This window comes from Hippocampus zosterae, chromosome 10, assembly GCF_025434085.1.
Source record: "Hippocampus zosterae strain Florida chromosome 10, ASM2543408v3, whole genome shotgun sequence".
Lineage (NCBI taxonomy): Eukaryota > Metazoa > Chordata > Actinopteri > Syngnathiformes > Syngnathidae > Hippocampus > Hippocampus zosterae.
The window spans coordinates 18,360,805-18,465,468 of NC_067460.1; the positions used below are offsets into that span (position 1 = coordinate 18,360,805).

The following is a 104,664-nucleotide window of genomic DNA, read 5'->3' on the forward strand; positions in this document are numbered from 1 at the left end:
TTCCTTTTCTGTGCATCAGTCCATCTAGCTAATTTAAAAAACATATTGTCCCATCAGGGGTCTCAGCAATGGGTTCCATTAATATTACGAGATAGAATTTTATTTATATATATATATATATATATATATATTATATATATATACGTGTGTGTTATTATCATTATTATTATTATTATTATTATTATTGCTATTGGTCTATTATTATAGGAGCGCCTGTCTCTGCATTTATTTCGCTGTTCATTGACGTACCAGATGAATAGGTACACTGACAAACAAAAATCCTTTGGATCCTTTAGACTTACTTTATTCGACATGTTACATCAGTTGCACACGATGCGCTACAATTACGTCATTTTACCACTTTTAACCATGCTTTTAGTTTGGTCATATAAAATACATTGTCGTCATTTAATGCCTGTTTGGCAGAGTGTTGAATTTTGAACGCCGCTGCACGGATGGGTGGGGAGGATTGCTGAGGGTGCACATCAGCACTCGAACGCAACTGCTCGTCTCTAACCCGCTTAGACGCGCGTGTCGTCGTCTCCGTGCAAGTACGCAGAAAGCATCACGGTGCATTGCGGTAATTGGAACAAGGGACACGGTGGGACTTGCAGGGCGACTCCTCTTTCTCTTCCTATGCCCTGACCCCCTCCCGTCCCCCAATCAAGTCTCCCTCCCATTCATCAGCCGAGCCGTCAAACGGTGCACCAAGTGACGGGTACACTATCACATGGTGACGGCGCACTTTTGATTTGATTTTAGGCGCCGTTGAATCAATGAGGGCCGATGACACATGATGCAGCTTGTAAGCAGCTGCTCAAAATGGATCAGCATCGACGCCCACTGCCGTTTACTCCTCCTTTAACGTCGGCATGGACTCCTCGTTTTACGACGGAGTTCCGTTCCTATGGTGGCGACGTGACGTCAACTAGAACGCGCCGTCGTCCATCATTATGAACATTGTAAAAACTTCGAACTGTGACTTCACTGTGATCATAACTCTTTTAAATATTTGGACGAAAAACACTTGTAGACTACAAATATAAACCAATCAAACGTAATGACATATTGCTCTTTAATTGAGATTATCATACTTATACTGTCTAATTGCGTCAGTGATCATGGATTGTGTATGAAAAGGAATTTAATTTTAACATTTATGTTTCAAGTCCAAGCATTTTAATTCAACTACTGAATAATAATAATAATCCATAGGCCCGCTAAGCGATTCCACGTGCGCGGCTGCCCCAAAATCTTCACAAACTCAGTTTTGATTGACACTGTCGGTGACGTGTAATTCCTGAGACCTACGTCACAAAACTGCAGCCATTTGTAAAGTTTGGACTCTCGTTTATCGAGTTAAGGAAATGTTGAGTTCACAATACGATGAAGCGCAATTCTAATACAACCCTAAAAAAATATACATACCGGATTGTTATAAACCATATTATGTCGGTAAATGCAGACCTTATGCCATATGAAAACATACATTGGCGATCGTTCCAGTGTCCCTAATGAAGTGCCCAATGAAAACCTGCGCGAAGCAGATTAATTTGGCACGCTCATGCAGTTATCGCCTTAATTTCCTTTTCTTTTGAACGTTTAATATTTATAGGCTATACACCTTAAAATTTAAGCGATAGACACCGGCGTTTTCCGATTTACGTATAATAATAATAATAACATCCGTCGTAACAGCGGACGACGACGATGATGATGATGATGTGTTGTTCTTTGAGTTTGTGTGATGGATGGAGCTGTATTGGCCTGGTGAGTGACAGCTTCACTCCGCCGAGCAGAACGCACACAACACGGGTGCTGACCTCCCGCAAGGCTCCTTTTATCCCATACAGGCCATCTTTTACTTGTCCCTTCTTGTCTCCGTCAGGTCGTACACATCGAACACGCACACGCGCACGCAAGTGGAAATGCGGTCATATGCCCGGTGCAAGAATAACATACGATCCCCATTTTGTGGTCTAATTACACTATACAGTCAAACTAAAAAGCAATAAAATGGGATTGTAGAGGAGGGCTGCATAACATGTGATGGCGATCCACCCACTCGCCCCCCCCCCCCCCCCCCATCCCACCGGCCCTATAATTCCTGTATATTCCTGTCGGCTCCCTCACTAGGGGCCTATTGTGAACCCACCACCCCCCGACGTGTTGACTCAGACGTCATGAATGAAAAAGATCCACGTTACTGTTTCCGTCAAACGGGCCCATGAATCTTAAAGTCCAAAGTGAAACCCTCCGCGGAGGAGAGCTCTCCCCCTGCGCTAAAGTAGAGAAGCAAAGGGACGGATTAGTGGGCCTGGAAGAGACCCTCCATGCTTTGAAGGGATTAAATAGAGTTTGAGGGAGGGGTGGGGGGGCATTCGCTACTGTTTTTTTTTTTTTGTGGGGAACCATGCAGCAGTTTAACTTGGAAACTGTTTTTAATGTCTCGGTAAACTCGCCTTTGAACCCATGACGCGGCCTCCTGGTGCCTAAAACCGCTCCGATGACTCTCGTTATGTATCTTTCTAAAATCGGCAGAAATAAGTTCAGAACACCTCGTTGATATTTGTGGAAATTGCGAAATGTTTAAATGTGATTGTTACAAACACGTTTTGAGCCCATTCATTCATTTTGTGTGATGCGAACTTCATCGTTCACTGCGGGGAATCTCGCACCGTGAGACGATTAAGAAAGCATCAGTGACAATAAAAATCAATTATTTAAATCAGCACCATATTCTCCTTCTGAAATAATTAAATTGTGTTGCGAGTGTCAGTTAATTCAAACCCCGGCCCAACAAAAAAGAAAAATGAGCAAGTACACTAAAATATAAAAAAAGATCAAATAGTAATAGTACTCAAGTGCAGAAATGTGAATAATGTATTTTCGCGTCGGCAGCACAATTGCACGAATGCACAATATAATACATTCGAACTTTAAAAAACATATTGAAAAATAAATTGACCGTGAGCGCAAAAAAAAGGTGCCATCATTTCACACATTCTCATCAATAAATAATATGGATTCATTCCTAAATTAGAAATTTAGTGTGTTTTTTAAATAGATAAATTACACTTATAGTGACTCTTCATTTTCGCTACTTGCAGGTGTGTGTGGGGGGGGGGGCGGGGGAAGGGGCGGGGAGGGGAGGGGTTGACCGGCGTGGGATATGACTTATCACATTTTATGACATCGAATAATAAACTTAAACCAATTTAAGGGGCGTCTCTGTGTTTACGATGACTACTCGCTTGTCTCCGCGGCCTCTGACTCTCCCCCTCTCTCTCTCTCTCTCTCTCTCTCTCTCTCTCTGTCAGTCCATCCATCAAAGTGACGTGCAATCTCATGACGCGTGCGTAAAAGTGATCGGAATCAAATCAAAGCATTTAATCTGCGCAATCACCGTCACTTGTGGATGTTTCTCGCCACGTAAAGATCCCCCCGATGCACCCCACACGATGCTGTGAGCTGCGGCCGAGGTGCGCGTCAAAGAAAGAAGTCGAATAAATATGTGTTCGAGTTATGTTTTGCTGACAAGACACATTGAGAAACAGACAGCAACACTACCGACCACTTGCAATCCAATGCAAGCGTTCCATCAAATATTCTGCCTTTCCAATGACGATGCGCGTCCAGTTTTGATCGACACCCTCAGAGGCTGTACAAAATGCTCAAGTGGGCTGTAACATTCTGCCTCTACAGAAGACACGAATGTCCAGGTTTGACTGATACTTGTAAAGTTATTATTCTAACAACGTGTTGTTGCAGCTCGCATTCTTGCAATGTACAGCACAGCAGTCTCTAATATTTTGCAGTAATAAACAATGTTGAATAAATACCTCTAACCGTATCAATTGAAACTCAGCGTGCTTAAAGCGTAATATTTTTCATACAATATAGCATCTCATTAAATTATGTATAGGTGCTAATGTTTTTCTGCACTGGTCAGTTATAGCAAAAATAAGAATGTTGACTAGAGCTCGACGTGAAATGCTTTCACACTAATAGGGTGATAATATCATATTCAAAGAACAAAATAGACGATGCTGAGAAAGCAATTAAGAGCTGTCCGACAATGGGCGCAAAGCAAAATCCACTGGATTTGGATGGAGCTGCAGCTGCCTTGCGCCGTCCCAGGGAACCCGTGGGCGGGGCGATCATTGTCATGGAAACAAGACCTCCGCCTAGCTATTGTGCGCAGCTCTCCCAACTTTATTATAAGCAGGCAGCGAGCCGCAGCGCTGTCAAACCAGGCGACAGGCAGCAAGTAGCGGGAGAACACGCGAAACCGGGCGACAGGATTATTCTTCCAAGACGCACTGCCATTTACTGCCAACTTTTGGGAGATCTTGTTCGCGGATACCGGAGAGAGAGCGACCCCCCGCCCCTCCCACGGCAAAAAGCAAGTGGCTCCATCCGTGACTCCCAGCGCCCCGGTGCCGCCACCGGCAGAGCTCCATGTATAAAATGGATTACTCCTACCTGAACTCCTACGACTCGTGCATGGCCGCCATGGAAGCGTCGGCCTACGCGGACTTCAGCTCGTGCAGCCAGGCCAGCTCGTTCCAGTACAACCCCATCCGCAGCGGACCCTTCTCCAACCCGGCCTGCACCCCGCTCAGCACGGCCAGCTGCACCCTGGGAGCCCTCAGAGACCACCAGCCCACGCCGTACTCGTCAGGTACACGCCGAAAAATGACCGTGGTCATAGTCGTGCGTGTCTGCGTGCGTAGGTGGAAAAGGAAAATTACTTAAATACATTTGAGGCCTGCGGAGATTCTATTTATTTGCACATTACATTAAGACTAACTCGTGTAAATGTACAGTAACAGTAATAATAATAATAATAATAATGCGACTGTTTAATTTCATGTTTTGCACATGAACGGAAATAAAAGCTCAAAATTAAAAGTAAACTCATTTGATAAACTCTAATTACAGGCCGCAAATTACAGGCCTTCACTTTGTTTCAGGAGTCATTGTTTTATATATATCTATATATCTATATATAGATATATATAAACACACACACACACACACACAAAAACGCGTACACTTTTATCATTGTGGCATTGGTGGAATTAAATCATATATACTTTTTTAAGAGTAGTATAAAAAACTAACACTAATTTCATACTCTCCATAAAATTACACATGAATATTTCCTGTAATCATCTCATGTCATGAACAAAAATGGATTTGTGCAGATTTTCATTTGAAAATTAGGTGTCAGGTTTTTTTCTTGAAAGTATGAAATCTCTTGATTGAATAACACATCTGACACCTCATACCCCCCCCCCCCCGCCCCTCACAGTCCCATACAAGTTCTTCTCAGACCCTTCGGGCCTGAATGAGAAACGGAAGCAGAGGCGCATTCGGACCACTTTCACCAGTTCCCAGCTGAAGGAGCTGGAGAGGGTTTTTGCCGAGACCCACTACCCGGACATTTACACCCGAGAGGAGCTGGCTCTGAAGATTGATCTGACAGAAGCCAGAGTACAGGTGAGAGGAGCAGTGATCTTTTAAGATGTGGTGGGTCACATTTGAACTCCATCTGAAGTAGCATCACTGGTGTGTGTCATGTGTGTGTGCCAGGTGTGGTTTCAGAACAGGCGTGCAAAGTTCCGCAAGCAGGAGCGGGCCGCCAACGCAAAAGCCAACAGCTCTGGGACGGGCAACACAAGCAGCTCCGGAGGAAAGAAAGGCGGTGAGACCAGATCGTCATCGGATGACGACGAGTCCAAAGAATCCACCTGCAGCCCCACACCCGATAGCACGGCCTCGTTGCCGGGCTCGGCAAACGGGAACCTGGGTAGCCCCTCCAGCCTGAGCCCCAGCCCGGCTCCGGCTAATGGAGGATACATCAACGCCTCCGCCTCTCCGGTTCTGCAGGGGCTCAAGGCGGCCACCTGGTCCGGCCTGGGGCCATCCAACCCGGCCGTGGCCCAGCCCGCCGCCCAGACTCAGGAGATTCTGAAGGCCTGGCAGCCGGCGGACAGTATGACGGGGCCTTTTGCCGGAGTCCTGTCCTCCTTTCACAGAAAACCCAACGCCACCATCAAGACGAACCTGTTCTGAAGCACAGACAGTGGACCGATCGAGACACGTGTTCTTCCCCAACAGCCGGGACACGAACGACCGCTAATCTGACCCAAACCTCACCACTCACCTCAAAATATGCATTTCATCGTGTACACTCGAAGAACACTCGGTTTTTCCTTTCGACACATACACATGCAAGCATCAGAGCTCATGAGCATGGTGGTCAGGTACGAGTCCTAAGCAGAAGGCCAAACATTGAGCAACTTCCTCACAACACACAGCTCCAGCACAAGGAAGAGGGGCCCCCTAAATCCAATTAGAAAGACCCTCGGTTCATTCCTTCCTCCCTCCTTACTGTAACAAGTCCAGGCTGTGACCTCCCTCTGTGACCCCTGGTGCTTTCAGGCCCATCATGCCTTGCCTCACCAAACACTAGCCACTTTGTTCACAAAGCAGAAAGGAGAACAACTTGAGGCCACTTTGCATCGGCCGCAGGTTCCTGCCTAAGCTCGTCTTTCTAGTACTTATTACAGACCTGCTGGGCTTTTACTCATTTGGGACTTTCGGGATGATTCTGCAGCTCTCTTGGAGGGAAGTGTCACATGTTCTTGCTCACTTCAAGCCAATGGGTCAATTTTTTTTTTGGGGGGGGGGTGTCAAATCAGGGGATGGCAATATCACGTGACGGATGAGGGTTCTATTGTTTCCGTTATAGACATTGTGTCAACTCCAAAATAAAACAAAAAAAAGGGGAAAAACTGTTTACCTCCGATGGCTTCATTTCTTTGTACTTGGTTGCAATCCCCTTCAGCTACTGAAAAAAAATGTATTTATTAATTTTTTTTAAATGTGTCATTAAGGAACTTGAATTTCGTGGAAATTCCTCATCAGTTTTTTTGTGAGTGTAAATCCTGTAATTAGTAATATAAAATATTAGGAATATAGAAGTGGGTATTTTTTTCCTGACATTGCTTTCCAGATTGATTTCATTGCAAGGCATCTGTCTCATAGAAATTCCAGTGAATGAGACATTATAGCACTATTGATTATTCTAATAAATCACATTATGGAATCACAACGTGTTCAATGACGTTTTCTTTTGTGTGTGCAAGTGAGGGATGCAAAGGATCTTCAATGCCCAATACATGTGCGTAAATTATCACATCCGCAGCATCTCATCTGCTTTTCTGATTACACGCAAGAAGAAAGTGAAGAAACATGTTACGTTTTAATTGGGGAAAAAAACATGATGCAGCTATGGAATTTTCATTAATTTAATATAACCAACCATTAAGCAAAACATCTAAAGACATGATGCAAAAACACACACGCGCACACACACACACCGCCCGCATAAACGGCACGTAAAAGTGAAACGTGATGAACGAGTTTTTAAACAAGCATGTGTATTGGGGGAAATCTGTACATACAACAGTACATGAAACTCATCTGGTCACACAACATAACATTTGAAGTATTCTTACAGGTTATATAGCAAGAGGTTAATTCAGAGCGGTGTGTGATATTTTTTTAAGCAGCTCAGCCCGCTTTCTGACACCCGCTTCTTTTTTAAAACACAATAGCTTTTAGAACAGGAAATAGTTCAAGAACTAATAAATTGAACCTGGCAAGGTAACATACCTCACATTAGTTGTATTTTTTTTTCAAGGCTGACAGAATACTGCGAAGCGTTCAAAACACTAAAGAGTCAGATGCCCAGTCACGAGCTGTTTGGAAATAAACGGTGTAGCAGCACTATCTAGTGGTCATATCACCAATGTCACAGAACCAGAAAAATTTCTTTCCACTTACTTTTTTCACGTGACCTCTTCTACGTGTGCAAATGACGTCATGCTCCTTACCAACTATAAAATACCCCTTTGGAAAAAGTATTCTGAGACGAGTGGTTCCTGCAACACAATACTATAGTGTATTTGATTTTTTTGAACATGTTAGTTAACTCACTTGGTTTTCGAAAGCATTTAAAACAAACAAAAGCTCAATTTCACATTAAAATGTGATATTACGGCCATGACACTTGGGTTGCATTGGCACAGTAACATCGAGTGTGGACTTGAGAAATGGAAACTCAAACAATAGCCCAGCGTTGTCCCTTTCCAGGCATTTGGGTGCATGGTGACTGAGCACTGAAACGTCGCCAGCAAGCAAGAATACCAAGATCAAGTGCGTATCTCAAACCACTGCTGATGTTGTACGCACTCATAGCTCATTCATTACGGATTTGCACCATTTTCCCTTTACCCTGACAAAAAGAAACCAAATTATAAATACACTGAAACTTAAGTCCAAAGTGAAAAGGAGTGAGTTCAGTCCACGTGATCGAGGTCCTCTGCAACAGCCTAATGCAGCTACCGCTTTCAGTTTGTTTCTATGTGGCTCGACATTTACCCAAACTGGGCTGGCTTCCTTCCACATAACTTCCAGGTAGCGACCACTCACAGGGAAATACCTGAGACTTGCCCCACGTTGTCATCACGAGTCGTGAAGGACATCCATGGCTTGAAATGTCAAGACGCTGGTACAGAAGGTCTCCATTTTCTTCCTCCTGTTGACGTTGCTTGCGTCAGAGGTTAGAACACATGTCAAAAAATAAATCCTCTCCAGTATCATGTGATTTGTTTCTCATGACAATACGGTTTCATTCAGTATTACTGCGGCATCCGATGACCCTTAAATAAGGCCGCGTCCACATCAACCAGTTGAAGGATGCGTGAAAGTGGATGCTGTCAGCAAGTCCAAAGTAAAAAGGGAAGTGCACACGCTCTCAGAAGGCACATTGGATGTCAAAAGGCACATTCCCATTCAGTTCTGCTGACATTTGGCCTTGTGGGAAGTAGGCGTGCTGTCTGAGTGCTTTGGAAAGTCCTCAGGCCCCTTTTCTACAGTTTCTGCTGCTGCCGGAGGCTCTCCAGCAGAATGCACTTGTGGGCGGGATCAAGTACTCCTGCCTCCTCCAGGTCTTCCTCTGTGATGTCGCTGCCAGATAAACAAATAGCAGGAGATTAGATTGGATCAAACAAAGATTAATGTTCCATCCAATCGATGTTCCATTAACGATCATGGACGAGGTGGGTCCTATCCCAGCTGATTGTGGGTTCAATTTCGTTTAATCTGAACTGATTGCCAACACTAAAACATCAATACTATTAAAAATAGTTTTGACCTAAACGTTGAGCATCAAAATCTGACCTTCATCCATCCGTCCAATATCATGCACCTCGAAATCACTTCCTACCCCTTGTGTACGAGTGAATAAGCATTCATGTACCTGAATAGGTTAGATACAGTAAAAGCATGTACCTGAGAAACTCCAGGTCATCCCAGCCGTTGTGCAGGAGGCCCTGCTCATACCTCTCAAGTCCCAGTCTCTGCAGCCACTCCCCTACTGAAGAGTCCCCCACGGACAAAGACGAGCTGCTGCTCCCCCAAAGTGCCTGAAAGAGGAAAAAGGTTTAATTTGATTCAAAGTAAAATAAAAGCTTATGATTTCCACTTCAGGAATGACAAACTGGTTTTCATTTTTAGAACGTCAGCATTTTTTTATATTACATTTAAACTGCGAAGCAGCACAATATTTTCCTCCCTTGAAAAACATTCGTGATATTGTATGTAGGAATTTTGGTCTGTGAGATGAAGTAACATCAGAACCACAGTAGCGATTTTGCCAGCTCAAAAACAACAACCTCGAATAAGTCTGGTTCGTGTTAAAAAAGTGATCAGTGGAAAGTGTAACTGTATCAGGCTGTCTAAATCAAAATATGCACAGTCATTTACGTTTATTGAAACTGGCTTTCAAAATTAATCCAACGTCTCTCACCAGCCTACATGGGGATCTTGAGTGCTGCTGCTCACCAATAGCGCTGGAGCTGCCGCTCAACAATGGCAACAAGCGCCATGCAATACAAGGTCAGCATAATTAAGTATATTAAGATAATTAGCGATTGATCATTATTTCAGGATGATGTTGTGCTGATGGCGGCTTGTTGCAACAATTTGTGACAGGACTCTAAAGACACAAACACAGTCTGGAAGACAAGTCAACTATTGAGTTCTGTCCCAGATTTCATTTATTGCATACGCATTCTGGAACGTAACCCTGGCAAGTGAGGAGGGATTATTGTATTTTGATTATGTCACGCTCAATTGATGGGCTACATCCAATCTGTCGGTTTACGCTGCAGTTGCATTGGCAGATATCCAGTACATGGTGAAATCAACATTTGGCCTTGTTCTAAATTGAGAACATCCAATTTCATGCATATTTGATTTCTCTTTATACCGACATGACCCATATAGAAATTGCGAGCGATACATTGGAATTGTGTCACTTGACTCATGCAGTTTGAATCCAGCCTGAGTGAGGACAATAGGACTCACAAAATCCCCTACACAGTATGTTAATTCAGCATTAAGTTTCTCACCTCTTCGGGAAGATCTTCAGCAATACTTTCTGTGATGGCATTTCTGGGTGGGAATGTGCGGCAGGAGTCCAGACCTAAACCCATGGCCTGCCCCCGAAGGGGAGGCGGTGCAGAGGGAGCCCGTGGAGGCTGCCCCGGAAACTCAGTCTCACTCAGTGTCTTTGCCATCTGCAGCACAGAACAAGACTGGTCGTCCAACGCCCCGCCACCGATGCCCCCGCCCCCAACAGCGCCACCTCCTCGCCTGAAGCTTTCCCCGAGGGTCAGTGGAGCACCAGGACCGACCGCAGGGATCTTGACCTCAGCGAGATCCGGGTGAAGTGAGCGGGGCTTCAGGAAGGGCGTCTCCACAGCCATCTCCATGGCTCCCTTTGGGAGAGGAGGGGGTGGGAAATCCGGAGGGGGGCGATTAAGTGTGCTCCCCATAGGGGGTCCGACTTGTGCTCCTCCTACACAAACGCCTCCATCATCCTCTGAGGAGCTCTCCTCACTGATGGCACGCACTGTGTGACCTGTCATGGGTCTACGTGGATGAGACGGGCCTGCGGGGGCACATGAGGGTTTGGTCCGAGCTACAGCGATGGGTGGGGGGCCTTTCATTGCCTGGGGGGTGGTGGAGTTGGCGGACGGGAGAAGCTCAGATGACATGGCAGCGGCTGATTGATTGGGAACCCCTTCCAAAATGTAGTAGGCGGGATTATTGTAGCTGTTCTTGCTGACAGACTGATCACCATCAGACGAATCCTGCTTCGGCCTGAATACATCGAAGAAGAGAAGAGCGTGTTGTTACACACACACACACACACACACATACACACACACACACACACACACACACACACACGTACTGTATATATACGGTAGACACATCTCTCTCTCTTTCATGAAATATGATACCGCGGTTTGATTAGCAGTGGCATAAAACATATTCTTCCAAATAAATAACAACGTAGGGGGGTTTCCCCTTTAAATTACCATTAAAATGTTATTTAAGTAATATAAAGGTCTTAGGATGATAAAGTTTTCCCCTGGAATGGATTAAATAAATATTTGATGAAATGAGGTCAACCTGTGTCACTGAACAGATTCTTGTCGAGCTCAAAAGTTCCACTGCACTTGTGCTTAATGTGCACGCACCTTGTAGCGGTTTCCACCTTGCTGCTCTTCTCGCCCTCTTCATTGACCTTCCCCAGCTCTCCGAGCTGTTTACGAACCATAGGTTGCCTGCAGAACAGTATTGAGTTATGAGACAAACTGTTAATAAATGAGGGAGCTGTTCAAGATTAATTCCAAACTACAGAAAGTTAGGAGAAAATAAAAATACACAAAAGTCCCGATGAAATACATCATTTTCCTACATCAAACATAGTCTACAAGACAAATCATCAGAATGTGTCCTATTTGTCACATAACAGTGCATGAAGCAGTGAGGCTCCCCCACCTCAATATTTCATTACTTTAGAAATATAATAACACAAAAACATTTGTTGCTGCATATTACGCAATATGTGTGAAGTAACACCCCAAAAATGAAGAGTGTACTAACTTCACATATTCGTGCCCCACTCTTGATGATGTCGTCGATTTCCCTTTGGGTACACCCGTTTCATCTTTGTCCACACTGATCCACTCTGAAATCAAATGAGATTGAAATTTCAACTTGGGCATTTCTGTATATTTGACAGCACCAGCCAAAAGTTGGCTGTACCTGAATGAGAAAGCGTGTCTGAACGTTCACCTTGTACAGCTTGCATGTTAAGAGTCTTACCGTAGAGTCTTTCCCTGGTTCCCATTCTTTCAGAAGGGACTCTGACCCTCATTGATCCCCTGATGTTTCCCGTTTCCTCGCCACGATGAGACAGGTAAGTGTGGAACTGTTGGGCTGTGCTGCCAATCATTGACTTCAGTGCCAACACACACTCTCCTGGGGGTGACACAAACAAAGGCCAATTGTCGCACTGAAAGTCCAGGTCAAACCACACAAGCAAAAGAAACAAGTAACTATTGCCTCAGCCCAAACAGAGACACTGCGCTTATACCGTAAGATTCATATCCATCCAGGGATTTCACAGTGAGCAGCAGGTGTTGGTCCTGAAGGTATTCGATCTCCGACAGAAGAGGTTTGAGCGTCGTCAGCTGCTTGTTGGACCAGCTCACGCGGAGGAAGTTGATATTATCGCTACTCTGACTGTCGTTTTCATAGCTCTTCTTGAACTCTACATAGGAGACAGGAAGAGAAACACACAGCAGAAGGAGGTGGGAGAGGCGACAAAGGGAAGGGAGGGGGGAGAAAAGTTGGGTGACGTTTCTGTGGGCTCTTTATTCAAAAGTGCGGCGGGTGCGGACAGGCGCAGGCGGGAGCAACATGGGACAAAATGGATGCTAGCCGTAAAGGTATACTGACTGCCTGGAATTGGGGAGGGAGGTATAGAGACACGAAAAAGAAGAAAGAGATGAAGTTCTATTATGGCCACTAAGTGATACAGGAGATCTACAATGCTTGTGGCTGGTGGAGTTCATTCAGTTGTCAGGAGATGATTATTAGTTGACAAAAGATTGCTTTGTCTCACCTTCCAAACACGTGGAGTAGAATTCAATGAAGAACTTGGTTCTGCTTGCAGTCTTCACTATGGCCTCGATGCTCTCAAATTCAATATAAGCCTGTTCAGAAGATTTCGGCAGCCCTAGACCAAAACAACCAGAAAGAGGTACTTGTTTGGTTGTGAGTGGAAAATTATTTTTTTCTTACCGGTACTTTGTTTAGCTCTGTTTGGATGATTGGTTAAGTGGTTTATGTCATAGTCTACTCTTTCATTTTCAAAGTCATTTAGAGGACACAAGAATGGCTCCCTTGTCATAAACACACCAAAGGTAAAATAAGTATTTTAACCCTTTCAGGGACAGCGGTTATTATAGTGGACGTTATCATGTTATCGTTTGATCAGGTTATCAGGGTGCATGAAAGGGTTCAATTCAATTACCGGTAATTCATTTTGACAGATAAGATGTGGACTAAGAGTAATAGTGATCTAGGACCGTTTACAAGTTGATAATAATAATCGTGATGTTTCCTCCAGTTATACCTTTCTTGGAGACAAACTGTGAGGTCACGCCGACCTCAAATGTACCAAACACTGGTGAGTGGTCACTCGTCACAATGTCATCGGTGCACCCTAAAAAGAGTATATCATTAAAAAGGCACTTTCAGGTGGATTTTAAAAGAAAGTTGAAGAGCTTTGCAACAAACTGGAAATACCATCATGAGATACTGTGAACAGTCTTACCATAGGAGTTACAAACAATGTGCGTTTCTGGGTAGGACTTCCACAAGATCCTGTCACACCAGGACGGAACATTCGTCCTCATCTGGGCCAAAGAGCAAACCACAACATCATTAGAGTAACGTAAAATGAAAACCACAACTGAATAACAGTTGCCACAAACATTCACAGGGACATTTTATCTAGGAATTTGTGAACGCACCCCAGTGGCTTTCTGCTTCTGCCAAACATACGTGTCCCTCGAGCCACGCTCATATCGGTAAGTGGGTGGGAATGAGATTTCTTCCTCCGCTGCAAGACAGATGACAGAAAATATTTAAGACTTGCAGAATGTGGTAAAACCACTGCAAGTTACCAAAAACAAGTTAAAGCGGAGGTGACTTTAACAATCTAACCCTTATTTTGTTTTAATTTAATATAGACAAAAACAGATTACATACCACACTGGTGCAAGGATAAGGATAATATTTGAATCGGATGAAGGGAAGATCAACTGTCTTTAAAGCACATTCAACGAGCAGAGGTATATTATCAAGTGCGACTTTTGAGTCCAGTTGTAACCATGTTGCTAAATATGATTGTTTGGAAGAATCTGAATAAAGTAGAAAAAAAAAGAGTATCCATATTCTAAAATTCCATAACACTATTTGGTTTTCATTACATTACAAATTAACCTCACGGTGGCTGAATATGTTTGCATATACTCCCTGAGCTTGTGTGATGTGGCTTCCCTCCACCTTCCAAACACATACATGACACGTTCATTGAAGACTCAAAAATTGCCAGTCGGTATGAATGTAAATTGTTGCTTCGTTATAATGGGCCCTGCGATTGGCTGACAACCAGTTAAGGAACTACGATAGACTCCAGCTCACTTGAAACCGAAGTGAGGAAAAGCAGTAAGAAGATGGATGGATGGATGGATGAACTTTAACTTCAGCATTTGTGCAATATTTTATTTATTTATTTATTTATTTGGGGGGGGGGTCCCCATGCAGATATATGGTGCAATGGTGGTGCGTGTTGGAAAGTTGGAAACTGAGTTACACCAACCAAAGCGTAAAAACACTTTGTTCTTCTCCCTCTCCAGATTTAGCTGGTCCACTTTAAGCAATGGATCAAACTCCTTCCTGTTAATGTAGTTCAGGATCTCCTGCGAACACAGGAACACTAACAGTTAATAAATAAGGTTACAGTTACTCTGCACAAGTGTGGGTCTTTGTGGATCCTGCTTTTACCTGTATGTCCATGTCCAGCCTGTAGTTGAGGTCTCCCAGCCAGAAGAGATGTGTGAAGCGCAGTGAAATGTCAAAGGAGCTCAGCTGTTTGTCTCCAAGTGAAAGTAGGCGCAAAATGTCAAGGTAGTTTTGGTTCCTCCTGCACGGGTCATGAGGCCATTAGGAAATGCATCGAAAGTAGTGTCCATAAAGGAAAAATATGGACTGCGGAATTAAAAGGTGTGCGACTGTGTACAGTTTAGCTGATAGAACTGGGGAAACACTTAATTAAGCGTGGGATGGTACCTTGCAATCTTTTCATTCCCTGAGGTCAAGTGACAGTTCACAAAACCGAAAGATGTTCCGTTGAACATGAAAGAAACACCCACGGCACCTTTGTTACCTGGGAAAGCATAGACCAAATATTATAAAATATAATGTTATATTATATTATTTTAAAACACTTTTGACACTGATCAATTAAACCAACCAGAGAAAACTGAATTTCAACAGAATGTTTCTTTAGCACATTTAAAAGAGAATACAATATAAAAATAAAACGTACAATGAAATCTCCTGTTAGGATAAATTTACACATAGTGTATTGTACACTACAAAATTGTAAATACATTTAAGATTTTTAAAAATGTGCATAGGTTTGCATGGAGTAGTTTTGTCCCTCAACTATGAAGTTAGAAGATTACATTAAATAATTTTTGTTTTGATCTTTAAAGAAAGTAAATGCAAGAAATAAAGGCAATACTATAACATCCAATGATGTCCAAAATTGCCTGGTCAAGTCGTGCCATTGCTCACATTTTAGACTACAACCAGTGTGAAATGCAACAAAATAAAAAATAAAACGGTCCTCTCTTTGCCCACGGTCAGGCCGCATACCGGTCGTCCCCTGGTCCCTGTTACCATGATCAGGAACACCAGTGCAGAAATTTGGATGGATTAGTGAAGTTACCGAGTGTATTGGCGATGCCAGTCTTGACACTTGACATTCCAACATGGCTGATGCGGTTCTCATGTTCTGGCTTCACCAGCACAGCGAGCTTTATATTCCACAGTGTCTGTAACGCTATCTAAAAACAAGTAAAACAAAGGTAATTAGGAAATAGAAAGTGCGTGCAACACGCAAATAGGGTTAACGTCTCACTGTCAAAAGGTTCAAGATTCAAATATCATCTTGGGCTTTTCTGTGTGGCGTTTTCATGTTCTCCTTCTTCTAATGTGGGATTTCTTCAGGTGCTCCCCCCCCCCCTTCCACATTGAAAAAATATGCTTGTGCTGCTAACTGAGGAGCTATCGTGAGTGGGAATTGTTGTTTGTGCCCTGTGACTGAATGGCTAACAATCCACTAGAAAACTACTCCCTTGAACATAATAACTGTGTTGAATGATGACTGATTTTTCTTTCCTTTTTACTATTTTATGTACCTTATTTTCTGTCAAATTATTACTGTATATGTTTTATGTTCAATAAACAAACCAAACCAAAATGGAAGGATGATGACAACAATCTTTCCTCACCGGTTTATAATCCAGTTCTGTTTGTTCTTTCAACATGGCCCGTAACGACTCCACCCACTCTCGATCGCACACAGAGTTTTCTTGTGTGCCAAATGCATACAGGTCATGAGGAATAGTGACGGTCATCTCGTCCAGAGTCTTTCCGAGTCCTCGGCACAACACCCATGAGGCAACTGATTTGGGAGCAGGAACGGAACCTGACAACAAATAGTGGTTTAGTAATTAAATATTTGGAGAAGATCATGGAGGGCTCGGATTATTAGACATGGTTTATAGTTGAGGTAATATGTGAAAAATGCAGTATTCTAGTTATTGCTGCTAATTCTACCATTACCGTAATTTCCGGACTATTGAGGGCACCTAATTATAAGCCACACCCACCGCATTTTTAAAGGAAAAATCATTTTGTACACACACACAAGTCACACCTGTCTATAAACTGCAGGTGCCCATATTGTAACATGAGCTATTCACGAAGAAAGACCGTGCACATAAAGAGGTTTCAGCGTTCAATCACTTAACCTTAACTTTTCTTTGCCTGTTACGCGACAGCACGATGGCAGGAAAAAGAACATTCAGAAGACTGGTTAAATTTCTTTTTTTTTTTAATAGCACCGTTCCCAGTCGAGTAATGCTTCATTTTAAAATGTCAACCATTCCTACATGAATCTGGAATTTCTCCATTTTGAGACTAATAAAGGTTTTCTTATTTTATCTTATTAGACTTTCTACCATCCACGCTTTCGTGTCAACTTTCAAGACAATGTCTTTCGGAAGGTTTTCTTTTGGCATATGTTACCAGGTGAACAATACAGCTCAAAACACATGTGAAGTGCGCCCCCTCATGGCCGGTTGTTTTCACTGGGACACGTGATAGCGTCTCACTGTTAACTTTTCTGCTCGATTGCCCCTGGTGGCCGTTAGAAAATAAGCCGCAGGGTTGAATGTGTGTGACAAAAGTAGCGGTTTACAGTCCGGAAATTACGGTACGCAGAATTATTAGTCAGAAAGTGTGGCTGTTGAAGAAGAGGAAATAGAATCCCTAAAAAATCTCTCACCCATGTTCCAGGTGCCGATGAAGACAGATATCATGTCAGGCTCATCCTGGTTGGAATGTTTGTTTTTCATCAGCTGTAGCAGTTGGCAAAAGGCCTCTCGCTTCTAAAACACACACGCAGCCACAAGCAAACCAGCACTTAATATCAACCAGCTTTTGAGCATATGATCATGTCTGCAGCATAAAATATAATTGTAACAGTTTAAAAATATATATCTTTACTGCAGTCATTGTGAAGCCACAGTCTGAGTGCAGGTCTTATCTCTGTGTTAATGTCAAGATTATAAATATGCAGGTGTTTAGTGCGCATGCGGAGACCTTGGCACTAGCAAATATGAAGTCTTTCCTTTGGCTCTTGTCCTTTTCCTTCTCAAAAACAATGCCCAGCTTATTCTGCACCCGCTGGGACTTGATCAGCTGACGGACTGAGAGGTCAACAGAGTGGTAGGAGAAAAGGCAACATAAAATGGTCAAATGGTAAGTAGCAGTTGTCTGTTTGCCTTCATAGTCATCTGGATGTGCGCTGCTTACTTTTGTCATGTGTGAAAGTTGTCCAGTCTTCCTGGCTGTCCTTCACCTTTTTCATCACAACCAGTCTACCTCCTTCCACATCCACAGACAGAGTGTACTTCTGACTCTTCCCTATCTTGGTCAGCTCTGCCAGGTAGACATCCAGTTTGACCTGCAATGAGTGAAAGAAAAAAACGTCACAATTTAGGGAAGAACTGTTGTTAATTTCATAACCAGGGAGATCCGAAGGAATAAAATACCACAGGACTCTCCACTGCCAAGTAGTACCGTAAACTGAACAGTGAACATCAAAAAACAAACCACAGAATGAATGACCACATAAAATGTCTCTTGGCATCTCCTTTCAACAGTAGTTTTAGATGAACGCTGACAGAATCCTGTCCATTTGAGACTTCGGAAGTGACTCCAAATGTTTCATTTCAAATCACAGGTTTTGCACTTTTTCTTAAATATTTTCAAAGAGATGTTTATTTTCAGTCCGGTGTAAAAACCTTGACTGTTGCTGTCCCTCAGGGTGAATCAGATCCCACATGTTGAGACCTCTGTGACAAAAATATCTCGATTCCTGTGCAAACAGGAAGCTGTTGAAATTAGTTCACCACTGAGAGTGCAAAATTAGCTGAGTGTTGAATATTTCAAATCAGATATCTCTGTTTGTAATAGCTCCTTTTTCACAAGGACCCTCCTGTAATCTATTTCTGTGTATTTAACACGAATAAATTGTTGGACATTTGTTACGGTGTTGGTAAAATTTTGGGAAATACGGTACATTTAGGGACTCAAAGTTGTGCCCAATTTTTGGGTAAATGTAAGAACAAAATTGGTAAATACCACCACTTGGGGTGTGAAAACCACATACGATCGATTCTACAGGAAAAGCATGACAAACATCCCTTTGGTCTCGCATGACTCGTCTGGGAAACACTTCCTATCGCGCGGTGAGTAATCCATGACTTCACACTCTGATTAGAGTTCAAGTCTGAGGAATGTGTCATAAAATCAGGGTTTGCAGCAAAAATGTGTCCCCAGAGGACATTCACTATACTTCCATGGTAAAATAAAGAGAATAACTTTCTCCTGAGGTTTCAAAAAGAGGTGGTGCAATGGACTACTACCTCGAAGGGCTGCACAGGGATGGTTTTGCTGTTCCGCATGGAGAGAGGAGGAGAGGAGCACAAGGTGGACAAACTCATGTCCTGCAGAGCTTTCAGCGCCTGAAGGGAGCATGAAAGAAGAATTACATACAGTAAGCACGTGGAAGAAAAAGATATACGTGAGAGCACACACACAAGCTTTGCATTGTTCTGAGGCACAATGTTGGAGTCAACAAGGAAACAGTTAGCCATTTCCTGGATGTGACCTAACAGCAGCCAAGAAGGTGGAGCATCACTTGCATTGAGACATGTAGCTTGGTTGATTGCACTCTGTTGGTTTCCTTCCCTGTCAGAACGCCTGTTCCATATAAAGGCCAACATAAATTATTTGGCCGCAGTAAAGGCAGAAATGTAAATGTTTACTCCACAAGAAAAAAAACCAAACCCTTCTCCCTCAATTTCAATAAATGGCTTTAATGTAAATATAGTCATAGCATTGACCATGCAAACAGTTTTTGCTCTTTTGAGCCCTTTCGGCCATCTTGGACATTAATAATGAAATGAAAAATGGTTGTGAAACAGTGAGCATGAACTATCCCACATTGGGAAAGGTGAACTGGTGATGTGTGTGTAAGGATTCATGCCCAAACGACATGCATGCTCTGTTTACCTTCTTCTCTATGGATGACAGCAGATCTTTGAGAATGGCCAGCTTGGTCACGAGGTTCTCCAACTCCTGGTCTCCACCCTGATTCACTGACTGCAAGAGAAACGAATGTGATCATGTGTTTTCGAGGACAACGAACCAACCTACTGACAAGTAGAGATTTTAACGCAGACGAAAATGTTCAACAGTATAGACATACAGTATTGTACAAACGATGTGTAAATGTTTTGTTGGGATCCGTTGTTTTCATGACAGTAAGACTTTTGTTTGACTCCGTCTACCCGTTGTCCGAAGGGGAAAAGGGACAACTGCAGAGAACTGTGTATTTCCTGGTTTACGTTGTTGGAAAGTTAAATGAATGAACATGTTTATAAAAATGCTAAAGCCGGTGACACTTTCATATGAATATTCACATTTCATATTTCATATTTCACATTCACTGTCTCAATTCTCTTTCGCTATTCTTCACGCAACAGCAAAATCTGTGATTAAAAAAATGCAGTTAGACATACAAAAGGAGGCCAGACATACTTGTTGTATCATCTTTGAGACCATGAAGGCACTCTGCTGATCGAAGACTTTTGACAGGATCTCGAGACCAGACAGGACCTTATCCACTTCCCTTTTCATGTGAGGCAAAGGCGGGAGGGGGTGGGTTCACAGATCAGTTGTCAGTAACATTTGCGGCAACAATGAGAAAAGTATGAAAGCATTTCCCTTCGTTGTCCACCATTTTATCCATCCACAAGCTAGCCCATGAGAGAATTTAGAGATGCATTTTTGTTCTGATAAAAGTGTCAGCGTCTGATTGAATATCCCTCTTACCCATTGAGACGCTTGCAAGAGGCCACTAGGGTCTTGTTGAGGTGAGGCAGCGAGCAGGCTCCCTGTTTCACAGCCTCGAGGTCTAAGGCATAGCTGCCCTTCAGATACTCATGGGAGATAGTGCTCAGGCCATTCGCTGTTGGAACACTGAAACACAAATTTGAGGTCAAACATCATTGAAAAATGCGGACCATATGTGGCAAAAAGTCAAAATGATTTATGTACTGCCAATTTACATGTGTAGCAAAATATTTGATGGCAACTCCGCATGTGCAAGCGCTCGATACAAGTACTGTAAAGTATGTACAAAAGTACAGGATACATGGAATGAAAATGGAGGTCGATACTGAGTTTATCTCTTCTTTTCTGCTAAAACATCTTCAACGTTTCGAGACAAGCGTTTGGGGTGCATTTGTGGGATTTTTCACAACATGCTCAATCCAACAGGGCTTTAAGGACCTAGTTGTCTGCCATGGAAACAGAAATTTGACGCGGTTACATGCAAATACAAAGCTCAATCGTGAGAACGCTAATCAGAATCAGAATCAGAATCAGAATCATCTTTATTGGCCAAGTATGTAGAACACACAAGGAATTTGTCTCCGGTATAACACGCTGCACTAGTATCATCGTAAACAACAAAATCATTGAACCATTTTAGAGTAACCACTAGTTTTGAAGTACCATTTTGTGGTGCAAGAAGAGTGACTGTCAGTGACTGTTTAAGGAGTTAATGGCTAGAGGGAAGAAGCTGTTCAAGTGTCTACTGGATTTGGTGCGCATGGATCTGTAGCGTCTGCCTGAGGGGAGTGGCTGAAAAAGGTGGTGGGCAGGGTGCGGGGGATCCAGGAGGATTTTCCGTGCCCTTGTCTTGATTCTTGCAGTGTACAAGTCCTCAAGAGTGGGTAGGGCGGTGCCAACGATTTTTTCTGCCGTCCTAACTGTCCGTTGAAGTCGGATTTTGTCCTTTTTTGTGGCGGCCCCAAACCAAACCGTGATGGAAGAACACAGGATTGATTCGATGACTGCAGTGTAGAACTGTCGTAGCACCTCCTGTGGCAGGCCATGCTTCCTCAGCAGCCTCAGGAAGTACATCCGCTGCCGGGCCCTTTTCAGGATGGAGATGGTGTTGACTTCCCACTTCATGTCCTGGGAGACTGTGATTCCCAGGAACTTGAAGGTCTCGACGGTTGACACAGGGCAGTTGGATAGTGTGAGGGGCAACTGAGGAGAAGAATGTTTCCTGAAGTCCACGATCATCTCTACAGTTTTGAGCGTGTTCAGCCCGAGGTTGTGTCGGCCGCACCAAAGCTCCAGCTGCTCCACTTGTTGGCGGTACGCAGACTCGTCGCCGTCTTTGATGAGACCGATGACCGTGGTGTCGTCTGCGAACTTTATGAGTTTGACAGCTGGATCTGTTGAGGTGCAATCGTTTGTGTAGAGAGAGAAGAGCAGAGGCGAGAGGACACATCCCTGTGGGGCACCAGTGCTGGTAGTGCGTATTGATGATGTTGTTGCTCCCAGTCTCACCTGTTGTGTCCGTCCCGTCAGGAAGCTGAGGATCCACTGGCAGATCGTAGGGGACACACCGAGGTGGAGTAGTTTGGGGGTGAGGAGTTCCGGGATGATGGTGTTGAACGCAGAGCTGAAATCCACAAACAGAATCCTTGCGTAGGTCCCTGTGCTGTCGAGGTGCTCGAGGATGTAGTGCAGACCTATGTTGACTGCGTCTTCCACAGACCTGTTTGCCCGGTAGGCAAACTGGAGAGGGTCCAGCTGGGGTCCAGTGACGTTCTTTAGGTGATTCAGCACAAGGCGTTCAAAGGACTTCATGACCACAGACGTCAGGGCGACAGGCCTGTAGTCGTTCAGTTCCGATGTTGCCGATTTCTTGGGAACTGGGATGATGGTAGACTGTTTGAAGCAGGATGGGACCTCACACAGCTCCAGGGATCTGTTGAAGATTTGTGTGAAGACCGGAGCCAGCTGGTCAGCGCAGACTTTCAGGCAGGAGGGGGACACTTTGTCGGGCCCCGGAGCTTTCTTGATCTTTTGCTGCTTGAAGAGCCGTCTCACGTCCTGTTCGTGGATCTGTAGTGGAGAAAAAGAGGGTGGGGGGCTAGGTAGAGTGGTTTCTGGTAGAGGTGGGTGTGTGTGGGAAATGGGGGTGTCCTTTTCAAATCGGCAGAAAAACATGTTTAGTTCATTAGCAAAACCCTTATTGTTCACTGTTTGGGGGGATGGCATTCTATAGTTAGTGATTGCTTTCAGGCCATTCCATACAGATGCAGAGTCGTTAGCAGAGAACTGGTTTTTCAGCCTCTCTGCATAGCTTCTCTTTGCGATGTTAATTTCCTTTGTCAATTGGTTTCGGGCATGTTTGTACAGTGCCCGATCTCCACTTCTAAATGCGGCCTCTTTCTCTTTCCTGAGTTGCCTGAGTTTGGGAGTAAACCATGGCTTGTTATTGTTGAAGGAGCAGAATGACTTCGTTGGTACACACATGTCCTCACAGAAACTGATGTATGATGTTACAGTGTCTGTGTATTCATCCAGTGTGCCCGTTGAAGTTTCAAAGACGCCCCAATCAGTGCAATCTAAGCATTCTTGTAGAGCTAGCTTTGCTTCATCTGTCCATTTTTTCACAGTCTTAACAACCGGTTTAACACATTTGAGTTTCTGTCTGTATGTAGGTATTAAGTGGATTAAATTGTGGTCAGAAAGACCCAATGCTGCGCGGGCGACCGATCGGTATGCATTTTTGATTGTTGTATAGCAGTGATCTAGAATGTTGCCTTCTCTGGTGAAACAGTCTATGTGCTGCTTATATCTGGGAAGTTCACGGTTAAGATGTGCTCTATTAAAATCGCCCAAAATGATCAGGGGTGACTCTGGGTATTTTAGTTCGAGTTTGTTTACTTGTTCGGCTAGCGTTTGTATCGCCGTGTTAGCGTTAGCTTGTGGCGCAATGTAAACACCGACTAGTAAAAAGGAGGTGAACTCACGTGGCGAGTAGAATGGCTTGCAGTTTAAAGACAGCGACTCCAGGTCCGGGCTGCAGTGTGCGTCGAGCTTCGTGACATCAGTGCACCATTCTTCGTTGATATAGAAGCAAATCCCACCACCCTTCGATTTCCCCGATAGCTCCGTGTCGCGGTCGGCTCGGAGAAGGCGGAAGCCGGGTAGATGTAGCGCGGGATCTGGATGGCGGTCACTGAGCCAGGTTTCAGTGAAGCAGAGCGCAGCAGAACGTGCAAATGTTTTGTTGGTCTTTGTGAGGAGAATAAGTTCGTCCATCTTGTTTGGCAGAGATCGTAGATTAGCAAGATGGATCGATGGGAGCGGGGTTCGAAATCCGCGCTGCCTGAGCTTGACGAGCACGCCGGCTCGCTTCCCCCTCCTCCGGCGGCGTCTCCATGCTCCGTACAGCGCAGCCGCTCCGCTCGCGATTAGCTCCGAAAAACCTTGTGGATTTTCGTGTGCTGGTGAAAAAAGACCGAGCGTAGACTCTCCAATGCGCAGCAACTTTTCCCTCGTGTAAGTAAGCCGCTCAGGGTCGCCAAAAACAAACGAAAATAACAAAAACAGGGATAATACTAGGGAGCGTGTGACCGAGGCTGCCATACCTGTCGGCGCCTGATGATAATTTGTTTATACTCCAGGCATGACATTGCACACGGTTTTACACATGCAGTATATGATCGCTGCTTTTCATCACTCATCACATAGGACGAGATATGTTTTACACTTCTTCCTACTCCCCTTTGAACACGTACACCGAGTTGAACTATGACCTCTATTGGTGTTTTTTCTTTCTTGCTCCCAATTTTTATTGTTGTCTTCTAATTTCTTTATATGTTCAATCAATCAATGACAGCAACATCTGTTATCCACGTGCATCTCAACCGGATGTGGCTTGCCTTTTGCAGAGACGGAAGGAAGAGATGCAAATGGAGGATTTAATGCTACATCTGCAGGGTGCGACTGCACATGTATTTATTTAGGTGAGTGACGCATAGCAAAAAATGAAGAAAGTGTTGCACTTTGTACCTGTCAGCTGGCGTGTCTGAACTGGGAGTAATTGAGGTGGAGGCTGAACGAGGGGGGAGGGGTGGCTTCTCATCCTCGCCATCTAACAAACACGGAGGAGATGTTTAACGATAAAGTAGGAGAACACAGGACACCAGTATCCTTCTATTTGGAGAAGTACCCGAATAGTCGCGGTCATCGAGGATGGCGGTTTCCTCTCGGTCAACAGCATAAAGCAGAGTGGTCACCAGACCCTGGCTGGGCTGCAGGTACAACGACACAAGCTCTGGTAATGTTTTAAACCTCTTGGGCTGCACACCCTGTGACGTCTAGGAGGAGGACAAATGGAAGGATATACCAAAAGACAGGAAAAGAGGAAATATTATTTTTACACTGCAGACATGGAACAAACTTTGCTACAAATAGTCTGGTCATGGTCTAGTGCCCCGAATAATTCAGTAATTCATGCTGCATAAGCAAATATGACCAGCAGTCTAAATATAGTTAAAATCAGGAGGAGGTGTTTAGAAATATTGTACACAAATTCCAGTGAGGCTAGCCAAATGAATCCTTAAAATGACAGAAAAAAAGTTGAATGTAAGACATCACGGTTAAGGCACTGAAGTGTGTCTGCAATGTGGGAGAGCGCCATGGTGGCGTGTGCCTGTCAGGCATGTGTGTGGCATGTGGCGATGGTGTGGGACTGCACAGCTGTTGAACAAGACACACAAAGACACTGCTGTTAGAACAGTCAGTGTGTGTGTGTGTGTGTGTGTGTGTGTCTGTGTGCGCGTGTGCGAGCTCAAAGTCAACCAAAGCATCTCTGCCTCCCTACCAGCTGCTACTGAGGTGATATGTTTTTTTTTTCTTGAGTCCACATGCTGGACTCCTTGCGGACTGAGTGTATGTACCGTATGTGGTTATGTGCACGACTTCTCTGTATACCTGAACAGCCAAAAATCCTTCTTCATCTGGGAGGATTCTGTATGTGTGGACATGCTTCTGAAACCTGCACACACGAGTAGGGGAATGCATATGAAGAAAAACACAAAAAAGCCAAAAGTTTTACACGCATTGAATTCTTCAACAGAATACCAATATCATTTGCTGTCAGATATACACATACATACACTTGTAGTTGACCTCAGCTAGTAGGGCCATAATTGTGTGTGTGTGTGTGTGTGTGTGTGTGTGTGTGTGTGTTCTAGAATGGGGGCCGGGGGGGTGTATAGAAAAGTTGAACCTGTTGCTGTCGATTAGGCAGCGAGTGGTCTTCATCCTTATACATACATACAGTTGACCATTCTTACATACAGCGACCGTTAAAGCATCAACACTGTAATCAGTGGAAATATTTAAAAGTTACATTTTATAGACATTTCAGTATTGAGGTGAACTGCCTATCTGTATAAACACTTTCAACCAGTTGTTCATCAATGTTGTGACATTGGGATTGCATGGCCATGGCTAACATGCCTGGAGCTCCGAGCTGAACATCGATGCTTTTCATGTCTGCGCTCCACGTCTGCTCAGTGGACCGAGCACAATTTGGTCAATTTGCCAAGCAAAACCTGTGGCTTATGTACATTGTGTGCATGTGTCTTGCAGTTGTATATCTGTTTATGTGGGTGCGTTAAATGCTTTGAATACCCTGACATTCGAGATGTCCTCATGTTTGTACATTTCAGTTTGTACTACATACAGCGGAAACCCCGCCCCATCATCATCATAAGTAAGACTCTGGTCAGTCTTTTTTTGGTGTGTTTTTTTTTATGCTACCACAGAGGTCCACGATGGTCCGATACAGCCATACCTGTATGCTGAAAATAAAGTTGTGTTTCAACGACACAGCAGGAGCGTAGGGACAAAAGCCCTTCAAACCTCTCCGGAGGAAGATAGTTGACTTGAATGCAAAAAGTAAACACAGCAGTTTTCAAGGGGTTCGAAGTTGTTGAAAAAATATATACTGAATATAGATTTTGTTCTGGTAATGTACATTTCTACTGTGTAGAAATGAGAATACTGTAAGTTGTTTGACTCTGCTCATCAAGTGCAAGTGTGCAGTCAAGATTATAATGACTAAATCTAAAATCTGAGGACATCATGATAAAATATCAAAATGTGTTCAACAACACAAGCAATCTGACAATTTAAACCAAAACTGAGTCCACCCTTGACTGGTCATTCAATTTCGATTAAAGTTATACACCACTCTTACGATTCAAGAAAAAGAATACTCCAAACAGTTACACTCAGTCTGCAAAGACAAGGAATTCGTACCAGTGGGAGCAGATCCATTTTGAACTTTACTGTGTATTTGTCTTCCTGTTGAAAGCTGATAAGATTGTCTGTTGGAAGTAAATCCTACTGTTTCAACGGGAAGGGGAAGGAGAAAAAGACAAGATTCACACATAAATGACCCCAGGTTACACAATGCACATATACCGTATGTGTGTCTGTGTAGTGTGGATGTGTTGATAACAACACATGGTGACAGTAAAAACCAAATATATAATAATAGCTTCATCCTATTCTTCCATCTTATTCACCATAAGAAGACAAGAAACCTGCTCAGATAACGAAACCCTGACAAAGGTCTTTGGTATGTGGGGGTCCACGGTTATTCCCGTTTTGTAATCTAAATAAATCCTAATAAGTCCTGGAATGGATTGTGTTTGATCTGATAGGATTTGCTGTACAGGGGTTGGATGTTGCACGTGTTCATTTGTCTTAAAATTTTTTGATGGTGCCAGTGGAGACACTCAATTGTACAAAGCCCCTCCCCAAACTGTAGGAGTGCGACCCACTCACCCTCTTGTTTGAGAACATGATAAAAGATGACACATATCGGAATCTGTCACCAGTTTCCTGCATATGATGCCTCACATTGAATAACAAACACTTGATGAACCATAGTACAATATAACATCTCTATGTCTAGACACTTCTGTTTGTACCACTAATGAGGTTACCTTTTTAGGGCTTGAATACAAAACTCAAAATCTGCATCCTTTATATTGAGGAGTGGTTTCAAACTTGCGGCCCGGGGGCCATTTGGCAGCCAAACAGGATGATATTTTGCAGCCTCCTACTTGACATCAAAATTTATATTAGTGTGGCCTGTTTTTACCACGTTGTTGCCCTGGCGTTTTTGTACCATTGAGTATCGGTATCAATTTCCAGATGTGGAAGTTACCCATCCTTACACACAGCAAAACTATTTAAGGTAAGGAAACCTTTATTTGTCTCGCAATGGAGAAATTCCCGATTCACAGCAGCAAAGTGATGAAAGGAAGAAGTAGAACAACAAAATATAGGAGCTGCTGGAAAGGCAGCCACTCACGCAAAGCCATTTTAAAATGTGCATGTGCTGCAATTATAAGTACTCTGTGTTAGGGGAAGGGGGGTGGGGGAGACAACACACCTCTCTCAATTCAGGTCATAACATACCGGTAACTCCAAATCTGGTGATATTTCAATTTAATGAGTATCGAAAGCAGTGACTCAGTCTCAACTAATGGGTCGAACACATGACTCAAAAGAAAATGTTTGATTTGCCTGATCGGTACTTTGAACATGTAGCCTAAGCATGTGTTGTTAAAGTATGTTACCGCATCTCCATGATACAGGTTTTTAAAGGTCATTTTTAAACAGTACATTTTAATTGCTCTTAACATCTATTAAAGTGGGTTGCGACGTAGCTACAATAGAAAAATGCGGGTGCTTGTGTGATCTAGGTCAGTGGTGCCCATGTTCGGTCCTCGAAAGCCTCGATCTAGCCTATTATACATGCTTCCCTCTTCCAACACACCTGATTCAAATGAGCAAGCTGGGCAGAAGACTGATAATGATCCTGATCATTTGAATCAGGTGTGGTGGAGGAGGGAAACATGTAAAACAGGCTGGATAAAGGCTATCGAGGACTAGACTTGGGCAGCTCTCATCTAAGTTCTCAACCCTTTTTCAGTGATGTACCCGCTGTGAAATAGCAAGTACCCCCAAACCAATGCCAAGCAAAAAAAAAAAAAAGTCTTTAAACAGAGTGCCATGACAACAGTGTCTGATTTATTAAACTTTGAAAGACAACTTGAGTTGGTATCTGTTAAATTATTTGGAGATGAAATTACATCACAAAAAAGAAAGAAAGAATCAATCCAATTATAAATCGGGATTTGTGTCCATAAATCTGATTTTCAACATAAAGTCTCCTCATTTGGGAGCATAGCAAAGACCTTTTCTCAAAAAGAATGTTTTAAACTTCATTTTAACTGAAAACAGGAACAGTCTCCCCCCTCAAAAAATCTTAAAATATCCAATTGATAATTAAAAAGAAGACTTACAACATTACCAACTGTCAACACTGAATATTGTATCTTTGCGGTGAAGTGAGTGTTTTTGCATTTAATGAGACATTTTAGTGAGCTATTTGGCTTGTGCTTCACAAAGGAGCTTTGCCATATTTGGTGGCAGGGAGGCAACTGCTGTCATCAAGCTCCTCTTTTGCATGAATGCAACCGTTGGAATATATTCTAAAAGATTAAATACTGCACAGTAAACAGCTGTCATATCTGGAAAATGACAGGGCAATGTTTTCCTCTGAGATTGATAAACACCCACCAAGGAGTTTAGACTCTAAAGTCAGTACAGTAGACACTGCTCATCATCACAGTGAGGTGCATGCATATACACACAGCATAAACCCGGCATGGGGTAAATGATCAGGCAAGAGATGTAGGTCAAATCAATGACACAGCATCAAGGCACGTGACACATGCCTTTCAATGCCTGCCTGGTAGTCAAAGTTTGTGTAGAATTTGAATCACTTGGAAAGCATGTGACTTACCTTGCGGTTTTTAGATATGCTCCATTTATTTGAAAATAACAAATCAATGGCAGTTATTGCGTGTTTGTCAAAATGTGAGGTTCTACTGATGTTTGTTGTCTTACGAAAGCGAGTAGTGAGTAAATGTCATTTGAATGGAAGGTAGGCGTTATCATTTATTTCAGCCTTGAAGTTGGCTCTGAAGTGAAACTTAACTATCAGCCAGCTCTGAATTTGCTTGTTTGTTAGATTTTTTTTCGTTTTTTTTAACCACTGCTCTCAGTTTAACACCAATGTTCAGCACACACATAATGGGCTGAGAGCGCCTGGTTAAATGAATGACGGTGCAAGCGACCACATCTTTCAGAAGACAGACACGGGCAGGTCAAAAAAAACTGTTTTCGTGTGCCATGCTGCAGTTTAAGTGCCTGTCTCTCCCCTGCTGTCTGTGTCCTCGAAGCTAAAGTTGCAAGTGTGTACCCAAGGCGAACACTCCATTGCCATTAGGCAAAATACCCCCAAAAAGAGCAGGGGCTACGATAAAAGAAGCAAACTTCAAGGCTTCGTGAAGGTATCACACGCCTAACTGTATTTGTTAACGTTTATTACAGTTAATAAACAGTGCCTAATCAAATAAAAAAGCAAGTTTGGCCAGAAAACCTGAGCAAACACGACAACGAGTAGCGTCTGTGTAACGAAATTAGACCATTTTTTACGGTTGGGTACTTACAGAACACACAAAGCGTACGCCCCGTTGACACTCTCGCTGTCCCGTACCAGGAAGCTGCCGTCTCTCCCGGCGCGAGCCAGCAGCTCCTCGGCCGCAGCTCGACTGAGGTCCCTGTGATACCACATTGGCGGTGCGGGCCCGAGTGGAGAAAGCCCGCCGCCGCCACCGCCGCCTCCGGCCATGGCCACAGCCCCTCTAACCGGCGTCAATTGCTTCCCAACTTATCCGAAAACCTCCCAGCCTGCCTCCCGAAGAGGGGGAAAAAAGTAATACGAAGAGTTGAGAACCGACGAAAGTGGCGAAAACGTCAGCGCAAACAATCTGCGAACAATCAAGTTTCCAAAGTGTGAGAGTGAAGTTGTTTGCTGTGTCGTCTCGGTTCCTGAAAGGTTTGCCAGTCGCCACCCTCCTCTTTCGCTTCTCACTACCACGGAAATCTGCCTATGTAAATCCACAATGGAAAGGGGGGAACAGCGGTGGACACAGCCTATGTCCACACACTGGAGCCTCCAACTGTAAACACACAAAGACCTGGACACGACTTTCAAAGTAAAAGCACTAATGGGCGAATGACGTTATGAGCTTTTTATATTTTAAGGCACCTTTTGGTTAACATTTCCTACATGGAAATACAAATACAAATATACATGGAGCGTCACGCAAGTGTTTGCTTTTTACTTGTCTCTTGTCTAACTTGTTTCCATTTGTTTTTGTTTAAGTGGGCCACCAGAAGTCGTATCTGTTTTACAAATGCAGCTTGCTGTTCATTCTTGTTGCAACAGTTAGGTGATTAAAAAAGTTGTTGTTGGACAGCATTGTTGCAAATGTAGTATAGTGTGTTCTATCCCTGGCCCTTGTGAGGAAGTGTCCTTGAGCAATATACAGTACCGAAACCCCAATAGCTCATAATGCTGTGTCATCAGGAGATGAATGAGGAGTCAGTGGTGAAGCACGATAGAAATTCCCATTTGAAAGCTCTCAATCATATGTTTTTACGTGCATTTATTTTGAAGCATATATTGCAAATGCAATTTTTTCCCAAACATTTTATTTCGAAAATGTTTTGTATTTTTTGCATTTACATTTTATTTAGGGCTTCAACTACTTATCGTCAGGTTTATAAAGCAAGTTTGATCCACTCTAAGTGTTTAGGTCTTCACACAAATATCACACAATACAACAAATTAAAGCACTTTTAGAACAAATGAAATACTTACCAACAGAATGTCATACTGTCATTATAAGACTTGTTTTACAAAGATGATCTCCGCATCCATCAAGTTCGCGTCTAAGCGGGTGCTTCTTCTTTTCTCCCCATAGGTTTTGCAGTGTGACCTGCACACCAAAGCCATGGGCTGTTTTTGTTCGAACATCAGCAAGCCCTGCATGTAGCACCGAGGGAACCGAGCTGCAATTGGAAATATTCTCCTGTTATGCAATCCTTTCCTTTTTCAGAACACACTAGAGGGCAGACTTGCACAAATGGAGACTTCTGTGATCATGGTTCACAGGGAACATCTTTAAATTGTCAGATAGTTTAACTTTCACTCGAGTAATACTTACACATCATCGGATTTGTAATGCAGGACCTTGACTGAGTCATGCTTACAGTCAGCAAGTACAGTATGCTAAGATACATTTATCTGGATGTTATCATTTTGGTTTAGAATCGTGGGGTTTTTAGATATCGGACTGAGTCAAATGTCACAAAAGGAATTCATATCTAAAATGTCAGTGTAGCAAAATTCACAACAGACATTGGATTTTACACACACACACACACACACACACTAAGCTGGGGCTGAGGAAACTAGAACCCAATAATTAGCCAGCAATGGAGCCCACTAACCACTAGTGGTGAAAGGGAGTGGTCGTGCAAAGTCGGTCTCTTCGATATCTCGAGTACATAGAAATTCTCACAGCAGTTCCCAGTTCATTTTTCATGTTTATTAACATGGTTGTCTCTCAAAGGTTTTTTAAAAAGTTTACCTATTCCCTGGTGTTACTATAGAATACAGTACAATGTACTGTATAGAAATGGCATGCCACTGCATTTATTGAAAAAAAAAATCTTATCTTGCACAAACTGTCTCTTATGAATGAATGGGCAGGCTACTGTTGCAACCTTCCCCCAACCCCTGGAAAACAGGTGTGTTCACTGAAGACTCTAACTTGGCCATCAGGGCACATGGTGTCTGTGTGTCGGACAGTCCTGTGTTTGAAAAGTGATCAGTCTAGGGTAGCCATCAAACAATATGAACATTTTACAATTAGTGACCAAGATAATCAAAATGATGTCATTATAAGTCTGACCATTATGTTGCTCAAAGAAATGCATGCAAAACAATAAAAAAAAATACGGATGCATGCACTTAAATAGATTTTCTCACAGCCGGAACACCTAAACCAGTTGTATATATTTGAAACCAGACATCGTAGTTGAAATCAATTTTATTGATTGATCTAGAACCAAGCGGTACAGGCAAGGAAAATGTACTCTCCTTCTTAGAACAGTGTAGAAATAAATGATGTAGCCAGGAAGAGAAGCCATGCGAATGAAAAACTATGAGGTTGCTGAGCATTGTTGATGTAATACTCAGCGACCTTTGTGTTGGGGTTTGGTCCAGTGAACCAGAGCTGCATGCACCGCCCTGATGTTTTGGTGTGCCTCGTATAAAGGTAGGAGTTTGACCAAATTTCTTCACACATGGATTTGGGCGTTGGGTAGACATCAGTCCACTTTCTGCACTTGCTGCCTTCGGGGCATTGGTTACTACCTGTAATACAGAAAGATGATTATTTAGGTTTAATTTGTCATCATGAACACACAGCAAATCCAACCCCTTGATACGCTGAATGATATTTTCAGATAAAATATGTTGACTTTCAGAACAAAAACAAATCTTTGTATTGCATGTGTGTCCATAAGCAAAAGAGCAAAACGGAGAAAACGAGTCACATTTGTGATGAGAACACACCTGAGCTCCAGTCCCATCCCTTGTGCCAGTTCGTCTTACATGTCACATCATTTTTGCAGTCCTCCCACCACTCATGGCAGTCCTCCATACACAGAGGTACATTCAAGATTCGCTCCTTGCGCCAGGTTTGATCCACCTGCACAAACACAGGAAAGGTAACAGTGTATGATTGTATAATCAACAAGATTATGTATTAGAACACACAATACATAACTGGGTAAAATAGCATCAAAAACACTAAAAATGATCATTTTGCCAAAGTTTGTAAATCCTGTATCCCCTCTTGTGCGGACCTGTAGGGCCGTCAGTGTGAATTGAACCAACACAAAAATGACAGCACCTACCGCTTGTATCCAAGGCCCTAAGTGTGGCGAGCATTCATAGAAGCAAGTGTCTTGGATGAAATGCCTCTTGCACTTGGAACTCATCGCACCACAGTGGTTCCAGTTGAAGTTGTACAGATAGGAGTTATCTTCATGGGCTTCAGCAGTGGTATTTGCTGTGCAACATGCATTGTGACGCCATGGCTTACACTAAAATATAATGAAGAACACAAGTAGTGCTTACTGCTGTTTTTAGCAATTGTGAATGACAGCAAAAACTGAATAAGTTGGGCAAAAATTGCATTCGTGTCTATCACCTGAAGGTAAAGCTTTCCCTCTGGGCCAGGTTTTACTTTATGGTGTTTGGCATCCATACACATATTTAGTTTGTCTTGAGACAGAGAACTCCCGGAGAAGGCGAGCAGCAAGACCAGAACAACCCACATGGCTCTGCAGCAGAAAATCACTGGTGTCGCCAAAAGTCAATCATACAACGTACAGACAGCTATGCGGCAGGTGAGGTTGCAGGGGGAGAATTTCTGTAAGAGAACACATCATGAATATCAGTTCCCCTTATTTTGGTTGAAATGAACAATTTTGTTTTATATTTCAAACTACAAACATAACTCACAACTTAAAATGTTTGTACTTTAGAGTGTGTTAGGATGTGACACCAATAGCATGACAACAGGCAAGTATCGTTGAAGCCAACACTTGGCGTAGTTTATTGAAGAGTCTTCGCAAAGTCACTCGGGGAGCATGTGGAGTCCACGAGGAGATGTCCACACAAGGCACAAGAAGCTGCAGGAGATGGCAACAGAGTCCACTGGCATGGTAACGGCACAACCTTGCACTGAGGAATGGTCTGTGAGCAAATTTGTACCAGTCCAAACGAGCAGATAGGCAACAGGTGGGTGATGAGCTGACGAGTCTCAGGTGTGAGGTGCAGAGCACCCTGGCTGAGGAGGCTGCCTTGCTGGCCCCTCCCTAACAGAGTGTTTATGATTGACTGAATGTAAATGAAATATTGGTCAAAATAGACTAAAAGGGTCCATCGTTTATTTATTTATTTATTTGTGTTTTTGGGGCCTCTTCAGTTTTTTCCAAAGCTGTATGGTGACTTTGTCAGCATTAATTACACTTTTTTACCCTTAGCGGTTAGTACAGTGGACAGCTTGTTATCAGGTGACCTTGCTCTCCAACCACTGATTTTAGAATGTTCACAAATGTAATATAGTTTTATGTTTTGTGTTCAGTGTGATAATCATCATTTCCTGATACATTCCAGTAAGGAGGTTGCTCACCATCATGACATAACAACTGTCTGCCGTGAGAAGAGATCTCATGTTGCTACACTAAGATGTTGTTAAAGAATGAATGACAAATTCACACACATCAACATTCTTCACTTTAGTTTTAAGACTCTTCTTAAATATTAAAAGAACGCTCTTGCAAAGAGCAAGAAGTCTGTGTTAAGTCATTTCAATAAAAAGTTTGAAAAGATAAGAAAGATTATTGATCACCGTACAGCATTTTAAAATCTATATAGGGTACTCACATTTACAGACAGAACACTACTGGCACTTCAACAAATATAAATAATAATAAAATCCAGAGGTAAATGTAAAGTTTTCAGTGAAGAATGGAATTGTTCTTTACCTCATTGCGGTTGGTTATCTGCAAATTGTTTTGAAATCCAAGAACCTTCCTGGAAACACGCCTGAGTAAGTATAAGAGCAAGTGTGACCAAAGATGAAGATAGCCGTCAAATAAGAAAAGTTATCAGAGCATTGTTTCCAAAGTCCAAAGTCTTCCAATTGTGTGTGGCTGTGCTCGTGTGTGTGTGTCTGTGTCTGTGTCTGTGTGTGTGTCTGTGTGTGTGTGCGTGTGTGTGTGTGTGTGTGTGACTGAAGAAAAGAAGGGATCTGATAATGGCATTTATTACGTCTACATGTGAGGTAGTTTAGTCTTATCTCAAGGTTAGACCGCTGCATACACACAAAAATGGCAGGATGACCTAAGAATTAAAGGTAAGATAAGTTAAAGGCGACATATTTTGAACATTTCCGTTTATAATTGTTTTATGGGTATGTGGAGTACTATAAGCGTGAAATTAGTCAAAGAAGTAAATTAATTGAGGCTGCTTATCTGCGAAAATGTAACTGGAAGTGATTTGTTTCACATTTTGCTAAATTTTTGAGTGATATTCCTTGAAGTACAGCAATATCCTAGACTTCACGACATTTTGCAGAATATAGAGGTTAACAGAAAGCATACCTGTATACCCGATTTAATTGAAAGATGTGTTTCCTGGTGAAACTGTCAATGCACATGGCTGTTTGTCGCTTTATGCAAACTAATGATCAATCGCGAAAAAGAAACAATGATCTATTCCTCATAATTTTAAACTTAAAGTGAGTAAACCTCAAACTTTCTGGCCTCTTGGGTCCACTAACAAAGCGGAACATCAGCGCAACTACACCCAACCGGAAATAGTCGGACGTCGTTTGCTGAACGAACACTCCTAACTTCCGACATGTTTGTTTTGAATTGGTAAACGTTCGGTCGAATTAGCAGGCTAACAGCAATAAGTGGGTGGTAACTCTGTTTATTAATTTATCTTTATTTATTTCGATTGTCGTTGTCCCTTATTACTGTTATTTAAAAATAATACATGCGTAAACGCGTTTTTAACGCGTCATCAGTGGCGTCGAGCACAGGTTTTGGGGTGCTCCGAAGCCGACATGTCCACGCTTTTCCCCTCCTTGTTTCCCCGAATAACCGAGTCCCTGTGGTTCAATTTGGATCGACCTTGCGTGGATGAGACGGAGCTGCAGCAGCAGGAACAGCAGCATCAAACCTGGGTAAATTCTACTTCATCCTTTCATAACTTTGCTGCTGTGAATCTGGAACTTCTCCATTGCGAGACTAATAAAGGTTTTCTTATCTTAAACGTACATCCACGTTGAAGGGTTCTCAAGGGACAATAAATAAATTTAAAATCCCCCCCCCCCACCGCCCGGCGCAAGATTAATTTCACCAGAAAGAAAGAGTTGGACTAAAGGAACAACACGGTGTTTACATTTTGTCCGTATGAAGACTTAAATGTTATGATACTGCGTCTCTCCCCATTCAAGGTTAGACGATACAAATTTGGCAACATACAAATTTGATTTAACTTAGTCTGCAGACCAGCGAGATGCATGTCCGCACAAAAATGACAGTAACGAGTTAGTTTTCACATATCTAAAGTGTCATTGGAGCTTCTTCGAGCCAGTATTGAGAATTCCCAGCGTCAGTTCTTTGCCCCCCCCTCCCCCATGCGTAAGTTGTGTTTACCCCCTCGGTGTGTTTGAATACAGGTCATAGGTTGCAGTTTATTAGCAATATCAAAACGATATACTGTACAGTATTCTGAATTCAAGATCGCTGTAACTTGAAGTTTGTGAATTTGTGTTATTCCTACAATGTGAATCACGGTTAAATCTTTTGAACATTTCTTTTACCTTAGTTGCAGAGCATTGCTGAGAAGGACAACAATCAATTACCAATTGGGAAAACTATTTTTGAGGTAATTCTTTATTTGTGTCCAATGTTTAACTCCAACTGTTCTACACGAGCGTCATCCCAAGAAAATATTTTAATAGCGTTCTTAATGAGACAGATTTGTACTTTGTACATGAAAACCAGCCATCGCACATGATGCTGCTTTATGCACTCTGCAACCTAAACTTCATTTCTGTGCCTTTCTTTTCTGGGTTCAGGGGGGAGGTTATGAGGAGGAGGAGGAGGAAGATGATGAAGACGAGGAGGACAGTGAAGAGGACTCAGAAGATGAAGAAGACATGCAGGACATGGATGAGATGAACGATTACAACGAGTCACCCGACGATGGCGAGATCAATGAGGTGCTTTTATCCATCGATTATGGAATATGTTGCACATTATGGATCTTAAATGCAAACACATTTAGGAACTACCTATTCTAGAAACACATTTGATAAAGATTTTCTTTATTTCTGTTTGTCAGGTGGACATGGAAGGGCAAGATCAAGATCAAGACCAGTGGATGAGATGAACAAGATTTTCAGGTTTCAACTTCCCACTGATATGCCTCAGAGAGGCATTCATTGAACAAAATATGGTTGCAAGGCTAGACGGTATATTCCAATATCTTTGTTTGAGCACATTTTTGTTATGATAATGCAGTGTGCAGTTGCGCTTAATGCTGTGGCTGGTTAGTGTATTTCAACAACAAATGCACATGGCAAAATAAATGAATGTGCTATAATGAGACCTATAAGACTCATCAACTCAATCAGCTACTACACTTGTTTCTCATGGGGATGCATCACAAACAGAAATGTTGCAGTAAACTTGTCTGAACCAGTTTTGTTACATGTAGTATGACTTGACTTTGGACAACATTAAAATGTTTTCTTAAAAAATATTGAGCGTAATTAATATTAGTAAAAAAATACTAAAAACATTTCATTTGTTTTTTTTTTGTGACAAAAAAGGATGAAAAAGTAAGTGAGAATGAAAAGTAGATGGAGGGACATTACGCAATGAGGCAACTTGGGTTAATAAGCAACAGGTCACGAACATGACTGGCTGTAAACAGAAACTTTAAGGATTAATTATGGAAAGAGATTTGGAACTGCAAAATGTAAAGAAAAAATTGCAAAGACTGCATCAACAGAACAGGCATGATTGACTGCATGGCCTCAGAATGCTTGGGGCGATTTTGTCATGCCCTCCAAGAATTTTACTTAAACCTTTACAGATGCTGAGTTTGTATTGGATATCCTTCATTTGAGATTTGTGGACAACCCAACACTGAGATGCCCAATATATTTCATTTTGTACACCAGAATCATGCTCAATTAACCTTTGTCATTTATGCAGATTTATGTTGTTTTATCTTGAGCCTATTGCACTTAACTATTGGTCTAGTTGATCCCCTGATACACCAGTTCTGCCATCCCGTCTCTGATACCCTTGCTGTACTCCAGTGTGGCGCGGTGGATCTTCCACTCATACAAGCCACTCTTGCGAATGTGTCGGAGAAATTTGGGAGCGCCTGGAAACAGCACGTTGTCAGCCAGAATTATAGATCCTTTCCCGAGCAGACCGGAACCTTCCAACATCTGCAACACCATCATATCAACAAATACACATCACATTTGGCAAGAGCAGAACTACATTTGATTATCTTGTCACAGCACATATCACGGGGATCCTCAATAGATTCCATAGCCACAGCTATCTTTATTAGATATTTTTCAATTCACTCGCAATTTAGCTCATCCATCCATTTAACATTGCTAATTATGCTCGTAGGTGAAATAAAACTTACAAATAGAGATAGATAAGACAGATTGAAACCTGAACTCTCTTTCAAAACCATGTTATTTAAATGACCATCAATGTATATGATCTGATTGTCCTTCCAATTTAGTATAATACAATGTTACAAGCGTTTTGTAGAATAGATTTTTCTTTTTAACTAAGAACATCTTTAATAGTCTCACAATGGAGATAAGAAAAAAAAGATACAGAACATTGTTACTTTGGGAAGTGTAGTGATCTTGGGCACTTATTCAAGTGCTCACATGACTGGAACTTGGTTATTGGCAAAGGTAAACTGACTAAAGTGGGAAAATAAAATATTGGAATCCTGTACTTTTATTACTCGGATGGTTGAACTTTGGAAAATGAGCGTTTACAACACTGTCGGCATTTGTAAAGATAAAATGCTGTCATCCATGACCATCTCAGCAGTTTGAAACGGCATCAATTTGTTGTGGTGAGGCTCTTCATTTTATGATTTGTTTTACAGCTACAGTACCTGCAGATCAGCACAGTAGCATTTCTTCCAGTGGTCCATGAATACCAAATCAAGCCTCTCCAAACCAAAGTCAGACCGCAAGCGTGGGATGACTTCATCTGAAGGATTCACAATCAGCTCTACCTGATTGATGAGAAACATAACATGTTTCATAGTTCCAAAAGTCAACATATGAACAGATCCAATTCGAAGTAGTAAAGATGATTGTGTCCCTCTCACTGTGTCGTCGTCAAAGCCGGCCAGGCGGATGATTTTCTCAGCTATGGCAGCGTTCCTCTGGTCCATCTCAACACTGTAGATCCTGGCACCCAGTGGTAGAGCTCGGGCCATACGCACAGTGCTGTAACCACAGTGTGTCCCCAACTCCAGGACTGTTAGAGGACTCTGCTCCATCAGCAGCCTGTCCAGGATCTTCCCTACACACATGTGGATGCAGGTACAAAGCATCAATATATTTTAAATAATATTCATTGAAAAGATGACAATGCCCAGATTTAAAGTTGACCTAGCGATGTCAACTTCCACTACCATCATTACAAAAGATTGCGAGACTGGGTCACTAGATTATTGTGACCAGAGTGTTGTTGAACTGTTCTGCTCACCCTTTTTTGGTCCAATGTTACTAATGTACTCCACCTTGCTGCACCACTCGTCAAAAGTGTCCAAAATGCTGTCAGGGTCCCCGGGTGTGGCGTGGGTGAGAACATATTGGTAGGCTCGCTCCTCACGGCTCAGACCGGTGACACAGTCCTTCCAAAGGCGGACCAGGACCGCTCGGTAGAACAACGCAAAGTAGAAACGGTATCGAATGAGCAGCGTCAGCAGGAGGGGGAGGAAAGCCAACGCAATGGCAGGGAATGCCATTCAGTCAGTCATTTAAGTTCTAAAGAGAAACAATGAAGCAGCAGTAAGGAACATTGCCTCCCATCGATCTTTGAGGTTGAGTGGATAAGTCAAGATGACTATTACTTCATGCAAAAACTATCTTCATTTAATTATTCAAAATTGCCAATTCTAGATTGTGTTAAAAAGCTAAATAATCACTTCATTGTGATTCCTTCCGGAATTTAATAACAGCGACTGACAAGAGCTTACTGCAAAGCTGCAGGAATATCCCTCACATCTATGAACAGATCCCTAATTGACAAACATCATTATGTTGTGATTTATTATAAGCATCAACTAATCTTATTGTCTGACTCATCCAAACTTGCGAATTAAAATGTGAAGTTTCTGTGCAGAAGGTCGCATAAGGAGATATTCAGACATAATTCTGATAAAACAGAAAAAAAAAAGTTCACAGACGAGAACGCACCACAAATAAAACGGGCACTCACCGAGTTGCTGGAAAATACTATTTCTAATAACTGGCAGCTGAGACAAATACAGCTCGATGCCAGTGTGTATACTGTATGTGTGTGTAGGGTAATTGAAGGTTGAAGACCTGAAGCTATGAATTATTGAAGCATCGCGTTCATTTGTTTTTCCAGTAATAGTTTACTACAGACACTAAAACCGGTAAGGCCAAGGGCATTATCGCCACATATTTTTCATCAGTTTCAGTCTAACATAACTAATGTTTATTTTTGTAGCATTAATACAAGACCAGAGAAACAAGAGTCACGTTTGCCGCAGGAGACAAAGTGAAGGAGACTATCTGCTGTATCAAGTTAACAGCAACAGGTGTGTAGCCGAGTATGTTCGAGTCACGTTTCCCACTTTGCGCCGTCAATATGGAAGGGTTAAGAAAACTGCGATGATTGCAGGCAACCAAACAAATTTATGGAGTATCGTAAATGCAATAAATTAAGTAAGATGATCAGCAAGGTCAACCCCAAAAAAGCATTGCACAGGGTATTAAACGGCTGATACATATTTCAGTTTATTTCTCGTTTGTTGCCTCGTTCAATGACACAATAATCAACTGTTTTCTATGTTCATGGTAAAAAAAAAAACAGCATGGTTTAATGAGTGGTTCCTCTTCATTGCATACTTTCTTTGTAATGAGAAAGTTGTTGTATTACTACATGATTATAACAACATCACACCGTTTGACGCCAATTACAACAAATTAGTTTGTGAATGTACACAATTTAGATGTAGGCATTTGTAAAATGACTGCTCAAATGTTTAGTGCACAGGTGTCAAACTCCGGTCCTCCAGAGCCGCTTTCTTGCATGTGATTCCATCTTATTTAGGATCATTATCAGGCTCCTGCAGAGCTTGCTGATGACCTGATCATCTGAATCAGGTGAGTTATAGCAGGGAGAGATGGAAAACGTGCAGGAAAGCGGCCCGCGAGGACGGAGTTTGAAACCTAAGTTTAGAGGGGAATGTAAAAGATTGTAAAACCTGTCAGGGAAACAAGCCCGTCATACACGAGTCAATTATTAACATTTTGCACCATAAGAATAAAAATAAAAGATATGTCCAGGACCTTAAGCCACTTAGCACCTTTAAAAAAAAGATAGGGGACCATTCATAAAGCAAGTGGTCAGAATGCAGACTCACAGTATCCTTTCACACTTCTTGAGCACAAGTGTTTAAAAGTCTGTGCGGGGGTGATTAACTTGGTTATTTAGAGACTTTTTGTGAACAGGACACTTTGGGGAAAAAAAGCTGCTAACTGGTTAAAGACTGAATAGCTACAGCTCAGGGCAAGATTGTTTCAAGAGTCCCCTGATGAACTTCTTCATATCTTTGTCGCCTCGAGTCCAGCGCACCAGGCGAGTTAACACCAGCCTTCCCTCTTCAGCTCGAGCTAGTGCCAAATACCATCCATCCAGGACCCCGTTCACCTTTTTGTCCATGACCTCCTCGCCGAAAACAAGATCATTTTTGTCTGCTGAGTCCAAGCCGGGACACGCACAGGTGGCGCCTTCCTGCAGCCACAGAGCACCGTGGGCCATTGCGCCTCCAATCCCAGCCCTCTCCGCACCTCCCCCTGCCCACCTCAGGATGCGGCTTCGGGCCAAAGGCACCAGCTGAAGGTCTCCTCCCACTGTTGACACACTGCCTAGACGCATCTTGAATGCTGCGAAAGAGACAAGAACGTGTCATTGCGGGCACACCGTAAAACACAACGGCTCATGTGAAGGGGAGGAACAACGATTTTCTTTTCCTTATGGTCTGCTCTCAAGATACATGTCATATTATGCCATTATCTTTTTCCTCACCATATGGACTTAGACAAAAGTTGTCCTTGATGTCAGTTTCTCCCTCAGCTGCCAGACTGCAGGCATCGCAAATGACACTTCCTGGGTATCGAAAAGATGGATTAAACATGTTTGCATTTGCAAGAGTCAGAAGAAAACAAACGACAAAAAAAACCACTTCAACCATCACTTAATAATACACGAGGTGCTAGACAAAAAAATAGAATGTAAAGCCTTACTTAACATCAGATACTGACTTATTCTAATGTATATTTATTTATGTAGGTGTGGAATTTACACGAAGTAATTTACAACTTTCTGCATACACGTGTAATGAGATACACGAACAAAAAGGTGCAGAATTGATTGCTTTTCTAAAGATACAAGTGCATTTTTATGACATTAAGACCATTATTGCAGTTTTCATCATGGTTGCAGTTTGCAGGGCAGCACGGTAAGTAGCAGTTAGCAAATTCTGGGTTTGAATCTGGCCCTCGTGTGTACAGTTCCTCCCACATTCCAGAAACATGCATGTTTTGAAATTGTAATTGCGTCTTTGTCAAAACATGCCCCGCAATTACATTCAAACCGAAAGGCAAGATAGACTTTCATCAACTTATTTGGGGTGTGGGAGGAAACTGGAGTATCCGGGAAATTTTACATATCACAGAACTGTGATATGTCTGCACAGTTCACAGACATATGCACAATCTCCACCACTGACCAAGGGCATTGTTTGTCCTCCCGTGTAAAGTTTTCGTAGCAGCACAGACCTTTGAGCGCCTCCTCGTGGGTGATCTCCTCCACGATCCGCGCATCCACCGCCCCACTCGGAGGGATGCAGAGTAGGGTTCCTCGTGGAAAGCGGCTGCAGTTGAACATTTCAGGCCAGGGGAAGCCGAAGGCGCTCATGACGGGGACGCAATGGTCGCGAACGGCCTCGCACAGGCTCCTGCACGGGCTGACGGGCCCGCTGTAGTCTGGGACGCAAACCGGTGCGAACAAGGAGCACAAGAACTTCTTAGTGTCCCTGTGACACAGTTTGGAGACGAGCGGCAGCCAGGCGGCAGACTGCTGCTGGGCCTCCCGCAGGGTGTCGTGGCCCAGCAGGTTGGGCAGCCTCATGTACCGGTAGCCGACGCCGTGGCACAGAGACAGGGTGCTCGGTATGGCCTTGCACACCGAGCGGACCGACGAACTGAAGCCGAGGTGGGCAGGAGCTCGAGCGTCAGACGCCAGAGAAATTCCCAGCGCCAAAACAAACAAGAGCGCTCTCATGGTGGTTGCTTTTGTTCCTCTACCAGTTAAAGGTGAGTTCCACGGCGTTGGAAGCTCTTTCCTGCCTGCTCCCTCCCCTCTCTCGGCGGGCGTAAATAAAGGAGAAGGTGTGGAGGAAACTGGAGGGTAAACAAGAGGACAGACGCCTGTTAATCATCACCCCCACCCCAAAAGGTTGGGTGACTGACTACTTTTTGTCTGCAGTCAGGGTGTCTGCACTCTGCAAGCTGCTCAACTGTCGTGATGCATTCAAGTACAGTACAGTCAAAAGAGTTATGTGAATATGCCATGAGGAGTTTAAATTATTGATTTATGAGAACTGGACTTGCTTTGCCAAACATTACACGACGTTACAAAGATAATTGCTTTATCTAATTTGGAATGAAGAGTTACTGTATTGTTCCTGGATTTATTGATACAGGATCTTTGTGCATTGGGTGTAATGAAAAGCAGCACGGTGACATTTGAATTAAAAAAAAATCATCCATGCATCAGGTGAGAAAGAGTCTATTTTACTACTGAGTGTGGGCGAGCTGTGGGGTTCATTGTGGACTGGTCGCCACAAAACTGCAAGGCATGAAATAAAAGAGTCAAACGAAATACAGGGAAAATTAAGAATATAAAACACTTAATTTTTTTTCTGTTGTGAAAACTGAAAACGAGAACCTTCCAGAGTTTGCAATGTAAATGAATGATTTTTGTACAACACATTCACACGAAAAGATGGGAAACAAAGCCAATGAATGTCATTAAACAAATTCGTTACCTCAAGACTTTTTGGAGAACAGACCGTCAATACTGCCTTCTCCCCACCACCCAGGAACGGGTCAATACTTTTTTGTTTGGTCTATGTGTCCCCAAAGATTGGCTCCAAATGAGTTCATGCTGTTCCCCAACGATTCCCGAAGTCAGCTTCGAAAGGCTCCAGCACGCTCACGACCCTTGTAGGATGAGTGGATCAGATAATGGATGACTGACAGATTGGTTTGTTTGGTATGTTTGTTTATTGAACATAAAACATATTCAGTAATAATTTGACAGAAAATAAGGTAGATGAAAAAGTAAAAGAAAGAAATCAGTCTTCATTCAACACAGTTATGTTCAAGGGAGTAGGATGAAGTAATAAAACTTATCTGACAGATTGTAGACTGTGTTTTGGACATGACCCCTAAATATGTACATTATGTCAATTGGCTGTCATCAGCTGTTAATAGACCATCAGTGCAATAGTTCAGCATGTTCTACTCTGTCATTGTATACTCACCCTGGAAAAAAAAACCTTTCATCTTAGTCTGGATAGGCTGCCACGCATGCACCAGCAAGCCTTATCCTGCACTTTTCCTCTATTTAATTTTTTTCTTGGGTTTTATTAGCCCATGAAAACATTCGAACTGAAGTGGGCTATTCGAAAAAATACATTCATTCATTCATCTTCCAAGCCGCTTGATCCTCACTAGGGTCGCGGGGGGTGCTGGAGCCTATCCCAGCTGTCTTCGGGCAGTAGGCGGGGGACACCCTGAATCGGTTGCCAGCCAATCGCAGGGCACACAGAAACGAACAACTATTCGCACTCACACTCACACCTAGGGACAATTTAGAGTGTTCAATCAGCCTGCCACGCATGTTTTTGGAATGTGGGAGGAAACCGGAGCACCCGGAGAAAACCCACGCAGGCCCGGGGAGAACATGCAAACTCCACACAGGGAGGCCGGAGCTGGAATCGAACCCGGTACCTCTGCACTGTGATGCCGACGTGCTAACCACTGGACTACAGGGCCGCCCTCGAAAAAATACAATAAACAGGAAATGTTGTTTTCTTATACTGTGTGTGTGTGTGTGTGTGTGTGTGTGTGTAAACTGTGTATATATCTCGCACTCACAACCAAACTTGGTGACAATTTATAATAAAAGAATCAAGCAAACATATCTTATTTATTTACATTGTCAGCATGAACTAAAATGAACACATGAATGTGTAACAAGGTTGGGTTGTCGATTTGTGGAGGAGTGGCACAGTCAATGATTGTGCCACTATTGTGGAAGCGTATACTCTGAATATCTAGCAGCTCCCTTTTGTTTATATTGCTTGTTCTTCTCCTTCCTGGCGTTCCTTGTGTATCTGAAGCGGGGTTTCCAAACAGGGTTCTTCCCTGCTGCATAAATCCCATCCCGAGACACGACTGGGACCCTCCTCAATATCACCTTATCTTGTCCATCTGCAACTTCACAGGTCCAATTGTCAGAGGAGGATGAGGAAGTGGTGGAGGAGGTAGAAGAGGAGGATGAAGATGAGGGTGACAGGGAAGGGGAGGATGAGGAGGAGGATGAGGACGAGGAAGAGATGTGAGTGTTTGAAGAGGGCTGGACTTGCGAGGGTTTGGAGGCAGTGTTCAAGACCTCCTGAATTAAGAGCCTGGAGGTGTGGGGACAATAGGGGGAGGAGGAGGAGGAGGATGAGGATGAGGATGAGGACGAGGACGAGGAAGAGATGTCAGTGTTTGAAGAGGGCTGGGCTTGCGAGGGTGTGGAGGTGGGGTTGGAGGCAGTGCTCGTGACCTCCTGAATTAAGAGCCTGGAGGTGTGGGGACAATCCAGGTCTTGTGTGGTCGACACATCCGTGCCGCAAGTGGTCGACCAAGAGCCTCTTTTGACACCCTGAGAAGACAAAAACCTTCAGAATTAATTGCGTTGCTCCATGTTCTCACTCAAAACAATTTGCAGTATTCCTTGGACTTTGTGAATCAGGGGTACCGTTCAATTTTACAGCAATTTCAATGCTGGCAGGTCGAAAACCCTCGTTTTAAGAAAACCCCTTTTAACGTTTTGGCACATACATCTTTCAAAGGTCCATAGCATCGTGTACCTTAGCAAAAAAGATATTGATCCCAAACTTTCTGCAAGTGTTGATATACAAATCAGAAGTAAATTCTAATAGCAAGTCAGGACATCGTCCACAATTTTAACCTTTTAAAATATGAGGAAGGTCGACATCTCAACAGATGAAATGGGGCACAAATTGTCATTTAACCTCAACCACAATACACACACACAAAACTTTACATCTAAAACAATTTTTACAATAAGAGCGTAAATGTCATCATATCATCGGTCTTTTTACCTCATCATTTTCCGTCTCCATGCCGCCAGATTGTGCCAATTTGGAAGGCATGGCACCAATATCAACGGGTACCTAATTTTAGTTTCCGCTTAGAGCGTATTATCTGTGTCATTTTTTTCACACATTGGCGACACCGACGTGCGTCACTTACCTTTGCAAAAAGTCGAGCCTAAACATGACGTCAAAAAGAGCCACGTCCATGTAGTGGATTTCCATTTCAAAGGGACATAGAGACAGAATTTAACGATAATTTGCGCATCGGCGTTGCCGCCATAATGGATGTGGAAAAGCGGTAATGACGATGGTGATGATGTTTCGTCATGCAGTGATTGATAAAACTCAGAATGCAAAAACAATCTTTATCCGTTATATTTGAACGTTGGTGCCTTTGGGAAAATACATACGTGCTATGTACATTTCAAATTCGGGTAATTAACAAATGTAGCACTGTCACTTTAAGAGCCACACTAGATCAAAGCACGCGGGAACATATGGAGCGCGTGAGAATCAGACCAGGAAGGGAAGTAAGGGTGACTGGCACGTGAAGGAGGGGAGGCGCTGAACTGTGCCCACTGCTTATCTTAACATGTGGTAATATGTACACAGTCACACACGATCCGTTTAAGTCCTCCACGAACTGTGGTACAAAAGACATGTAAATTGGATTCACTGATTTTGCACAGTGTATCTTGTCAATTAAAAAAGTCCATGACTGTTCCGCTTCACAAAAATACTCATCGGAATGTATCGATAGGTTAAGTAGAGATATGTTGTTGGTTACTTGTTGGGATAAACTGGTGGACAGATGGATTATGTTTAATATCAAGTCCCCAGACATTCTTCGCATCGCTTTCTCACCACTGGCTGTCCTAGTCATAAAACAAGCGCTACGATAATTCAACTTCCGGACGTTTATCCAATCAGAGTCATTTATTTTGAGGAACGTCATTCAGCGATAAATGATTGGCTGGTTTAACTTTATCTGCCTGTTTTAAAACACCGTACGCGTTTAAGAGACCGTTGAAGTCACATCAGTGTATAAAGTCAGAGAGCAGTCGTGTTTTTACATTGAGCGAGGAATTAATGATTTAATTATTGGGGTAAGTTGCTTTAATAACAGCAGTTCTTCGCTACGCTAACGATATCTAGCCAGTGAAGTTGGACCGAGGTGTTTATCATTGTCAGCATAAGGTTAAAAGACGACCATTTCTTGTGTATGTTTCCACCCCGACCAAGACAGCCAGTTAAAATATCGCTTCTTCCTTCCCGACAGAATTGAGGGAGGTTATGTCCAGATGGCATTTCTTAATCTGGGCGTTAAGGCTCTACTCAGCTGGGTAAATTGACGCTAACGTGGCTTGCGGTATTTACAGTTTTAGGTTTTGACCTAACCGCCCCCATTCTGTTTTCAGGTCAATAATATTATATTGGCCCATCGAGAAATTAACATCGAAGAGCTACGAGATGGGGAGTTCCTGCTTCGTGTTGTTCACAAACTGTGAGTACATTAGCAGTCCTGTTCATTTTGAACATATAGCTTCTGTTGTTTACTCTTGTTTTCCTACGTTTATTTTCAGGAAAAAAGAACCAAACCCCCCTTTAATTCAGTCAACTGAGGAACGTTTTAAAGTCATTGCAGAATTTGTGGAGAGTGAGTTTGACATCTGTCAGAGAATTTTATATCTATCTATCTCTCTATCTCTCTATCTATCTCAAAATACTGACGTTCTTTTCAGATTACTGTCAATTGTGGCAGGTAGGTGTGTCACATGACTTGAGGTGTTACCCAACCGTTAGTGTACTGTGCCATAAAAAGTATGCATTGTCCTAAACAATGCAATTACAGTATACAGTACTGCATTCGAGGAAGGTGGGAAATCGTATCAATGCCACTCGGATTTATTTAACTATTCATTTATTTCATTGGGACAGTGCACATAAATGAACACAAGAATAAACAGTTGAGTAAAGTCAACTTGAAAGGGTTTTTTTCCCCCTCCCCTGGGAGTTTGGCACTTGGGCCTCTCAGTTCCAAGGGGCCTTCTTGTGCAGTTTTTATCGGAAAAGTCAGACTTCCCACCTCCATCAAATGCAGCATTACTCACAAATACAGGGCAATTATATGAATTAATCCTGAAGTGTTTTTTTTTCCAAGAGCAAAATGTAAAATTTTCAGTTGCACTTATTTACCCGCACACTGTATGTTTTTCATTACTAATATCTGAAACCTATTATTTACCTTGTTGGCCAGACGATTGCAGATTTAGTCCAACCAAAGGTACATCATTATCTTGGGACAACATAAGAAATGGAGTCAACCTGACTGTGGAAATTGCAAAGGTACATGTGGGGAAAGCTGGTTTGCATCCTATTGCACGTAATATTTTGTATTATTGCTGTTCTACATATGTAGTTTTTCGTATGTGTTGAATTTAAACTGGCTGCTAAACACTGTTCTGTAACATGCTATGCTTGTATTGTGACTCGCGTGCCATACAAAAGATATTGGGGATATCTGACCTGCTGTGTATATTTTCAGGTGCTTTTGTTGTTGGTTTACCATGACATGATGAGTGAACGCTGCACACTTAAGACCTTAGACTGTGAAGTGGAGGTAAGCAGGCAGAATGATTTTTGCAGTGTTAATGTGTTCGCAGTGGTTATTTTGCCTTGCCCAGCAATTGCCACCCAGTGTTTACACACAAATCGGCAGAGGACTAAAAGTCCAAAGTTGTAAGTGTGCCAGCTCGTGGCATAGTCGGTAGGCCGTTCTCACAGAAGGTGATGTTTTATTCCAACCCGCTACGGGTTCAAATACTCTGTACCCTTCAATCAGAGCTGCTCATGGCAAAATAACCTCTGCCTAATGTGTTCCATTAAATCTGTGCCATCGTAAACACATTTCCGTTCTTTCTTTTCAGAGGGAAATTGCAAATCTGACTATTTCTTTTGTGATGGAGAGTCATGGCAGTGTTTTTCTGAGCAGTGGCCTCGATGCCTACTTGGCAAAGCGATGTGAGTCAATCATCCATTTCTTGCGCGTTAGATCTCATCTGCATTTAGGCTTAATGAAGCACTTTTCATCTGATTTGGTTTATCTCCATCTTTCAGATTTACCTGTGCCTCCAGAAATATTGACGCGAACAGCAAGCACCTCTAGTTCCAGTGCGTCAACAGCCTCGACACTCTCGGATGAAGACTCCCCTGTGTTCCATTGCACAAAGAAAATCACATTTGTGGATATGCATACTGTGGCATCGTCTTCTGTCAGGTATCATTGACTATTATACATCCATCCATTTTCTGATCTGCTTATCCTCACAAGGGTTGCGGGGCGTGCTGGAGACTATTGGGGATCGCAAAGGCTTGAGTAGGTTCCCCCTTTTGTGCAGTTAAGATCCTACTTCCTGCTCATCAAAAATACTCGTCACAGCATGTTTTTAATGTCACCTCTCCAATTGTAAAACATTCCTTGTCCTAGAAATGTACACGAGCGCATGGCACACAAAACGTTCCTAAGTACAGTTTTTGTAAAAATCGTGTAATAACATGCCATTGTCCACCCGGTTTGCCGTTTTTGGTCGTTAATGAGGCCTTCCTTTGACTTGCATCAAGACAAGTTTAACAGGTCACGACAATTTCGTGGAAGACTCTTCGCGCTCGTAAAGTAGTGATGAGAAGTACTGTGATGAGACTGAAGCTTGTGTGCTCATGCTATTTGTGTTACTAGTACTTAAACTGTTATTGATGTTCCTTAAGAAAATCATTAAAGCTGAGCTGCCATTTATTAAAGGAAATTAGCAATATTTAAAACCAGTGCAGAATTAACTGCATTGCTCTCAAGACTGTTATTCCACTGCTAGCGCTGGCTTATTTTAAATGTCTTTCACCCGCTTGGCGTCATGTCGATGAGCCTGGACGTTTTTCCAATGTATCTCAACTAGACAAGAGTTTGTCCAAACTGGTGAACTGTACCAGCAATGAACGGGGTGTTATGTCCAGTGTGTCCACTGTCCTGACTTGAATGATCAGATCACAAATGATGACATATTTCTACTTTTATTTAACAACCGTCCATTACTTATTAATTTTGATCGTTTCGTTTTAACTCTATTTATTTATTTCCACAGCAAGTCTCCTCTTCAGGATATAATGAACACACCCAAATTCCAATTGCGGAAGATCCAACGACAGATGATCAAAGAGCAAGATTATAGGGATGGACTGGAGAAGGAGCTTGCCGGCAAGATTAGCCTCATTACACAAAGAGGTGCTGGATTTATCTATGGCTTATTTTTTTTCTATAAAGTGGCTCGATCAGTGCTTCAGTGCAGTCCACGTTTCTGTGCAATCATTTCAAAAAACACGAAAAACTGTTGAAGCGATCAGGCCAGACCTTTGTTGCATCGTTTTTGTAATCTGATGTGATCCTGATTTGCGGCTGCACCATCATTTTTTTGTTAGAATTTTGTAAAGGTTTCACAGTTCATCGCAATTAGATAATTTTCTAAGAATCGTATCTCTTATGTGGTCCACGTTTCCTATTTTTATTTTTTAACTGTACTCTGGCTTCCTTCCACACACCGCCGATAGGGTTTAAATCACAATACCATTTTTCATCCAGCTCAAGGTTTGAGTGTTGATGGTTGTGTACCACTTGTCCCGACGTCAGCTGTATTAGCGTCATGTTCCACAAGACCCTCATAAGGACGACGCTATAGAAAATGAAAGGATAAGCCTACTTGGGAGTATAATGCATGCCTTCCTTTTTAACGTTTTGTTCTTGTCTTCATTTGTTTTCCTCAGAATGTCATATTAACCAGTTACAGTATTGCCTGGACAAGATGAAAAGGGAGCAGAGTGATCAAGAGCTTATGACTAAGGAACAAATCAATGAACTTGAGACCAAGAATAACTCGTAAGATCATTAATTCTGACCTAATGCAGTGGTTCTGAACCTTTTTTTTGCTCGTGTATCCCGCATTCTTTTTGTCTTACTTTGTATGATGAGGACCCTCTCACTCAAGGGTTTTGGTGATTCTCCGACAAAAGGATGTTACACAACTGATTTATGACATGAACATCGTTTTACTTTGCAAGTGTAACAATGCTCGAGGGTTCTGTTTTACTTCATTGAGCATTGTGCACTCTACTTTTGCAGTCATCTTCACAGGATGGCCACTGCTTGCAAGAGAAGCAACAGTACTGAACTTTTAGACAATTTGTCTAAACATGGAATGAACAGCAAGACTTTGCTATTAAATCCAGTTGTTCACTTCCCTTCTCCCTGATTTAAATGTTTACATGTTATTTTCAGTAAAAACATGAACGTGATGTTTATTGTGATTTGAAAGAACAGACCACATTTTAAGACATTACCAGCCCCCCTACACAAAATGTATATTATATATTGTATATATATATTAATATATATATAAAATATAAGGCAAAGTCAAGTTATTTTCATGAATGATAGCACTGTACCTAAGTGGGTTGTCACTCACCATTCTGATATTTTTCTTTTAGGTTACAGCTGCGTCTCAACGAAATTTTAAAAGACAACAAAGACTGCAAAAGTAACTTTTCGCTGATGGAGCGAAAAGTGAATGAACTTGAAGAGGAGAACGGTGTCCTCTCGTCACAGGTATCGGCACTTGGTCAAACCTCAGAGGCATTCTCTTAACTATGTCCCGACAGGTTTAAAAAATCAGTCTGCCGATTAAAAATCAAATATAAATGTGTTAAAAATGACACATTTAATTACTGGAAATAAAAACACACAGATCTCTTATGACTTCATCAATGAAATGTCTTGCGACGCAATCCATTCCTGGAACCAAAAAAAGAGAGTAACTTTAAAAAATAGATTTACAAGTTGACCCCCACTCTGTGCGGGTAATGGGAACCATGCCAGCCCGCAAATAGCGTAAATCCGTGAATATTTGATGACCATTGAAATGCCGACAATATCGGCACGAAATGCAAAAGGAAATTTGTGAGTGATGGGGCTGTCCTAAGTGTGTCTTGGGTTGAACTATTCACCGTTTGGTTCATGACACATAAGTGTCGAAAGCTATCGGTATGCCTGTCAACACCCAAAGCAAGAGGAACTCACTAGTGATGGGCATGACTGTTCTTTGAACTGTATCAATTCATTTAAAAGCTATGCTAGTTTTTTGTAAAAACTAACCCAATGAAGACACGGCAGTGTGCCTTCGATCTTGGTGAACGGTGTTGTTGTCAGATATCACACTTGAGTGCTCACTGACCTACCGGTAATTACGAAAAACAAAAACATCACCCCTGTAATGTATGTGGGGGTTATTATGTATTGGTGTGCATGTGTACATTTGTTCATTCATTGACATTTTGAATAACGCAATCTAAATGTATGTCCTTAGATTAGTAAGATAAGATAAAACCTTTATTAGTCACGCAATGGAGAAATTCCTGATTCACAGCAGCAAAGTTATGAAAGGAAGAAGTAGAACAACATAATATAGGAGCTGCTGGAAAGGCAGCCACTCTCGCGGCACCTTTTTTAAGTCAAAATAACACAACACATAGGACACAGACAGTGAATTCCAATTAGAGAGTATTCCTACAAGGATGAATGAGTAGTGTTTTTGCTGGGTGGTTCCTTCCTTGGCAAATCAAAATCATTCATACGCAATACGTTCATTTCGTGAACTGGTGATATCGGTCTCATTTGTGAACCGAAAAGATATTGCCTTGAAAAATATTTTATTTTGGCAGTTTTGACCCTCCAATATTTTTTAGGTGCTCTAAAAAATTGGACAAATTACTCTTGGTTTTCCTCAGGGAATGAAAGGGGTGTGATCAGGTAGTGCATTCTCCAAATAAAAGCACCATCTTTTTATCGGTTAGTTTTGCCATGCAGTACCTGTGTTTGGGTCTCATTAGATTCGACAATTGGACATAAGGATGTAGGCGGTCTGTGTATAAAATACTGGTACACCCAAGTATTATGTTTCCTCAGATGCGTAGAGCCAATGCACAGCTGTTGATATTTCAAGCTGAAGTTGGCAGGCTGACCGAAACCTTAGCATCTGGTCAAGAGGAGTGGAGAGCCAAAATGGACTACCTACAGTCTGAACTCGGTCAAGCCACTGCACAGAAGGTAGGGGTGTCTACTACCTAATTGAGGTGCGACTCTTCCGTTGCCCTGGGATTTGATTCTGAATACATTTTTTATTCTAGATCTTTCCTTTGAATTAATCGTGTTGTAGGTTGCCGGTGTATTAACATTGTGTTAATATGCATATGATTGAGGCAATAGTTACAATAATGGTTGCTAACTAAATTATGCTAATACTTGATGACGCCATACAGCATTTTTATAACACAATAGACCAGGAAACAAGTCCAAAATGAACAGTGGCGTTTTACAGCACAGAGTATGTCAAAGTGATTACACATATGAGTTGAATATAAAGCTATTCTTTTAAAAACTAGAAATGAAATCCAACAATTCCAATGTTTAATACTTGGTTTTATTACAGGAGCTCCTGGCCGAACAAATTCAGATCCTCCAGGGGAAGATTTCATGTTTAGAAGATGAAATTAGAGGAGCTACAAAGCAGGATCTCGGAGAAAACATGGGGTCTGTAATGGAGGTAAATAAAGTGACTGTATCATGATGGGTTATTTGTTAAGTGAGGAGAGGAATTTGGACTCGGAAGGTGAAAAGTAACGAACGTCTATCTACGAAAATGCAAAGTAACGACGGAGCTAGCACTGACTGGGAGAAAGTGCAACATACATGTCACTCGGTAATCAGAGTTCACATACTGGAAGACACCTAGCCTACATGACATAAGGGTAACATAATAAAGGGATATGGCGACCCGATGGTTGACTGGTTACCACATCGGCCTCACAGTGCAGAGTTGAGGCTACTGCCTTTCTGTGCGGAGATTGCATGTTCTCCCCGTGCCTGTGTGGGTTTTCTCCAGGTGCTCCGGTTTCCTCCCACATTCCAAAAACATGCCTGGCAGGTTATTGGAACTTTCTAAATTGTCCCTAGATGCAAGAGTGAGCATGAATAGTTGTATGTCTCTGTGTGCCCTGCCTACTGCCCGAAGACGGCTGGGATAGCGACCCTAGTGAGGATAAGTGGATCAGAAAATGGAGAGATGGATAATAAAGGCACAGCAACTGAGGCATCAAGGAACAAGTCACAAGATGAATCATATTTAATGCTTTGTTAAAGTATTAGCTTTAGTAATTTTGTATATTTTGAAATTTCCAGAGAGATGAGCTGGAGTGTGAAATTGACCGCCTGAAGAACAAGCTGGACAGCACATTTGGCAGCTTGAAGAAGGCTGAGGCCAATGTGGAGGCCAAAATACTGCAGCTTTCAGCGTATGAGCAAGAAATCGCCAAACAGAAAGAACTCCTGGAGCAACAAAACCTTCAGATTGAAGACATTGTTCAAGCTAAGGATTGCATTTTGAAAGAGCTGCAAAAGGAAATCTCTGAGCAGAGAGCAGCCCTTCAAAAAGAGATCGATCATCTTAAATTTCAACTCGAGCAAGCAGAGCAGCAGAAAGCTCAGGAGATTAGTGAGCTCCAGAAGCTTATTGCTGCTTTACAACAAGAATTGGACACTCTTAGAGAAACTACTAGAGAGAAGGAACACCTCCTTAATCAGGCCAAAGAAAAAGTGAAAGATCTTGAAACCAAGTTTCATGACCTAACCGCAATTTTGGTGGATAAAGATAATCAAATTAATCTTCTCAAAGAAGAAGTTAAGGTTATTACAATTGAAACTATGAAAAGCAAAGATGAAATTGAATCCAAAGACCAACTGCTGGCCCAACTACGACTAGAGACTTCTAATCAGCAAGTTGTTCTCCAGAATAGAATCCAGACGTTGACAGTTGAAGTGGAAAACCTGAGCTTGTCTGTTCAACGGGCTGAACAAGAAGTTCAACTTAAGCATGACCTCTTGGCTCGAACCGAACAAGAGAATATCAAGCAGAAGGAAGTGCTTCAGCAACAGATTTTAACCAGTGAGGTGGAGGCTTCCCGGCTTAGCACAGAGATCGAGGCCAGAAATGAGCAGCTTGTCATTTTGCACAAGGACAGTTCTAAGGAGTCTGAAATCCTTCAAGAACAGATAAACCATCTAAAAAGCCACGTTGATAGTCTGAATAACTCTTTGAAAAAGGCTGAAGACGATCTTCAATCTCTGAAGGAACTGCTCGCTCAGCAGGAGCAGGAAAGTGCTGGACAAAAAGACCTTTTGCTGCAGCAACTGTCGGTTTCTGAAGAGAGTGTAAGGACCATGAAGGCAGAGATCCAGACTAAAGAGGAGCATATCGCTTTATTAAACAAGCAGTTTTCAGAGACGTCACAACTTCTTCATCAAGACATCCACAGTTTAGAGGAACAGGTGGAAAGCCTCACTTCATCTTTGAAGAACGCTGAGGAGAATCTGAAATCCAAGGAGAGTCTGTTTGCCAAGCAGCATTCACAGAGTACTCTGGAAATGGAGAAACTGCAGACACAGATGATTTCTTCTCAAGAAGAGGTGAGCAGACTGATTTCAAAGCTCAATGCCAAGGAGGAACAGCTCAGTCTGCACATGAATGAGAGCTCCACACAGTCTGAACTGCTTGAACAGAAGATTGATAGTCTGGATAAACAACTAGAGAGTTTGAATCATTCTCTTTGTATTACAAAGGACCAAGTGAAGGCCAAAGAAGATTTAATTGTTAAGCTAGAGAAAGAGAACACTTTCCACATTGAGGCACTCAAAAAGCACAACATGGATCTTTTGCAGGAGGCCAAACAATTCAAGGAGGAAGTTCAAACCAAAGACCACCAGTTTGACTTGTTTAGAATAGAGAGCAGCAAGCAGTCGGAGTCGCTGAAGAATGAAATTCAGAGTCTCAAGAGACAAATACAAAGTGTCACTGAATCACTTCAAACTGCAGAGGAACAAGTCAAAACAAAAGTTGATCTCCTGGAAAACAAGGAAATTGCGATTTCTACGGAAAGAAACAAGTATCAAAGCCTAACGGAATCCTCTTCTGCAGAAGTGACAATGCTGAGGGAGCGCATACAGGCTCTAGAGCAACAGCTTGCCACGCAGAAAGAGAGCTCTTTACAGACAGATATGCTACATAAAGAAATCGGCCAGCTAAAAGACCAGTTGGCAGCGGTGAATAATTTGCTCTCCGAAGCCGAGCAGAGGGTTGAGGCCCAGTCTGCTACGATGACAGCACAAGAGCAAGAATGCGTTCACCAGAAAAAGCTTCTAAACCATCAACTGTCTGCATCAGAGGCAGAGATGAGGAAGCTGACTGTGGAGATCCAAGTTAGAGACGAACGCATCATGCAACTGAATGCCAACCACTCTAAGCAGTCTGACTTGCTTGGTCAAGAGATCCAACATTTAAAGAAAAAAGTAGAGTCTCTGAGAGAAGCTGAAGAAGATATTCATATTAAAAATGATTTGTTGACTCAGCAGCAGATGGAAAAAGACATGAAGCTTCAGGAGATGAGCCAAAAAGAGGAGATCCTACAGAAACGCCTTTGCTCCTTTGAAACAGAAATTCTGAAGCTCAGAGAATGTCACGATGAGAAGCAGAAACTCCTCATTAAGACTGAAGAGGAACTTGACCTGCTCAAGTCTGAGTTGGCTGCTGTCAAAACCCAAACAGCTGAGAAAGACCACAGCCTCAACACCCTTAATGCTGAGCTTGCCATCCAAGCAAAGTTGGTTCAAAAGGCGAAGCAGGAGGCTCAGGATAATGCCAAGATGCTTGCTAAGATCCAGGAAGAGGCTGCCAAAACGACACATGCACTTAAACTCGAGCTCGTGGACCTTAAAAGACAATTGGAAGTCATGTCTCTCCAACGGACAGATAAAGGGCAGCAGATACTCGAAACCCAGCAATTGTCTCCTCATCTGATGGAGGAACTGCAGCTGTCTCAGCCAGATGTGAGCAAGATGAAGGTGACCCCCCCCCCCCCACCTCCCATTTCTACCTAAAGTACAAGTAATGTAAATTCCATGCCAGAAGATGGCAAATGGAGGCCACAATAACTGAATAATATGCTTGACATCATTTATCTCCATTCACAATAATTTGTGGAGCAAAATTGCATATTCATCTCTTCTGAATGCAGTCTAAATATAAAAGTTACATACAGTATGTTCTAAGTTACCCTTTTTTCGCTTCTGCTTATTTTCAGGTGGCATTTGCTGACCTAAATCTGTGTACACACAACCAAATCCCTGGTCACCAAGGAGGAATGTTGGAGTCATTTTACTTGGAGGTTCCGGGCTCACACTCGAATGTTCACACCAAAGTGGAACCCAAGAAAATTATGAGCTCGGACAGTCTGGACCAAAGCTCCCTTGAAGACCTGCTGAACAACACAAGGTTTCATTTTGTGTTAAGTGTACAAGTAACAAGTGAACAGAAATTAGTCTAAGGAAAAACGGATTAAAATAATCAATGACAGCAATTATTTTAACCAAAATTTAATTGGCGTCATCATTTCTCCCCCAATTCTGCAGGACAATTTCGGCACCTGATGAATCGAGTACGCCGCTTGTTCGTAGTTCTGAGAGACTGGCAGCCAAACGACATGGTCTGAAGGCTGAGTCACTGGAAACTCTTTACTTCACACCAATAAATACTCGGCACATCAACAGGTAAATGGCAGAATTATCAGTACCGCTACTTTACATAATTTACGTTTTAACTTGGTTTACATTTGTAATTGTGGTGCAATTATATGGTATGTTTTTTTTCCTACTTTCCTCCCTTCAAAATTTTGCTGCTGTAAATTGCGAATTTCCCAATTGTGAGACAAATAAATGTTTTCTTCTCTTACATTAATGACTACAAAAAAATTACCCATCCAACATCAAAATAAAGTATGGTCTATATACATTTTCTTAATGTAGAACCACTGCGGAAAGCAACACAGAAGTGGACTTGCGCTATACAAATCCATTGTCGTCTGTCAAGAGACGGAGGACAACGCAGGTTATCAACATAACCATGACAAAGGTAATGAAAACTTGTTGACATGCTTCTCAACTTTAGCATTCAAACAAACTGCATTTCTAAAAGTGTTTCACTCCAATCAAGGGGTCGGATAAGGGCATTAGTTAGTTAAACTTAGCCCACCGAGCTGCGAATATTTGAGTTTTTGCGAAGGTAGTGAATGTTGCATTCTTGTTCGAGGTCTCAAACAGTTGCCAGACGTTCACCTCTATTTTTGTTCTCGCAAAGGATTTTTGAACATGTTCAAAATTCCCTCGCAACAAGAAACACGACAAACTACTGGCGAACATATACAACTTTCAATCAACCTTGATGCGAACGTGCATTTTGTTGCCTTCAACCTTTGCAAATTTTCGGCCAGTTACAGTTAGTTGGTTTTAAATAATGTTTAAGCTATGTTATTTGCACAAATACTAAATTTACTGGAATAATGTATTTACCACTGCATTGGTTTAGGTTAGTCAGGTAATGGGGCAAATTGGTTATATTGTCAGAATGGAACTCGATGAACAGAAGATACCCCATGTTGTCAAATAAATGATAGGTAGGCTGCTGGTGTCCTGGTTCAGCTATCATCACTGTCCAGTGGCCATCCAGTGTCGGTGAACGTGTTCTCACAAAGTAATCAAACTTTGTTCTTTAAGCATTGTGGGTAAACTCTTATTTGACTCCTCCTCAGAAAACTCCAGGCGGCGTTGAAGGTGAAGAAACGTTTTACAGCCTGGCTTCAGCTTACTCCCAGCCTAACCTCGCCAGTGCCCATGGCTCACGCCCTGTGTCCATGGAGGTTTTTGACACACCTGCGAGAATGACCGCAACTGCCAGCGACCAGCTCAGCGGTCTTCCTGGGTATCGGCGGAGCACGCTCCATTCTCAGAGTAAGTTTGAACCTAGTCTCGCACCACAGTGATGCATCAAAAAACACTCAAACGATCATTTACCGCCTATTTTATTTATTTTTTAAATGGCATCTCACCTTTACATGAGGCTCAAAACAATTACACTCAATTTTCTGTTGGCTAATGTGTTCAGCTGCAAGTACGTTTGGCGTTGGGGCAGAGAACGAGCCAGAAGGTGCGCCTGACGACTGGATGAGGATTGCTGAGCTCCAAGCCAGGAACAAAGCTTGCCTTCCTCATCTTAAGAGCAGCTATCCTGTGGAGTTTGAGGTTGGTGGATATGTGGTTCTATGTTGTAACACTTAGACCCCCTATTGTCACAGTCTTCCTATTGTTACAACCTTCAGTACATCTGTGACCATAACTGCACTTGCTTGACATTTTAAAAGTGCCAATCAGAGGTAGACAGCATAATACAAGCCGCTTGAATCAATGAAGCGCACACTCCAAAACCCGCCTGAGTGACCAAGCTTCGTCTCTAATGGAGAAACCTAATAATAAATACTCCTCCCGTAAATCCATTTTAAATTAATTTTAAATATTTTATTGACGTAAGTTGCAGTGTCGGTTCATTTCACCAATTCAACCCCATGTCTCACTTTAGGCTGGCTGGAAGAGCGTGCTCCCTTTCACCGACGAAGATGTACGTACAGGTGACCCAACGGAGACCATTCGACGAGCGTCCGTCATGCCAGGCCAGCTGCAGGACTCTCTGGCTTCCCATCGCCACTCCCTCGCGGCAGTGCAGTCAAGTACCACAGCCGGCGTCCGTTCACACAGTCTGTCTTTGATGGCCCACCACCCAACGTCTAAATCGGTCGGCACATCTCAACTGAAAAGCCCGAGATTCACAAAGCGGGCTGCCTCGACATTATGTGTTCCTCAAACTTCACCTGAGGTTAGTCTGTAAGCCATATCGTCAGCTCTGTATTTATTCAACATTTTAAAGGCATATTTATTATTGTAACAAGAGTTTGGATGTGTGTGTGTGTGTGTGTCTGTCTGTCCGTCATGTGCAAATACATAGTGTACACTGTATCAGACTTCTCATTCATCTTCTCAGGTTGATCGCAGGCAGTCTTTGATGTTCACCGTCGACAACACCCCCAAGAACAACGGCAGCAGCAATTATCTGAAAAGAGGCCTGAACAAACTCCGGAGCTCCACCCGAAAGTCGCCAGGCAAAACCTCCAAGCGGTCTCCCGTGAATGCTGTGCAAAATAAAAACAAGCAGGCTGCCACTTCCCGTACTGTGGCGCGTCGAGCGGCCAGGGGTGGGAGCTTCAAGTCACCCCAAATGGTCTTGAGGGAAAACAAGAAGTCCCCTCAAACTCTTTCCAAGTCTCCACAGTTGACGACAAGCGCTCGCAAGGTAAGGTGGCCATCCAGTGTGAGTTAAATTGTTCTTGCAAAGTAATCAAACTTTGTTCTTTAAGCATTGTGGGCAAATTCTTATTGGACTCCTCGTCAGAAAACTCCAGGCGGCGTTGAAGGTGAAGAAACGTTTTACAGCCTGGCTTCAGCTCATTCTCAGCCCAACCTGTCCAGTGCCCATGGCTCCCGCCCTGTGTCCATAGAGGTTTTTGACACACCCGCTAAAATGACAGCCACTGCCAGTGACCAGTTCAGCAGTCTTCCTGGGTATCGGCGGAGCACGCTACATTCTCAGAGTAAGTTTGAACATCGTCACACCACAGCGATGTATCAAAAATAACTCAAACTATCATTTACCGCCTGTAAATGATTGTATTGTATTGTATTGTATCTTACCTTTAGATAAGTCTCAAAATAATTATACGCTCAATTTTCTGTTGGCTGATGCGTTCAGCCGCGAGTACGTTTGGCGTCGGGGCAGAGAACGAGCCAGAAGGTGCGCCTGACGACTGGATGAGGATAGCTGAGCTGCAGGCCAGGAACAAAGCGTGCCGTCCTCATCTCAAGAGCAGCTATCCTGCAGAGTTTGAGGTTGGTAGATTCATTCTCATCTGTTGTAACAATAAGACCCCTGTCAACCTGCCGTCACACCATTCAGTCCATCTGTTTCCATAACTGCACATGCTTACATGTTCAAAGTGCCAATCGGAGGTAAACATGACAAGAGAAGCTGCTTGAACCAATGACACACCCGTGTGTATGTGGCACGCCGTCAAAATTGTAGCGTAACTTGACCTTGAAATATATTCTTTACATAGGTCGCAATGTCAGTCCATGGCATCAATTCAACCCCTTGTCTCACTTTAGGCTGGCTGCAAGAGCGCGCTCCCTTTCACCGACGAAGATGTACGTACAGGTGACCCAACGGAGACCATTCGACGAGCGTCCGTCATGCCAGGCCAGCTGCAGGACTCTCTGGCTTCCCATCGCCATTCCCTCGCGGCAGTGCAATCAAGTACCGCAGCCGGCATCCGTTCTCACCGTCTGTCTTTGATGGCCGACCACCCAACGTCTAAGTCGATCAGCTCCTCTCAACTGAAAAGCCCAAGATTCACAAAGCGTGCTGCCTCGACGTTATGTGTTCCTCAAACGTCACCTGAGGTTAGTCTGTTAGCCATATTGTCAAATTTAAAAATTGTTTGGATAGCAACTTTTAAACCTGGTCAATCACTTCACATTTTTATTCGCCAGAAAAAGTTGAAGGGCAGCTGCTTCCCCCGCCCTCTCACTCCCAAAAACAAGAATGTCAACAGTGGACCCTCCAACTCACAACTTGACCCTGTCATCAGTCCAGTGAGTTTGACAAAGGGCTTATGTTGCGTAATATTTATTCATCGGTCACTGTGGTGAAAAGTTTTACTATACTGACTTCCATCCGAGCTACGTGGTTTTCCACTCGGTGACATGTGAATGTTCGTCTCTTCGGATGTACCCTGTGAGTCATCCGTGAAAAGTGAGGGAACACTGTTCAATGATTTGTTCGTATAGTGGAGGTTGGCTACAATGGCCAAAAATTTTACTTGTAGCGTTACTTCACAATATAGCCAAAGTAAAACCTACTCCTCCAAATACATGAGTTTGTGTAAGTATTCATTCTAAATATTATTCTAATCAGACTTCTCCTTCACCTTCTCAGGTTAATCGCCGGCAGTCTATGATGTTCACCATCGACAACACCCCGAACAAAAGCAGCAACAACTACTTGAAAAGGGGCCTCAACAAACTCCGTAGCTCTACCCGAAAGTCGCCAAGCAACACCTCCAAGAATGCCATGCAAAAAGAAAATAAGCACGTTGCAGTTTCCCGTGCGGCAGCGGGGCGAGCGGGCAGGGGTGGGAGCTCCAAGTCACCCCAAGTGATCTGCAAAGAAAACAGAAAGTCACCTCAAACGACTTCCAGGTCTCCACGGTTGACGGCAAGCGCTCGCAAGGTAAGGAGATGGTCTTGAATGAAAAGGTGGGCAAAGAAAGGACCTGCGTACTCTGTTATTTAATCTGACCCTCCATTTACTTTTGAATCCCATAATAGTGTTTTTAGTATTCCCTCTTTGAAATTGGTTATCTGAAATGGAAACCAAATTTCATCAAGCTTTCCATTAATCTCATTAACTGTTGCTTTAAAAGTTTGTCATTATTTCCACCCTAAAAATGAACATGTTCAGTCACGGTGAAACCTTAACCCTGTTTTCAGAATTGTGTCTCCTTCAATCATGAAAATCTTCCTGAAGAATGACAAGGTCAATGTTGAATGAAAATGATTTGCATGTTGCTTTCTCTTGATACTTGCTTGTGGTTAGCTCACACTTAATGACAAACACTGATACTGTGAGGGTGTCTTCACATATTCTGGCGATCAAGTTATTGGGTGTCAACACTTCGGACATGGCAGTGCTGTTTTTAAGTCTCTTCAAATTGTGCTGATATTTTTTAATACCTTCTAATCTTTTTTCTTAACTCTGCAGATGAAGAGGAGGATGGTGTGAGTTTTTCAGCAATTCAACATGACTGTTCAGTTAAAACTTCATTTTACGCACTTTTAAAATGTTACTTTTCGTTTATTTGAATTATTTTACTGCATGTTCTTATTACTTGTACAATAAAACATTTTTGAATGACAAATTGTGCCGTCTGAACATTGAGCATTAGTTTCCAACAAATACTAAATAAAAAGGTATTTTCGTTTAGAAAATGCGACATCAGAGAGGCCTTCAAATCATTCCATTGAAAACATCGGAAGAATGACAAGGTCAATGTTGAATGAAAATGATTTGCATGTTGCTTTCTCTTGATACTTGCTTGTGGTTAGCTCACACTTAATGACAAACACTGATACTGTGAGGGTGTCTTCACATATTCTGGCGATCAAGTTATTGGGTGTCAACACTTCGGACATGGCAGTGCTGTTTTTAAGTCTCTTCAAATTGTGCTGATATTTTTTAATACCTTCTAATCTTTTTTCTTAACTCTGCAGATGAAGAGGAGGATGGTGTGAGTTTTTCAGCAATTCAACATGACTGTTCAGTTAAAACTTCATTTTACGCACTTTTAAAATGTTACTTTTCGTTTATTTGAATTATTTTACTGCATGTTCTTATTACTTGTACAATAAAACATTTTTGAATGACAAATTGTGCCGTCTGAACATTGAGCATTAGTTTCCAACAAATACTAAATAAAAAGGTATTTTCGTTTAGAAAATGCGACATCAGAGAGGCCTTCAAATCATTCCATTGAAAACCTTACCGATGTTCACATAAAAGTAAATTTTGAAGTAATTAACATGAATTAATGCTGTGTACTATATTTAAACGTGTGTGTATAAGTTAGGTTTGTTTATTACGGAAGAGGATTAGGGCCAACGAAAAAAGAAAAAATAAGGTTGGCAAGATTCTGAGTTTAATCGCAGAATTCTGACTTTAATCTCAGAATTCTCACTTTATAGTCAGAATTCTGACTTTAAAAGTCAGAATCTTGCCAACCTTATTTTTTCTTTCTTCGTTGGCCCTAATCCTCTTCCGTTTATGAATAACAAAATACAGTAAACATATTACAAAAATTTAAGTCTGCAAAAAGGTTTACGTTGACGTCACGTTTGTTAAACTGCACTGTGACATCCTCCGGAAGTGACGTATTTTGTTGCACGCGCAGTGCAGCTGTCATGTGATGGCTGCTCTGCTGTGCCCACCCCGACAGTAGCTGGCGAAGTCTCGAACTCCCTTTTGATGAAGAGCAAATAACCACCAAGCCGAATTGTATGATTGTTGGCGCGGACAATCACGGCTGCTTTGTGCGTGAAAACCGGGAAGCCGCAGGGTACCGGACGCTGCCATGGGCTGTTGTTACAGCAGCGACAACGAGTCGGCAGACCAGGTAGTTAGCCGTTCAGCTTGCTAAAACTAGCTCCATAGATTTTGTTCTGCGATTGTGCGTGCACGACTCGACCCTAAACGGTTGTCAGACTCAGGACAGGCGATTTAATGGAATGCTTGTTTACTAAAAGTGGTTATTCCGCAATTTCACTTTGAAAAGACATTTAGCACGCTCAGCGACGGCTTAGCTCAGGCCAAGTGTTTGTTGATTGCACACGGCGGAAATGAGAACTGCTGAAAGTAGCTAAAGATGTAACGAGTTGCTTGTCCATGTATGTTAATCAATATTAAAGTGAAGTTACTCCCAGTGACCACATTGCTGGGACGCGTAAGCAAGAACGAACCCTTATTGGCGTGGCTGCTGTCTAACAAAGATCACAAGATAATTCTAAGTTCCCAATTTGTGTTGTGCCGTGTGACTCAAGGTCTTCCTCAAATTCCGTTTGAGGAAACATGCATGCTGCTACATTGTACTTTCAACTGTATCATAGATGCCTTTTTTCAGCTTCATCTAGTCGAGTTTGTAACCGGAGGTGGCAAAAGTACTCACGCCGTCTACCAATCTTATTCTAGTTTGGGATTTTTCAGTAGTCAGTTTTTACTTCTTTAACTTTTGATTTTTAATTTCAGTCAGTTTTAAGAACGAGTTTAATGTTTTAGTTGCCTTTTTTGGTCCTAAGTAAAATGCACTGAAATAGCAGACAGCTTAAAAACGTCAACTTTGTCATATTATGTATTCACTAAAACAGTTTGACCATTTGGTTAACATAAAATCCCATTGAATACTTAACGTTTGACATCCCGACCAATAGGATAACGAACGCAAGCCGCTGATCACCCACCCAAACCCTGTCAGCAAACCCCCAAATGGCACCGACTGGATCACACCAACAGTACCCTCAGCCCGAACAGACGAACAGGCCCTGCTCACATCCATCCTCACCAAAACGGCACAGTAAGATTGTGATCCACCCAACAGCTGACTCAGTCCGATAGGCAATAAACTCAATAAACACTCGTTTGTCGTGCAGGAACATCATTGATGTGTCGGCAGCTGACTCCGTCATGATGGAACAGCATGAATATATGGACAAAGCTCGGCAATACAGGTATACTTCAAACTTTTTTTTTAAGGTTGTCCTGTTTGGAATTCAATTACCGGTACTGGTACTCTGTTCATGCTTAATTCACATGTTCCTCAACAATTCCTCAACAGACAAGTGCTATTTGGCTGGGCTGAGTGAAGACAAACTCTTCCATAATTTCTGAAAACTACTTTTATGACATTTTTACAGGAACCTCCCTATCAAATGCTTTGGGTCCTAACCCTGCACGATGGCAGATGAAAAAGTGAAGAATGCCAAAATAAAAGAGCGAACTAGAAACAATATTTTCAACTCGAGCACATCCTCAGTCACTGAGAAGAGCCAATTGAGTCAACCAAAATATTGCCTGCACCCGTCACAAAATGCTTATGAAACTCATTTGTTTGTTTCGCCTCCCCAGCACAAAGCTTGCCGTTTTGAGCAACAGTATGCCCCAGACGAAAGGCCTGGCTCTCCCCTCCCTCACTAGCCAGCCCCACCAAGTGCTCGCCAGTGACCTGGTGCCATACTCGGATGTTCAGCAGGTAGTCACACACAACACATCCTCACATCTATTAAGTTGTCACTGGGATGTGTCATGCTTTGAAAATGCTGCACCGGATTGAATATGAATTTGAGTAATGCCGTTCTTTTCTGCTTTTTCCTCTCAGGTATCCAAGATAGCGGCATATGCCTTCAGTGCAATCTCTCAAATCAAAGTAGATGCTAAAGAGGAACTAGTGGTCCAGTTTGTCATTCCTTGATCTGACAACTCTGGGTTGCGTATCGCTCCTCCCATCATTCGAGTCTGTCCCCGTCACGCCCGCGACTAGACCCTTCACTACACCCATTTATGCAGTTGTCTTGTGCTTCTCGTCTCTGCCTCTAAATGCACCGTAGACACCGACACAAACGCTCCACAAACGCAATCTCGTTACACTGTACCAAATCGAAAGTCAGTGAGGAGTTATTCTGTCACCTCGCATCTTCAATATTGGCTTCCCCCTGAAGCAGAGCTGAAGTCAAAATAAAATGTGCACGTCCTATTATTGATCCTGATAGCTGTTCTTTGTTGTCATTTGTGTTTACAATGATGCATTTTAGATATCCATCTGAAGAATTAGATGATAATTGCTTTGAACCGAATAGGAAAAACCGTTATTGCTAATCATTTCGTCTTCAGGGCACATGACTCAACACATGAATTTCTGTGAGGCTAAATGACTGGCCATTATTTTGTCTCTTCCCACTGGCGAAGATACAATAAGCTTCACTACCCTGAAGTTTGATATGGATGCGAATCCCATAAAACCTGTACAGCACTGGAGGCCTGCAGTTTGGGGGGACGGGGGGGCAGGAGGGGGAGTTGGGATGTGGGCTTTCAGAACAGATGTGTATTATTTTTTTGCCTTTGTACAGAATTTTCCGGCTAATTCTAAAGCTGAAGATGATTGTAGAAGGTGTTTTTGTGGAAAGTTCACAATTGGCTGTGATCTCCGGTCATGACAACCGTTTTTTTGAAAACCAACAACACTTTGAGGGCTGTTCGTTCGCTTTCAAGCAAAGCTTTTTTGCTGCAGATTGTAATATGAGTGATTTGTTTGTATTAATTGAAAACTAACCATTGTAGCTTTGTGCTGAGAGTGTTAACAATCCAATGTACAACAACAGATTGAAGCATCCAAGAACTTTGTGAGATTATTTATTTTGTGTTTTTAAACGTACTGCTCTTCGGAGTCCAAGGGGGTCTTGTCGAGGAAGTCCGAACAGTGAGATGCTCTAAAGGGATCTTGTGCAAGGCTGTGATTATTCTAGCCGCACATTTGAGCTTATTGCAATGGGTTCCTGGTAATTTTTTTTTGGGATTCAGCTTTTGTTTTGTTTCAATGATATGTAATACTACCTGAAATATATTTGTAATATCTTAGGCTAGTACCAAAAAAGTTTGTTTATCAAGTCATTAAAAACTTTCAACAGCTATTGTGTTCGACATTTTTCTACATGTTATCAATGTATGACAAATTTAAAATGGACCTAATGTATTTTTAAATGATAAGTACACACTTTTTAAATAACGGTCTTGGAAAACAGTTGCGAATTGGAACACTGTCACTACTGTAGAAGTATTTCTTTTGCTCCTGTGGGGTCAGACCAATACAATACAATACATGCTGATTTATATAGCGCTTTCACCACGGCTCACTCCTGACATCCAGCGCAGACATCACGTCATTCCTGAACTAAAAAAATGTTGACGCAAAAAAACCCAAAGTACGTTCAAAAAAAAAATATTGAAGATTTCGAATCTGGCATCACTTTGCACATCGGGGTCTAATGCAAGCTTGATTTGCATTTAGAAACTTGACGCAAGGGTGCAGGTTTGCCAATATTGGTTGTGCATTTTGTGCTTTCTTTGCTATTTCTAGTGCAGGGGATGGTGTGCAAAATGTGTTGAATTGGAATTTTCAGTGTTCATTCATTCAAAACTAGTACCACCATTAATTTCAATAATATGAAATGAAAAACGTGAAAATCACGGCTGTATTTATAAGAATAATTTTAAGACAAATCTTTCCTTATCTTGTATGCCTTTCAATAAAGATCTTGTGAAACAGTTAAATAGTTGCGGCTTCAAACACAGTCACTTAAGAGTTTCCTTATTTTGTTTGCCGGGGCTGGTCCTGTGGTGCCATATCTGTGCCAAGGCTCGCTCTTGAGGGGTCACAACACTGAAATCCATCGTCTTTAATCCACGCAGAGTAGATATCACATGACTCCTTTACAAAAAAAATACAAGTAGTTATTTGAAAATAAATTGTGTTCGAACCCACAAAGAGGAAAATAAGTATGCACTTAATGATTTATTTGTAACCTGTAGGCCTTGTTTGTTTCAATGACGTTTCCATGTAAGGTGATGGTGTGTAGATGAGAGAGATTCCGTAGCTTGTCTACCTCTGATAGAGAAAAAATACGGTTGCCATGAAGATACAAAACCCGCAGTTGGGGTAGTTCACACAAAACCTGGAACACACATATAAGATCACTTATCATCTGCTCGAAGAATCTCCAAAACGTTTGTGTGAATGTTCAATAAAATAAAAAGAGCTCACTTTGTCTATATTTGTGATGCGGTTGAACGAAAGGTCCAGCCAGGCGAGCAGTGACGGTTCAGCCATGAAGTGGCTGATAGTCTTGTGAAGGTCAAAGAGATTTGTAATATGATTGTTATTCAGACGAAGAGAGCCACTTTGGAACTTTCCTACTGAATTTCTCTTTAAAGGTCGCAGACATCTGCTTGGTTCTTCTGACTCCGTATCTGAATACAAATGAATAATGAACTTCAGGCATTGCTAAATGTTTTTTTTGTAATCAGTCATTTAAAATTAATCAAAATATAAATGGACCTTTTTGAGAAAAAGTAGCATTGGCACATAGACTAACTTTTGGAGATTTGGGTGGTAATTTGGACATGCAAACATAACACACAATTTCGCTCCATTAAGTCTGCAGTACAATATTATAGATGTTCTTAAATAGTGACTTAGATGAAATAGTCTATACCTTAGTAAAAAAAAATGTCACACTGCAATGTACAGCTGTCAAAGAAACACAAAAGTAAACTCGGTAGTGTACTCGGGAGGAATGTCCTGAAAAGCTTGAAAGAGCATGAGTAAAATAAGTAAGTAAAATAGTACAATTGAATGTCCTACCTGCCAAGTTGCTGATGGCTTTAAAAGATAAATCCACTGGAGCTCCACACATCATCTTCTAACATCTGTGACAAAAGAGCCACAAGATGAAGGCACGCACCAGTCGTACCATTTTACGCCGAGGAAAGCAATGCTCAACTGCTATTTACGAGGAATGCAGTTGTTTTACACACGTCTTTACACACAATGTGTCGAATGTGTAAAAAAAATCAATTAACCAACGCGATTTGTTCGTTTATTATCGTGACAAAAAACAGAAATGTCAAATTAGCGCGACCTTTACCTCCTGCAGTCAACAATGCGTTTCCATGGTAACATGTACACAGTCACACACTATCCGTTTAAGTCTTCCACGAACTGTGGTGCAAAACACGTGAATTGCATTCACTGATTTATGCAAAGTATACCTTGTCAATTAAAAAAGTCCTTTACTGTTCCGCTTCACAAAAATACTCATCAGAATGTATCGATAGGTTAAGTAGAAATCTGTTGCTGGTTCCTTGTGAGGATAGGATAAGATGGTGGACAGATGATTTATGTTTAATATCAAGTCCTCAGATATTCTTCGCTTCGCTTTCTCACCACTGGCTGTCCTAGCCGAAAAAAACAGCGTACGATAATTCAACTTCCGGACGTTTATCAATCAGAGTCATTTATTTTGAAAAACGTCCTTCAGCTATAAATGATTGGCTGATTTAACTTTATCTGCCTGTTTTAAAACGCCGTACGCGTTGAATAGACCGTTGAATTCACGTCAGTGTATAAAGTCAGCGAGCAGTCGCGCTTTTACGTTGAGCGTGGAATTTATGATTTAATTATTGGGGTAAGTTGGCTTTAACAACACCAGTTCTTCGCCACGCTAACCACATCTAGCTAGTAAAGTTGACCCGAAGTGTTTATCATTGTCAGTATAATGTTAAAAGACGACCGTTTTGTTGTGGATGTTCGCGTGTGTTGTTCCCCCATGACCAAGACAGCCAGTTAAAAAATAAAAATAAAAAACTCTCGGGGCAGGTGTTGCAGATTTGCGACAACTAAATTCTAATCCCCTAATTAATCCACATTCATATTTCGGAGGCCCTTTTTACTCAAAAGTACCACTCCAGGCCTTCGTTGTGCTTGAGCAGCAAACAGTTTCCCCAATAGCTCACTAGATGGCGAGTTTTCTCACTTTCAACATGCCTTCCTTCTTGGGTACACATGAAAGGATTTTCTAGGCATCCATTTCATATTCGTATTACTACCAATCATCTTTATTTTGAAACCAATACTGTATAAACTGAATCATGACAGTATAGAGATACAGTATATGCCAATTTGTAGATTTAATCTCCTCTGGGGTTTCCCCTAGGGGCAGCTCAATTTCATTGTTTGCAGCTTTGCAACGTTTGGCCGTACTAGTACCAATGGATGCCACATGCTTTGTCTTCTAGTTTACCTATATTTTTAGCAACAGTCTATACAAGGGTTATTTTCCTATCACCAGCGTTTACTTATTGATTTGAGTTGTCATTCAGGGTGCATCCTATGGGAAATGAAATCATTTGGAGTGAAGTCACACACTATCAGAGGCAGATTTGATCAAACGCAATGGCATAATGCGATGTTCATTTGACTGTTCAGTAAGCAAAACTGATGTAGCCTAAATTCAATAGCACATATTATCTTAGTATATATCTTTGTTGGACTGGAAGCTTTTTTAGTAAGCTAGCTTGCCGAATACTCTGGTTGCAAGGTTGTGGTCTTTTTTTACCCTGCAGATGAAGAAGAGGATGGTGTGAGTTTTTCAGCAATTCAACATGACTGTTCAGTTAAAATTTATTTTACGCACTTTTAAGATTTTACTTTTCGTTTATTTGAATGATTTTACTGTATTTTCTTATTACTTGTACAATAAAACATTTTGAAATGACAAATTGTGCCGTCTGAACATTGAGCGTTAGTTTCCAACAGATACTAAATAAAAGAGGACATCAAATCTTGCCTCCGTCCATATCAACTGAAAGCTGCACCCTTTAGAAATACGACAAATTACTCTGAAGACTTTCACATAGATACACCCACCATTTAATAAAGCAGTTGCCATACCTACACAGGTGGCATAAATTTACTAAATTCTCAATTCATCATCTACTCCAATGATTTTTGGCAACCCTTGCGCCAAGGCACAGATTTTACAAAGTTCAATAACTCGAGGTACACCGCCAAACAAATGTCAAAAATACTGGATGTCGGTATATTATACACTTCCTGGTGCGTAATAGATCATTTAATTTTGTTTGTTGCTATAAGTTGCCGGCATAGATGAACAAAGATACATTGTAAGTACAAATGAATTCATTTGCACTTACAATGTTCATTCAAATCATGCAGGCGGTTTAAGCGTCATGGCAGCAGCATGCACAGTGAATGCTGCTATGCTGATTTGTCGTTTAACTTCATTCCAGGCTTTCTCTTGGTCCGCCGAGTGCTCAATGTCGAACAATGCATCGTAGATGCCCGGGAAAGACTCTCCTGCATATTTATTATGGCTGCTTGGAGCAAATATCACATGCCTGGAAAACAGATGAGACTTGTGTGAATATATGACCTCCAACATATATGCCATGTTACAGTTAAGGAGAATAAAGGTACAAAATCAATCTCAATGTCTGAGAATTTGTTTTGCAATATGCTCATTTGGCAACCTAACAGTTAATGTGGGGTAGTCAAGCAACGCTGTCGTTTTCACTGGTGTTTATTTTGTGGTTTGATACCAAAACTTCAAATGGCTACCTGGTTTATGGATTATATAACTAAACGAAAGAGGGTTCGGTTTGTGTGTAATACCTGTAGAATGGTCTTCCAGGTAAGCCCAAGGGGTCGACAAAGGCCCTCTCCAGATACATGAGCTGGTCGTTTATTGCACGTACCTGCAGAGGGCTGTTATATGTGAAAACAGGCACCTCAATGCTGATGAAAATTGTTTCTTTTGGTTTGCAGAGGCTGACATTTTAGTCTTATGACTTATGCAAAATGTCTTCTTACTCTGCTCTGTTGACGTTTTCGAGGCGCTCGTGAAACTCCCTCGCTGCAACGGTGAAATTTTCAACAGCTGAAAACAAGGAGTCTGCAAAATAGCAAACAAAATCTGAATAGCCCGTCGTTAAAATGATCATTTTGATCAATGTACTGGTCCTGACTTACCAAATGACACCTCGTACGACCGCATCTCCTCCCGGTGTGTTTGTGCGATCGCCGCAATGCTGCGTGCGTACGTGTTGAGGGAGATGGCATACTGGTTGGCATCCAGAGGGATGATCTGGGAATCTGCTAGGAGGAAGACGAGCCCGCCTCTTACTTGAGCCACAGCCCGAAGCCTCGTGAACGAAGGGTCGTAAAACTTCTCCACAACCTCGAAGGTTTCATACACAGTGTGATAGACGGGGTAACTGCTGTATCGCTCGATTTTCTACACACACACACACACACAGAGGACACGTATTATATCCATGACCTTCGTCTAACAATTAGTATCTATCCATCCATTTTCTATACCACCTGTCCTTATTTGATGGATCCGTAATTTAGGATGAATTCCGATTTCTCAATATACGCACATTAGTGTGAAGAAAATGAGCCGATACGCATGTGTTGTGAATCAGACGATGATTTTGCGTATTTGCTCAACTTGTGCGCAGAGTTCGAACATGTATTTAGTCCTAAATGAGGGCCATTGTCATTACTATCTTTGTAAAAGTGCCTTTTTAAAAAAAATTAAGCTTTTACATTTAATTTTTCATTTTACTATGCAAGCAGTTGTAATGTGGCTGGACTGTGGTTACAAATGCAGTATTTTCACTTTTCTGTCAAATATCATTGTCCAGTTTGTATCAAAATGACTCCCAAATGGACAAACTATACCATTCTAAAGACAATTTTTTTTTACCCTGTTCTTGGTGTATCTTGCTCTGCCCGCTGCAATTCCCAGACGGACAAAATAGGCTTCAAAATCACTTCCCGAGCCCAGCTTGCTGATCCTACACAACACAGGAGAGTAGGCCAATGAATCGCTACTCTAAATTGTTTTGATTGATCAGTGCGATGCCAAAGGTGATGTGGATAAACATGAATAAGCAAATTCTAGTTTTTCCCTTGTCATTGTATTGTGAGGCTTTCGAAACCTGCCTGGGCGCATCACGCTCATTTGTCCAGTTGTCTTTCTTATGCCAACTTTCATACAGGGAAACTCCTTCCTCTTCTATCTCTGGACTGGCTATCTGTACACATACAAAGATACATAGAGAGACCTTAACCCATCTCGCCACCAAAACGGTTGCAATTTAATTTACATTTACCTGCTTAGTGAGGTCGTATACTAGTGTGTGTAGAGATGGCGTACAGTCAACCCTGAGTGTGTACATACCTTGAAAAGACAAATGCACATGTCACCTTAAAAGCAGAGAAGCCAGTACATACACTGGGAAAATTATTTGCACTCACCCTCTATGCCAGAGTCTGCATTGATGTAGGCCACCGCTCTCTCCTGAAGCAGTTTGGCATTGTCCTGTTGATGAATATGGGGTCATATGCAACGTTACGCCTAATTCTCCGTGTGCAATGTAGCAAAATAACAAAAGAAAAAAAACCCTACACCAGGGGTGTCCAAACTTTTTGCCAAGGGGGCCAGATTTTATGTGGTAAAATGTCGGGGGGCCGACCTTGGCTGACATTGTTTACATTGAACAACAATATTGTTCAACAAATTTTAGTAAGCCAGTCTGTTTCACATTTCCATTTTTATTTTAATTTCAACAATCTTGAGAATTTCTTTTGGTTCATTTGAAACCGGTATATCACATGCAACTGCTTATTCACTTGACTTTTTCTTAAACAGAAGTCTCCTGAGTGCAAATTGATTGATTTGAAACATAAAATGTGTCACCATGACTTTTCAATAGTCACAAAACCTTTGACTCGAACAACAGGGAAATGAACAAGCAATACACATATCCACAACTGGAAGGATCGTTTGAAATATGACATATCAGTCAATATAAACACGGAGTCATGTCTTGTTAACTCGTGAGTGATGCCCTCTAGTGTCTAAATGTTATTACTCATTTAGTGAATGCTATTACTCATTTAGCCACTAGAGGGAAGCAGTACTCTATGAAACATCACTCACCAGTCTACGAGACCTCAGTCAATGCAACACGTGTTCCATTGCGCCCAACCTGTGGGCCAGACGGCACTGATTTTATGACAGGGGCCGAGGGCCGGATGAAATTCGACCGCGGGCCAAATCCGGCCCGCGGGCCGGACTTTGTACATGCCTGCCCTACACCCATTTACGCCATTACACTGGGCTTTTTGCTAAACTTGCACCGGGAATGATATCACATATTCTCCACTGGTAAAAGTTGCGGAAACATTTGGACTGTATCCTATATACTGTAATGTATGCCTGCTAATATATTCTACCTCTGCCCATTCTGTCGAGCCCACCAGTCCAAATTCCTCTGCATCCCAGCTGGCAAATATTATTGTTCTTCTCGGCCTCCAACCTGCACACGGATACACACTTTCATAGTGATTGATTACTGGCACATCGGTTGATGCTCCCTGTCAAAGGTAGCTGTACTTACCCTTACGTAGAAGCCTCCCAGCGCTTCGGACAGTTTCATGGACCAAAGCGGCTCCTGACATGGGATCAATCCCTCCAAAAACCCAGGCGTCTCGGTGTCCACCCAGAATGACATACCTGTCTAGTCCAACAGAAATGATTTCTATAACATGCTGCGGTTAGCTTTGATTATCATAAAGTTGACTTTTTAATATTTTAAGAGATTAAAAGAGTTTAAAAAAAAGTTTTAAAAAAAATATAACCAAAGAGATTTTTTTTCTCAAATTGTTCCCCAGTGTTATGCTCAGAAGAACTCAATGAGATTGTTCATTCATTCATTCATCTTCCGAGCCGCTTGATCCTCACTAGGGTCGCGGGGGGTGCTGGAGCCTATCCCAGCTGTCTTCGGGCAGTAGGCGGGGGACACCCTGAATCGGTTGCCAGCCAATCGCAGGGCACACAGAAACGAACAACCATTCGCACTCACACTCACACCTAGGGACAATTTAGAGTGTTCAATCAGCCTGCCACGCATGTTTTTTTGGAATGTGGGAGGAAACCGGAGCACCCGGAGAAAACCCACGGAGGCCCGGGGAGAACATGCAAACTCCACACAGAGAGGCCAGAGCTGGAATCGAACCCGGTACCTCTGCACTGTGAAGCCGACGTGCTAACCACTGGACTACCGGGCCGCCCTCAATGAGATTGTGATTATGAAAACTGTCTCACACTCAAGAGTTAGAATCTTGGCTCATGCTTTCCGATGTGAAGTTTGCATGTTCTCCCCATGTGCGCACTTTTTTTTTTATGTGTACAAATCACCATGAAGCTATTTCAACAATAATCCATAGTGCAGTATCGCCGGATTCGTGTCTCTTTACCTCGCTCAAGCGCTCCTCTTATCCTTCCAATGACATTGTAGATCCTTCCCACCTGATTGTTGGTGTGGATGTTCATGCGCATGAACCTGGAACGATCACATTTACAAGAGGAATGCAATTTTTTTTTTTAAATCACAGGCTTTTCACTTAAACTCCATTCAATGCATGTGCTTCTAGTATTGCTCAAACAATCATGTGGGAATGTATGCTTCTCCCAAACAAGAGACACAAAGCCCCCATTGTGCTTCTTTGTGGCATATTGCCACTAGCTCATTAGCAAGAAGCCCCCTTCATAAAAAAAAAAAAACGGCAACAAAAGAACACCCCAAAGACTAAAACATGGATGGTGGAATGAGACAGTATATAACTTACTGGCTCTTGAAATCATCTGTAAAACCTGGACCGATCCTGTAGGAAACATTTAAAGCTCCTTTCCAGTCATCTGGAGGAATTTGTCCCCCCATATTCCTGTGAAGTGAATCATCATCATAGGTGAAAATGAATTCAGTTCACCCATTTGCATTGTCATCTTAAAAAGGAAAAGGAGTAAAATAATGTACTTGAGGATGTGAAATGCATCGTGGTAGCCAATGGGATGCACGGGGATGCTGGGAAGTCCCACTCCATCCTCAGGACGGGATCTGTAAGTGTATTCTGAAAGACAGCAGATAGTATTCTTAGTATTCTCCTCATACTTTTGCATAGAACGGAACTTCAACCAAACAAATACACACACACCTTTCGCAGGGTAGCCAGGGGTGAGAGAGTCTCCCGCTCCATTCAGGTTCATAACATTTCCTCTCTGAGCGCCACCGCCCGGAAGGTTCCAGCCTTCAGGATACGGCTACCGATATCAATGATAGCAGGATTTTACAGTAAGTTAAATGCACATCATTCAAAGAAGACGATACTGTATGCAGTACACAATTTTGAAACTATTTCCGGGTGTCTTTTAACATGTCCGTGGCCCGCTTTGATGACTAAATGTTCTCCAGCAGCCTTGAAAGCGAAGAAAAAAAAGACAGCAACCGTAAAGACAAAGTTTAAAGTGTGTTTTCACAAATGGAGGCATGACTTCATCTCCAACCCATTAAATTTCCTTTTTTTTAAAGTGTGGTTAGACACTCAAGAGACCCAAATAGTTATACACAAATAATAAGTATATTTTACATATACTTGTCGGGCACTTTCATATTCCTCTGAAAATGTTCATAGGGAAGTAGTTGCTCAAGCATTTGGAAATCAGTCGTGTTTTGACTCATGCAAATTACCTTGACTCCGTCGGCACTGTAATCGGCTGGATCAGAAAACAAAATGAGTCCCTTTGCGCCGGATAACATAGCATTCTTCACCTGATGGAGGCAAAACAGACAGCGAGAAGTCATGTATTTAAGAGGAAATGCCCCCCCCCCCCTACAATTGAAACGGTTTCACTTATCTTGATAATAGAAACCCCAATAAAACCCGAAAAGCATCACTAATAACTCTGCCGAACACTATACAGACCATTTTTAAGCCTTTCACAACTCAGCCTGTTTTGAGGGGGCTGGCCTGTTTCTTGAAATTGCAAACACCCAAAAAAAAAATGATTTCTTCACATTTTTAAGTGAGAAATTTGAAATCGGACCTGCACAATAGCCTCTTTAGGAGTTAACGGCGGAGAGTGTTTCTTACCTTATTGCCTCGGAATATCTTCCCGTATCTGACAATGACAATCTTGCCAGTCACATTAATTCCCATCTGACGCTGCAACCGGGAAAAGTCTTCAGTACGGCCATAATTGACATAGACCAAGTCCCCCTGGGCAGAATGAGAATGAGTGAGGGGGGGGGGCGGACCTCGAATTGACTCTGCTTTCTTTTTGTTGTATCAGCGTGACAATGTTAATTCTGCTCTTGTTTTGTTTGTACACCTCAGGTTGTCCTTGGGCAGAGTAGGCACTGTACGGAGGCACGATGTTGGCGACGTCTTCGTAACCTGCAGGGATGGGCTCAGCCAAGGATGTGTTGAAAACCTTCAGGGAAAAAAAAAGATCAAAATCAGGTGAAACATCGCTTGGTAAACAAAACCAAAATAACTCTTCGAATAATGCGTGTCTTCATACTACATGAATGGATGATACCTCATTTCCTTGTGCATCGACTATTGCAATGTAATTGGGTTGTGATACGTTGGGGTAAGACAGCAGGACGTCATATGGCACCATCTCGACTGAGTCCAAGCCAAATTCCCGCCACTCTCTCTGAATCTGTTCCGCATATTTCAGGTTTTGCTCTGTGCCGGACAGATGGGGAAGACGTGTAAATTTCCTTGAAAGGGGGGGGGGGGGGGGGGGAAGGTGCTTTTAATCATATTGTTTTTGGAACAATCACTGGCAGGATGCACGGCTTCTTACCTGAGATGCTCTCTGATCTTGCTAGGTTGCATTTCATCCAGAAACTCCCGCAAATATTGACTGGAGGCACCGCTTGTATAGTTTGGGTGGGTGGGCTTTGCAAACCAGCCTAGAGTGTGAACACAATACGTGGCAGTTGGTAACTTCATCACTTAAAAGTGCGATTTAATCTCAACTGTCTGAGAAGTGTTGTAAAATTATTTCTCACTCTGCTGTAGCCGCGCGACATTATGTCGCCTCAAAACCAAAAGTCTTGATGTTTTTAGAGAACGACGGGACATTTTTGCATTCAGTACTGTATATAGTTGACCTACTGGATGCAAAAATGTCCCGTTTCATCATTTCCAAAGAACGCGCGCCTCCTCTCAGTCACATCCACACAAAGTTTGAAATTACGTGTGCACAGTATGTCTTTTTATATATTATTATTGTTGTTGTTGTTAAACGGTGTTCGAGTGACTCACCGGCGATGAAACCCAAACAAAACAAAGCTGCCACGGCCGAAACCCACCAAAGACAGCGAATGGATCTGCTATTTGTCGCCATGTTTTGCCGACCCAACTTCTTGCGCAAGCTTCCAAAAATCCAAACGAGCGCCTGCCGCGGTGGTCAAGAGGGTCGCTATGCTCGAAACCACTTGGCCTAAATGAAGAGGGGGTGTGGCGTGTGTAGATTGACAGAAAATCCCGAGATCGAGTTTTTTTTCCTCGTAGACGTTTGACAGCGTTATCGTTTTGAATCAACCAAGGAGAAGCTACATTCGAATTAGCATTTAAAATATGTCCACAGTTTTTCCCCCTCATCAGTTGATGTGACGAGTTGTGGGGCCATTGGATGAAGACACTCAACTTTTGTCTCCTCCACTCCTTGTGTGTATGTGTGTGTGTGTGTGTGTGTGGGGGGGGGGGGGGGGGGGGGGTCAGTGAGCTTTTGGCTGCAATGCATGGGCGTGCAGAAGGTGGGGCCAGCGGGGTAATGGCCCCAGACATAAAAAAAGTTTAAATGATTAAATTAAATAAAATTTAAAAAAGCCTTAAGCACAATTGCAAGCTCATGACTATCCAATAACAATCACAAGTACTCTTCTTCCATGTTAAAAAAAGAACCGCAAACACATCGCACGATAAATTATAGAAATATGTTGCAAATTCATTCTCCCTAGGCATGCCATATAGTCTTGTATTTTAGTCATTCATTCATTCATTCATCTTCCGAACCGCTTGATCCTCACTAGGGTCGCGGGGGGTGCTGGAGCCTATCCCAGCTGTCTCCGGGCAGTAGGCGGGGGACACCCTGAATCGGTTGCCAGCCAATCACAGGGCACACAGAGACGAACAACCATCCACGCTCACACTCACACCTAGGGACAATTTAGAGTGTTCAATCAGCCTGCCACGCATGTTTTTGGAATGTGGGAGGAAACCGGAGCACCCGGAGAAAACCCACGCAGGCCCGGGGAGAACATGCAAACTCCACACAGGGAGGCCGGAGCTGGAACCGAACCCGGAACCTCTGCACTGTGAAGCCGACGTGCTAACCACTGGACTACCGGGCCGCCCGTATTTTAGTCAGCTTCCAGGAATTTTTATTTGCAAAACACCCTGACAGATTTGCCAAAGTCGTCTTCATTGGAAACATATGTAACGGAGAGACATGATGTGACAGCCAGGAATAATATTTCTCTCCATTTCCCTAGAAAATCAATTTGTACATAGGTTTAGCCCACACATTGTGAGTGTGTAAACTGATTTCAAGTTACACAGAGATAGGGAGTACGAATGCGAACAAAAGAAAGATTTGCAGATTTGTTACCTCAATAACGGATTCACCCGCCTCTACTCCAAATAAATTTTAGTATATTCATTATTTTTGTTATGCACGTCTAAAGCACACTATCACAATTACTCCAAACACTTCTGTCAAGTTTGAATCAAAACATTTTATGATCAACTTGACAAAAGGTGCTCATACATCAGTTGGAGACCGAAGCAGAAAGATAACACGCTTGACCCACCCCAGCTGTGTAGTGGCAATGGAGGTCTTCTTTCATGTCATGGACTGGAGCGTGAAAGGAGGTGGGGGCTCTGTAATCGCAGGAATGTTGCGAGGTAATTCTCACTCCCCCAGTGTGTAGTTTCTCCCCCACCCCCTAACTTTCTGTTCTTATTTATTGGCCTCAATTCAAAAACAGTGAAGGAGTTTTAATAAATTCAAGGAATAAAAGGATAATCATCCACAGATCCCAAAAGAGTCCGGATATGAAACACAAACCCATAAATGAACTGTAACTTTGTGGATACTCTCAATAAATGTTCAAAGTGGGACAATGCATGTGGACAAGTACAAAATGTTAAAATAACACAACATGCACAAAGAGTGTCTTGTTTACTCTGGACTATTATGTGCGGCGTCAAAGTTAACCTTATTGCAAATGGGAAGTTATGTGACTCCTTTCTGCTTAAATGACCATGTTTTTACTTTTTAAAGGGAGTCGGAACTATTACAAGACATTTATCGTAGTTGTTTCTTTTAAATTATAACATGAACCAAAACAAGTGGCAATTAATTTTGTTTTTTCCAATACTATATTCCCAATAAGATGACAATGATGTGATTTGAAGGCACAAGATATTCTATTAATCGTACCAACGGTATTTGCTCTTTGAATACCTTTGAGATTAAAACAAACAAACTGAACTGCTTATCGTCAGGAGAGCCTTGCCCAAGTGTCTTCAAGCTCGGCTCCAAAAGGCATCAATTGACTTGATCGGGACGATGGCTCCCTCTTGTGGCCGTTATGGGCTAATACAGAAATGGTCGTCTTTCTCTCTCCGAAGCCCCTCTACACCCTCCTCCCTCTCACTCTCATATACATACAAGGTCTTCAACTTAGGTCGAGGGAAAGAGCTGGCTGCCTGTCTGGAGCTCCCTCAGCCACACACACACGCACACACACACACACTTACCGGCACTTTGACGAGAAGGTCGGGGACATGATGGTTGTGTCAGCGCGGAGCTGGCTCGCCAACGAGGGAGGAAAACACTTCGTCCTGGTAGAGGCAGCTTTGTCAACTTTTTCAGTGTAGTGACGAGTTAAGCACTGAACTGTATTTGTCTTTGTGTAGATGATGTGGTTGGGAGCTAACACCTGGCTCTTTGTCAAAACCTTCCTGATGTACTGCAGTGGACAGCAGTATCACTACCTCTACAAGATGCTCGGGGTAAGCACACCCACACATACACTCGACCTCAGCTACTTCGGTACTGTATCTTGGGTTAGATATAAAATGACGTCGAAACATCACAATAAGAAGTATTAAGAGACAGTATACCTACCTGTACATACATTAAAGGATAGTTTTACAACACAGCCTAGTCAAATTGGGCCTTGGTGAAAAGTTTATAGATGACTAGATTGTAGTCGGGGATGGTGTATGCGTTCAGTCCCCACTCAGTCAGAGACTGACTGTGAGTATGAATGACGTTTTGCTCACTATGTTTCTATACAGCATGTGCCGTAAGATTGGCTGACAACATGTAGTGTGCGTCCTTTCGCCCAAAGTCAGCTGGGGTAGACTGCACCCGCTCATAATCATGAGCTGGATTGAAGTAAAATGTCACATCAGTTTCTGACAGCACATTATTTGATGCAATCAATTTTGCTTCTCGAACCAACGCCGACTTTACTTGTTGTCTGAGACACTTTTCTTAGTTGAGTTGCCATTCACATCTATGCAGTTATGATTTGTGGTGGAGAAAGCTTGGGTGTCACGCTTGGAGCTTGAATGAGTCCACGCGTGCGTTTGCGTCGACCGCGCATGTGTGTGTGTGTAAGAGCGAGTCAACTAAAGGGGCAGTCAAGACTGACACGCTTGGACACACACACACCCACACACACACACTGAGGTAGGAATTTGATGCCTGCAGGGCTATGTGAACATTAGTGTAATTGTTGTCACAAGTTTCTGGCAGTGTGTCTATGTGTGTGTTTTTTTAATGCACACTCCAAATCACCCCTGACATTATCAAATTAGGTCAGAAGAGATGGTTTTCTGACAAAAGTGGAAAATGGAAAAAAAAAAAAACAAACAAATTGAAAATCACACAAAAATCCATGCAGGATTTTTTATTTTTTTGTAACGGGGGAAAATAAGACATGGCAACAAGCAACGTGTGTGAGCTGTTCATGTGCAGCCTGACTGGTTGGGAAGCACGGGGGGAGAGAGGGACAAGTGTGGGCATGCTGCTGTTTTCAACTGAATGCCTTGACAAAGGCCTTAAGCCTCTGTGTACATGTGTACACAAATTAGCGATTCAGTGCTTTATCAGTTGTGAAATGATTTGAAATGTAACTTCAAAATCACTTTTGCGATTCACCTGCATGGTGTGTGTGTGTTTGAGATCCTTATCGGATCTCCCTGAATGCTTTTGTCAGTTTTTTTTCTGTTTGCACGAGTCCTTAAAAGAAAAAAAGAGAAGACTAGAGAAGTATAGAGTCGGGATTATCTTCATTTTTAATCCAATATGTCCACTGCAAAGAAAGGCCTCTGCTTGGTAACTTCTCTACGATGTGTACCTGTATGAGCGACATCAATTGTTTTGTCATCCGGGAGCTTTAATAACAAGAGACGGCACCAGCAGAGTGCTCAGGAAATGCCATTAAACATTAAACGACGGTCGGCATGAAAAAAAAAAAAATTACTGATGAATGACTGGTTATGTGGGGCCAGATTACACATCTCAAAACCCTCACGTCCCACTTGAGGTAAACAGCACAGCTTCCACCCTGGTCAGGTACTCTTCCGCTTCGCAGAATTCATCCGGCGAAAACACTGATTGGCGATGAACTCTTCATTTTATACAGCAATTGTTCTTTATTGTTGTCTTTTTTTCATTTTCTTGGAAGAATGTCTGCTTCACAAAGTTTGGAGTTGGAATCGCGGCTTTGACCTTTTTTGTGTCAACCCTTTGCATGTTCTTACCGTGCTTCCGTGTGTTTTCCTTAAGCACTCCCATTAATTTCACCCTTCCACAAAGATGTTTTAGGTGAACCGAAGGCCAAAGTTGTGTGCCCTGTGATTGACAACCTAATCCATGGTGCACCTCTTTTACCAAAGTGTGATGCTATAGACTTCAACTCAGCCGTGACTTTGAACAGGCTAAGCAATAGAAAATGGATGGATGGATGAACAGCTTTCAATGGCCATTGAAAACGTAATTAAGTTGTACATTGATTTAATGCCCTTCCCAATGGCTCCACAAAAACCCATCTAAAAAAAAAAAAAGAGTCAACCATCTCTACCAAAAGCACAGGAACCTGCATTACAGTGTGTGTGTGCGTGCGTGTGCGTGTGCGTGTGCGTGCGTGTACGTGTGCGTGTGCGTGTGTGTTTGTGTGTTTTCCTCCAGCTTGGACTTTGCATCAGCAGGGCTTCTGCATCTGCGCTGAACCTAAATTGCAGCTTGGTGCTGTTGCCCATGTGTCGCACTCTTCTTACGTTCGTCCGAGGAACACACACGGTAATAAGCGTCTTTTTTCATGCAACTGTATTAGGGTCTGGATTCAAAATCTTGGGACATTTTGCTTCATTGCTCACTGCAATTTTTTCCATTACTTAGTCATCAAATCAACAGTCGAAGATGGGTTGATTTCACCAACAAGCTTTTTGTAAAATAATAATAATAAAATAAAAATAATAAACATGTCGGCGGCCCGGTAGTCCAGTGGTTAGCACGTCGGCTTCACAGTGCAGAGGTACCGGGTTCGATTCCAACTCCGGCCTCCCTGTGTGGAGTTTGCATTTCTCCCCGGGCCTGCGTGGGTTTTCTCCGGGTGCTCCGGTTTCCTCCCACATTCCAAAAATATGCATGGCAGGCTGATTGAACACTCTGAATTGTCCCTAGGTGTGAGTGTGAGTGCGAATGGTTGTTCGTCTCTGTGCGCCCTATGATTGGCTGGCAACCAATTCAGGGTGTCCCCCGCCTACTGCCCGAAGACGGCTGGGATAGGCTCCAGCACCCCCGCGACCCTAGTGAGGATTAAACGGTTCAGAAAATGGATGGATGGATGGATAATAAACATGTCAAGCAGAACAGTGATTTTGACACAAATATTTTGACTTTTGTGAAATAAATATATGACTGCAAAACGACAACAAAAAAGACTGAGAAAGGGCTTTTGATGGCAATAAAACTGTGATGAGCAACTCTGACTCACTTGAGTTCAACATCAGTGGATTTTTTTGTATATGGTGTTCCCCATTCAAGCCATTGTCATTGTCATTTCTTACACACGGTCGTGCGTAACGGAGCATTTTGCCATCTTGAATGATGCCATCGGACAACTCATCGTTTCATTTGCACTAACTGCTGTTTGTTCATTTGCCTCCCACTCAAGGTGTCAAGCAGAAAGACCCGGCGACTGCTGGACAGGAGTAAGACCTTCCATGTGGCCTGTGGAGTTGCCATCTGCATCTTCTCTGGTAAATACACAGCAGCCAAAGGATTATAACTCATTCGCTGCGTGTGCGCACATTTGCGTGAATGCATAACTGGATCCATGTCGGATCAGCATTCCTGCAGTACCAGCTGCCTTCCACTCCAGCTGATGGGTGTGTGCTCTCAGTTTTCGGGGTGTGTGTGTCCATGCGAGTCTTCTCCCGTGGCATCATTGTCACTCCTTGGAGTCATTCTCACAGTGCATAGTAGAGTACATCCGTCCGATGTGTTCAGTTCAACATGGTTTTCAAAGTTTTCTGAGACGAGTTCGAGCTGAGCTTAACATATTCTGTGCTGTGGAAAAGTGGCAATAGCTGAGCCGTGTAAAAAAAAAAAAAAACGATACCAAAGCAATAACAATTAAGAATTACACTTTCCATATACAGTCGCTACAGATGACTAAATTTGAATGAGTAAACTACTGATTTAAAAAAAACAAAAAACATTTGTTGTACTGTACTGTAGACTTCAGAAGCTGTTTTTATCAAAACACTCTTTCCAATTACTCCTACCGACTAAATAGCTGTGATCTAAGACAAAAGCAAACCAATACTCATAGAAGATTTGCATGCAGATCGCGTTCATTTGTGTAAATCCTGGAAGAAAGTTTTTTTTTTAGTTCCCAAAAGAGGACAAGTCAAGGTGAAAAAGATACACGGTTATGCTGCGCTATCGCAGTATGTCAACGTTACAAAGGGAACAGCTGTTATACAGCAATTCTTCCTCACATCATTTTGATTCATGAGTATTGAATCAACGCAGCTGGCAAACCAGGAAGCAAATGGCAAATTCCTACAACCCTAAATAGAAACACTGTCCGTATCAGTGTTCATCATGGTTTCTTGCCAGATGGATATTTTACACTTTGCGACACAGTCTATCAACTGGAAATACTAAAAAGCTAAAAAACCAGGCATCATAATGTCAATTTCTAGAAGGGGCTTGACTGAAATGTGTATTTCAGTGTTAAGTGAATTAAGACAGGATTCCATGAGCAAGGTGTGAACAATGTCTCCTGCTGGCTTTATGTCGGTGTTTCAGTCTCGGAATGTTACACCATTGTTCCATCTCACCACTCACACATTGGAGCAGCTGTGTAGAAGACAATTAGAAAGTCTCCCATGATACACTCATATGAAATGTGTCAGAAAGGCTCGAGGACCCATGTGACAAACAATGGATTTCAAATCCAAGTGACAAGTTTTGGTGTCATCATGGTCATTTTTGATCTTTTCAATAGCATCCTCTTGATGAAGCTCTTGATCTTGGGAACGAGAAAATAATCACAAAGACTCAGGTCGGATGGGTAGGCAAGTGGCTCTAGCATGGGAATGTTCTTCTCAGCCAGGAGCTGTCAGATGCTCTTTCTCCAGGTGAAGTAGCTACTAGTTGTCTCTTGCCTCTTGTCAGCCATGAATGACATCAACGCGACAGGATCGCTCCGTGGAAAATGCTGCTTGAAATTCGCAGTTCATGAGTTGGGTCTTTTTTGTGATACCAATGCTGCAACCTTTCTGAAACATGTTACAAGTAAACAAATAATAGGCAGTTGATTTTTTTTCTTGTCTCTGTGTTCATAAATGTGTTTGAAAGTCATTGTCAAAAGTAGTTTAATAAATGAATGGGGTTACAGAAATGTGTACATGTGAGGTTGATCTTTGCGATTTTTAGTCGTTGACGGTGTTGGCAAGACTTTCATTTTGAAACAATAGACACAAAAGAGGACATGTAAGGACAGACATAAGCATGACATCATCTCAAAATCCTGTCACCTTTCTTAACACACACACACGCACGCACACGCACTCTTCCTCAAGGCAAAGTTCTTCTAATAGAGAAATTCCAAAGTTGTGAGACAAAAGACAATGAGAACAAAAAAGGGGGGAGGTGGTCTTCGGGCGGCGGGGTGAAATGTGAGTTGCGGTAAGACAGAGTGTGGTGGGTGGGAGTCGTGGGAATGGGATAGGATGTGCGTTGGAGAAAAAAGACCCGTCTCATGATTACGGCCTCTAACACCATCAGCTGTTAAATGGCCGCGTGGCGAGCCGATGATGTCAAGGAGACTATGTGCGTCTGAGTCAGGAAGATGTTTTGCTGACTTTCTGCTGATTGGACAAGGACATTTGTGTTTGCTTGTCCGATACCAATTTAGTTGGACCTTCAAATGTGGTGTCTCCGTGTCTGTTTGTGTCTCTGCTGATATTGTGACTGAGTGTTCTCAAACATGATTGCATCATTTTCTTGTTCTAGTCGTTCATGTCTCTGCCCACCTCGTGAACGTTATGAACTTCAGTAGCAGCTACTCAGAAGACTTCCCGGCTCTTAATTTTGCTCGCTACAAAGGAGAGGTGAGAAATACGTGTTATGTGCTATAGAAGTGCCGACGGTGCAAAAATGATTTTATTTTTTTCACATTATGGTGAAATAAAACTGACATTTGAACAAGGGTGTGTAGCTGTTTGATATCCACTGTAATTGCAATTGAGGCCTATTCCATGTTTATTGTTGATTCTATCTAAGAACAAACGTGTTGTTAAAGGGGAAGTCAACCCAAACATTTTCTTCAACAATAATATGTTCTACGCACCTCCTTTAATCTAAGCAGCAAAATCCACCCGTTTTTAGCCATCTCAGGGGGTTGGCCATTTTGCCACTTTCTGTCATCTGAAAGTGACATCACAGTTACTCGTGACATTTCATGGCTCACCTGTTTTCTGAAGCTGTGCCATGATTGGTCGTGATGATGGCCTGAACGGCTTGGTTTTTACTGCTTAGCTCATATTCCGCAAACGCCATAATAACCAGAATGCCGTGTTTAGGCCAGTGGAGGCACGTAGAACCTATTATTGTCAAGAAATGTTTTGAGTTGACTTACTTATCAAGAACTGTTGGCAAAAAAAAAAAGCTCAACGTCATGACAAGACAATTGTGAACTTTTTTGACTGTCGCTGTCTGCCTAGGACCCCAAGCGAATCATTCTGACCACAGGTAAGATAATACTGTCTTTTTATTTTTATTTTTTCATGAATATCAAAGGTGTATGAACCGGGCTGGTCGGCTCTGATTGGCTCTCTGATTGACTTTCAGTTCCCGGAATCACTGGCGTTCTATTAGTTGTCATCCTTTTCCTGATGTTCACGTCTTCCTCCTACTGCGTGCGGTAGGTGATCATGACAGGATAACCCCTTCCCCACACCCCCTCCCTTAAAATTTTCCAAATTCAGTATAACGTCTCATCTGTCTGTCTCCACTTCTGTCTTTGTTGTGCTGTCGCTGATGACTCACCGCTCCGCGCGTGTGCAAAGGAGAGCAGAGGTCTGTTACAGAGCAAATCTCGACTAAGTGCTTCACTCATGGCACTATCATTACTTCAGGTCACAGTGGGTCACTCGCTCTCCATGTGTGCCCGTGTGTATAAGTGTGTTCTCTTTACTGCCTTCGGCAAATGAAGAGAGGTTAAGAGGAATCTCCAGTCGACTCGAGGACAGAGATAAGGGTTGTGATAAATGAACCGAGTAATGGGATAATGCCACACAAAACCTGTTGAGTACTCCACATCATCCCTCATGGTCATCCAGGCTTTCTTGTACTGTATTGGGTTTTTTTTGCACTTCACTTAAATTGTTGATATGAACTGAATATAAATCTGATTGATAAATCTAAAATACTCACAGGGAGCGGGAGATCGACAGGCGGATCGGTGCAGCGTCTGCTGTGATGCGGACGTTGTATCGGTCTGTCGTGGTGAAGAAGGAGCTGAGCCAAAAGGCGAAGCTCTCAATTTACCGGTCGATCTACGTCCCAACCCTCACCTATGGTCACGAGCTATGGGTCGTGACCGAAAGAACGAGATCCCGGATACAAGCGGCTGAAATGAGTTTTCTTCGCAGGGTGTCCGGGCTCTCCCTTAGAGATAAGGTGAGAAGCTCAGTCATCCGGGAGGGGCTCAGAGTCGAGCCGCTTCTCCTCCACATCGAGAGGAGCCAGATGAGGTGGCTTGGGCATCTGATTCGGATGCCTCCTGAGCGCCTCCCCGGTGAGGTGTTCCGGTCATGTCCCACCGGGAGGAGACCCAGAGGAAGACCCAGGACACGCTGGAGAGACTATGTCACCCAGCTGGCCTGGGAACGCCTCAGGATCCCCCGGGGAGAGCTGGAAGAAGTAGCTAGGGAGAGGGAAGTCTGGGCTTCCCTGCTAAAGCTGTTGCCCCCGCGACCCGGCCCCGGATAAGCGGTAGATGATGGATGGATGGATGGATAAAATACTCACATTAACAGACATTTGGAAATGCTGACCTCGAGTGAGGGAGACCCGTGGGTGCCTAGAGACCATTTCAACCAACAATTTTGGATTGTGACATATGTTGGCAGTGTGCAGAAGATGAAAGAACAGGGTTCCAAGCTTCTAAAGAAGTTGAATTTAAAGTGGTGACTAGAGTGTTTGAAATGGTCATTGTGAGTGGTGTTTATGGGCCGTGGGGGTCATTGTGTGTGATGACCCCTCTAATATTGACCTCTGATGTCTTGCTTAGTCAGGCTCTGAGCCGGGAGTCTGTGCATCTGCTCATGAACAAACTCATCTCGCTTTCTTCTTTTGCTGTCTTTGCTCTTTTTTTCCCCCTCTTTGTCCCTCGTTCCACTTTTTGTTCCCCACACAAAAACAGCTGTCTTTAAATAGACCAATTATATTTCAAAGAATTTCTTGGAAATACAACACTAATTGTTGCCCTTTTAATTGTTTCAGAATATACAACTATGAAATCTTCTGGTATACACACAACCTCTTCATCATCTTCTATATCATTCTGATGGTGCACATGGTCGGGTAAGTATTGGTTGATATCAGACCAATAATCATAACACCACCTGTGTGTTTTGCTACACTCTTACTCAAAGAAACGATGTATGCATATCAGTGAATACATCCATCCATCCATCCATTTTCTAATCCGCTTATCCTCACAAGGGTGGCGGGCGTGCTGGAGCCTATCCCAGCTGTCTTCAGGCAGTAGGCGGGGGGCACCCTGAACTGGCTACCAGCCAATCGCAGGGCACATACAGACGAACAACCATCCGCGCTCACACTCACACCTAGCGACAATTTTGAGTGTTCCATGCAAATTTACCTTACATGTTTTTAGAATGTGGGAGGGAACCGGAGTACCCAGAGAAAACCCACTCTGGCACGGGGAGAACATGCAAACGCCACACAGGAAGATTCAAACTCACGACCTATGCACTGTGAGGCCGACGTGCTAATCAGTCGACCACCGTGCCGCCCTCAGTGAATACAGAAGACACAAAATCAGATGTGTACTAAACGAAATTCCATTCTCAGCTTTTCATACAAGTCAGATGTTCACGCCCACAACGGCGCAAATCACCCGTTTCCAACCGCGCGTGCCTGCGAAAATAGCAAAACGAGTTTAGCCTCCCGATGCGCATATCTATTCCATGCCATGTGCCTGACATGCGCTGGGCATAAATAAAGAGTTCCTTGTCTTTATGCTATGCGGAGGTGTAAAACTGGCATAAATTGATCGTCATCTTTTTCCATCTTCTGAAAAGAGGAGCACTAAAATATCAGACCAACATCGAGGCTCATCCCCCTGGATGCTTACGAGCCAACCACAGCCGTGCAGAGGAACAAGGGGAGGAACTAGAGAAACGTGAGCAAGAGGAGATGCCGTGCAAGGCAGAGGCTCACTTCCAGCCCCACTTCCCTCAGGTGTGTGTGTGTGTGTGTGTGTGTGTGTGTGAGAGAGAGAGAGAGTGTCTGTTGGGGAGGTCTTGTTTATTAGAGGTGTGGTGCTCTTTGGGGGTTGCATTTTTTTAATGCTGTAATGTATTTGCACATGGTCGTTAAGCTAAAAGGTGGCGCCATAAAATCCCCTGTAAATCCTCCATGTGCTTTAGAGGAGCTGTGAGCAATTAGGCTGCAACAGGTACACGCCAAAAGAGAAAAGAGAGGTAACAGCACAGCACATGGTTTTATTTAACATGTCATCCGTCCTTGTTGCTATTGAGATTATTGGCTTATCATTATGTCCCATCGCTGGTGAACTACCTTTTGACCAGGCCCTTGGGCGGCAGCTGCGGTCCTTAACTCATTCACTCCCAAAGACGTTTTTAAACGTCTTTTCAAACTTGGTCCAGAATTGGCTGGTACTGAATGAGTTAATTGGGCCGACCCTGGTACTGCATAAAGTAATACGCCACAGTAGCTTGACTCTATCATACGACCACGCGAGTGATTTATCTCTTGTTTTGGGCACCAACTGTCATCTTCCTCATCAGTTTGGAGTTTCTTCTTCTTCTGTTTTCCGATTATTTATGTTTATGTTGTTTTCTATGGTTTCCAATTATTAATGATTTCCTTCATTTTAAGAAATACACACAAAAAACCCGTTCTGCTTATGTGTTATGTGTATATCTGTGATGCAAATCGTGTTTGAATAAATGCATCATCATACTTGCAAGTCTACAGGACTACCACTTTTCTATTGGAAAAAGAAAGTACAAACACACATGCTGGAGTTCATCTCCCCTATTTCTGGAAGCCCGACTATCTTACTCCACTGTCTCCACTTCAATGTTGTGGTGTCTTTCCCCAATCTCGTCTATAATATTTATCTCTTGACCGTAGCCACCAGACACTACACAAGATGTTAATACACAAGACCTTGGTTGCTATTTAGTGTGTTTCATTCTGACTGATGCGTTGAGAAGCAGCTTGGTTTATGCATGCCTATTGCAGGAAATCAATTGTTAGCTGAGCTAAGTCTGTACGGTGCTGTGAAAAAGCAGCAAGAGTTTTCTGCCATTTTCTGAACCCCTTTCGGGTTGCGGGTGAGCTGACAAAAGCTTTTGTGGTGAATTGATTCATACTGGATGTGCTGTGTGTGTGTTTGTGCAAATAGACATGGCTGTGGGTATCGGGTCCTCTGTGTCTCTACTGTGCGGAGCGTCTGTACCGCTATATCCGGAGCAGCGATCCGGTTACCATAGTGACTGTCATCAGGCACCCCTGTGATGTCATTGAGTTACGAATGCTTAAGAAGAACTTTAAAGCTCGTCCGGGGCAGGTAAGATGTCTGTTTGGTTCCATCTCAAGTGCATTTGCTCTTGTATTCACATCATGGCAGCTTGCACTCTTCGTTTCTCAATTTCAACTCCTTCCATCCTCTCACAGTATATTGTCCTCAACTGTCCCAATGTCTCGTCATTTGAGAACCATCCTTTCACGCTAACGGCGGTAAGAGTGCAACACAACTCCAGCTTTTTCTGACATGTTTCCAACATGTGATATTAAAAACGCATGAGTATACATACCCTTGGTACGCCATCATAGTGTCTCGTTTTTTGGGAAAACATGTACTACTACTTTCCCCCCTCTACAACCTGAATTCACTTAATTGGCAACAGGGGCTTCTCGTGATTGAGCCGCACACATCGTTTGTAGGGTTGATGGGAACACACACACACACACACACACACTGTGCACAACTGGTGTGACGGTAGAGGGAATCACTCTTACAGAGAGCAGACGGACCCTGAGGCCAGGATCTGCCAACCGGAAGGCGTGCATGTGTATCCATCTGTGTGTGGGTGTAATTCAACAGGATTAATGGAAAATCATGTTGCTTTGGAAAGCTCTTTGCACATGTTTTTTATTTGTGTTTTTTTATATAGTACTCTCCAGTAACTGAGTCGTCTCAGAGTCTGCACCATGAGTGTGTGTGTGTTTGTGTGTGTGTGTGTGTGTGTGTGTGTGTGTGTGTGTGTGTGTGTGTGTTTGTCTTTCTTTGTGATTCACTGTCTGCTTTCTAACTTTGCAGTGTCCCACAGAGAACAAAGAAACGTTCGGCATTCATCTTCGGGTCGTCGGAGACTGGACTGGTGAGTGTATTTACTGCACGCACACACACACACACACATGCACACACAAACTCGCACACACCCATGCACATGTTTGAGAATGAGGTATGCCTTTTCTATTTTTCTATTTTCTCTGTGAAGAATCTACATTATTTGCATAAAAGATAGCTATTTATGTGTGTGTGTGTATTCTATGGGTGTTGATTGTTAACCTTGAGTCTAACAGGCCTCTTGCTGTGTTATTGTCATGTCAGAAACCGTCTTACATCCTTGGATTTCATGTCGCAATATCCACCGTGAGCACCAATCTTTTTTTGGTCATCATTTCAAGTTATTGTTGCGCTATCCATATTGCGATGTTAGGCCAGTCGGAGACATACACACTTGGATCTTTTTTGAGGTGGCATTACAAAAATACAAAGAAAGCAAAACGCATGTAAAGTAAATGTGTTCTTTCTACATGCGGCGCATGAGGGACAACACCCAGGTGGGAGTGGGCCGTTTCCTGTGGGAGGCTGTGACAAATGCAAACTTGTGTTGTCTCCACATGCGCACTTGCTTTGTGAACACTAGAGGGGAAGTTAGTTTGTTTGCGTTAGCTGTTGAATTGGCCACGATGACATGTGAAAGTACCACACAAGGAAACATTCTACTGGAAATGTAAAGACATCCAATAACACGTGTTGCAATCCTGTGTTGTGTTGCATCCCAATAATATCCTCTTCTTTTCCCTTTATCTTCAGAGCGCTTCACACAGATGTTACTTCCTGACCTTACGAGAGACTTGGACATCCTCCCTGTGGTGCATCAGAGAAGATACCCCAAGTATGTGTGTGTGTGTGTGTGTGTGTGATAGAGAGAGAAAGAGAGATTGAGAGGGGGGTGAATTCTCATGCAAGCTTCAAATCACAATGGGGTGAAAGATCCTGACCCTCTGACACTGTGCTCTTCCTGTTCTGAGTGTGTGAGAAGCTGACGTAGGAAGACTTGGAGTGAATGAGAGTCTTGTGACAGTACAGTTGAACACTTCTGAAACTGTAAGCAATGGTCGTCGAGGAAGAAATGGAAAATGCATTCTCCTACTGGCCTTAATCAACAAACTAGGCTTTCTAATACACAAAATATTGGTCAGGATTTTTTTTCCCACCTTTCCAGTCATAGTCAATAAAGGCCAGATTCTCAAATGTCTCCAAAAAGTCTTGTCCCGAGAGAGTTCATGTACAAAGTCATTATATAAGGCAGAACATCAATGGCAATTCTAAGGGCTTGTGATTGAGAGACGCCTTTGAAATGTGTTTTTTAATTTGACGCACTCCGAGAGCAACCGAGTTCCATGCTTTCAATGACGGGAGGGAAATAATTATTCAAACTCCAAAAAAAGATCATCCGGAAAACAATTTATCTTGCAAAAGTTAAAGTATGTAGAGCTCCACATCACTTTTTCTCTGTGTGTTTATGTCCGCGCTCCATTTATGCTTCATGGAGAAAGACGTAAAGCACGCCTTTACGACGAGCGACAATTTATTTGGCACAATTGCATTTTACAGAGAAAGACGAACCCAATGAACCCTTTTGTTAGCTTGGTAGTTTACTCAAAAGCTTCAGTGGATTGAATTGCTTTTGTGTGAGAATCACGAATGAATGTGTGTGTGCGTGTGTGTGTTCTCGATTAAATCCAATTGTTTAAGTAACTGTTGTGAAGACGCCGAATGTGTGTACGCGCACATGCACAGACCGACGTAGTGGGATTTCAGATGCAGGATGTTTATCCGAGCATGTGTGCTTAACCCAGTGTAGGAAGTCCAATTAATTGTGTCTGTGTTTTAATTTGCGCTGTACATTTACGTTGCGTGCATGTGTATGTTCAGGCTTTATGTGGATGGTCCGTTTGGAAGTCCTTCGGAGGAAGTGTTCAACTATGACGTCAGCCTTTGCGTCGCGGGCGGAATAGGGGTGACGCCGTTCGCCTGTGTCCTGCATACTCTTCTGTGAGTGCTTCCCCAACTGTACATCACACGAACGGTGGAGATTGGTTCCAGCTGCCTTTTGAATGTTTCCGCTTGTCCCTCCTCCTCATTGTGGACCCAGTGACGGCTGGATGGGGTTCAGGTTGAAGAGGTTGTACTTTGTGTGGGTCTGCAGGGAGCTCCGGTCGTTTTACTGGTTCGCTGAGCTGCTGTCGACCCTACATCATAAGGTTGGCTCGCACGCACTCTATGAACAACGCGATTGGTCCACTATTAGCATTGTAGGTCATTTCAAATGCCTCGAGGACAGACCATTCCGCTAAGAAGAGAGGAGCTACCTGTCCCAAGCTGTCCGGACTTGCCTGTCGAAAAGGTCACTGAAAGTTTCTCAGGATTTCAAAGGGACACACACAAATAAGTGGATTGGCATTGCGGTTTGAGAAGCACAATTTGTATTTTGTGCCTCAATCAGACACATTGAAACGTGAAACTGCAAATGGGTGTTTTTGTGGCAAAAAAACGCCGCACAGCTGCCAAATGTTACAATAATCACTGGCCGCAAACTCATTAACATGTTGCGATTGTTCCGAATATTTAAACAACAAAAATCCACATCGTGGCGCCATTACCAAGGGCTCAGTGATGTGTGATGAGTTTCATGACTAGTTTCGGCACTGACTCCTCTGGATCTAAAAATATGAATTTAAAATAGAAGATTAGCCTATATCTCACTTGACGTCGCCAATAATTCTATTAATAACGTCCATTAATGCGTGCACGGTCACTTGAGCCGCACAGGGAGCAATGCCTCTAGCAGCGTGTCTTCACGTCACGCCCAGGACGTGAATAGGAAACAGGCTTTTTTTTTAGGACAGCCTCAAAAACACGTGTAGGGACAAAACGCTGATTTTTAAAAATGTTTCTTATCAACTAGTAAAGTGGAAATTGGAGAAAATTCTTGAGCTAGATAAAGTCCTTAAAATGCTTCTTCTGGGTTATTATCTTCACAACTGAACCATCTAAACACTTAAACTCAAATTCTCTAACCAATTAGAGTTTTAGAATTAGAAGCGCTATAAAGAGTGGAGAGCCACCTCGTCTTCAAATCATGTTTAAATCATTGTGCAAAGAAAGACCACTCTTGTATTTTAGTGTAACTGGAAGGAGGACAGCCTTTATAATGAAGGAAATCAGCAGTGGGGGCTGTGCCGCCATCACGTGGATGGTAGTGGACATAACAATGGAATTAAATGAAGCCTCGTGCCATGAAAATGTCCTCTCTTTTTTTTGACATCTAGTTATGGCATGAAAACAAACCTGACTACTTGAACCTGAAACTGTACGTCAGTCAGGCAGACAACCTGCAGGTAGGTGACGCACGGGTAAACACAAAACCCACACACAGCCACTTTATCATCCATTATTTCCACATGTAATGTAGTCTTTTTCTCTTCTGGGGCTAAATGAGAACTTCAACCATACACTGGGGAGGCTGAGAAAATTATTTATCAAAATATTTTCAAGTATGAAATAAAATTCTGGTGGGGCCAAACTGGGGTTGTAGAGATTTCTTGTAGCCCTCCCCTATCCTCAGTGTAGCGCCATTTCTGCTAGTCCAGTGGTTCTTAACCTTGGTTCGATCGAGCCCTAGGGGTTTGGTTAATCGGTCTCAGCGGTTAGACGGAGCCTCTGCCGTGCAGGGTAAGACACAACATGTCAATTACCGTATTGGCCCGAATATAAAACTGTGTTTTTTGCATTGAAATAAGACTGACAAAGTAGGGGTCGTCTTATATTCGAGGTCTAGACATTATACCCATTCACGACGCTAGATGGCGCCAGATATAATTGAAGCGAATGCTGAATTTGTTTCCCCAGGCCAAAGTGAACCCCTGCCACAAAGAATAAAAATAAAAATAGCGGTAGCACAAAGAAGAAAAATAAAAAATAGTGGTAAGAAAGAAAAGAGAAGAAAATAATAGAAGACATAACAGAAAATGGAGAAAGTAGCGACAATCTGGAGAAAAGTGGGTCGAAGATCGGCCGGGTTAACCGGCAGCTGAGGAGAAGTTATGATGTAATTTACATTTCAAAAACCATAAGCCATTCATTTACGAATGTGATTGCACTCTATTTTACGTATTTAAATGTTCAGATATTAAGATTTGAATTAGGGAAAATAACATGCTTTTTCTCTCAAATATATTTTTAGAATCATTAGTTTCAAATGTACTGTAATTATTTTCTGTATAAAAATTAATTTGTTGTTCAAAATGTTTTTTTTCAAACTTGAGTCTTGAAAAAGAGGGGGTCGTCTTATAATCAGGGCCGTCTTATATTCGGGCCAATACGGTAGTTATGACACGCCCACTTGGCCATCCTGAGTTCCTTCACACATATACAACCGTAGGTTGAACTGGCTTGTGCTTCTTCAATGTTTTTTTTGTTTTTTTGCTTATCCTAAAGGGCCTAACTGAGGAGAAATACCACCTGCTTGCATCACGCCTACTGGTGGGTCGTCCCAGGTGGAAGTTACTGTTTGATGAAATTGGAAGGACCAACAAGCGGTGAGTACGAAGAAAGATCATTTTTTCATCTTGCTTCAAACAGTCACGCTGTCCTCGTGCTTGTGTGTGACTTTTCAGGAAGCGAGTTGGGGTGTTCTGTTGTGGACCTAAAGGCATCTCCAGGACTCTTCACAGACTGTGTAACTCAGCTCACTTTCCTGGAACTACTTTTGAATTTAACAAAGAGTCCTTCAGCTGATTGTGCCTTGAGCAGGAAAAGCATAGCTCGTTCGGATTCAATCACTCTGCATTGAAATTACATTGTACATGTAATGTAGCCACTCTCAAAGGAACTGTCCCAAAAAAGGGACTTGATCGTTGGCTATTCACAGATCGACTGTACAGTTCTCTACTCGTTATTATCCCTGGTCAGCCTAAATTGGTGCTTTACAGAGGCCCCTGGGAAGAAATCAGCACCCTGAAGTTCACCGGGAACAGCCCATCTCTCGATGAACCACCTCGAATGTGCTTCATTTTGGAAGCTGCTAATGAATTTAGAGCTTTATTTGGATTATAGAGTGATCAAGCGCAACAAGTGATGGCCACACGTGATGAGTGTATCATACTTGGGGAGTTCATCGTTCTGTGTAACAGTGTTGACGTGTCATATTGAAAGAATCGTTTAATCATTCCACAAGAGGCATTTTTGTTTTTTCTACACTTTACTCTGGATATACAGCGGCACCTTGAGATACGAGTCACTTCAAGTTTTTCGAGATCTGAACCGTCATTCTGAAGATTTCTTTGCAGTGACTTGCGAGTACAAACTTGAGATACTGCATCATGTGTGGATTTTCATTTCTTTCAAATGAAAGGACCACAGATAAAATTTGGATCAGATCTGATTTTAATGCAGCCACTCACATTTCATGAGCTTGTGAGAAATCACATGCATTACGATCCTTGAGCACCAGTTTTTCGGTGAGTGTACAGTATTCACTTGTATTAAAACAAGGTAATTTCCTTTTAAGTGGGAGTCAAATCAGACATTTTCTTTTTTATAATATACTTTATGTGCCCCCACTAAACAGGGAATTTCAAATGGAGTTGGTGGAATAAAAATTAACCAGACAAATCCACCTATTTCAGCCATCCGCAGAAGCTAAAATTTTATGCAGCATTGCCCCCTGCTGTTGGCTGAAATTCACGTCAAAGTGTTGATGGGTTTGAATTGCTGCCGTAGAATTTCTGGGTTTGGTCACATGGATTTATTATCTGTTACATTCTTATTCCACAATCCAATTTTAATGAGATTGCTGTGTTTAGACTAGTGGAGGCACACATAACATAATTGCACTTTTAACATGTTTATTTCATTGTATTTCATTTGACCTTCACTTTCAATTGGGTCATCATAATATCGAAAATAATTATACAATTGTACATTTAATAGTGATTAAAACCCATTTAATTTCTGAATATAGAATATGTTAATATTTAGCAAACACCTTTCAAGGCAAGCTCTTTCACCTAACTCAAGCATGTGAATCGTTGTTCATATTATTATTGTTATTATTATCATCAATTATCATTATCAATATCATTATCAACACATGCATGTGTACCCGCACGTCCTCGGTGTATTCTGATTGGTAAATGTTTGGAATATGTGGGATATCTTCCTGAATGATTTTCAGCCTGCTGTTTAAAAACTTCATGAAGGTTGGTGCACCCAAATCAACAATTTACAGCGTCTGACATTGTGAGTAAGATTTTTTCTTTTTGTACATGTGCAGTGTATCCGAGATACCTTATCAACAAATACATAGAAGTGTTTATGACATTTGAATAATTACCGTGCATTTTACTTAATGGACTAAATCTTTTGGTTTGGTATGCAAAAGATAGTAAGAATGGACACTCATTATACGTGTAGACATATGCTTTTGTTTTTTTAAAATGAGGAGAAAACGTGATTCAGGTGCACAAACTCTTCGCCAAATTTTATCTTTAGAAACCCAGGAACCTGTCAGAATGTCATTACCTAAACAAGTGTAAGAATGTGTGTGTGTGCATGTGCGCGCGCATGTGTGTGTGTGTGTGTGTGTTACAGAGTAGTCTGGTAGGAAGCTGAGCCTTCCTCTGAGCTGCTCTGAAGAAGCGGCTGTCGTTCTCCAAAAATGGACATCCTCTTCCTCCTCAGGTTTCGTCTCCATTTCTTTCGTGCCACAACGGCCACAACCGCGGTGATTGCCGTGATCAACGCCCCGATGATACCGGCTCCCAGCAACCACGGCCAGATCTCCTGGGCCTGCTGGAGGTAAGGTGTCAGGATTTCCTGAACAAATCGCTGACCTGCAGTGGAGGCAGACAGAATGACACAAGTTCAGATCAACAAAGCTGCTGAATGAAAAAGGCTCTCACTCACGATCTTCTGGACTGACCTGGATCCAACAGATAGGCGTATTCATATCCCATTGACTTAGTGGAGAGGAAATAGTCTCCATTTCTATAAAGAGGCAGGAATGGCACCATGTAGTAGCCGTCATTGTGGCCAATGGGCGCGTCGGTAGAGGGATAGAAGGCCCGTGTAGGCTGGTGGGTTCGCAGCCAACGCTCAAAGATGCTGCTCAAAAGAAGGCCTGGGTGTTAGTGTGGGGAATGAACTGGAATAATAATGTGTGTGATGGCGCTTTACTGTACCTGTCTATGAAAGCGTGGTGCAGGAGGAATATGGGGTCATTGGCGGAACCTTGCACAGAGGACATGGAGCCGTTCATGAAGACGTGCAAGGCATTGTGCATGGTGCTCTGGCCTTGAACCGCCATGCCTGTGATTGGACTGGCGAAACCTGAAGGAGGGAACGTGAGCACACCCTTTTTTTTCTCTTTATATTATAGACAAAAATATCAAGACATCTTTCGATTACAGCTAAAGGGAGTAAAATTTATACATGAGAGATTCTCAACCAGTGGGCCCGTTCTGGGTGAACGCCAGGCTGCCAGTAAAAAAAACAAAAAAGAATGATGCAAGACATTTGCTGTCTTGTCGGATGCAAGATAGCAAATCCCAAATAACTAATACAACTGGGGTTTGAATTTTAATTCATTCGGAACGATTGCAGTCATGTAGTTGGAACGTTACTTTGAAGGGAAATGACAGGAAGTAAACTCTCATGTGCTATTATTGCTTATCCTTTATCTTTATTGCATGGCTGTCAGAGCAGATGGATGGATGGATAGATACAGATAGATAGATAGATAGATAGATAGATAGATAGATAGATAGATAGATAGATAGATAGATAGATAGATAGATAGATAGATAGATAGATGGATGGATGGATGGATAGATAGATAGATAGATAGATAGATAGATAGATAGATAGATAGATAGATAGATAGATAGATAGATAGATAGATAGATAGATAGATAGATAGATAGATAGATAGATAGATAGATAGATAGATAGATAGATAGATAGATAGATAGATAGATAGATAGATAGATAGATAGATAGATAGATAGATAGATAGATAGATAGATGTGTCAGGCCTTTGACTGACTGTACGCCGCCTCTCATGACCCCACTCAATCTAATTGGTGTAGCAAATGAATGGGGATAGACATTCTCACCATGATGAATATCTATCCCCGTGTGAGTTTGCAAATGGGCCAAAAATCTTCCTCTAGATTAGAGAGATTAGCTCAAGGATTATGTTCCCATTCAGTTGTTAACCATGCGAGTACAGGAATACTAATGTATTAGTGTGTATTTGTGTGTGTTTGTGTGTGTGGCTACTGTTCTTACCCTCAAGAACGTTCCTGAAGCTCATGTTGGCAAAGCGGTCCATGGCTCCGGTCTCGTACTCCCGGAGGCCCACGGTGAAGTCGACATCAGCTGATGTTGGGAGTCGCTGCACTCGACTGGTATCATGGTTGCCGGGGTTACGCAACAGCGGTCCTTCCCCTGTCGCGTTGCACAAGGCCTCACGATTGTTGTAGTCCTCGGGCTGAGTGCAGATCACCTGCATGTACGCAGACCGAAACGCAAAAGGTAATTCAACTTCTTTTCTTTAACAACTGCGGACCAGGGGCAAAACTCAAGAGGAAGGTGAACATTAAAGTGTTCATTATTGTGAATGCAAACATAACATTTGTATGCGTTTATAAATATGCTCTTTGTTAATGTACCGTAGTGAGCCTCAAAGTGTACACGTCCCACAAGAATCACTGAAATAAATATTCAAACCGTGCATAATGTTACATAATTTGTTCTAATCCACTCCAGTACTTTTGTTTAATACAGTTCAATTGCATTTAACAATTAAGTACAATACATTTGCATTTAAATTTTTCGGCATGTTTGTTCTTATTTAGGTACAATTTTTAATCATTACTTAAGTAATTTTTTTGGGGGGGGGGGTATATTTAAATTATGTATAATGTTCCTGTGGCTTCCAATAATATTACCGTGCATCTGTTTTAGGAATAAAGCCGATGCTTTGTTTTTGATTAACATCAACTGCTACTCGGTTCACACATCGCTGTATTTTAATGTCGGTCACTATGATGGTATTTAGAGAGCAAAGTATTTTTTTTAGGTAGTACTTGGTGTAAAAAGTTTGAGAGCCACCGATGTACAAGAATAGGGACTGAGCCCTGCCGAAAATCATGACAAATCGCTTGTCACTTTTTCTGTTCTCCTGAATTTAAAAGCTTGTTACAGTTCTTTGGCACAGAGACCCAACAAGATGGTGCCTGATCCCTTTTTATTACAAAAGTAGAATTATCATCTTGTGGCATCCATTATCTGTACCGCTTTATCCTTACCAGGGTCGCGGGTGTGCTGGGGTCTATCCCAGCTAATTCAGAAAAAGAAAAAAAAAATCAAACAAACAAAAAAAACTGCTTCTAGGTGAGATTTTCAACTAACAAAAAACTGCAGTATCATGTCTCTGTATGTTTGTAATGTATGCTCATGTTTAAGCCAAGAGATTTTAGTAATTGTGGACCCCTAATTAACCTCTTAAACTGAAATTTTGGCGTAAACCATGCTCGATAAAAGGATTTCCTTTGCTATTTTCACTGGTTAAATCAGTGGAAAATTGTCATTTTCTCTGGTTTCAACCAACCAAACCATTCTCTACTCTGAGCCTGGGTTCAGATTTTCATTTTTACACACTTAATAGGGAGAAGTGAATGAAAATATCCTCACCTTCCACGATGAGAAGACGGACGCAGGGCTGATAAGGTTGGGATTGAAGGGGCTGCGGCCCCCCATCAAAGCATCGGTGCACACCTGACAGGTTTGGGCGTCCCTCCAGTCCCAGTATGGGATGGTAAAGTTAAAATCTCCTGTGAGCTTCCTTATCTCATTCTCCCAGTGAAGCAGGTAGACTCGATGCCAGGGCAGAAAGGCCGCAGATTCATGGGCGAAGTCGATGTCGGTCCACACGTTCCCCGGCCCACCCAGGAAAGCGTCTCGCGACACGTAGTAGTGCATCCAGACAAACAGATCGTAGGAGTTGATGTCACTGAACATTGGATTCTCACCATTTTCGCCCATCTCTGCTCTGGTTGCCGTGGCAATGACATAGTCGGGGCTGATGGTGTTCTTGGCCAGGTTGAGGTAGGAGATGAACTTTTGCTGCTCAGCAGCTGACAGCGTCAGGATGTTTCGCCGCACCGATTCCCTGTACTCGGCACAATTTGCTCCCCAATAGCCAAACCTGCACTCCCCGCAGTCGTAACCTCCGTAGTTTCCCACACAGCGACAGGTCCGATTGTAGAAGGCCAAAGGCCAGCGCTCCCTGTCATCAATTCCGCTGTGCGGGTACTGCGGACCGTGCGGCTCGTCCGACACGAGCACCTCGGTGCAAAAACCTCGGCCTGACAGGGCACCGCACGCCGAGCCGTCTCCATCCCAAACGGGGCAACATTCTTTGGTCCGTAGGCTCTCCGTGTTGGCGCAGGGCCGAGGGAATTGGCAAAAGCAGGTCCCGACAAGCTGCAGAACCAGCACGGCTAGAAACGGGCTCCTCATGATGGAGTGTTGGCGCTCAGCAGCAGGTCACTGGAACACCTATCGAAAAGAAAAAGGGACTTCCGCTTGCTCACGCGCAAACTAATTCATTGTCGCTGTGATAAAATATATGGAAGAAATCCACGTTTGTAAAAACGACCTTATTTCGCTGTTTGAGGATTTGCCCAGCCAAGCATCCAACCTCCTTCCACCCTCACTTTCTTCACCCTGCCAGCAGTTTACTGTTCTCGCCAATCTCGTTAAACTCATTTAGGGGCTGTCCTCAGACAGAATGTGTGATCTCACACACACACCCTCTCGCGCACACGCAACTTGGTGTGTGCCCTCACCCAAGATCACATGCTTAGAATAATATCCCAGATTCTTTCATTCTGTCTTAAGACCAGCTGACCTCAGACCAGCTGACCCCTCCTCCACTTTACCTCAGGCGCAAATGCCTGACTGGGCGTATGTTCCGCCCCTTCTCAGAAGTTCCACGTTTGCTCACGATGGCATTATGTGGCTGAAATTGTGGAAAAACTGAAAAGGAAGTGTAAATTTGGCAAAATTAAGTCAGGAATTGTTTGGTCTTGGTAAACTTGGGGTCAAGTTTGGGTTAGTGTAGTAATCATCGTTTAGTGGCTGCCAAATATGTGTTAGCATTATGTTGACTCTCACGTTTGTTTTTCAATGAAAACGTCATGGGAAATTAAAGAAAACGTGCATATCATGTAGATCTGGGGTGCCCATTAGGTAGATCCTGATCTACCGGTAGATCTAAGACAGGTCCCAAGTAGATCCGAGGAGTGTCGAGAAGAAAAAAAACAAACAACCATTTCTGTGTCTTTGTACATGTTAGTAATATATTTTTTGTGTTAAAATACA

At 42.6% G+C, this 104,664-nt stretch overlaps 13 protein-coding genes across 29 annotated transcripts; 5 read left to right on the forward strand and 8 right to left on the reverse strand.

Moving 5' to 3' along the window:
- Positions 1-4,175: 4,175 nt before the first annotated feature.
- phox2a (paired like homeobox 2A) lies at positions 4,176-6,663 on the forward strand. Its single transcript, XM_052077383.1, has 3 exons — positions 4,176-4,684; positions 5,318-5,505; positions 5,599-6,663. The coding sequence occupies exons 1-3, from the start codon at positions 4,462-4,464 to the stop codon at positions 6,079-6,081; spliced, it is 894 nt and encodes a 297-aa protein (XP_051933343.1). The 5' UTR covers positions 4,176-4,461; the 3' UTR covers positions 6,082-6,663.
- Positions 6,664-7,254: 591 nt separating this feature from the next.
- inppl1a (inositol polyphosphate phosphatase-like 1a) lies at positions 7,255-30,816 on the reverse strand. 2 transcript variants are annotated; one of them, XM_052077382.1, is made up of 27 exons: positions 30,276-30,816; positions 25,669-25,732; positions 24,905-24,986; positions 24,745-24,826; positions 20,695-20,841; positions 20,401-20,491; positions 19,873-19,962; positions 19,224-19,322; positions 18,109-18,259; positions 17,896-18,002; positions 17,579-17,681; positions 16,521-16,717; positions 15,956-16,073; positions 15,292-15,388; positions 15,007-15,145; positions 14,822-14,921; positions 13,971-14,059; positions 13,772-13,853; positions 13,571-13,660; positions 13,058-13,171; positions 12,527-12,703; positions 12,256-12,411; positions 12,034-12,118; positions 11,625-11,711; positions 10,488-11,241; positions 9,367-9,500; positions 7,255-9,042 (listed from the first exon to the last, which is right to left on the reverse strand). In XM_052077382.1, exons 1-27 carry the CDS (start codon positions 30,455-30,457, stop codon positions 8,946-8,948), a joined length of 3,714 nt encoding a protein of 1,237 aa, XP_051933342.1. In that variant the 5' UTR covers positions 30,458-30,816; the 3' UTR covers positions 7,255-8,945. The 2 variants fall into 2 exon arrangements, with proteins under 2 accessions (XP_051933342.1, XP_051933341.1); XM_052077381.1 differs by having other exon boundaries at positions 24,905-25,052.
- A 1,894-nt stretch (positions 30,817-32,710) lies between these two features.
- Positions 32,711-34,022, reverse strand: folr (folate receptor). Its single transcript, XM_052077658.1, has 4 exons — positions 33,894-34,022; positions 33,598-33,786; positions 33,254-33,389; positions 32,711-33,052 (listed from the first exon to the last, which is right to left on the reverse strand). The coding sequence occupies exons 1-4, from the start codon at positions 34,020-34,022 to the stop codon at positions 32,781-32,783; spliced, it is 726 nt and encodes a 241-aa protein (XP_051933618.1). The 3' UTR covers positions 32,711-32,780.
- Positions 34,023-36,072: 2,050 nt separating this feature from the next.
- Positions 36,073-38,026, forward strand: anapc15 (anaphase promoting complex subunit 15). 2 transcript variants are annotated; one of them, XM_052079152.1, is made up of 4 exons: positions 36,075-36,440; positions 37,088-37,147; positions 37,341-37,484; positions 37,607-38,026. In XM_052079152.1, the coding sequence occupies exons 1-4, from the start codon at positions 36,321-36,323 to the stop codon at positions 37,652-37,654; spliced, it is 372 nt and encodes a 123-aa protein (XP_051935112.1). In that variant the 5' UTR covers positions 36,075-36,320; the 3' UTR covers positions 37,655-38,026. The 2 variants fall into 2 exon arrangements, with proteins under 2 accessions (XP_051935113.1, XP_051935112.1); XM_052079153.1 differs by lacking the exon at positions 37,088-37,147 and having other exon boundaries at positions 36,073-36,440.
- A 98-nt stretch (positions 38,027-38,124) lies between these two features.
- tomt (transmembrane O-methyltransferase) lies at positions 38,125-40,377 on the reverse strand. Of its 2 annotated transcripts, XM_052079151.1 has the most exons (4): positions 40,030-40,375; positions 39,647-39,843; positions 39,428-39,550; positions 38,125-38,726 (listed from the first exon to the last, which is right to left on the reverse strand). In XM_052079151.1, exons 1-4 carry the CDS (start codon positions 40,289-40,291, stop codon positions 38,529-38,531), a joined length of 780 nt encoding a protein of 259 aa, XP_051935111.1. In that variant the 5' UTR covers positions 40,292-40,375; the 3' UTR covers positions 38,125-38,528. The 2 variants fall into 2 exon arrangements, with proteins under 2 accessions (XP_051935111.1, XP_051935110.1); XM_052079150.1 differs by having other exon boundaries at positions 39,428-39,843; positions 40,030-40,377.
- Positions 40,378-41,295: 918 nt separating this feature from the next.
- Positions 41,296-44,075, reverse strand: sfrp2l (secreted frizzled-related protein 2 like). The gene is made up of 3 exons (XM_052079149.1): positions 43,356-44,075; positions 42,604-42,684; positions 41,296-42,461 (listed from the first exon to the last, which is right to left on the reverse strand). The coding sequence occupies exons 1-3, from the start codon at positions 43,858-43,860 to the stop codon at positions 42,073-42,075; spliced, it is 975 nt and encodes a 324-aa protein (XP_051935109.1). The 5' UTR covers positions 43,861-44,075; the 3' UTR covers positions 41,296-42,072.
- Positions 44,076-45,891: 1,816 nt separating this feature from the next.
- On the reverse strand, positions 45,892-47,116 carry LOC127608536 (putative protein TPRXL). Its single transcript, XM_052077655.1, has 3 exons — positions 46,979-47,116; positions 46,417-46,515; positions 45,892-46,257 (listed from the first exon to the last, which is right to left on the reverse strand). The coding sequence occupies exons 1-3, from the start codon at positions 47,027-47,029 to the stop codon at positions 45,892-45,894; spliced, it is 516 nt and encodes a 171-aa protein (XP_051933615.1). The 5' UTR covers positions 47,030-47,116.
- numa1 (nuclear mitotic apparatus protein 1) lies at positions 46,999-64,488 on the forward strand. Of its 9 annotated transcripts, none has more exons than XM_052079142.1 (28): positions 46,999-47,569; positions 48,252-48,315; positions 48,391-48,476; positions 48,556-48,629; positions 49,230-49,318; positions 49,518-49,592; positions 49,900-49,993; positions 50,090-50,249; positions 51,109-51,248; positions 51,785-51,896; positions 52,505-52,622; positions 53,979-54,119; positions 54,502-54,615; positions 55,251-57,965; positions 58,205-58,395; positions 58,533-58,670; positions 58,926-59,031; positions 59,708-59,906; positions 60,061-60,197; positions 60,532-60,825; positions 60,991-61,299; positions 61,399-61,597; positions 61,756-61,892; positions 62,169-62,462; positions 62,553-62,654; positions 62,998-63,291; positions 63,552-63,597; positions 63,823-63,979. In XM_052079142.1, exons 2-27 carry the CDS (start codon positions 48,274-48,276, stop codon positions 63,591-63,593), a joined length of 6,402 nt encoding a protein of 2,133 aa, XP_051935102.1. In that variant the 5' UTR covers positions 46,999-47,569; positions 48,252-48,273; the 3' UTR covers positions 63,594-63,597; positions 63,823-63,979. The 9 variants fall into 9 exon arrangements, with proteins under 9 accessions (XP_051935102.1, XP_051935106.1, XP_051935105.1 ...); XM_052079140.1 differs by lacking the exons at positions 46,999-47,569; positions 63,823-63,979 and adding exons at positions 47,600-48,078; positions 64,332-64,488; XM_052079139.1 differs by lacking the exon at positions 46,999-47,569 and adding an exon at positions 47,600-48,078.
- A 499-nt stretch (positions 64,489-64,987) lies between these two features.
- Positions 64,988-68,294, forward strand: lamtor1 (late endosomal/lysosomal adaptor, MAPK and MTOR activator 1). The gene is made up of 5 exons (XM_052077610.1): positions 64,988-65,230; positions 66,042-66,184; positions 66,261-66,338; positions 66,736-66,859; positions 66,986-68,294. The coding sequence occupies exons 1-5, from the start codon at positions 65,189-65,191 to the stop codon at positions 67,076-67,078; spliced, it is 480 nt and encodes a 159-aa protein (XP_051933570.1). The 5' UTR covers positions 64,988-65,188; the 3' UTR covers positions 67,079-68,294.
- A 560-nt stretch (positions 68,295-68,854) lies between these two features.
- lrrc51 (leucine rich repeat containing 51) lies at positions 68,855-70,360 on the reverse strand. The gene is made up of 5 exons (XM_052077611.1): positions 70,308-70,360; positions 70,025-70,089; positions 69,425-69,630; positions 69,187-69,335; positions 68,855-69,091 (listed from the first exon to the last, which is right to left on the reverse strand). The coding sequence occupies exons 2-5, from the start codon at positions 70,077-70,079 to the stop codon at positions 68,956-68,958; spliced, it is 546 nt and encodes a 181-aa protein (XP_051933571.1). The 5' UTR covers positions 70,080-70,089; positions 70,308-70,360; the 3' UTR covers positions 68,855-68,955.
- Positions 70,361-72,075: 1,715 nt separating this feature from the next.
- On the reverse strand, positions 72,076-82,006 carry naalad2 (N-acetylated alpha-linked acidic dipeptidase 2). 3 transcript variants are annotated; one of them, XM_052077762.1, is made up of 20 exons: positions 81,872-82,006; positions 78,906-79,014; positions 78,633-78,819; positions 78,423-78,524; positions 78,185-78,310; positions 77,782-77,862; positions 77,249-77,354; positions 77,071-77,164; positions 76,883-76,978; positions 76,511-76,596; positions 75,652-75,771; positions 75,488-75,570; positions 74,507-74,570; positions 74,362-74,429; positions 74,192-74,283; positions 73,953-74,043; positions 73,211-73,475; positions 73,052-73,133; positions 72,854-72,946; positions 72,076-72,579 (listed from the first exon to the last, which is right to left on the reverse strand). In XM_052077762.1, exons 2-20 carry the CDS (start codon positions 78,935-78,937, stop codon positions 72,390-72,392), a joined length of 2,058 nt encoding a protein of 685 aa, XP_051933722.1. In that variant the 5' UTR covers positions 78,938-79,014; positions 81,872-82,006; the 3' UTR covers positions 72,076-72,389. The 3 variants fall into 3 exon arrangements, 2 of the variants coding, with proteins under 2 accessions (XP_051933722.1, XP_051933721.1); XM_052077761.1 differs by lacking the exon at positions 81,872-82,006 and adding an exon at positions 79,370-79,770; XR_007964282.1 differs by lacking the exon at positions 81,872-82,006 and adding an exon at positions 79,370-79,770 and having other exon boundaries at positions 72,437-72,579; positions 72,854-72,936.
- LOC127608602 (NADPH oxidase 4) lies at positions 81,840-99,640 on the forward strand. Of its 3 annotated transcripts, none has more exons than XM_052077778.1 (18): positions 81,840-81,958; positions 82,031-82,126; positions 84,315-84,425; positions 85,303-85,387; positions 87,654-87,751; positions 88,364-88,391; positions 88,491-88,563; positions 90,147-90,227; positions 90,971-91,130; positions 92,323-92,487; positions 92,595-92,657; positions 93,241-93,301; positions 94,024-94,105; positions 95,149-95,268; positions 95,369-95,477; positions 96,546-96,614; positions 97,714-97,814; positions 97,858-99,640. In XM_052077778.1, the coding sequence occupies exons 1-18, from the start codon at positions 81,899-81,901 to the stop codon at positions 98,066-98,068; spliced, it is 1,773 nt and encodes a 590-aa protein (XP_051933738.1). In that variant the 5' UTR covers positions 81,840-81,898; the 3' UTR covers positions 98,069-99,640. The 3 variants fall into 3 exon arrangements, with proteins under 3 accessions (XP_051933738.1, XP_051933740.1, XP_051933739.1); XM_052077780.1 differs by having other exon boundaries at positions 97,893-99,640; XM_052077779.1 differs by having other exon boundaries at positions 95,423-95,477.
- On the reverse strand, positions 98,644-104,144 carry tyr (tyrosinase). Of its 2 annotated transcripts, XM_052077781.1 has the most exons (6): positions 103,940-104,144; positions 102,973-103,839; positions 101,566-101,782; positions 100,458-100,605; positions 100,199-100,380; positions 98,644-100,109 (listed from the first exon to the last, which is right to left on the reverse strand). In XM_052077781.1, the coding sequence occupies exons 2-6, from the start codon at positions 103,798-103,800 to the stop codon at positions 99,862-99,864; spliced, it is 1,623 nt and encodes a 540-aa protein (XP_051933741.1). In that variant the 5' UTR covers positions 103,801-103,839; positions 103,940-104,144; the 3' UTR covers positions 98,644-99,861. The 2 variants fall into 2 exon arrangements, with proteins under 2 accessions (XP_051933741.1, XP_051933743.1); XM_052077783.1 differs by having other exon boundaries at positions 102,973-104,144.
- Between the last annotated feature and the right edge of the window lie 520 nt (positions 104,145-104,664).

Bases quoted from the DNA above. Each gene is read 5' to 3' on its own strand.
- numa1 (XM_052079142.1), top strand. From the start codon at position 48,274: ATGGCATTTCTTAATCTGGGCGTTAAGGCTCTACTCAGCTGG. The intron at 50,250-51,108 runs GTATCATTGACT...TTATTTCCACAG, and splicing joins GTGGCATCGTCTTCTGTCAG to CAAGTCTCCTCTTCAGGATA. The intron at 54,120-54,501 runs GTAGGGGTGTCT...GTTTTATTACAG, and splicing joins GTCAAGCCACTGCACAGAAG to GAGCTCCTGGCCGAACAAAT.
- tyr (XM_052077781.1), bottom strand. From the start codon at position 103,800: ATGAGGAGCCCGTTTCTAGCCGTGCTGGTTCTGCAGCTTGTCGGGACC. The intron at 101,783-102,972 runs GTGAGGATATTT...GCGTACATGCAG, and splicing joins CCGTCTTCTCATCGTGGAAG to GTGATCTGCACTCAGCCCGA. The intron at 100,110-100,198 runs GTCAGTCCAGAA...CCTCCACTGCAG, and splicing joins CGCCTATCTGTTGGATCCAG to GTCAGCGATTTGTTCAGGAA.
- LOC127608536 (XM_052077655.1), bottom strand. From the start codon at position 47,029: ATGCCTTCCAAATTGGCACAATCTGGCGGCATGGAGACGGAAAATGAT. The intron at 46,516-46,978 runs GTAAAAAGACCG...TTGTCTTCTCAG, and splicing joins TGGAGACGGAAAATGATGAG to GGTGTCAAAAGAGGCTCTTG. The intron at 46,258-46,416 runs GTCACGAGCACT...TTAATTCAGGAG, and splicing joins CCAGGCTCTTAATTCAGGAG to GTCTTGAACACTGCCTCCAA.
- lamtor1 (XM_052077610.1), top strand. From the start codon at position 65,189: ATGGGCTGTTGTTACAGCAGCGACAACGAGTCGGCAGACCAG. The intron at 65,231-66,041 runs GTAGTTAGCCGT...CCCGACCAATAG, and splicing joins ACAACGAGTCGGCAGACCAG to GATAACGAACGCAAGCCGCT. The intron at 66,339-66,735 runs GTATACTTCAAA...TCGCCTCCCCAG, and splicing joins GACAAAGCTCGGCAATACAG to CACAAAGCTTGCCGTTTTGA.
- tomt (XM_052079150.1), bottom strand. From the start codon at position 40,291: ATGGCATTCCCTGCCATTGCGTTGGCTTTCCTCCCCCTCCTGCTGACG. The intron at 39,844-40,029 runs GTGAGCAGAACA...ACATGTGTGTAG, and splicing joins TAACATTGGACCAAAAAAGG to GGAAGATCCTGGACAGGCTG. The intron at 38,727-39,427 runs GTACTGTAGCTG...ATGGTGTTGCAG, and splicing joins GCTACTGTGCTGATCTGCAG to ATGTTGGAAGGTTCCGGTCT.
- sfrp2l (XM_052079149.1), bottom strand. From the start codon at position 43,860: ATGAGAGCGCTCTTGTTTGTTTTGGCGCTGGGAATTTCTCTGGCGTCT. The intron at 42,685-43,355 runs GTCTGTGCTGCT...TTCGATACCCAG, and splicing joins CCACGAGGAGGCGCTCAAAG to GAAGTGTCATTTGCGATGCC. The intron at 42,462-42,603 runs GTGAGGAAAAAG...TCTCTTTCGCAG, and splicing joins CTTTTGTCTAAGTCCATATG to CATTCAAGATGCGTCTAGGC.
- phox2a (XM_052077383.1), top strand. From the start codon at position 4,462: ATGTATAAAATGGATTACTCCTACCTGAACTCCTACGACTCGTGCATG. The intron at 4,685-5,317 runs GTACACGCCGAA...CGCCCCTCACAG, and splicing joins GCCCACGCCGTACTCGTCAG to TCCCATACAAGTTCTTCTCA. The intron at 5,506-5,598 runs GTGAGAGGAGCA...TGTGTGTGCCAG, and splicing joins TGACAGAAGCCAGAGTACAG to GTGTGGTTTCAGAACAGGCG.
- folr (XM_052077658.1), bottom strand. From the start codon at position 34,022: ATGTGGGTTGTTCTGGTCTTGCTGCTCGCCTTCTCCGGGAGTTCTCTG. The intron at 33,390-33,597 runs GTAGGTGCTGTC...GTGTTTGTGCAG, and splicing joins TAGGGCCTTGGATACAAGCG to GTGGATCAAACCTGGCGCAA. The intron at 33,053-33,253 runs GTGTGTTCTCAT...TCTGTATTACAG, and splicing joins GGGATGGGACTGGAGCTCAG to GTAGTAACCAATGCCCCGAA.
- lrrc51 (XM_052077611.1), bottom strand. From the start codon at position 70,079: ATGATGTGTGGAGCTCCAGTGGATTTATCTTTTAAAGCCATCAGCAAC. The intron at 69,631-70,024 runs GTAGGACATTCA...ATTTGTATTCAG, and splicing joins AGCCATCAGCAACTTGGCAG to ATACGGAGTCAGAAGAACCA. The intron at 69,092-69,186 runs GTTACAAATAAA...TTTTTTGTAAAG, and splicing joins GAAACAAACAAGGCCTACAG to GAGTCATGTGATATCTACTC.
- LOC127608602 (XM_052077778.1), top strand. From the start codon at position 81,899: ATGATGGTTGTGTCAGCGCGGAGCTGGCTCGCCAACGAGGGAGGAAAA. The intron at 81,959-82,030 runs GTAGAGGCAGCT...GTCTTTGTGTAG, and splicing joins GAGGAAAACACTTCGTCCTG to ATGATGTGGTTGGGAGCTAA. The intron at 96,615-97,713 runs GTAGGTGACGCA...CTTATCCTAAAG, and splicing joins GTCAGGCAGACAACCTGCAG to GGCCTAACTGAGGAGAAATA.
- anapc15 (XM_052079152.1), top strand. From the start codon at position 36,321: ATGTCCACGCTTTTCCCCTCCTTGTTTCCCCGAATAACCGAGTCCCTG. The intron at 36,441-37,087 runs GTAAATTCTACT...CTTTTACCTTAG, and splicing joins AACAGCAGCATCAAACCTGG to TTGCAGAGCATTGCTGAGAA. The intron at 37,148-37,340 runs GTAATTCTTTAT...TTCTGGGTTCAG, and splicing joins TTGGGAAAACTATTTTTGAG to GGGGGAGGTTATGAGGAGGA.
- naalad2 (XM_052077761.1), bottom strand. From the start codon at position 79,451: ATGGCGACAAATAGCAGATCCATTCGCTGTCTTTGGTGGGTTTCGGCC. The intron at 74,571-75,487 runs GTAGAATATATT...ATTCATCAACAG, and splicing joins GCTCGACAGAATGGGCAGAG to GACAATGCCAAACTGCTTCA. The intron at 73,134-73,210 runs GTAAGTCAGGAC...GCTATTTTGCAG, and splicing joins GTCGTACGAGGTGTCATTTG to ACTCCTTGTTTTCAGCTGTT.
- inppl1a (XM_052077381.1), bottom strand. From the start codon at position 30,457: ATGGCCGGAGGCGGCGGTGGCGGCGGCGGGCTTTCTCCACTCGGGCCC. The intron at 16,718-17,578 runs GTGAGAGATTTT...ATTTGTTGTCAG, and splicing joins CATCGGCACCTGGAACATGG to GTTCCGTTCCTGCTCCCAAA. The intron at 15,389-15,955 runs GTAACTTCACTA...ATGCTTTCCCAG, and splicing joins TGGCATCGCCAATACACTCG to GTAACAAAGGTGCCGTGGGT.